At 33.0% G+C, this 144,179-nt stretch overlaps 5 protein-coding genes and 9 long non-coding RNA genes across 24 annotated transcripts; 8 read left to right on the top strand and 6 right to left on the bottom strand.

The window, feature by feature from the left end:
* Positions 1-4,365: 4,365 nt before the first annotated feature.
* On the bottom strand, positions 4,366-5,160 carry LOC147657188 (uncharacterized). The gene is made up of 2 exons (XR_015293056.1): positions 4,824-5,160; positions 4,366-4,735 (listed from the first exon to the last, which is right to left on the bottom strand). It is a non-coding gene; the product is annotated as an uncharacterized LOC147657188 (long non-coding RNA).
* A 2,437-nt stretch (positions 5,161-7,597) lies between these two features.
* On the top strand, positions 7,598-12,285 carry LOC116414432 (uncharacterized). The gene is made up of 2 exons (XR_015293052.1): positions 7,598-8,676; positions 10,886-12,285. It is a non-coding gene; the product is annotated as an uncharacterized LOC116414432 (long non-coding RNA).
* Positions 12,286-33,948: 21,663 nt separating this feature from the next.
* LOC105735508 (uncharacterized) lies at positions 33,949-37,621 on the bottom strand. 3 transcript variants are annotated; one of them, XR_015293050.1, is made up of 3 exons: positions 37,352-37,621; positions 36,340-36,880; positions 33,949-36,284 (listed from the first exon to the last, which is right to left on the bottom strand). It is a non-coding gene; the product is annotated as an uncharacterized LOC105735508 (long non-coding RNA). The 3 variants fall into 3 exon arrangements; XR_001112096.3 differs by having other exon boundaries at positions 37,364-37,609; XR_015293049.1 differs by having other exon boundaries at positions 37,321-37,605.
* Positions 37,622-66,560: 28,939 nt separating this feature from the next.
* LOC147657187 (uncharacterized) lies at positions 66,561-67,557 on the top strand. Its single transcript, XR_015292952.1, has 2 exons — positions 66,561-66,984; positions 67,069-67,557. It is a non-coding gene; the product is annotated as an uncharacterized LOC147657187 (long non-coding RNA).
* An 11,182-nt stretch (positions 67,558-78,739) lies between these two features.
* On the top strand, positions 78,740-82,158 carry LOC100870543 (nischarin). Its single transcript, XM_086911318.1, has 3 exons — positions 78,740-79,203; positions 79,630-79,942; positions 80,034-82,158. The coding sequence occupies exons 1-3, from the start codon at positions 79,076-79,078 to the stop codon at positions 80,997-80,999; spliced, it is 1,407 nt and encodes a 468-aa protein (XP_086767444.1). The 5' UTR covers positions 78,740-79,075; the 3' UTR covers positions 81,000-82,158.
* Positions 82,159-82,351: 193 nt separating this feature from the next.
* LOC100867320 (heat shock protein beta-1) lies at positions 82,352-108,555 on the bottom strand. Of its 3 annotated transcripts, XM_086911319.1 has the most exons (5): positions 108,451-108,555; positions 106,416-106,930; positions 97,004-97,120; positions 95,828-96,011; positions 82,352-84,170 (listed from the first exon to the last, which is right to left on the bottom strand). In XM_086911319.1, the coding sequence occupies exons 2-5, from the start codon at positions 106,601-106,603 to the stop codon at positions 83,976-83,978; spliced, it is 684 nt and encodes a 227-aa protein (XP_086767445.1). In that variant the 5' UTR covers positions 106,604-106,930; positions 108,451-108,555; the 3' UTR covers positions 82,352-83,975. The 3 variants fall into 3 exon arrangements, with proteins under 3 accessions (XP_086767445.1, XP_086767447.1, XP_086767446.1); XM_086911321.1 differs by lacking the exons at positions 106,416-106,930; positions 108,451-108,555 and adding an exon at positions 102,314-102,450; XM_086911320.1 differs by lacking the exons at positions 97,004-97,120; positions 108,451-108,555 and having other exon boundaries at positions 106,416-106,814.
* On the top strand, positions 88,963-91,406 carry LOC147657186 (uncharacterized). The gene is made up of 2 exons (XR_015293051.1): positions 88,963-89,215; positions 90,152-91,406. It is a non-coding gene; the product is annotated as an uncharacterized LOC147657186 (long non-coding RNA).
* LOC105735510 (uncharacterized) lies at positions 101,538-103,402 on the top strand. Of its 4 annotated transcripts, none has more exons than XR_015293046.1 (3): positions 101,538-101,796; positions 101,956-102,669; positions 102,841-103,402. It is a non-coding gene; the product is annotated as an uncharacterized LOC105735510 (long non-coding RNA). The 4 variants fall into 4 exon arrangements; XR_015293047.1 differs by having other exon boundaries at positions 101,538-102,108; positions 102,213-102,669; XR_015293044.1 differs by having other exon boundaries at positions 101,538-102,108; positions 102,199-102,669.
* Positions 108,556-109,804: 1,249 nt separating the features above from the next.
* LOC147657185 (uncharacterized) lies at positions 109,805-111,253 on the bottom strand. Its single transcript, XR_015293048.1, has 3 exons — positions 111,198-111,253; positions 110,448-110,591; positions 109,805-110,152 (listed from the first exon to the last, which is right to left on the bottom strand). It is a non-coding gene; the product is annotated as an uncharacterized LOC147657185 (long non-coding RNA).
* Positions 110,146-112,560, top strand: LOC100867442 (thyroid transcription factor 1-associated protein 26 homolog). Of its 3 annotated transcripts, XM_086911324.1 has the most exons (4): positions 110,146-110,378; positions 110,458-110,508; positions 111,966-112,086; positions 112,170-112,560. In XM_086911324.1, exons 2-4 carry the CDS (start codon positions 110,463-110,465, stop codon positions 112,420-112,422), a joined length of 420 nt encoding a protein of 139 aa, XP_086767450.1. In that variant the 5' UTR covers positions 110,146-110,378; positions 110,458-110,462; the 3' UTR covers positions 112,423-112,560. The 3 variants fall into 3 exon arrangements, with proteins under 3 accessions (XP_086767450.1, XP_086767448.1, XP_012342205.2); XM_086911322.1 differs by having other exon boundaries at positions 110,146-110,508; XM_012486751.3 differs by lacking the exons at positions 110,146-110,378; positions 110,458-110,508 and adding an exon at positions 111,267-111,863.
* A 589-nt stretch (positions 112,561-113,149) lies between these two features.
* AP-2alpha (adaptor protein complex 2, subunit alpha) lies at positions 113,150-125,921 on the top strand. Of its 2 annotated transcripts, XR_015293041.1 has the most exons (15): positions 113,150-113,286; positions 114,204-114,292; positions 114,965-115,176; positions 115,307-115,500; positions 115,581-115,812; positions 115,885-115,993; positions 116,079-116,722; positions 116,866-116,997; positions 117,076-117,273; positions 117,394-117,722; positions 117,802-118,070; positions 118,201-118,345; positions 118,571-118,778; positions 118,914-124,791; positions 125,397-125,921. XR_015293041.1 is itself a non-coding variant. In XM_086911313.1 (14 exons), exons 2-14 carry the CDS (start codon positions 114,229-114,231, stop codon positions 118,989-118,991), a joined length of 2,814 nt encoding a protein of 937 aa, XP_086767439.1. In that variant the 5' UTR covers positions 113,150-113,286; positions 114,204-114,228; the 3' UTR covers positions 118,992-125,921. The 2 variants fall into 2 exon arrangements, 1 of the variants encoding a protein (XP_086767439.1); XM_086911313.1 differs by having other exon boundaries at positions 118,914-125,921.
* LOC100867568 (uncharacterized) lies at positions 124,619-141,968 on the bottom strand. The gene is made up of 4 exons (XM_012486750.3): positions 141,777-141,968; positions 141,234-141,308; positions 140,078-140,737; positions 124,619-127,876 (listed from the first exon to the last, which is right to left on the bottom strand). The coding sequence occupies exons 3-4, from the start codon at positions 140,141-140,143 to the stop codon at positions 127,412-127,414; spliced, it is 531 nt and encodes a 176-aa protein (XP_012342204.1). The 5' UTR covers positions 140,144-140,737; positions 141,234-141,308; positions 141,777-141,968; the 3' UTR covers positions 124,619-127,411.
* Positions 129,386-134,621, top strand: LOC105735509 (uncharacterized). The gene is made up of 5 exons (XR_015293055.1): positions 129,386-129,523; positions 129,739-129,787; positions 130,180-130,266; positions 130,342-130,451; positions 134,277-134,621. It is a non-coding gene; the product is annotated as an uncharacterized LOC105735509 (long non-coding RNA).
* Positions 141,969-142,578: 610 nt separating the features above from the next.
* LOC147657184 (uncharacterized) lies at positions 142,579-143,948 on the bottom strand. Its single transcript, XR_015292746.1, has 2 exons — positions 143,667-143,948; positions 142,579-142,787 (listed from the first exon to the last, which is right to left on the bottom strand). It is a non-coding gene; the product is annotated as an uncharacterized LOC147657184 (long non-coding RNA).
* Positions 143,949-144,179: the final 231 nt, after the last annotated feature.

The following is a 144,179-nucleotide window of genomic DNA, read 5'->3' as shown; positions in this document are numbered from 1 at the left end:
GTACAAAACGTTTGCATGGAAGCAATGATAACGAATCCAGTGATACTGGATGCGGGACTATTAATTTTTAGACTAAGTATTTTCCTATTAGATATTGGCTCAAAATAAGCATTTCTTGTAATCAAATTTTTCGTTTACTATATTATTTATTTTTATTCGTAGCATCATTACATTCCTTCGAACGATAATCCTTATTAAAGTATTATTATTCATGAAATATAGTTTTGAAATTTGTCACTTATTAAAAAATAATGTATATATAAAAGCAAAAAGAATTATTATATTTCCAATTGTTTTCAAATATCGCTGAGATTTCGTCGAGCTAAATGGCACGAGAAGAGTCTTAATAACTGTGTCGATTAATGAATAAAATCAATTCAAATAAACCCACTCACCGACCATCAAATAGGAGTCTCGATATCGATAGTCGTTCAACTATCCTTTTCAACATCTAATTCAACGACCGAAAACAAATTACGTAACATCTTTACACTTCCACAACCTCTCTCTCTCTCTCCCTCTCTCAAAAGAGACGAGGAGCGTCTCTTCCCGCCCCTCGATTAAAACACGGTTTTAAAGTTTACAAAGATCGAGCGGAGAGGAGAGGGTCCGCTTTGCATTCGAGTATACAAAGAGCGAGGGGCGGCATCCTTTAATCCCGATGATAATTTCGTCGCGAATATATTTTTTATTTTTCCTCCTTTCCCTCCTTCGAGGCCACCCACTCTCTGTTGCGACGCGCCTCGCTCAAGCGGAGGAAGAAAAAAAGGAGCGGAATTTCCATGGACGAGTCCGTGGAAGTGGAAGAGGAAGGAATGGATAACGAGGGCGTTAATCGCGCGTGGAAGGCGTTTGCAGCTTCGTCGTGGGATGTTTGAAGGAATCGGGCGGCTCCATCCGGGCGGAAATTGACGGTTTTCGGGGGCCGAGTCTCGTTTGTGCGATGTAATGGAGGAAGGAATGATAATAGGCGAGTTCTCTAATAGAGAATAGTTTGTCCGCGAGGGGGTATAACGATAATGTAAATAAATCGAGAAAATGAAGGGGAGAAAATTCGTTGAATCATATAAACAGAATCAACGAATTTCTTTATTTCACGAACAGTTGGGGAAAAAAAATTAAATTCAAATCGACGGCATTGCTAGATAGAGAAAAAAATATAATTATTTCGATATATCGATACGTGCCGAATAGTTGAAAAAAAGTTTAGAAATAGTTGGGAAAAAAAAATTAAATTCAAATCGACGGCATTGCTAGATAGAGAAAAAAAAAATACAATTATTTCGATACGTGCTGGATAGTTCAGGAATAGTTGAAAAAAAAAAAAAATTAAATTCAAATCGACGGCAGTGCTAGATAGAGAAAAAAATATAATTATTTCGATGTATCGATACGTGTGAAAATTCGGCGAGAGATAAAAAAAAATGATGGTGAAGGGGAAGGGGAGTGAAGGAAAGATGGAAGAAATTCGGCGAGAGATAAAAAAAAATGATGGTGAAGGGGAAGGGGAGTGAAGGAAAGATGGAAGAAATTCGGCGAGAGATAAAAAAAAATGATGGTGAAGGGGAAGGGGAGTGAAGGAAAGGTGGAAGAAGTTTAAATAAACGTTACGAGTGCTCGTAAAAAACCGCGTAACATCCTCCATCTTTCTTGCGAACGCGCGCGCAATTATCAGGCGATTACAAGAGTCGTACGTAAGAGGGAGGGGGAGAAGGTGGAGGGGGAAGAGGTTTTTCAAATTTTCCACGGCGAGCCGGTCGTTACAATGGCAGCGCCAGCCAAGCATACCGGTGGCGTATGCAGAAAAGTAGCATGAACGAGAGAAGACAACGAGAAGTGCGGTTGAATGGCGCGCATCGCGTATCGCTGCACTTCCGGGATAAGCGCGGCTTTTTTCTTCTTCTTTTTTTTTTTTTTTTACGATGGAATAAAATGCAGGCGGCGCGCATCCGACCGATGTTTTTTCGAAGAGAAACACGACGGGGGAGGGAAGAAGGGAAAGGATTGCCTTCCTTGTGGCAAAGGAGAATCTTGGGACATAGTCGAAACGTGGTATCGGTTATAGCTTCCGCTTTTAACGAACCTTGTACAATGGAGCACGAAAGAGGAGCAATTTCGTGTATCGCGTACGGATCTGGATAGAGGAAAATAATGAGAGGCCAAGGTTTCTGTATACAACAAGTACAACGATAATTTTGATAAATTTTAGTAAATTTGTAAAATCAAATATTACGAGGATCGAAATACAACAATTGATTGGAGTTATTTTTCTATGTGTACTTTTTAAAGGAATAGATGAGTTGCTTTAATATATTAATGGAGAATTGTATTGGAATTTCATTGATTTTTTCTTTCTACCATCATATTTGTCACGTGTATTAATTCGACAAAACGACAAAATTCTGTATCTAAACCACTCGAAAGCGAAGACTTTCCACCAGAAAAGTCTATCGATATGATATATAAACATTTTTTTATTTCTCGTAATATAGACTAAACATGATTTAACTTTAGTTTAATTTGTATAGATAATTTTTAATAGATAATTCAAATTGTAGCTCTTCTACCATTATAGATGTCAGGATCGTCAACAAAGCGCGTGAAGTGGGGACAGACGATCCTAGCGGAGGACCCCTCTTGCCCCTGTGCCCTCCCTCGAGTCTTCGTTCCAGCAGCGAACGAACGTATCGCGTCAATTGTGAATCGTGCGATCAAAGAAAGCATTTAGCGAGAAAATAAAATAGAATTAATCTCGTATTCGTATCCATTGTTCCTCTGTCCACCACACATTTTCGCAAAATAAACTCTGTTCACAATTCTCGCATTGTCCAGTTTAATCTATCGTTAAATACCTAACCTATAATTTCTAATAACTTCGAATCGAGGTACATGGCTGCGCACCGATTATTCGGCATGATAGTATCCCAGCAGTTGGATAGATGGGGCCACGGTGGATTCAAAGTCAGTTAATAGGGAATTCTATTGGAGCATTTATACGGCCATTTCTGACGACTACTCGCGTAATTGGTACTCGATTACCAGTGTGATTCACGAATCGACCACTCGCTTCGATCGTCCGAACGCATTGTGCACGTATAAATTGTCGATATCAATCGAAATTTTTATTGTGAAATGTGAATAATGTAAAATTTAATAGGAATCGTGTTGTAACGCAATATATACGAAAGATAACAAATTTTGGAATAAATTCTTCGAGAGTTATCTTGTAATCGTTAGAAGAAAATTGTCATCGTACATATCGCATGACTCGTATATCGATTACTTGCACACCTGTGTATAATCAAGTCGAAGAGATACGTATATCACGAAATTAGGCGACAAAAATACAGGAACGCGTTTAATCAAAAAAATAAATTTCAATATTTTTCGTAAGAATGACAACCAGATGTCACTACAATTGAAATATTCAATGTGGTAAAAATAAATTCCTCGCCAAAGAATAATATACGTAAATAATTATAACGAAACACGAAATAAAAATCTCAACTACTAACTTTCTCATAAAAATAAGCAACATTATTATTATTTCATAACCTATTTCCTTGATCTCTTCCTAACCTAACCTAAAACGATTAACAAATCCGGGCAGATTAAAAAATTAAACAACTATCGTTTTTATAAATTTCTATCAAGAAACATTAAAAGTAAACAAAAAAAAAAAATAAGAAATCGGTTGACGATTTAAATGACTACGAAGGACGGACGAGAGAAGAAACGGGCGGAAAATGATGGAAGTGAAAACTTTTATTTTGCAGGATCGAAGAGAGGATGATTCGTGCACGCAGGACCTGTAATTCGTACGCGTTTCCGTAATCCCGGTGAAGCTTGGTGAAACGCGACCCCTGGGTCCGATTTTTACTCGTTGGTTCGTGGGCGGAATGCAAAACGCGTCACCTCCCCCCACCACGTCGATACGAATCGACGAATCGAGGTTAACCGTGCGCGATCAAGATCGGGACCATTCATGCAAATTAAAATGTTTCCTGGTGGAAAACATGGTGGAATGTGTGCTGCGTTGGATTTTGAAGTTTCTCGTTTTGTTTGGAAGCTGTCGTAAATTTAAAATCCGATATTCGAAAGAGCGATGCAAAAAAAATGAAAATTGGATACGAATAACTATAGAATAAGTAAATGATATTGATTCGAAAATTAGGAAAGGGTCGTGTAAGTCATATGGAAAAATTTAATTGGAAATTAATGATTGAAAAAGGAACGTATATATTCTCTCTCTGGTATATTTTCATTTTCTTCGTTGCATTGGATTTAATCTGTAAGATATGTGTAAGTTTCGATATGTATTCCAAGTTTGAAATATATATTATTAATAGAGAATTATTAAAATCGGAAATTGAACAATGTTGAAAACTTTATTCATTGTTTTTGAACGTTTCGATTTTCATATATCGGCGCATCTAATTTTTTAATTTTAATTCTATGTAAATTAATTCGTTTTCCTGGAAATTGTTCTCTACTTTTATTTTTTAAATACCAATATTGATTTTACGATTCAAAATACGATACGTATTGAATCGATGCCTTGTCAGAACACGCATTGGATACCTGGCTCCTCGCTTGCTATTTTTCCTTAATTCACACGAAGTCTCTATCGGTCGCAATTCACCGTAGATCGCACCTATTAACCTCCCTTCGAGCTACCAATTGTCCAACCTGAAGGTATACTTCAAAATATCAAGTGTCGGAAACGGTTCACGCTCTGAAATTCAATCCTTGTCCTTTGGCGTCCTTTGGTAAACGTAAACACGCTTAGTGTAGTATAGAAAATAAAATGAAAGTCGAATTACAGTGTTATATCTTCTTAGTAAAACGAGTAACACGATACCACAAAACAATACATCCTGAATTTGGATTCTCAATTCCTTTTCTTGTTTCACTATCTATTAATAAAATTAAGATTTGCGCCTGATAGTCAAATATTCATGGCTGATTGTGAGCTTGCAACTGATAAATATCGTGATCGACGGGCGTGATTTGATTATAATATTTTAAAAGATAAAGCCAGCCAAAAGGGGAATTGAAACGGTCTGTAATAGTCGTACAAGGTACGAGGGTAACGAGTACATATGTGCGTCGATTAAAACGGACGTACACACAAGGGACCAGCTGCGGTGACTTACCTCGAATGCAGGGCACAGCTACGCTGTACTGTGGGGAAACTCGAGGTGGGAGGCGGAGGTGGAGTGCAATATGCCGGTGGCAATGGTGGATCATGTCTGTGAAGATGGTTATGCCGGTGACTGTGAGAGTAACTCAGAGAACCTCTCAGACTGCCGGGCAGATGGCGATGCGGCGTTGACTGATCACTGAGAACACAACGAAATAAAATGTTTTAAAACTCTTTTTTACTTTTTTTTCGTTTTAACAAAAAGTGTCAAAACGTTTGGTTTCATATGTCAGGATATATTATGTTTTACAAGATCGTCGTCTTAGAGACGTAAAGAGAATGTAATGTCTATATTTTTTAAAATGAAAATTAAGATACATCGTAATTTTGAAAGAAAAACGATGAAAGTGAAATTGATACTTCGTATCTCGTCTGAAAACGCGCCAAGAGCAAATGTAGAACAAAGAGAGCAAATAGTAGAAAAAGGACAGAGATATGATAAAAATATTGAAATCAACGCCATCTTCAGTGTGCCTCAAATGAAACACAATAAATAAAGGACAGAAAATAGAGAAAGAAAGATAGAGATAGGACAAGAATTGATTATTACCGCCATCTATTGAGTGCTAAAAGATCTTTCGAAGAAATCGTGCTTTTTTAAACAATCGATAGATGGCGTTGCTCTTCAATTCTTGCTCTACTTTATCCTGCCCATCCTTGATGGTCAAGAGATGGCGCTCCATTCCTATTCTATCTCCATTCTGTTGTTTACTTTTCTTATTTATGCGTTTCATTTACGGCACCTAGAGATGGCGCCAATTCCCTTATTTTTATCTTATTTTTATCTTTTTGCTTATCTTGCTCTATAAATGCTCTATTTGATGTAACAGTTGGTTAAGAATTAAAAAAAAGTAAATAATATTTGCTATTTTTATATGGATTTAATTATGCATTTTTTTACGTTTTATTTAAATTTTTATGAAATCATCGATACTTTATTATATGTATTGTATATACAAATATTCTATTCTTACACTATTCTCGTCTGCAGTAAAATCTTTGTGAACATTATTTTTAAATCTAATAAATTAAATTCAAAGTATATGAAACATGATAAAATCAATGATATAGTAAATCCTAAGAATTCTCAAGAAACTTCGTTTACAAATCTTATCATAGATATATAAATTATATGTAGTCCGGTTACGATATCCGAAGTTATCAATGTTTTACTTAAATATAAATAAATTTATAATTTATATCATATATTCACACATATTTCAATCACGATTTTTCAATTCGAAAAATCAACCAATTATTAATTATTTTTAAATAATACGACTTGAATAATTGATACGTTTTTTAAAAATTAATTTCGAAATATCGAACATAAATATTACATTAATTATTTTAAATAAAAGTGATTACTTCGAGAAATACTTCTCGATTACTTCTTTAAAATAAAATGTTTCATTCTTATATTGCGTATATAATTTTAGAAAAAATAATTTGAAATAAATTAAAATATTATTTATTTGCTTTCCAATTTCGAGTAAAAATCTATTGAACTTCACACCTGCTAAATAACAATACGGACAAAGGAACTCTTGTTACATCCGGTTACGGCACAGTAACCCACCTGAAATCCCCTCAACATGTTAATTCCCACGAAACAACGTTACAGATAACGTGCCAAGACCAGGACAAAAATATACATATGTAGTATAGTGTGTTGTCGATTCAACGATAACCACTTCCAGTGTGATCCAAAAATAACGAGACTACATTATTTTTTTTCTACTCTATATTTAACTATGTTGGAAAAATAAAAATAAAATATATATTTCGTTGCGAAATTTCAATTTCAATTATAATCAGAGATCAACTCGACAAATAACACGAAATAATTTTCCTTAAATTTTCCCCTATATTTCCATTTTTTTTTATCATTTCGTTTAATTACATATTTCTACACGCACCAGCAGAACATAAAAAAAATTTCAAACACATCCACGTTATCTCAATTTCATAATTATAGCCATTATTATACATATCGGTGTAAAACGACCATTAAAAACTTTCTATTGCAAAATATATAGGATAAAACAAATACAATCGTATCGTGGCAAAACCTCGCGTTATGACCTCATTCATTTTATTCATATCTTCATTAATATTATACAATAATAATAATAAACATGAAATATGTACGAATACATTTAATGAAAAATGTACATTAGATCGTACGAAAATTTAACGATATTTAACTTCAATTTTATACACTATTTTACTTAATATGAAACCAGAAATGTCGAAAGGGCTCATCGAGACACCACTTTGGGGACAGTCCCTCTCTTATCTGGCGTCAAACACTTTAACCGACGCGATATCGTGTCGACGGTAGATAAAAAAGAATAAGTATACACAGAAAACCGCCAGAGGGGCAGTTAAACTGGAAGTTACATCTGCCCGCCGCGAAGTGGCAGTATCGCGTCTTTAGTTGTATGTACTTTTCAAAAAGTAAACGAAGAACGCGATAAATTACTCGAATTCACTCGAGTAACTTTTTAACGCGAAATAACGTTTCCATAAAAAGGAAAGTGGCAAACGGTAACTCGGTATTTGAAATAGCGTGGTTACTAAATCGACTTGGAACGCATGTTCACTGTATACTTAGAGGTTAGCTACGACGTATCAGAAACTAAATTTCCGGGATATAAATTATTCGTGCTTAACTTCCGGATCCTTGAAACAGAGTTCAAAGAGTTTCCATTCCCAATTAGAAAAGATATATATATATATAAATTTAAGTAAAAAATTGCAAAACTATATAAACTTAAATTTTTAAATTTTTAAAATGTAATTTTAGAATGATATTAACGCGATACTTCTGCTAATGTCAATCATTTGAACTGAAATTTTGTTTGAACTGTTAACTGGAAGTTATTATTCTCTATAAGCAAACACGCTCCAAGCTGTCGAACATTTGTGTTTCGAGTACCATCAACGTCTAGGTTATGTGTCGTATAACTTCCTTCAAAGATGTACAAAATTAATTAAATATTAGCTTTCAATTGCCATCTTATCATTTAAAATTCCATTTGTCTCTCTGAATTAATTCACCAAAAAAAAAAGAAAAAATTAAGAATATTTTCCACCGTAAATGAAGCAAACGTTAAATGTTGTATATCGATAACTGACTAAGTTCGTGTTTTTAAACGTGACTTTTTAAAAAGAAAAGAGAAAAGAAGATTAAAAGTGTAGTCAAGTATACTTGACCAAGTGATTAAGCTTCGAGGAAAGCCATTTTCCACGTGTGGTGGATCGAATTAACTACCGCGGTTTTTTATCGATATTGCCGCAGAACGACATTAATTATATTAAACGAGGAGGTAAACTCGCACTCGAGTCGTGCTTAATGAGGAGGATCCAAGACGTGGAAGAAAAAATGAAACGCTGTAATCCTATTTCGCTTGGAAAACGTCATCATTACGATGGTGTCGTGTCACGATGAAAACGTTAAAGTAAAGAACGTAAGTACTTACTCGTATTCGATAGAGAACAGATGGACAGATAAATTCGATTTTCGTTTTCTAGTGGTTTCGAAAAATATTAGTTCTGAATGTTTAAAAAGCGTGACGCACGCGAAGAACTTTTAACTTCGATTGATTAATTATTTTGAGGTTATGATCGAACAATGATTAATCTCACAAGGCATGTATGAAATTAACAAAAAAGGAGAGTTTTTTTGTAAAAGTGATATGAAAAATATTGTTCATTTGAATATTATCACATTTTATATTTTATACGAATCGTGGCATTTAATTAAATGTTTTTTTTTATTTTTTTTTTTTTTAATTAAGAAAGTTTCTGTATAAATGAACAACTTTAATATTTTCAATTACGAGAAAAAATTTATTTAAAAAAATGTGCGTGTAACAAAATTATTAAATCGGCTTGACGAGATTATGATTTTTTTTTTTGTTACTAAACCATTTTGATACAATTATAAAAATTAAAGTAAAATGTATGTGAAATTATATTCAAGGACTGAATATAACACCTGTAGACCACATATTTTCTGTTTCTGAAATAAAAAGTAATACCATAGAGCGTTGTAACTAAACGTTAATCATAATTTGCGAGTAGTAAAAAATAATATCATTGTGAAAAAATTTAGGAAAAAACAATCTTCATTAAAGAAGAAAATTTTTCGACGAAAACGAAAAAATAGAAAACAAAGAAATTTGATAGAAAATAAGAAACTTTAAAAATTCTAGTTAAAAAATTTAATAAGTGAATTCTTGTAATCATTGCATTGAACATAACCTCAAAACTGTAAAATGAGAATAATTTCTTAAAAGTAGTTCAAACAATAAGTTTTAAAAGAAGTTTTAAAAGAAAAGTCATAATACAGGGAAAAATAATTCTCGAAGAGCACTTGTTGCAACCGTGGCATCGAAATATTTCAATAAAGCGTATTTTTTATCGACATTTCTTATCGAACCTAACCTAATTTCGCTCGCGGAAAGAAATTAAGAGAAGTTAAAATTTCACCTCTTTTTACAAATGTAAATACAACACGCTTTCATTTAGCCATTCTTTGAATTAATTATTTTTTATTAACGTAACATAACATCGAATTGTTAATTATCTAGCATAACTAGCGTTACTTTAACTAGCCGTAATATAATTGAAATTTACAAATCAATTTCAATAGCGACCATTCAAAAGAACAAGTTTCACCAACGCAAAAATATTCATTCCGTGATATGATGAATGCTTTCAAGCCAGCTTGTGCATTCATACGTTTTCATAAAAGCAGAAATTTTTAAACGTACGTTCGTTTTACTATAAGTTTTCCCACAAAGTTTTACGCTTCAGTTTTTCGGAACAGTATCATGTAATAAAGGAAATAATATTAAATAAATTTCATAATTCGATGAACTGTAACTTATTTCTTTTTCATTATTTAAAAATTTATCCAACATTATTAGACTATGACAATACTTGAGAACAATTTGTCAAATTACATAATTTTAAAATATATATATATTCGTTTGTGTAGAAAAAGTATATTCTAAAAATAAATCGATGGAGCATGAAGAATAAAGCGATGTTAAATCATGGACTTAACGAATAAGCCAGCTCGATAGATTAAAAGTTGCAACTCTTTGTCGAACAAACGCACGTTACGTTTCTTTCGTAAATTTAACAAGAATTTATTTTTGCACAGCCAGATCTCGATTCGTCATTTTTTTTATTTATGTTGCAAAATATGTGTATATACGCAAAAACAATAAATATATATAGCGTGGCAACTTCAATTTCTCGTTAATCTCCTTGAGTTATGTTTTCCTCTTTCTTCGAGTTGTTTCATTTTAACTAATTCGAGGTTGCATTATAGTAGTATAAATACGACTGGAAAAAATGTAATTACGTTTTGTAAATTTACTGGTATCGATCAATATTTTTATCTGTTGGTAAAACAGAGAAAAAAAATTGCAAATACAGAAAAGTATCAAGGAAATTTAAAAAAAAAATTTACCAATTATATTTCCTGTATCGATAATTGATCGTACTATTTTTATTTGTTAAAAGAAATTAAAAAATTTGCAAAATTGCAAGTTTTAGAAAAATTTACCAACCAATTTTTCCATATCGATAGAGTTTTATACTTCACGAATTCCAATAATGCCGCGCTATATTCTTTTGCTTTAATTTTAGCAATATTATTTTAAGATTGCAAGAAAATCACAAGGGGTGTCGCGTCTCCCATGAAGAGAACTCGAGGTAGCTGCTAAAAAACTCTACGAAGCGTCGTGGCCAAGTTTAGTCAAGAAAGTTCTATACTTGACCTTAATGGCGTCAGTCCAATGCCATAAACTTCGCGGTGGTCTTAACGTTTCCCTTTTCTCCTTACATATATTCATACTCAATATCCAGCCATCAGTTCCTCGAGAAATATTCCCAAATAAATCGAACGCATTTTAGAAAATTGATTTTACGGCGAAAATACATCTACAAAGCAATACAAAACTTCACGTTACGTTTGTGTCGTATTGAATTTCGGATTTGCTGCAACATTAGAACTGCATTTTACATCGTAAAGACCGTCAACGTTGAAAGGAAAAAAAATTCGAAGAAAGGATATTGTCAAAGAATTTCAATGGAGACAAAAAACTACACCTTTCAATGAAGAAATTTTAAAAAAATATGGAATTATATAAATTCTACAAGAATAAAAAAAAAATAGAAATATAATTGTATCTAAAAAAAAAAGACATTGTAAATTGTAAAAACATTTAAAAAGATTTACAAAAACCTTACCCAAAAACCAAATATAAAAGAGAAATAAAAGAAACGAGAAATTAATTTTTCTTACCTCTCAGAAATAAAAAGTTCACTTCGAACTCGAAAGTTTCACTTTAACCGGCACCACTCTCGAATAGTATAATACAATCATTTGCATAAAAGGTTAATATTTCTAGAAGCGTTTAAAAAAAGAAAGGATATAATTATCCTATTGAGAAGGATAGTATCGATAATATTTTCTCTTATTAAAAATAATAATAACGTTTCTGGAGGACGTTTCTATTTGGAGAAATTAATCCAGAGCATCGATATCGTTCAAGTAATCTATCGATGATCGTATCGAGCATCGCAATTTCGCTAGGTCCGCCATAATCCTCAAGATCCAATCAGAATATATGCCTCGAACCACGGATGGAATGCGATCTATCGCAGCGGAAGCGCCACCACCAATTTCGCTTAGGAAACTTGACAATGCTCGGAACTCACCGGCAGTTTTAACGGTCTGGAACGAGATTTTTCGAACAGTTCCGCGAACACGAAACGAATATGTTCCAAGTCAAACAATCGCGGAACGACGCACCACGTTCCTCTCTTCCTTGCTCTGTTGCCTGGATGTACACCCTGTTACCTGGATAAAGCTTCCCGGAAGGAATCCAATATTTGTGCATAACCGGACGAAACTTGAAAAGCGTTCCAGTTGAAGCCAAATATTTTCTACTTTTGAAAATAATTTTTCATTTTTACATTCCTTTCATCGTTCAGTTTCTGTACATATTACGATGGCTACAATTCTATTTATAATAAAATTCTTTGATATTTCATATGTATTTTGTGTGATTAATTCTAAGTTGTCTCAAAGATTAATTTATTGATTGATATTAGATAATAAAATGTTATAATAATATAGTTTCTTAGATATATTTATGTTAGTATAATAGAAGATAAAAAAAAAAATTAACTAATCTACAGATTAAATAGATTGCACATAATACTTAGATAAATTTGAGAAAACAATAAAAGAGAAGTGTATCGTAATATCAGAATCACATGAAAGTTCTCCGGATAAAAATGTTCGACTCAAGTATCGATACGTAGTTATTGAGAGCTTAACCTCATTGTTTTTGCAATAAACGTTAACTCATATCAGAATCGAAAATATAATCTAGTTTGAAACAACGTAGAAAAACTTCCCTTTTGAAATACATATATATATATATATAAATAAGCGTAGAATGGTTAAAAACTTTTTATAAATAAGTTTTATAAATAAAAACTTTAAATTTGATATTATACGCAATAACGGATTTAAAATTAAAAAAAAATTGTTAAAATGCACTTTGCAAAAAATGAAAAAAGTTTTTGTGGTTCGTTAAATGTTTGTTCGAGTTTATTAGTTAATAGTTCACTAATTATTGTTACTTTGAATTCAGATTTTAGTGACGTGTTAACAATAGTTTATAACAATGGAAAGTTAATTATTTTCTTTTGCGTAACCCACTAAAATAAATACTTCAATTGAAATACAATTACTATAGAAATGAGTTTGTTACGTGATAATTGAAAAATAAATTAATTAGAAATAAATTATATTTAAATCGAAAATTATTTGTTTCTAAAGAACATATTTAAATATTTTATCTACGAATACTTTTTTCGAATATTATAAACAAATATATCAATTTTAACAAATATTATTGCTTGAAAAAAGTAAAAAAGTTTGTTCTTTGATTTCTTTTGATCATATAATAGCAATAAATTCAATAGCAAATTGTACAATATCAAAATAAAATAAATAAAGTACATGCAAAAAAAAGAACTATGCATTATTTTCAATCAAACTAACACATAATTACAAACATAAATATTATTTCTTATTCTTTTCAAAATCCGTAGAAACGGAGCATAGATAATAAAAACAAGAAAATTCAACACCTACGCGTGTAATATTTATCGAATAGTTACGACACCTGCACAAAACCGACAGAAAGAGAAAATTTCCAACATAATTGCGTATTCCGGAATCGAATAATCCAGGAAATAGAGGGAGCTCGCTTCCATAACGAAATAACATTGAATACTCTCGTTACACTATACGTCGAAATATATTACTATAGTATATACAACTATTGTATCCGTGGAGTAGCTTCGAATGCGTTAAATGCACGCCTGGGAATCCTCAGAAATGCACTCGAGCGTACCTGTCTACGTTGTTGTTCTTAAAGCTGACCATCCCGCTCTCCAAGCCAGCCTCCCTCATAACCACGCACCTTTTCGCACTTTTTATACACTGACACTACACGTAACAACTACCGGACGCAATGTCGAGCACAAGGATCCATGCACAAAGAAACATCGTCACGTGTAACGAACAAGCGACAAACAACGAGAAACGTCTTCTTCACACCGCGTTTCCGGACCGACTGAAGAGGAGCCACGCTTCGCGGCCGACCTACCCCCACCAATCCTCCCAGTCGACGCTCCCCACCATTGGTGTCTAATTGCAGCGTTCCGGCAACGGGAGGCCAGCTGACGTTCTTTTGTTGTCATTCTCGACTCATCTCTTATGACGACCGATCACGATCGGATACCACTGCGAGATGGGTTGTGGAGGGTCACGTTTACTTGCTTCTCGACCACCCTGTATGTTGGATGCGTGAGATATAAGGCAAGAAAAAGTCACTAGAATGAAAGGATAAGGTTAAGTTTGAGTTATTGGATTTTGAAACATTTGAAAGTAGAAAACGATACAGTTTGCATATAATATTAATAATCCGTTAAGAACTTTCGTTAAGTATTGATGAAAGATAGTCTCAAACCAAAGAATACAAAAATATAAATCTAAAGAAGAACAATTAAATTTAAATAATCTATGTTTTTCTTCGGTCTCTTTCAATTGCAGGTACATTATACCTAAAAATATACGCATGCGCGTAGGCCGTGATGCGACTCGACTTTTTGAAAGTAACGTTAATTTTCATTCGAACTGTTCTCGCAACCGGAGGAAAGTAACAATGCTCAGATTCTAACGTTACTTTGCAAGTCTGTGATTTTTATATTTATTCTAATGTAATATTTTCATTTAATTCGGATAAATTTTCAATAATCATATTTTTTTTTTTCATTACCTATTTTTTTCATTATTAGATTTGGTACAGTTTTCAATTTTCTCTTCTTATTTTTTTAATTTTTCAAAAGGAAAAAGTTTTCTTATTAAACGGAAGTTAATGCTTCTTCTCTCGGAAATTTCATCGAAATTGTCTTTCAAGAGTTATAATAGAATTGGGACTCGATCGGTAACTCAATCGCGTTCTAACTTTCAATCTGATGTTACTTTGTTGCTTTTGCAAGACAAACTATATTTTTAATATTTTTAATATATTTCATGATATTTTTGATAAATATTAAAAATTCAATCCAATAAATTTTATCTAATTTAAAGAAATGCGTAGCAAAAATTTCTCGTAGAAAAATTATTATTGTACCTTTGAGACGATTTATTTCTAACAGTTGATTTTACATTCGATTTAAAATTTAACGCGAACAATATCAACAGCGTTTTACTTTTTTATCCGATGAATATTCGCGAGCATAATATATGAAACGGAAATCTATCGTTGTGAAATATTTCTAACAATAAGAAATTCATTAATTCACGAGTATATTGTTTCTTAGTAGTCAATTAGATTCACTTTGTGCATTTAATTGTTATAAATGTATATTTACGTAATATTAACATATATATCAATAAAATAAATATAAATGACTTCTTGTTTATAGATTCATTTAATTTTTAAATTAAGCAAATGCTATCTATATATTATTTTTCTTTACACATATTTAATATTTAATTATACTTCATAATTTCATTTTGTACATATACTTCGATTAAGCAAGGTTGTTCATTAAATATTTTTAAAAATTTTAAATTATTATAAATTATAGAATAATAATATACATAGATTTTATTTATTACTTCTATTTCTTGAATAATGAAAATAATTTTATTGATATTTTTTTAATTATTTATTTGATAAAAATCTCTTAACTTTGCCTATTAAAATTTGTTAACTAAAACGTATTCAAATAATTACTCTACTATTTTTACAAAATAATTCGGTTATGAAATGAAGAAGAAAAAGAATTTTCCTTAAAAGGAAGAAGAAAGAATTGAAGAATTTTCATACTTTTTAACAATCGTGATCCATAAGTTCTCCAATTGTTTCACTGAAAAAGAATGGAAAGCATGGTGTAACGATGCGAGAGATGAAGTAGTGGTCTTGAAAGATGATTCATAGTTTGAACGACGTCTACTACCTGCATCTGGAGCACTAATAATAGATTTTCAGTAGCCGGAGGGTAGTACTCCATGAACAGCAATTCTATTTCAAGAAGGAGGTGGCTCGTTTTACAAATAAAAGGCTTCATTGAGATGTCGAGTACAATCGTTAGAGTGAAACGATCTCAATCCATAACTCTAAGATCCATAGCCAAAGTTTCCAATATCTCCTCTCCCCTTGAAAATGGAAGATTTCGCCCGATCAAAGGAAAATCATTTGTTCTTCACGCTGCATCGACGAATGGAAAACATCTCGTCTTGTCTATTCTAAATATTTGGCGATTAAACGAGGAGGACTCTTTTTACGTGATTATTAAAATTTTCAATTCGACGTAAAATCATTCTTGCAATCTTTCGTTTATTAATTATTTCTAGTGTTGAATCGTTGGTTCATGATCTGTCATCCGATTCATTTAGAATCGAATATGATTCAAATAATTGAAATAAAATTTTCGTTTCTTTTCGTTCATTTTTCTTCTATTTTCTTCATTTTATAAAAATCTGAGAGCTCAAAATTAAAAATTCTGCACGTTAAATTAAATATTTCTTATTAATATTATAATTTATAATTTATAAAGATATCACAAAAAAGAGAGATGTGTCATTTTTTTCATCCACCGTATCTAATATAATGCATACCGCTCTTCGTTCTACTAGAATTTAGACGTAAATTTTAAAGCATGGTGCGTTTAGCCTGAATTCACAGCCATAGTATTTTAACGGAAATTTACATCATAATTCCAAGGCTATCTACTTCACCAACTTTTGCAGCAAAACATCGTTTCCAAAACTCACTCCCGTAATTCATCTAGACACGTAAAATATATATATATATAAGAACAATTTGGAAAGATATCTGTATTTTCTTCATTAATGTGTCTCGAAAATGAACAAACCTACTTACATTGTTATCAAGTTTGTTACCGACCGAGTTTCCTTCAAATAGATATCAGATCCATATTTCCACAAACAACAATACTCGCGTTTCCCAATAGTTACTATTAATCCTGAGTCTGATCGATTCCATCACAACTTGGCCGTTCTTCGTCTCATTTGAAAGCAAAACTTGAAGCAAGCAAACACACGCAACTTCGAACACACGTCCCTGATATCGTTCGAAAAGATATGGAAACACGCGAAGTTGGCTACAGTTAATTTGGTCGAGGCGGTTCGTTAAAGAACGCCCCCTAGGCGACGAAACAAAGGTTTCGAAGCGGCAGATCGAAGTTTCGTGTCACGTCGATCCCTTCCAGGAAGAATTTCTTTTCACGAAAACTTTTCAGACGGAGAAAGAGTTCCGTCCATGTAAAATTTCGTGGAAACGTCACGTGGCCGTTTCAAACTCTCCTGAATAGGGTTTAACCTATTTATAGGCAGAACCGAGACGGCGCAGTTTTAACCGTTTACGGTCGTGATGTTTAGTAATGAGAAGTTGGAAGGCGAAAGCGAGATGAAACGTGGTGCGTGTACGGATCGAGGTAAATTACGGGCTCATTGTAAATTAACGGTTGATTGGATGAGAGTTTTGTGAAAGTGAAAGAGAAATCTCAGGAGCTTTCGAGTATAATGAAGAAAAATAATGAAAAATAAATGTTTATTTTCGTTAGATTTGATGAGAATAATATAAAAAGATTGAATTTAATAAAAATTAAAATTGAAAATCGAATATTAATTACTGGTTATTAAAAATCTAAATTTGAAAGTGCTTTCTTTAAAAATATGTGTGTAAATTATGTTATTCTTACCTTGGTACTCATGAAGAGGTTAGAAAAGACAAAGGATCCATCGCACGTTTTAATCGTGAAACAATCCATATAAATGAATCTAGAATACTAGGTAATTAGAAATCTCCCATATTTCTTTTTCCATACATTTTATATTTGTCTCATTATTGTAACTAATTGTAATCCGTGAAATTATTTTATCATTTATTATTCTCGAATATCCCACACGATTGGCGTATAAATCGTATGAAAAATATAATAAATCTTGTTCATTGATTTATATGATCAGCCTATTAATAGAAATTACATTAAAAAATCTAATTATTTTCTTAATGAAATAGAAATTCATCAAATGAACTAATTTCTCTTATAATTAGATATCGACTCGCTTCATATAATATTCATGAAGATAATTCTATTATTATTGAGAATAATATCTTTCATTTTCATGTCAATTTCTTTGGATTATAAAGATTAATTTGATTTATATTAATCTTTTATCTAATCAAAATATTATTATTTTACAATATATATATATATATAAAATAATTTCACTCATGAAAATTATTCTTCAAATCCTCTTTTGGATTACAATTAATCCAGATTAGCTTTTCGATGAAATTTGAATTTCCAGTTTCCTCTCAAATATCTATTATTACAGACAATTTAATAATATTTCATAGAAGAAGTTCAAAGTTATTAAATCATAATGATGATATAACTCATAATGATTAAACTTTTGTAATACCATTATATATTCGAGTATCATTAAATGTTTTTTAGATTTCACTTTTTATTTTAAATAGGATCTATACTCTTGTTACGCAGAAATTAAATTAGGATCTAAAAATTCTAATTTCCAATTGAAATCCCATTACCCATAATTTTCCAAATTAAATATTTTGACTACGGTATAGAAAATTATTCCATATTCACTTTTAACTTTTGTAATTTCTTAATAAATAAAAAAAAACCCTAAATTTGGAATATTGGAAAAAGTGTACAAATCCAATTCGTTGCCGAATAACAAATTTGAATATTTTATATTTAAATAAAGAACCACTACGCTTAAAAATATTGACACAAAGGTTAATGCAATGTCGATATCAAAGATAAAAACAGAGTGTATTTACTCGATAAAAGGACGTATAAAGAGTATAAAAAGAAACTCCGTAGTAGGAATAAAAGTGGGCAACGAACGCATTTAACGCGTTCTCTCTTATGCTGAATGCACCTGACGATGCTTATTCGGGGATACAGGTGAACACCTCAGGTAAAAGGATCCTTTTCTTTCGATGTTCATTGTTGCGCCGTGACGATAGAATCGGGCGGAATACATATTCAGAGGGGTGCAAGTGAATAGGCACAGGTATGCGCGCCATCGTTAATTTATTTGAGAGAAAAGCGACGAGAACAAAGTTCTTTCACGTGCCAAGAAACTAATGGCCGCTTTGAGAGGGAGGGGGGGGGGGAGGGAAGTAGACCACAACTTTTACAATTAAGATTAAGTTTCTCGCTGTAAAATAATGAACATGTCTACGCACACTTCTTGTTCCATCTTAACGAGAAATGCTATAGGATTATTCAAATTAAGTGCATTTATGAATAGAAATAAACTCTTCGATACTCAAAATATTGTTTGACTTTTGATTTTTAATAAAAAAAAAAAAAAAGTCTAAATTTTAAATCAAATAGATATCCAATTATTATGCCAAATAACAAATTTGATATCGAACAAAAAAAAAAAAAGTATATTTAGATTGATACAAAGATTAATACCAATACGATAGATTAACCAAAAATTAAAAAGCGTATTATTTAAATGTAAATAACATATTTTACGATAAATCCAACTAATTGTAACGCAATATCATTCCTTCGAATTACCTTCTCGATTTTCATAAATTATTATTAGTTAACTCTCTTTATCATAATTATTTTAATAGTTATCTGAAATGCTATTATCCATTTGCTGCTTCGGCATCGGATGCAAAATATTGAAACATTATACGAAGAAATTGAGGCAAACTAAAATAACTAAATTAAATGTGAAATGGTTTTATGACGTAGTACTTACTATCCTTTCCTCCATATGTGCGCGACGAATGTTTGCGCAGAGGTTATAGAAATGGCGAATAGAATAAAAAATTTTCCCAAAGGTCATTTTCCAAAGCTTTTACAACGTCATTGAACTATTCTATTGAAATGACAAAGGCATAGATTTCATAGCTTGCTAATGGGTTACTACGTTGACATAACTGGTAACACATGGTTTTTAGACCCGACCGTTTCAGGATAATAAATTATCTTTGTGTTTTTTTTTTTTTTTTTTTTTTTTTTGAAAAGAGACGCATAATTCTAAAAATCTCTCTTCAGAATAAGGATTTCAACCGTCTCACTTCGATAACATTTTACCAATATGATAATAACCTTCTCTCGCCCTTCCTTAATAATTAATAACCAGTACATTTACGTACCATCATACTGTTCATTTCTATCAAATTACACATTCTATGCAAACTTGTGCAAACAGAAACCACGAGAAAGTTTCACTATTAATTAATCACTTCCAATCTCGAATCAAGACCTAGAATCTCAATTTCACGATGAATCTGTTTATCAACATATAATTTCATTTCCACGTCACAATTCATTTCTTCGATAATAAATAAACACGCATTTGTCAAACTTACGAATTTTCTTCACTCTTATCTCTTAACAAATGTACAAATACGAATTTGAAAACGCAATTTTGCCAAAATTTTTTTGCCTTTCTACTACTATTTTCATTATTTGCTAGTTAAAAGTCACTCTCCCCTCCCCCCCTTTGTCTTTCCATTCTTTCCATTCTTTTTCGTCGAACAAAGGGAGACGATCGAAACGAAGACTCACTTAATAGGTATATCTGGACCATGTTCCATGCAAAGTTGGAAACTTCAAACTGGTTTCTTTCGAGAAGTTCTCTCTTGGCAAAAGACAATGGCTCTCGAAAAGTTGGTTGTACGTATTTACCAAGGTTCCTCCTCCTTGGCCATTCTCACGGTTCCCCGGACATCACGTGGCGCGGAAACTTTCCTGCCAATTGCGAACGTTTCTCATGGAAATCCAAACCGCGTTTCACGAACATTTGCGCGCCACGTGGTCGCCCTCTCCACTACGGAAAACTGGAATTCGAGCTCGCCCCCGGCCAACTTTTGTGTCACCTCCCAGAAGAACTTTCAACTGGTATTGAATACATGGAGCGTTTAAAAAAAAAAAAAGGAGATAATGCGATTCGTAAAGGTACAAAAATTCTTTCATTTGTTGTTTCCTTCTTTAATTCGATTAATGTATCTGTTCGTATTATTCTCTCGTTAAAAAGACGAAGATTCGTTGCGTTGAGAGAGAGTATATTCAATCTGAATGGAGATAATATGGATTATATACGTCTATCGTAGAATAAGATAGAAATATGGTAGTTTTGAATTTTCAGTGACAATTGCCGCGACCTTGTGGTGGTGATGACCTTGAAGCCACGAGGTCGATCAATGGGATATTGTATGAAAAATGAGGACAGAAGGGACGCGATGTATAAATAAAAGAGTTTTAACGAAAAGGAAATGTTGGTTGCCAGTGCATGACCTTGACCTACTGCGACGACTTTACGCGAGGTCAGTGAATTCGTTTTTTTTTTTTTTCTCGCAGGAAAAGGTCAATATATAGCGACACATGGGTTAAAAAAAACATCAAACGCGAATCACCTTTAACATTTTTCTGCACCAGTCTGATGAATCCAAAAATAAACTAAAGGTGCTATTTGTAAAATTCCATAATAAATATACCCGTTATTTATATAATAATTTTCTTATATTTGTATCGCTAATAGACATTTTTATTTTTCAAATTATTAAAGAGGAATTTCTTTCCTCAAAGAAGAGTGGAAAGACTTTCATACTTTTTTCATTCGTTACAGTCGGTATTAGAGTTACGTTGTGACGAAGGACGATCATTTTAGAACAACATTTTATAAAGAATTTCTCGCATACGTATCACGGAGAAAAGTTAATTTTCACTCGACAAGGTTATTGTTGAACACGTTGTCTTCAATTAATTTTTAAGAATCGTTATCCGTTAACGATAAAAATAAAGGGGAGGACGGATGAAGAGGAAAGAGGAACTCGAAAACCCCATTGGTCCTTCGATTTCAAATTGCCCCCTTTTGATGAGAACATTTGCATAGTTTAGTGCGCTCGTTTCCAACAAACGACGCGATAGAATGGCAGAGCTGAACGTGCTAGCTGGAACGTAGTGGAAAATTTTTGCCTCGGTACGAGGCGATCCAGCGGAATAAAAAGCCAGTGAAAATTGCAACTGGAATTTTTCTACCGTGACAAAAAAATTCGATTAACTTGTAAAATTAGTAGTACGATTTTAAATAATAATTGGATCATTAACTTTTGGAATATTAAATTTCTATCATCCGTTAGACTAGAGTTTCAAACGTTGAAACTCTTAATTATTGCCAGATGTTACGAACGATCATTGTCATAATTTTATTGTCAGGTAACGAGTGTTAAGCAATTTGAACAATCTTTAATTAGGTTAAAATTAAAATATAATTCAGAGGAAAAGAGGTACAATTAGGAAAATCTTTCAAAAGTTAAAAGTATTCTTTAAATTTATTTTTTTATTCAAATGAATGGATTAAATAAATGTAAAATTCGAGTAATCTTCGGTTACTTTAATACTTACAATTCGAAGAAAAAAATGACAAAATTTTTCGAAAATTGAACAAAAGAAAGACTCTTTAATTTTTAATTCTTTAGTCTTTTAAAATTTATGACACGTTTTTCTTCATTGAAAATAACACGACGATAATATCATAATGCTTGTATAATTTCTTTTCGAAATTACTGACACGTTTCTTCACGGAACGATTGTTAATGTGATCAAGCAATGAGTCACGCGTATATTACTACGAGTTTTTCAATCATCGACAAACTTCTTCCGTCAAGATGTATCGCTATAAAACAGTGAATCCGTGACTCTTTGAGTGGCAGAGTTTGACATTTGCCAGTTGAACGGTTCATTACGTTGAAAACACGACAGTGATTATTCCTCTTGCGCAAAATGTCACGTTGTTCGACAAACACTCGATATGTATTCCTTTTTCACAAATGCTTCTGTCGATCGAGTGACAGAATAACCGATTGGGACGTAATAGATTGAAGTTGGAATAGCTAACGAAATAATTGAGACTTCGATTGGACGATCTTTTATTTTCCCTTTATTTGTAAAGATTACTATAGGATTTCGACGAAGAATGAAGGTGTCGATAAATTTTTCCGAGGTAACTTTTTCGACAAGATATAAATATATTTTTATATTTTTCCACTATTCACTGCTGGAAAGAAGTTGTGTGCAGGACGGCACAGAGGCAAAAAGTGTCCTTCGCTAGGACCGCCCATCCCCACTTTGACGCTTTGTTGACAAACCTGACACCACACATAGTAGTCGAAAAGCTACAATATTCGAAATCGTAAAAATTATTTTCATTTACGAAGTTGCATTAGCTTATTCTTATATATACAATTATTTTTACTATTTAAATATAAAATTATATTTATAAATTAAACTATTGTCAATTCATAATTAGCCTACATATATTATAAAAAAATAAACTTTTTATATTATATCGATTCGTTAGAATTTTCTGAATTCTATATCTACGCTAATGTATCGAGGTTTAGATAGTTCGTTTTGGATTAGTATATGTGACAAATATATCATGATAGAAACAAAAATGCGTGTGAAAATAGAAGTTTTCTTCCACATTAATCAATTAGACCAGTATTTCTTTTGCGAGTATTTCTACTTCTTTCCAATAGTGAGCATCAGTCAACAATCTTTTTATTCTTTAATCGAAAATTGATAAGTATCACAATAACACAAAGAGTATTGCTTATCTTTGCTAAAAGTTTGCAATCTTCAAAATCAACCTTCATTAGTAGATCAAACGTATTTAATCTTATTTCGCAAAATTAATCTTTGACGTAGCAATCTTCGAAACATTGTCGAATTACATCTAATGAAATTACACGAAATTACAAACAATTTGACATTTTCGAAACGTTTAATTTATTTAGTCGGATACGTTTAATTTTAGCCCACAAAATTTTCTTCTACCACTTAACAGCTACGACCAGACTCGGTTGCAACGAAACATTCTGTACACGAAAAAAAATCAGAATCTTTGCTAGAAAGCGCGGAACGAAAAAAAAAAAAAAAAAAAAAAAGAAGAAAAGAAAACGAAGAAACGTAAAGCGTGGAAATTTTACAGCGCGAGGAAATTTACCTACCTACCATTGCCCGTGTGCACCTGTTTTCATCCGTCTCTCGTTAATAAGGCCGTGTCAGTCCACCCCCGCTTTGCTCTAAGCCTCTTACCTACCTGTGGGATGGAGGCTTAACGATCCCATCGAGTCGAACTTCCTCCGGGTATACCTTCACCCCTCGTTGCGTCGCAGAGAAAGCAAATACACCTCTGAAATCCTTCAAGCTGAGGTTACCCAACTTTTTTCAATCCCTTCCTCGAACGATAATGCAGGAGGTCACTGTTCGATGTTTTCTCTGTTCGCTGTTCACTGTATTTATATACACTGTAGCGGCGTGTTGTCTCTCGTCATACTGTGATAAATTTTGCAACGAGGATACATGTTTATGACACACGTATTTTATACGTGTTGTGAACCATGATTTTGTTTTGAACACGACACAACTTGGAAACTTGTTAGTGTTTGCAATAATTTGGAGAATCGAGTTTTGATACTGTTTGACGGATTATTTTGTTGCAATGGTAGCAGTAAGAAAACACGAAATAGATAAAAGATAAGACCAAGATAAGAGAAGAATAATCGTAGATTTAATTATCTAGAAAAATAGTTTTCTAAAATTATCGCATTCCAAAGTCTTCCTTCCAATTATTTCCTTTTTTACGGATAAAAAGGAATTATATAATAAGGGATTAAAATGCTCCATTATTATTCAGACACGATCACTAAAATCGTCCCGAGCATCTTTCACCTCCCTCCCCTCTAGTCTCCCCTCTACCCTCCCCTGAGTTTTCAAACTCTTGATTAACGACAGCGAAACGATCTCGTTACGCGAGAAATAAAGCAAAAATTGGGATAGAGTTATAAAGATGCATTGAACTTAATTCCAGGGTAAAGTTACCACCACGAGCTCGCTCGTGAAATCTCATTTTTCATTCGGAAGAGGAAACAAATTGCGGTGAGAAAAATTTCGCGACGAAACTTTTTCATCCAGTAACCTGCGAATTCCTGAATTAGCCTCGGAAATCTTCTTATCTTTCGATGTGTGTATATACGTATGTGTATCTTCTTTGCGCATGCGTGCGCATGCGCATGTGCGTTGATTTTGGCAAAGCGTGTTTCTGCGCGTGTATACGCGTCTACTTTGCCAAAGTCTCTACGAGGATTAACAAAGATGTCCGTGCCTCAAGTTTAACTATTAAACTCTTTATTTACCCATTTACGGTAAGTTTTAATCCGTTAAGCGCTTGGTACACGAATAACGCGAGTTTTTTCAATCGAGTGAAAAAAGCTAAAAATATATTTCTTGGAAGGAATTGAGTTTGAAATAGAATTATATTTCAGCAATGTTCGATTATGGAAAAATATTTGAAGGGTTTCTTTTCTTTTTTTTTTCTTTTCTCGACGAGATAAGTTTTTAATGAGTAATCGGAAATGAAAGAAATCAAAGAAGGAAAAGAGATTGGAATTTATAAGGTGTTTTTTATTCGTTTATTCTCTCGTAACTCGAACAAAATTTTTCTAATAATTCAGAATTGTTTATTACTTTTATTTCTACTAAATTCTTCTGGTCTTCTTTATTCGAAAAATTCCGCGAAATTTTTTTGCACGGAACAATCTTTCACATCGCGAGAGGAAAATCCATTCGAGGAGTTTTCGTGAGAGATAAAGGATGGTAGTCCGATGGAGCGAAATCCGTGGAGCAGGGAATGCTAGAGAGCTTTCTATCCAAAGTTCAATAAGACATTTTTCCGAAATTTGCGTGAAATCCGGGAATTATCGCGATGAAATAATATATTCGTTATATTCGTTGAAACGTTTCTTTCTTTTTTTTTCACGTTATTCAAACGTCAAAAACTTTTATGAAGAGAGGAAAATTAAATAATAATTTCGTGACAATAAAAAAAAGTAGATTTTATTTTTTTTTTTTTTTCCTTTCCATCCTATTTTCAAATTGACTACGAATATTCTCCAAGTATCATCGTGGAATAATATTGTGTTTGGAAACTTTCTCAAGACACTTTGTTGGCGAACTTGAAAAGTTTAATAATTTCCTTTGATAACTGCCAAACTATTATAACTCTTCTTGACAATTTTCGAACTATATCCTTTAACTTTAGCTATCGTGCTTATATTTTCAAATTAATTCTCTATTTAACCTCAATTTTCTCTTAAATTTTTCCCCCCCAATTCCTATTTATTTTCTTACGATAAATTATGAATCAATTTCGAGTCTAAAAATATTTCCAACCGACAAGTTTCTAGTTTTAAAAAATTCTTTTTCCAATTCTTTTTCCATTTTTAACCACAAAAGCCTCGTCAGATTCGCGATATACTTTTTAAAATGCAAAGATCATTCGAATTCGATCATTTAAGCATCAATCCAGCGAAAGTGTCGTCATTCTGTAATCTTCTAAAGCTTGTTTCCCTAATTTATTACGCACAAAGGATTACCACCGCATAGTTTTCCCAACGAAAACAACAAAAATCACTATTAATCACCTTTCTCCTCTTCCTTCTTCTCATTCAAATCATATTATCCTACCAACAAACAAAACATTAATTCCCATATTTTTCAAACGCAAAGAACGAGAGAAAAGAAAGAGAGCCATCGAGCAAAAGTCATCGCCAACCACCAATTTTTCTAATCCCGAAAAATTCCAATTTATATTCCCAACGACAAAGCATCATCATACTCGCGTACTTTCTTTTTTCACCATACAGAGTGAACAGAGGTTATTCGAAGTAATAACCGATATTTGGCATCGGTTTCCCGGCGCGGTTTCCTTATCTGCCGCAATTTTTCACCCGGCATTCCGCTCACGGATCCGGCAAATAAATCTTCCTTTTTTCATCGGCGTCCCGCTCTCGTCGAGGGAAAAGTTACGCGTGCGCGAGGATCCCGCCGGTTCTCCTCGCTTTCCTCCAAACTTTTCGACGATCCTCGCCTCGCGTTAAGGCGCGTCGTCCTCTCTCCCCCCCTCCCTCCTTTCCCCCTCTTCTATCCTTCTCGAGGAGTAGTATGCTTCGCTGCTTTCGCTAGGTTTTTTTATCTTCGACGGAAATATTATTGATTCCTCAAGTTTGTTTTTCGTTGAAGGAAATAATATCTCTCGATGATTAATTTTGATGGCTCACAGGTTCGAGAGAAAAGAGAAAATTTGTTTATGGAATATGTATAATTAATGGGTGATTTCGGTGATAGAGAAAATTTAATAGTTGAATAAAGTTATTTTGGATAGTTTAAACGATTATACGAAAAGCGGATCGATTATAATAATGGCGAATAAATGAGCATTTTGAAATAATTTTATTCGAAATTTTTGATTAGTTATTTTCTCAAGTTGCAGTCCAATTAAATGATTTGCATGAAAGTATTTATCGAATAATTGAATTTTGTATTGCGTTTGTTTATCTTAAATCAATTTATCTTAAATAACTTAGTTTTATAAATTTATCAAAAATAAATTGTTTGACAATTGACAATCTTTTCGATGTCGAGTAGAAAATTTGTGCGTAGAGAAAGATAATTTAATCGAGTTATGTCGAGTTATACTCCTAGATTACCCGATTTAACGAGAAAAAATTCTCTTAATACTTGCCATAAATCTGCGACTAAACTGCGGCTCTATGATTGTTTTTTGTGATACTAACTATTAATGAGTCTCCTACGTTTATTGCTTTGTATTCTTTTCCACGGCCGTCCATAGATCTGTATTAGCCAGTACGAACCATAAAAGTTTTTGCAACGATGAAATACGATTTCGTTGAACGTGCATATCACGTTTACAAGCTTTTTCTGCTGCATCGAATCGCCATGTGTTTCTGAACTTTTGAAAAGAAAACTATTTTCAATCATGATTTATCGTCAGATTTTATAAAAAAAAAAAATTGTTAAAATAGTTTAAAAATATTATCGAGTAAATTCTATTTCGAGATATTGTTATATACGATTTTTAAAAATTACTTATTTATCCATTCAAAAACATTCCTTTTCTCTCTTTCTCTCTTATTAATTTAACTACATTCATTACAAGATTTCATTAGAAATATATACATTATTACATTATTAAAAATATTTTCAAAACTTATAATTCGCCATTCTAAAAAATAATCCACAAATCATTTGCTCATCGACTAATTGGAAAACATTTTCTAAACATATGCTCTTTCACTTATTAATCAGCTTGTTACGTCACGAAAACAAAATACACTAGAATCCAATACACTAAGAGAATTCTATAAATATTCCAACTTTCCATGAAAACAGCCATAAGTCGTTTCTTCATCCATCAATTGGAAGAGATTGTTAATCAATTATAATATTCCATTGTGTTGAGATCATGAAAACAACAGTAATTTCCTCATAGATCAATTATTAATCAGTTATACTACTTCACCATGTTATAATTACAAAATAATTACAAAAATAAAGATACGTCAAAAATATTCCAACTTTTCATGAAAACAGCCATAAGTCGTTTCCTCATCGATCAATTGGAAAAAATTGTTAATCAGTTATACTATTCAATCTCGAAAACAAAGATCAAAAATATTCTCAAAGCCTACAATTCACTATTCTACAAATACTCTAACTTTTCATGAAAACAGCCATAATAAAATATTCTCAAAGCCTACAATCCATTATTTTACAAATATTCAACTTTTCATGAAAACAGCCATAATAAAATATTCTCAAAGCCTACAATCCATTATTTTACAAATATTCAACTTTTCATGAAAACAGCCATAAGTTCTTCGATTGGAAAAAGTTGTTAATTAGTTATACTATTCAATTACGATCACGAAAATATTAAAAAAAAAAGATTAAAAATATTCTCAAAGCCTACAATCCACTATTCGACAAATATTCCAACTTTTCATGAAAACAGCCATAAGTCCTCTGATTGTTAAGATTGTTAATCAGTTATACTATTCAATCTCGAAAACAAAGATCAAAAATATTCTCAAAGCCTACAATCCATTATTCTACAAATATTCAACTTTTCATGAAAACAGCCATAATAAAATATTCTCAAAGCCTACAATCCATTATTTTACAAATATTCAATTTTTCATGAAAACAGCCATAAGTTCTTCGATTGGAAAAAGTTGTTAATTAGTTATACTATTCAATTACGATCACGAAAATATTAAAAAAAAAAGATTAAAAATATTCTCAAAGCCTACAATCCACTATTCGACAAATATTCCAACTTTTCATGAAAACAGCCATAAGTCCTCTGATTGTTAAGATTGTTAATCAGTTATACTATTCAATCTCGAAAACAAAGATCAAAAATATTCTCAAAGCCTACAATCCACTATTCTACAAATATTCTAACTTTTCATGAAAACAGCCATAATATTCTCAAAGCCTACAATCCATTATTTTACAAATATTCAACTTTTCATGAAAACAGCCATAAGTTCTTCGATTGGAAAAAGTTGTTAATTAGTTATACTATTCAATTACGATCACGAAAATATTAAAAAAGAAAGATTAAAAATATTCTCAAAGCCTACAATCCACTATTCGACAAATATTCCATGAAAACAGCCATAAGTCGTTTTCTCATTAACCGATTGGAAACGGTTGTTAATCAGCTGTTCCATTATGCTACAATAATTGCCTCGTTGAATTGCCAATTGGAAAAGGTTATTAATCAGTCATACTATTCAATTATGCTATAACCACGAAAACAATCAAAAATATTCTCAAAGAATCCACCATTTCCAACAATCCAACTTCCCACGAAGACAAGCCACAAGTCGTTTCCTCGTCTATCAATTGGAAAAAGTTTGTCAATCAATTATATTATCTACAAGCTAATTTCTCACGAGGGAACAACCATAATTTCCTCGTGGATCGATTGGAAAATGTTTTCTAAGCGACAAACGTTTCGTCGATTCTCACGGAGACAACGATCTCCCAACAATGAGACACGAATTGGAAGTTCCTCCAAAGCGAGCAGAGCTTCCCCGCATTGAGAAACTTTGACCGACAGAGAACGCCGCCATTGTGGCGGAAACTTCTCAGAGATATTGGATCCCGGGGACGATTTATTTGGCTGGAAAAAAAATTTCCACGCCGGGATTTCGATACCTCTTCCCCCGATTCCGCAATTTTTCCTTTTTTTTTTCTTTCCTCCTTCCTCCTTTTTCCAGCTAAAGCTAGTAAACCGGCTGCCCTTGACGTTTCATTAATTGAATCGTGAAATAACGCGAAATTACAAATCGTGCCGCGTCTGGAAAAACAATCGAGCCGTGGAACCTGCCCCTTACGTGATCTCCAGACATTTCTGGACTAAAACTCTTGTAATTGTCTGCGCCGAACGTGAAAGTCTTTTGAAGGAGAGCGGATGTTTCTTCGAGGTCCGCGTTCCGAATTTTAATTCTTCATGTGCGTTTAATTTTGGGAAATATTAGGATTTATTTATTTGTGATTATTTATTTATAATTATCTCGTAACAATTTGTTAAAGAAGAATGGAAGCTCTCGATCTTTGAACTTTAATTATCTTTATAGAAATTTAAAAAAATACAATATCTCAATTATTTTAAAGATAAGATTTGTTAAAGTGAAAATTGATCATTTATTAGAATGAAATCTCAATGAAGATTAATCATTGTTATTATCCGTAATTATCTTGTAACGATGAAATTATTCAGCACGAAGTCTTTTAAAGAAGAACGAAAACTTTCCCAAAATTTAATCTTAAATTTTTCGTAAATACAATTTTAATTTCGTTTTGTTTATAAAATTTAAAAAAGTAAGAAATTCGAATATTCTCATCCAAAAAAATCCTTCAAGATTCATCCCGCTTCGTAAAGATTCGTGATAAAGTCGCGCGATCCTTAGGGGAGTCGTTCACTCGAATTTCACGGACATAAATCAGAGTCAAGAACGATTTTCTCTCATTGACGGTTAACAAGCGCCCGTTGTCGAAGGATAGCAAGAGTACAAACGTTCGTGGTCTCTTTGTAACGCGAGTTCAACAGGATCCTAAGTTAATTTCTTCAACAGGAGAGGGGAAAACGTGGTCCAATGGCGGGAAGCTATGATTCGTTTGGAAGTGTGCCAAAGGAAACAGCAGTGGGAGGAAAGAGGAGAGAGAGAAAGAAGAGGAAAAAAAAAAGGAAGAGACGTCTTTGCGTTTGCGATTAATGTGACATTAATAGTCTTTGAATCGTCTGTTCCACACTTTCTTTGTCCTTTTTTTTGAAAAAAAACATTGAGCAAAGTTTGAGAAAAATCTAAATCTTCTTAAAATTCATGGCATTTTTGAGAAGACGGTTCGGAATTTAGAGATACGAAGTTCCTTTCTTCGTGACCAAAGTTACTTCAAAGTTATTTGAAATATAACTAGTCTAAAAACTTTATTCTATACTTTTTACTTATATAATCGTGCAATAATCTTCTAATAAATTACTGTCGATAATTCGCACGAATCCAATCTAGAATTAACTAAATTTTTAAAAAAAATTACTCGCGCAATATAGAAATGTAGAATTGTTAGCAGATAATCTATATAACTTCATTCGAAAAAGAATTAAAAAATCATTTGATACAATTAAACATTAACACGATCTGATCTCTCAAATTTAAAATTAATATCAATTTTTCTTTTCTGTAATCAAGCTTTATTTAAACCTTCACTTCCTCGTGAATTGTTTGAACACACAGGAAAGCAATGACGACATTTTTACGATTATTCATAAAAAAAATATTCCTCGAAAAATTCAAACTGTGTTAAATGTGGAATTTGCAAAAATTTCGTTTATTTATATATCATGGAGCGAAGACGTTCGATCTCGTTGCAATGGAGATGGTCGCAAGAAGAAAGGCGGCTTTCCATAAAATATGTCGCGCGACGTAAGGACGACGAAATTCCTGGAGCACCCGCGATGCAATATCTCGCGTGCTCTGTCTTCCTCTCCTCCATGAAGGCTGTATTTCGAGGGACGAAGAAGCAAGCTTGAACGAACTGGAAAGGGCGCATTGCTCGCGAAATGAAATTTTAACGAGATTCTTAGTTGAGAAGTGAACGATGACCTCGAGGACCATTTTTTGAAAATATTCAAGTTTTCATGATCTCGAGTTTTTTGATTTCATTTTCGTTCGATCTCTCGATCGACGTGGTATTTGTCACTTATAGCAATCTAAACCTCAATGCATTAAGAGAATTCTAACGTATCGATATAATGTAAAAATTTCTTTATTTTTCATAATATACGTAGACTAATTATAAATTGACAATAGTTTAATTTATAAATTTTGTATTCAAATAGTGAAGATAATAATTATATGTATAAAATAATTAATAATTTCGAAAATATTTCCAATCTTACATGATTATCCTAACCTAGCTTCATAAATGAAATGAATCTTTACGATTTTGAATATTGAAACTATAGCTTTTCTACTACTGTGTGGTTTGTCAACAAAGCGTCTGAAGTGGGGATAGCGAGGTACCTCTCTTGTCCTTGTGCCGTCCTGCGAGACTTTTTTCTACCAGTGAACAGTATATGTATCTTCGGTTTCGCATTGAATTATATAATGGATGTTTACATTTGTGCAAGGTTGAAATACACAAAAAAATTTCTATAGAATGCATGTACAAAAAGAGAGAAAGAGAAAAAGCATTAAGCATTGCGATAATTAAAGAATAAAATAAATAAATAAATCCATTTATTATGATTCTTATAAGTATATTTTTAAGAGAAATTTGTTTTCGAAAGGAAAAAATTAAATGAAACTTCCCGTTATAAGCTATAACTTCGATGATGAGAAATGAGTTTACATCGATGGAGTCTCTCCGTTTTCCAAATTTTCGACAACAATCGCGCGTTGTCAGAAAATCGAGAATCGAGAGGCTCAGTGAAATCTGGAACGATTAAAGTTTCCGATATCGGCTGTAAAAGACGTCTCGAAACTGGAAACTTTCATGAAATCCCAATGGATGCCTCGGTTTACCAACTTTTCGCGCGAAACGCGAGTTTTTTCTCCTCCTCTAATTGGCAAACTTCGGCCATAATTTTTAGATTTTTTACAAATACGATGTCTAAAATTTGTCGTAAGATCGAAGTCAATGTAGAAACCCACGTTTTAAGATGTTATTCGCATTCGGTGCGCGTCAATCGCACCGAATGCGAATTTTTATTAAGAAACGTGTAAAAAAAAAAAAAAAACGAAGAAAAGTTTTCTACATATACAGCTTTTGCATACATGTTTAATAGAAGCATCGTCAGCGATCGTTTTGAATTTTATCAAAATTTATCAAAAATCTATCCATTTACGGAAAAAACACATGCTTCAATTTTTGATGTTGATAATAAAAAAAAATAATTTTGCCGTTTTACTTTTAAACAAAATATCCCTCCTTATCCCAGAAAATCTAAAATCGTCACGCGCGTTTTCAATCCACATTGTTTCAAAAATTCCTTTCTTAATTCAACGCATTCTCCGCCCATCACAGCGTAACGACAACACGTGGGTTTAATTGGCGCGGCGAACGTATGAAAAGCTCGGCCACCGACAACAATGAGGCACAGGTTCTACGCGTTTCACCGACAAAGACGAGGTCTCACGTGGGTAATCCACGACAAAAGCGATGAAACCGTATTTCCTTCAACGTATAAATCTGAATGGATGTTTGAATGAATTTTCGGCGATATAAATCTATCGATATCGATAAAATTTATACCAACGATAATCCTTGCGTAAATTTCCAGCGTTCTGTTGATTCAAATTCGACTTATTAATTCCATTGATCAATAGACGCGATTGACTTGATCAGGAATAATCAATTTAACGAAGGGAATAGGAACGAGTGAAATTACCACATCCATTAAACATTTATTTAAAAACCTTATATATTTTACTTCATATTTCATATTCACTTTTATACTTATCGAAAATTAAACCTAAGAAAATACACGCGTAGCGCGTCGTGAATTTCTAAAACAAGCACGTCGCTACTGCCATCTGGACGTTCTTGCATGAACTAAAATAAAAATACGAACAATACCTCAAAAATAGCAACGGAAAAAAATGTATACACGCGCGTTTTACAGACAAAAGCCAGAAATTGGCGAATCATTAAAGACAGGTGATGTTATTCGTGCAATTTGTCCACGGATTCGGCACAAGATTTATACATTCATCGCTCTTCGTCCCTCCTTCCCTTCCTTCGAGTCTCTAGGTGAACTTAATTACAAAGCAACGCGAAGCTACGACACTGCCGGAAATTAATAAATATCCGGCCGGAAATTCGCCGTGGAACATCTGTTCCGTGAATCTCGGTTACAGCCGCGTGGCTCTGGCCTATCAGAAATTCGCTGGTACGATGAACACGTTGGATACATGCATGCATACGCGCACACATACACGTATGTTTTATCGACTCGAACGTTATTGACTAGAACGATGCGACGCAATTTTATGGTTTTGGGTCAGATCTGTCGTTGTGTTTCCGCCGATTATCGGTAAATAATATGGTTTCGACAAATAGCGCGTATTACAAATCGTATTATAAACTTCGACGAGTTTACAACGAAATTTTTATCCCGATTTAATTTCTTCAAATTTTGAAGAAATTATATTTTTCTATATTAATTAACAATGTAACATGGACGATGCAAGGAAATTCAAATTAAGACGTGCCCGCTATCTAATGTAATTAATATATGTAATTATCCATCGTGTAGCGGTGTAATCTGATTATTATAAATTGTCCAATTTCGAAACTATGATAATAACGTAGCTATCAATTTATGATTTAATCGTTACTTCAATACAGTTTCGTCTGATACTGGAAATTTGGAGATTCGATCATTTTGCGAGATCCGATTTAAAATAAGATCAAAATTATATTTAATATATCTTCAAAATTGAAACATATTATTCTTTTATTTATAACGTATTAATGTTACCAAATAATAAGATCCGCTACGTTTGTACAATGATCATAAGGCAATAAAAGGGTCAAAACATTTGATCTCGATTAAAGTTCAGTGACAATCCAGTTTAATACCAGCGATTATCCTCGTCGAGACAAAGGGTATATATATATATATCAATCTTAATAACAGTTTAAATCAAGTTTCTTTTCATCCTTTTATTTTCACTCTTATTCACTTTGAATCACTCATACGAACAAAACATATTCTTTCTTAAAGTCACATAACCTTTATGCAATCAACGTTATTAGCCAGATTCGAAGCAAAAAAATTGTTCCATCGATATTGGCGAATCTCTCCACCTATTCGTACGAAATTTCGACGAACTCGTCGTTAAACTCATTTCTCGACGAGCATCATAGCCACGAGCTATCAAACTCATCGAGAAGCGAAACGAATGCGAGGAAACGCAGAACGAAGAGCAAGGTGCAATTAATGGAAGAACCGATGCCTTCAACCATAGGTAAGGAAAACGTTTCATCGAGAGCGGAGGAAAGCGCGGTTGAGAAATGAATGTGCATACGCCGCGAGCAGAGGCAACGTCTTACCTTGACCGAACGCTTCCGGTGCTCCTTTGCTCTCTGTTGATTCAACCATTTTGCGAGTGTAATATTCCCGCGGTTAGATAATATTATGGGATAAGTAGTTATTCGAAGCTAGTGGCAGTGGGATTGAAAATTTGAGAATTTAAATTCCATTTGATCCGCTACATTTTCTGGAGGATGAGAATAGAGCTGTGGAAAATTAGGGAAATTGGCGGCAGAGACTTTAGATCTACTAGAGAGGAAAGTCAGGAATTGCAAAATTAGCTGAGTGCAGGTTTCAAACTTTAATCCAATGTTCAGCAGTTCGTAAGCAAAGCTAGGGATGGTGGAATTGGCGAAATGAAATCTCCAGATTTTAGGACACAAGAGTTGCGAAATTAATTAACATTGGAAACTGAAGATTTCAAACAATGTCAAAAGCAAAGCTATGAAAATAGCGGAATAAGACTTGAAATTTTTAGCTCTGCTGGTCCTCACTATATTGCATGTTGTCTATGATTGATCATGAACAATGGCGAAGCTATGGATAAACATAAGAGTAGAGAGAAATAGGGTTTGCGGGTCTGCTGGTCTTCTACATTCTACGTCCATTGCCTGCGACTACGTTCTGTCCATGCAATCAATTGTTGAATAGCTTGCCTACACGTTATACCTCTTTTGCGCCTCTCTTAGATATTCAGCTCAAAACGAAACCCTCTATCTCTATCTTCCTTTATCCCTCGTGACTAGCTCTTCAAGCAGAAACCATATCCCTCGTGAACGAAAGTGAAATCGTGGAGGAGCATGCAATACAAAGCACAGGATCATTCGCGTTCAGGGATTGGAAGTTTGCCAAGAGGAGGAATTGATGATTAATTGATTAACCTCGCTTCGATTGCCACTGCATTTCGATTCTCATGATGATTTAAGTACCTATCGTTCGGAAAATATTAACGTTTCAAGAGTATTCCTGTAAAAAAAAGAGATTTAGGATTTTGTACAATAAATATCATTTCATAACTTACTTTGAATATTTTAAATCCAAGAGAAAGAAACGTTTGAATCGGTTCACTTTTGCAATATCTTACTCTTCTAGTTCTTGTTCCCTTGTTTAACAACTGTTGCATATACATACGCGTAATAACTGTAATATTTATCACTCTGCATGATAGTTAAGTTCCTGCTATGGTGGGACGATCGCCTACATACCGTTAGAATTGCATATAATTCTATAATAAACGCTTAACTTACGAGTGTCGTTGAGCATGATGTCGCTCGACAAAGAGACTGACCCGTAAGTTATACGAAACGTGAAAACTTGTGCGTTTAAGCACGAAATACCGCGTGAAACAAAACATATTCATCAATCTCCGTAGGTAAATAGGATTACACGTAAACGTATACGAATATTTATTTTTGACGTTAAACATTTGCATGCATTTAACGACGAAGCATCATATTTTTATATAACTATATCTCACACACTTTACAATTGTCCATTGTGCACTCGTATTTATTTCGTATTATTTCCTCAGTTCCTGGTTCTCCGTCACTTTAAAAAAATTTCTGAAAGCACAAAGTATCCAATATATAGAATGTTGTTATATTCGCGAGATACTTTTATAATATCAATATCTGGATGCCAAAACAAACGTAAAATTTGGTATGCAAAAATGCCAATTAAAGAGAATGAGAGAATAGTACTCTCACTTCCTCTGACTCAAACTTTAAATAAACTTTAATTTCAATTTCAATTTTCTAGGGACATGTTTGCTCCTCTCTTTACGAACGAAACGAAAGCATAGAATGCGAACTATACCTAATTGTTACTAGTAATCTAATCGAAATACAGATGTCGCGATTAACACAATTTTTCATATATCAACATTATTGCACACGTATTTCTCTATTTGTTTCGACTGTTAGAATCAAAAATATTAAACGAATATATCAACACTTCGTTCTAACATAAATCTTCTTCAAAATTCCACACAATCTCCACTTACATACGAATATTTCTCGATCGACTATACCCACTTTTAACCTCACCGTTCGAGATCTATTCACGAATCGACGAGTACGACGTTCAGCTTGTGCTTCGGTCGATGCCTGTGGATCTCAATGATCGTTCCTTTGTGTTTCTTTTTCCCATGGCTGATGATGTAAATTATATTCCGGGGATCGGGGTCCGAAGTGGCGTTTCCACGTTCTACAGCCCAAAACAAGAGGATCGCGAGCGTGATCACGCTTAACCAAAACGCGGCACGGTGCATGACTGTCGCTGCATTATCGGCCGCGCATCGTTTCGGTCGGCTTTTATAAGCTGACCGGTTTATCGAAATTCGCGACGGACGTGACGAATCGCGGTGTAAATTTGTCGGATCGTAAATCGGTTAAGTATCCATCCAATGATAAATTTCAAGCGGAACGGCAAGCGGGAAGGAAAATTCCGTTTTCCAGTCGATGATTTTCGACGGAAACTCGGGTTTCATAGATTTTAACGCTTCGCTATGGCGTGGATGGGATGAATTTTAAATTGAATTAATATCGAGATGAATGGGGAAGTGGTTTAATCTAATGGGATTATTGAGTTTCGGTTAAATGGAATTGATCGGCGAAGAGTGGCCATTTAAATGTTTCATCGAAATGGTTGAAGATATTTCTTTGAAATTGTTTGTACGAATTAATTTCTTCCAGCTTATTATTGCGAGTATAATTATTAAAAAATTATCGAGATTAATGTTGAAAGAAATTTTTTTCTTAATAAAAAAAAAAAGTAAATACGTTAAAATATATTTTCTTTAACATGTAATCCAATTTGTCTTTTTTTTTTTTTTTGTTCTCAAAGATAAAGCAAATATCGAAAGAAAGGCAATTTGATGACGTTAATGACATCGATAGTAACAGATCCGAAAATCATTTATAAATCTGAATCTAAATAAATCTAAATTTATTTTTTATTTTTCACGAAGAAATATAAGATTTGCAAAGTGATATGACCACTTCTAATATAAATAACAAATTATCCCTTCTCTATGAAATGCTCGATCCAATATTTGCAAAAGGATGATAGGAAAAATCGATAAAACGAAACCGAACATATCGTAAATATAATGATCACCGGATATTTTGATTGGTAAACAAATTTGAGCGAGATTCACGGGAGAAATTGGCTTCGAGTACACGGATGCGTTCAATTATCATTATCGGCCGAATTCCGGAAGCGTGAGGTTCCGTTTGTAGCCGATACATTGCGATCGATAACAAGCCAGAAATTGCATTCCCTTTCAACATGCTGCGTTTATCGATGCAGCTTCAATCGCGTCTCCGTTTCCGGTTTGCGCTTATTGATCGATTTTAACGGATTAGCGTGGATTAAGCGCGGAAATTAAATTTTACTTATTTCAAGACTATTTTAAATAGATTTCGTAATATAAATATGATATAAATTATAGAGTATATTAAATTTATATAAACAGTATTATTTAGTGGTACGAATTTTCGATTACAAAAAATACGGTATTAGAAAAATAAAGGTGTGCATAAATATTTTTTCTAATTATTTTAGCGATCATGAAAAATATATTATATTGATGTATTACTGCTTAAAAAAGAAATAAAATTTTGTCGAAGAGAAACTGGCACGAAGGGAACGGAATATGCGGAACTTTTTTTTTTTTTTTCATTTTTCTTTCTCACGTTATGAAAAACTTTATAAATGATTGTAACGGATTGTACATGCAAAAAAAAAAAAAAAAACGGGTAAGTGAGATATTATACGTGACATTGAATAACCATGAGTGATCATGAATGCTTGAATTCAGGTCAATGGGAACGAGATTTATAAATATTGAAAGTTTCGCGTACAAAAAGCAAATCACCGCATCGGCGGACATCATATTTTCATTTTGCCAATATTTTCGAAATTACTCTCAATTTTCTATCCTTTCGATTCCATCGAATAAATAATTGCGACAATTGAAAAAAAAAAAAAAAAAGAAAACAAAATTTGAAACGACGGGTTTTAAACGAAAAAAGATGGAGAATAAAAAAGCGAAAATATTAGAGGTAATATTTTTTTTTTTTTTTAATTTGACATTTTCTGTATTCTCACGGTAAAGTCTGTACAAGAGAAAGGAAAAGCGTCACCTGTTCTCTAGAAGATTTGGACAGGAATATGGAGAGTTGGAAAAGAAAGTTAAAAAAAAAAAAAAAAAACAATTTTTCTTTTCTTTCTTCTCTAAAAAAAAATTCACGAGTTTCGTCATTGCATTATTTTTAAGAACGATGAATCTGCATCAATAAATCGAAAATAGAATATATTATTTATTATTATCTGTAATATTAGATCAATATCAGATCTCTATCCGCTTTAACGAGATGGTTCAAGAAGTGACGGAACGTAACTTCCGTTTAGCCGGTGAACAAAAGTGGGAGAGGATGGATGGTCGGTGTGTTTCAGTTTGATTAAATTTCCACTTCGTACTTGGACATTTGATTACGAGATTACCCATAGACTTGGCCAAAGTTCAGCCAACGTTATACCAAAGCTCGTTGAACCATCCTCCAATTTCCTCTGTATTTACGCTATATTCAAAAAAAAAAAAAAAAAAACGCTTGTTCGTAAATTTGAAGCTGAATTAGAAACTTTTGTTCACAATGTTCGAAATTTATTTTAAAAATTTGCACGCCAATTTAATTAATAATAATATCAAAATGCAATTGGTGTGAAAGCCTAGTGTGTCGAAGGAATATGAGAATAATCGAGGGTTCGACTCCATTCGTAGTGAAATATTACTAGAGAAATGTTACTAAAATAGTTTTATTCTAGTATAATAATAATATGTTACTATATGGAATAAAACTGTTCTAGTAACATTTCTCTAGCAGTAACTGTAACACATTATTACTAGAATAAAACTGTTCTAGTAACATTTCTCTAGTAATATTTTACTTCGAATCGAGACCGATAGACTCGATTCATCGCGAAAGTGAAAAACAAAGTCGCGATAATCCGTCAGATAGGCGTGCTTCGTGAAAAAAAAAAAGAAATATCTCTGCGTTTTCCAAAATGTAATTCAAATGAGAATTCAAAAAAAAAGAAACAGGAAAGGAAAAAAGACAAATTGATAAGCGAATCGCGTGATCAGAAGCGTCGCGTAAAAAGTCGGAGCAGTTGTTCACCGGATATATTCTCGATTATATCGTGTCTCGAGTAATATTTCTCGGTGCGACGGGTAAAGTTTTGTCGTCGCGCCCGTTCTCGATTCTTTTCGGGGGGCGACGAGACTTGAGCACCGCCGGTCGAGCACCGTGTAATTCAAAGCTGCGATTTCAACTGCAGCTTCGAAGGGAGAGACTCTCCTTTGATTAATGCCTCCTCGGATCGAAGGAAAAAAATTTCTCCATCCTTCTTTTTTTTACCTCTCTCTTCTTTGTGTGTGTGTGTGTGTGTGTGTGTGTGTGTGTGTGTGTGTGTGTGTGTGTGTGTGTGTGTGTGTGTGTGTGTGTGTGTGTGTGTGTGTGTGTGTGTGTGTGTGTGTAACGTGAAGTTTTTCTAGATTTTGAAACGGATCTTTCTGAGATGAGCTATCATAATTGGTAACAAAGTGAAAGAAACAGTGGAAAAGAAAGAAATCTATTTCCAGGATAAAAATTTCGAAAGTTTTGCTCTCGAATGTGATATATGAAAATTTTTCTCATTGAATTTTTAATGTATGTATTAATAGATATAAAGGTTGTAATTAATTGTAATGGCGTTTCAACGTTACAATGTGTCACATCGAATAAAAATTATCAGAAGACTGGTTACGACCTGCGATAGAAAACAGAGATAAGATGTTTACTGCTCGTCTTGCGTCTATGCGATAAACAATATTTCGTTCTTTTTGACGACGTATGTAAAAAATACTACGCAGAATTGCCAATTGTCAAACATCGTTTTTTTTTTTTTTTTTTTTTAAGAAAAACAATTATTCAATTTTAGCACTTTCATGACTTTTCACAGGAACAAAAGGTTCTCACTTGATCGACGAAATTTTCAAGAAATTGAAAATTCAAAATTCTCACACCATTTTAAAATTATATCTTGCAACGTTCGAAACATCGAAGGCAAAGTTTCTTTCCGCTATTAGAAAGTAATCGTACGATTCCAATTTTTTCCATCCTCGTCATTCATTACGAAGGAAACATAATTTTATCCCTTATTTTTCATAGGATGAAAAAATATTTCGAAAAAATATAGAACGAGAAGATTTCAAAGAAAGAAGATTCTCGTTTCAAAGAGAGAAATAAAAAAAAAAGCAAGCAAAGGGAGAAAAAAATCCTCCTCCGATTCGCGAACTTCTTCCATTGTCGAATGATAAGAATCGAACGACTCCACAGATGTACACGCGGAAAATGGCGTTCCCTGTGATCGGTTCGCGATACGTAAACCGGCAAAGAATAGTAACGAGGTTTAAAGGTTTGAAACGAAAAGGGGTAGAACGAAATCGGGGGAGTAGAGTCTCTGAATTTCCAATCTCTTTGCCAAACGTAGAACGACGTCCCTGAGAATCCTGCCAACTGCCTCGTAAACGAGGAAATAACGTTCCTCGGTCATTGAAAAAAATATGCGAACCAACATTGAGTAATGTCGGTTTAATCTTCGGAATAATCTTCATTATTTATCTTTCTTTTCGTTGAAAGCAATTAAATAACGCAATTTAATTGCATACTCAAAAATACCGAAACACTCGATAAATTCGATCTGTTAAAAAGATGAACGTATTAAAAAATTAAATCTACGAATAAAGATAAAGATCGTTTCTAGATGCAAAAGGGAATGAAGAGATCGAGAAAGCAGTGAGAATTCGAAATGTTCGCGTTTAACATCGAGAAACAGTCGATAATTGCGCGTAAATATCGACTCATTAGTTACTTTCGCGTACGAATCGTTTCGCTCGATGAAACGAGAGAAAATCCCTAGAGCGTTTGCGACGCGAGCGCCGCCACGCGAGCGCGGCCGTTTCCCCAGGGAAATAACGTTATTCATTAACCTTATCGCGGCGAGCAAAATTAAGCAGCGAAATCGAGTAAATCATTCGTCGAGCAGGTGTTTGTTTGCCAGGAATTGCATCAATCGACGCAATTTACGATGCAACGTAGTAAATTTGGCCGACGAGTTTTCGTTTCCTGCTTGAACTTTCTTCTTGTCGCGAAATCTTGCCGAGTTCATCGAGAGTTTGCAATTCTCTTTCTTCGACGCCTGAGAAACTTTGTCAGTTCGACATTCTACACAGAGTATATTTTTTGATGTGTCATTTTTATCATTATCGCTTTTTGGGGGAATTTGATGGTTTTTAGTTTTAAATTTGTGTTTTCGAACGAGTAATTTTCCACTATTAAACAACGCTTTACTTTTCCAATTATTCCAACCCGGTTTTCAATGTTACATGAATTTTTCCAAATATTTAAGAAAATTTATTCGATTTATTATTGATCGTAATAACTCGTAATATTTGTTCGAAAGGAATCTATCTTTTTTTTGTGTACTTTCACGTAAAAATTTCCCAGAGAGACAGGGAATTCAATTCGTATTCAGGAATACACATTTTACATTTTTCTCGGGAATTTGTTTCGGCAAAACTGGGACGACTTAATAATGGCGGAATATCAAACATTTCTGGCGCGAGATTAAACGAAAATATCGGAACGAGAAGAGGCTCGAGTATTAATTCCAAGGACAGGGTCGTTAAAGCGAAATTACCGTTTAGACCTTGGCTCGAATACCTGCCACAATACCGAAAAAAGTGTTTGATGCGTACGAGCTTATTTTTCATGCACGCGAAACATATTATACATCGAATCAGGTTACGTTCACAAACTGTTGCTCGCTTCTTATTTTGATCCAGCCAGTCGGTTAAAAATAACTATAATCAACAGTTGTTAATAATAATCTGTTCGCTACTAACTGCTACTAAAAATTCTGTCGCAAACACTTGTTCGTCCCGTTGGTTCATTTTCAACGATTGAAAAATACAATTTCAAGACAGCGTGGACAATCTTTCCTCGCGAATACTTTATTTTTAGATCCTTTTTAATCCTCGAATAAATAATTTATCGTGAAGCAAAGTGATTTTTTTCAAGGTCATTGCGCATAAAATTTCCTTTCTACAAAACAAAAGACATTTTATCTCTCTACAGTCTTCAACTGTTTCACCTGCCGCCGAATCTCGAAATCGAACCTGGTACAATTTGCATGGAACGAGCCAGGTCATGGTATCTCCAACCCCGCCACAACTCCCCCGAAATTCCTGATTGCGATGAAATTAGCCGGCGCAGGAATTCCGCTGTGGATTCTCGCGCCAACCGCTATCTTCTCCAACGTAGAGCCTCTTAAAGATTATCTGACAGATAACGTTTCGACGAAAAAGAAATATTTATCGATCCTTTTGCCTTCAGTAGTTTTTCTATTATGGTAGCAAAATTGTTTCGTGGTTTTCTTATTATTGTTGAGAATTCTTTTTCTTTCTTTCTTTTTTTTTTTTCTTTTTCCACAAAAATTTATACACAACTGAAAAAATCCTTACATTTTCGAGCGAGCATAGAAGAGGTTAGTTAAAAAATGAAAAATATAAAAAAAAAAAAAAAGAGAGAAAGTGTCGCGACAGAAATGAAATATTTAACGAAGAATAGAAACGATAAAGTTTTATTAAAAGGGGGGGAAAAAAACAAGAGTTGACTGAATGTTATATTCCAGTTAGAAGTTTCGAAAGGCATTATATATATATATATATATATATATAAATATCGATCGATAAACAACTGCTTTTCAAACGTATATGCATTTCATTTCCTCTCGAATATTAATCTCTTTCCCGATGTTCCTTTGATGTTTTCGAACCTCGATCCAGGATTAATCCGATTTATTAGCGAGCAACTCGGCTTAGATAATTAAACGGTCGCCGTTTTGGACCGATTCACCTCTTCATAGCCGACAGACAGCCTCTTTCGTCCCCGGACAATCTTGTTTTTTCCCGCCACAAATCGAATTAAGAATCCTTTGTACCCTTAATTTCGTACAAATATTTGATATTTGACCGTCTAACGTCCCCAATTATAATTTCCTTCCTTCTCAAGCGAAACAAGCGAAATAAACGCTTTGACATTTTACTTTCTCGTTGACCGAACTTTGCACTCGTATTTATATTCCAATCAACATTCGACCAAAATGAAAATATTTTTCTGGGAATATATTACGAGTTAACTCGCCGTTTTTGTAAAAAAAAATTTGAAAAATAAAATATATATAGAAATATACAAAATAAATTTTATCTGCATCTCGATTCTTTAATCTGGTGAAAATCTATGTAATGTATGTATATATATTATACATGTATATATTTTTATTTTATATATACACACATACACACACACACTTCAGAAGAAAACATTGTAACAAGAGTGTAATACTAAGAACGTAAATATATGTATTTATAATAATAAAATGTTATTAACGGATGATTAAAATTATAACTCTATTCCACGCGTAATAAATTACAAACAACTCTCTCCACTTATTAATCATTTTTATCATTATATTTCTCCTGTGTAAATTTCATCGACGCGGCAAAGAATTAATTTAAAAATTTACGACCCTCCACGAACAAGTATCTTCTCCTTGTTAATTTTCTTCCTGGACGATTTTATTTTTTTCGTATCTATTCTCCTTCGAATTTTCAAGAATTCTATAGAAAATCACATCTTCACGCACGGTGTTTACACGCCAAGTTTCTTAATTTCGATAACGTTCGATTTCGTAAAACGTTATTCGACAGCATTAAAAATAACACTTTGCTCGATTCAGATTCAGATTTAGCGATTAATATCGAAGCAAATTTTCGTAGCTAATTAAAGAATAACACGGGGCAGAAAGATTCAGAAGGAGGCGAAGACCTCCTTTCACTGTTTTTAGAATTCGGCCCAGCTGAAATTTCCTTCATAAAGTATTCACCGCGAGACGGCGAAGGAAATATCATCCGAAAAGCGGGGATACCGTATTACAGGTCAACTCTTTTTAAACGAAACTATATACGATTCTCCTCTCTTGGATAAGGTCACGAATGAATATTGAACGGCGGGGAGAACTGTGAGATTAAAATTTTGCGCGCGAAAGAGAATGAAAAGAGAATATCTGGTAATTACTTATAATAGAAATCGATTTTGACGATCTTGGAACACGTTCTCCGTCGAGATTGTCGTTCTGAACGATTTCTTCTTCGCAAGCTCTTAATTTCAAAGATAAAATAAAATTATTTCAATACTTTTAGTATCACTGTTAATTATATTCGAACGTTTTATCGACTTCGATGACCTTGAAATATATTCTCGTCGAGATCATCGTTCTGAATAATTTCTTCTTCGAAGAAAGCACCTCTCTTAATTTCCAAGATAAAATAAAATTATTTCAATACTTTTAATACTATTACATTGTATCACTATTATATAATTAGATACTTATATTATATAGTAACAATCATCGAACAAGTGTCGTATGTTTTGCCTTCATAATATTATAATAATAGAGGCTATTTATCTTATCTATTTCTATGACCTTGAAATATATTCCCGTCAAGATTATCGTTCTTCTCGCAAGCACGTCTCTTAACTTTCAAGATAAAATAAAATTATTTCAATAATATACTTTTAATACCATTGTATCACTATTAATTATATTGGATAGTAATAATCATCGAGCAAGTATCATGAATAAACAATCGACTTTCAAACTCGCCAGCCAACACACGTTTGCACGTTCGCTGTAATACGAAACCTGGAACGTGTAAGTAATTCCATCTACAGTCAGAAAAGGAAAGGAGAACGAAATTAGGGAGGAGCGATTGGAGGGGGAAAAAGAAGAAGAAGAAGAAGAGGAAAAGGAAGGAAGATAGGCGGTTTTCCTCGAGTTGTGGAAAAAGGTATTAAAGAAGAATCGTTCCAGTTTCCTTTTGGTTTTTGATACAGCGACGCGACCCTGAGCCTCCTTTTCACGAAACGAACGCATCGTATTCATCCTTCATCCTTTATCTTCGCTTCCTCTCTGCCATTTATCTCTCTCTATTTCTTCCTTCTTTTTTTCTTTTTTTCCTCCTCATATTCGCCCATTTTTCAACCCCAATTTCGGCTCACGAAAGAAGGATTGAAAAGAGAGCCGTGCAAATGTCAGCAGGGCTCCACCAGGTATTAATTTCCTCCTCTTTTCGAAGTCGCCGCGGAAGTCGCGGTTGCGCGTCTTTTTTTTATTCCCTTCATGGCCATGGGTTTGTTTATGTGCAAGCAAAGTTCTACAACACACGCTCTATTCGTCGTGAATCGCTCGATAACACTTCCCTCTGTAAATATTTCAAAATTTAATTCTTTTTTCACGGCCGTTTAAGTTTAAAAGTTTCATTGCCCGATGTATTTTTACGATGTATTTTTAATGAAAATAAATAAGGTTATGTATTTATTTTAAAGATTGAGGATGTTAAGTGGGCGAGAAATTTCGTATATTTTATCGGTGAAAAGTTAATTCGTTACCTTCTTGTTCGAACAGGAATCGACTTTTTCCATTTTCAGGCAAAAAAGTTTGCATACTTTTTCGAAGTATTCTGATAATTCCTCGCCTCGTAAAAATTAAAAGTAATACGAATAAAAAAGGAAAAGGAACAAGAGAAAGAAATTGTTCGTTTCTTTGGAATATTTATTTATCGAGTAAAAGTATAGCAAACTCTTGCATACTTTCTGAAATATTCGACAAATATTCTTGCCTCGCCTATTATGAATAAAAAAAGGAAAAAAGGAACAAGAGAAAGAAATTATTCGTTTTTTACTCGTCGAGTAAATTCATCCAACACTTTTTGAAATTATTAGACAAATTCTGTTATTTCCTCTTCTTGAAAAATTAAAATTATTATAAATAAAAAAAAGGAAGAGAAAGAGGAATTATTTCTTTTTTGGGCGCAATTAGAGCGCAGGTATTATTTATTTATCGAGCAAATTATAGCAAACTCATCCAATTCTTGGCCAAGTGATGACAAACGAAACACATGTTCCGTGTGATAAACGGGCAAGTAACTATAGTCATTAATCAATTCCCTGCAATTAAATTCCACTTTCCTTCAATCGTCCGTTTAATCACGCGCATGCACGGTTACCTCTTTTAATTATACTAGCCGGCAGTATAACTGGAAACCGACCGAACTTCGATAATTAAATCGACAATGCGTGTAACCATCCTACTTTTCGCTTACGAGTTCTTTTTAAGAACGATTCGATCAATCGCGTATGGATCGAAAAAATAAAGACTCGAGGAAAGATCCATCAATGTATTTTACGGATCTTTGTTGCCGGATAATTGACTCTTTTCGATAGAAAAATTGTTTCGGTGAATTTTTCAACTTCTTGCTCGACTTTCAACTTTTTTCAATCTATTCTCCTTCAATCCTACTAAAAAGCTGCTGTTATTCCCTTCTAACTTTTAATTCTTCGATCTAAATCATTATTTTTCTCATAATAACTCAATCTTTTCGATTTATTTTCCTTTAATTAAAAAAAAAAATATTAAATTTTCTTTTAATAAATAACTTTTAATTTTTCGATCATCGATCGACACAATATTTCGTGCAACAAAAATTTTCACTTCGAGTCACAGATACTAAATATCATTTACACTATTAGAAACACAAGTGAAAAAAGAAATCAATTCCATGATATTTATTTTTATTTTGATCATGTTCGATAAGATCTATCGCAAGATTTTCTTTCATTTTGATCCTCGTCCGATGTTCTTCTCGAATTTGCATTTATCGCGTATGCATAATATACCTTACGTTCCTTTTCATACTTGAGTGGTACTCCTCCACGCCTGTTCTCAGGATTCGTTTCGTTCCATCGAACGCTTTCATTCTATCGAAATGAAAAGCAAACGGCCATTCAAAATTCTCCTCGCAAGCCGCGAATTGCGTGTGCTTCGAGAGGTTCGTTCACCCAAAAACGCGTTCAAAAACAACCTCCTAACACCAATCATGAAGATCCAAGGAAGCGGAAAACAGAGAAAGAAACGATCAAACGATCGAATCACCAAACGACGCCTCCTGCATCCGTGAACGTACCGCGAATAATATTCAACGAAATTTGTTTTTCCACTCAATTAAACGCCATTGTTATTGTTTCGCCCAACCGACTGCCAATTGCCCGAGCCGCTTTACACCGAAACGAGTAAAGATAAATTGCACGCGAACGCGCGATCATTGGAGAGAAACTTATACCAAAATTGTTTGCCCTTGTTGCCACGTTGTGCGCGTTGTTTCAATGTTCGGAGAACTGGCAACGTTTAGAAAAATACGTTAGAAAGAACATATAGATAAGTTTATTATGAGAATTATCTTTTTCTCGATCGTTCGATATCTTGATGACGTTTCTTCCTTTTCTTTTCACGTGAAATAAATTTCAAACGGTCAAGTCGAAATTATCTTTTCAAAAAGTGAACATTCAAACGGACGAGGAGGTGTAAACTCATTCTCAATAACAATAAAACGTTTAACGAATTCGTATCGCGAGCGTTCACTTGCTTCGAGGCAAGTTGAATTAATCGTCTTTTAAACCGCGATCGAGATCGTGGTTAGAAACTTAGCCGCAAACTTGCCAATATCCGCGGCGGTCATGCAACGGTAACTCGAACTTGGGTATATCGGAACCTGGTTGCGTTCGAGATGGTTCATTAACGCGAATCTACAACTTCGACCCTATCTTGAACGTATATCGCTTCGTAAACGAATTTCATCGACCGAGGCTGACCGATGAAAGCGATTATGAATTAAAATAATTTTGATTCGGTGTAAAAATAATCTTAGAGATAATCTTTGTTATTAACCCAATCAAATGACGAGTCGCATTTCTATCATACTAGTTGATATATGTATTTGTGAATTCAATCTTTCAGTATTATGCGTGCAAAATTTTGGAATTTTATCTTTACTCGGTTGATTTTATACGATTTTTTTAAAAGCTATCACGATGATATCATTGGGTTAATGTTATCAAAATGTCTTTTCGAGCTTTCGATTGGTAAAAAAACTGATCGAAATGACTTCTTTATGCCGTATTAATCTTAATCATTGAGGTGACATTTAGCAACGAAGTAATTTTATCACGACGAATTTAACATAGTAGACGTTTATAACGTCAAAGCATGAATTCTTTAAGGACAGCCTTCCTTTATTTCGATCGTTCGAGAAAGCGATTTACGTCCAGTGATGGATTTTACGTTCGTACTCGATCTATCGGGAAAACTTTTTTAAAAATAGTTCTCATTCGTGTTGAACGATTTTTTTTTTTTTTTACGATCGAATTCACGTACTCGTCTCTCTTTAACCCAAGTGCTACGTTTCGATATCGAGATAGTCGTAAAACTCTCCTCTTCCCCTCCCTCTATCAACGCCCGCGCAATTCAAATTCGATTAAGAACGTATCGGATCGTTTTGAAGCAATGATACAGAAACAATGATACAGAATTTTCAGTAATGAAATAATTATCTTCGGAAGAATGATTAAAAGCTCAGCTCAGAAATTCTCGTGTAAAATAATCTAAATATCATTGGTATAAACGTAGATCGGATTATTATAAATTATTTCAATAAAAATTATATTTTTCAATCTGTTATTATTATCTTTATTTCGAAAGCGTGTAACCAAGTTGTATCTCGAATACAGATAAAAAAGAAGAAACTTAACAGAATTAAATAATCGTAACCAAATCGAAAAAAAAAAAATCAGCGTACTTTCAATCACTTTCAATTAATTCGCAAAAAAATTAATTCTTACCTAGCAACAAATTTTCCCGATTCGATCTTCATAAAAGAACAAGAAAAACAAAGAAAAAAAAAAAAAAAAAAAACAAGAATGAGAAACTAAACCATCTTCTAAAAAAAAAAAAACTAATCGAATCATCGATAAATTAATAAATTCGCAGCAAAACTCACCTGAACGTGGTATCCAGCGTACAAAACGGAAATCGATCGGCCGATCGATTCCTCGGTATGCGCGAACGATAGATCGAATGAAACTGCACCGCGTAAACTCACGCACCTTTTTTCACTTTCACTCGTGGCTGCTAGGCGTGCGTACGTGGAAGGCGAATCGCAGCGCTGGGAGAAACGTGTGGAAACGTTCGTTAACTAACGATCGCCCTTCGTCGACGATCCGCCTAACGGGAACGGATTCGAATCGCGAGGAGGGAAAAACGCAGGGGCGCTGAATATTTATAGGGACACCTCGCGTGAAACGACGACGTGAACGAGCGCAATCACCGCGAAATTATCTCGACCGCTCGAGATCCTCGATTTGCAATTCGCCGCCGTTTTCCTACAAACAAACGAGATTTCGATCGTTTGAGGGGGGGGGGGGAAGCAGGATGATTCTCGAGGCGTACATGAATAGAGTATTGCGATTTTTTTGAGAAATGTTTTTGAAACTTTTTGGATAATTGATTTTATGGATATTGTATGATGTTTCGGTAGCGATGGGTTCGAGTAACTCTAGAACAAGCGAGTTAATATTTTTCGATGATCGAAGAAATTGGTTTACCTTTTCGTAAACTTAATTTACCAATCTTTAAAAGTTCAATAACAACAGTTTTTTCATTTATCCTCCAATTTACACGTTTTTCTTTATTTTTACAAAAACATTTATGAAGAATGTTGATGATTAAAGCAATGAAGGAAGAATATATGTATATATTCACTTCAATTTATAAGAGATAAATTGGATTCGCCGCCGTTTTCCTACAAACAAACGAGATTTCGATCGTTTGAGGGAGGGGGGGGGGGGGGAAGGAGGATGATTCTCGAGGCGTACATGAATAGAGTATTGCGAATTTTTTTGAGAAAACGTTTTTGAAACTTTTTGGATAATTGATTTTATGGATATTGTATGATGTTTCGGTAGCGATGGGTTCGAGTAACTCTAGAACAAGCGAGTTAATATTTTTCGATGATCGAAGAAATTGGTTTACCTTTTCGTAAACTTAATTTACCAATCTTCAAAAGTTCAGTAACAACAGTTTTTTCATTTATCCTCCAATTTACACGTTTTTCTTTATTTTTACAAAAACATTTATGAAGAATGTTGATGATTAAAGCAATGAAGGAAGAATATATGTATATATTCACTTCAATTTATAAGAGATAAATTGGATTCGCCGCCGTTTTCCTACAAACAAACGAGATTTCGATCGTTTGAGGGGAGGGGGAGGGGGAGGGGGAGGATGATTTTCGAGGCGTATATGAATAGAGTATTGCGAATTCTCTGAGAAATGTTTTTGAAACTTTTTGGATAATTGATTCTATGGATATTGGTATAAAGTGGTCCTTCGGTAGTGATGGGTTCGAGTAACACTAGAGCAAACGAGTAATAGAAAGTAGGTTGTTTTATTATTATTTTTCAATGTGTGATCAAGGAAATTACTTCAGTGGTTCAATAATTAATTGCAATGCAACAGTTTTTCAATTTATTCTCTAGTTTTTCTTTATTTTAAGAAGAATATTCATGAAGAATGTTGATGATTAGAAAAAGAAAAGAAAAACAATAAGAGAAAGAAAGGAGAGTACACACTTTATTACATTTACTTCAATCTCGTATTTACGAGATAGGAAAGAAAAAGGGGTAAATTCGACAGACTGGCGTCCATTGACTTTTCTGAAGCGTAGAAGAAGAAGCTCGCACCGACAGAAGACGCATACAAATATATCCTGTAAATAAAGAGAGCAGACCACTTACTAAGAATGCTTGGCTGGTTGAAGAAGCATTTTGGACAGCTAGGTAGCTCGGCCCTTTGCGAACGAGAACCAGATGTTCCTTGCTCTTATTATTCACCGAGAATGCGCGTCTCTTCCATCGCACGAAGGTCGCAATACGTATGTTTTTTTCACTCGATTTGCATTTTTCTCCTTTCCTTTCCTTTCGTCTCAGCGTGAGAAATTTTGTTAAGAACGGACGAAATTCGTGAAACAAACTCGTAAAAAAAAAAAAAAAAAAAAAAAGAGAGAGAAATATTTGGAGAATCATCGATAAAGAAAAGCGTTCACCGAGAATACCGTGAAACGTTGAAATGAATATATTCGAGAGCAAAAGTCTCCCTCTCTCGAAAGAATATTTTTCACAAGTTGGACAATATTGTTGAGAATAACTTTCACTCGTCATTATCTAAAAAAAAAATAATTTTCGAGAATTCAAACATTTTCCAATGTTTCCTTCCTAAAATTTCAAAAAAAAAAGCAATTTTTCGGAAAAAAAAATCTCGAGTTAATCGAGCGAGCCTTCAACTCGATAAGATGACGAAATTAAATTTCGATTATGGAACTCGAAGTATTTCGATAACTTCGAGTTGCGTTACGATACGTATCTGAATGATGGAACGAGGAAATGTTTCCAGAATCGTGATGATATCACCATGGAGGCCCATGGAAGTAACAGTACATGCCACGTTGAACGCAATGTAAATGCCAAGAGGCGCGTCTCAAACAAGCGCTGCATTCTACCCGACGACTTTTTATCCACGCACACACGTTTAACCAGAACAAGCTTCCACGAAACGTCGATTCGTTCCTCGATGAATTCCTCCTCGATGAACCCTGAATGTTTCCAAGCGTTCGTTATGCATACCGTGGAAAGACAAATGTTTGAATATCTTCTGGTGTGGATCAATAATGCTTAATATTTCAACCTACACCTTTTTATCTCTTTCGTCGTCGTCTTTTTAAAATTGCGCCATTCATTTTATACAAATAAACGATTCTTTCTTTCTTTATTTTTTTAAACGTACTTTGCTAACAATATTACATTCGAAGGATCAATTTAATACCTTGCACAACAATTTATCTTCGAGTAGTAATTCTATAATATCTTTTCATATTAACCTGTTTCTCCTCGGACGAATATATATCATTCTCTGAAATATTTATCGTTAGGAAGCGTCTAAAATTTCTAACTAACGCGGCAAAGGTAACAACCTCGTTACACGAGGGAAGTTGTTGAGGCGAGAAAAAAAAAAAAAAAGAAGAGATTTTTCTCATAATTTCGAAAGACAGGAAGTTTTCATCGAGTCGAGGCAAATTACAGGGGGGAAGGGGGGGAGGGGGGTGAAACCCTTTTGTCGCGAGATAATCTGCAGTACAATGAAAATCGCTTTGTCGCTTCCACCGGGGGTCAGAGATAGTTGCACAATGCCGAGGGCATTAATCAGAGTACTTTCGGCCCAGTTGCCGAGGCTATACGCGACAGCAATTTCATTTATTTCGCCCCTAGTGGCTGCCCTGGTGTCATTTACGAAAGACGATGGTCGCTCTTGAGGAGACACGCAGGAGAAAGAGAGATGGAGTCGTCAATGTCTACAAATAATGGAACGTGTAAAAAGGTATCGAGTTTGAAGTGGTTAAGTGGAAGGATATAAGAGTGAAATTATTACAAATGCTATCTTCACTTCCTTCTGAATGATAACTTTTTAAGGATTGAATCGATGTTGGAATTACTTCAGATTTGTAAAAATTGTGAATTTTGTAAGTTGGATAAGATTGCTCATCGATGTTAAATTCAATAATGATTTTTAATATTCATAAATATATACGAACGACGAGTATAAGTCGATACGTATTTGTATATATAATTAATAAAAGGCGCAGGAAAATTATCTGCAAAACCATTTTCTTCGTCAGAATTTTTCACGATTGAATAATCGAATTGCATATATTTTTTTATCAATTCGCTTTTCCAAAGCTAAATAAACGGATGGATCGACAAATCAATTTCTCGCAGAGAATAGAATCACTCGAGCTCATTTCAAACCGAACACAATTCTCACACTGCTCGACTCCTCTGCGCCTCGATAAACCATTACAAACACTAGACTCGAAGAAAGACGTATCAATATACATATATAATGCGCACAATCACTACTTGTAATATTCAGTCATATATGGTTTCAATTATAATTGTATACAAAATAAGAAAAAAGGAAGAATAACCAATAACTGGAAAAAGAAAAACGTTTGACAAAACGAGACGAGTAATATCTTCTAAAAAAGGATATCGTAATAATAAAGAGAATAGTAGAACGATAAAAGAAATTATATTACAAACGATGAAATAAATAAATGCACCAGAAACGTACAATGCGAAACGATACGAGATCACGCACAGCGGAAACGTCGAAGCAAGATAGAGAAGAAACGATAGACATAAAGAGAAAGAGATAGATAGAAAGGAAGAAAGAGAGCAAGGAACATATCGCGAACGTCTGAACCGCGCGAGAGTTCCTGCGGAACTGACAGCCACTTCCGCACGATCGTGGAAAAATCATGGGACTACCCCCTCTCCCTGGACAGGCGCTCACGTGACCTCAACCCTTCGCGCATCCTGACACCGAGCAGCGTGGCAGTTATATAGCTGTGCTCGCAACCAGCGATGGGCAAAATTTAATAGTTTAAACTTACGAATAAACTTACTTCGATGTAATAATAATAATAATTGTAACCGATCAACTACTACGTAATAGTTACGAACAAATGTTATTCGAGCATTTTAACAAGCAATCACTTATTAAAGTAACTTTTTATTCGATATATTTTTAACTGGTTACTTTTTCAACGGATTAACATCCAATTCTGGCATACAACATTCTGCGTGCAACCGCCACGCCGTTAATCCTTCGAGCTGGCTGAAAATTGGTCGTCGAAAACCGCGGACTTTTACGTTCTACTCTTCTCCCATTATTTACGGAATTGTTTTTATGAATCTTACCTCGGTTTATCGATCACTCACCTGCAACAGAAAACATCGTTCGATACTTTAGTATAAAAAAAGAACAAAAATAAGATTTCATCAATAAAATACATACTAAATATCGTTTTTTACAGAATTAGAAACACGGATCAAAATCTTTTCCTCCAAATAAAGTACGCGATATTCGACGATACGAAAGGAATTAAAAATGAATAAAAAGAAATATATTCCAAGTCAATTTTCTAGAAAACCCGCCCGATCCCAGCCGGGAGATTCGCAATCGTACGAATCCCCGGAGCGGTCGTTAACCGAACATTATCTAACCTTGCAGCTCGGGCCGGCCTAACCGCGTCGTATCGCACGCTAAGCTTTCTACGCTGGTTCCTCGGGCTCTTGATGCCCTCTCTCCCATCCCTCTGCACCTTGGCGCGGCTGCACCCGAATCTCTGCGAGCTCAGCGGTTGATAAGTGTCCGCGGTGCAATCACGGATGCAGCTGCAGCAATTGGACATCTCGGAAACTCTCTCCTCCTCCTCTTATATCTTCCACGTGGCGAACTCGAGTTCCAGTTTCTTGAGGACGTTCGACGATTCGGCCAATCTCTCTCTCGATCCTCCGGGGTGGGAGGGAGAGGAAAACAATGGCGGATTCGGTGGATTCACCGAGTGGGCATCTTCCGTGTATTGGAGGGAAAGAGAGAGGGGTTCCGGGTTCCTTGACACGTCCTCGAAGGTCGCGCTCGAATGGAATTTCGAGGAACGGTTCTTCTTCCCTCGAACGGCCCTTTTTTTCGTTCGCTCGAGTAAATCGCTGCTACCTTTGATCGTGGTTAATCGCGAGTTGGTTAGACGCGAACTCTTGCGTTGTGCTCTTCTCTCGAACTCGATGATGAATACACGTTTGTTTGGGCAATTTAAAAAACGATTTTTAACTTCCAATTTGTCGAGTTTGTATAATTGAATGGTTCATTACGCCTCGAAGAGTTTAATTGGATATAACGAGGCGCGTGTTGATCAGCTTTTTATTCGATCAACGCTCTTTTTCCTTTTCTCTCTTCGCTCGAATTGGTCAGTTTTTTCGCTTTGAATCGTAATTTTCTGAAAATTGTGAAATCATTTTGTAAAATTTAAACGAGAAATAATTTGTGTCCTTTTATCCGATTACGATCTTCTGAAATTTCGATCGAAGCGAGAACACACAAATTGTACAAACTTCGTAATGAATGGCCGCCGTCAGCAGAATGCGTCTGAAACTGTCTGAAACAACCGTGCACGTTCATATAAATCGTCTTAAGAACGTCATCTTCGAAGATGGACTGGCAATTCGAAACTGGTTGAAATTATCCTTCAAACATCCTTTATAAACTTCCCTTTGAAAATTTAAAACATCTTACGCGAAATGAAATATCACGTTCGAGTTTCGATTCTCGAAATTTTCTAATAAAAAATCTTGTATGAAATCATGTGTTTCGTGAGAATCTAAAATACTTCGCGAGTAATAAGATGTTATTTATAACAATGATTTCTCTTTTCCAAATGTTCAAATTTTAAACTTTTCGAAGAATATATATAGGTTTGAATAAATTTTTTGAATAAATTCACCGATCTCTTCGTGAAATCCTAAATTTTTTTTTTCCAAAATCTAAAATATATATTTGAGGAATAAGATTTATGAATCGTGACACCCTTTTCCAAATTTTAGAACATCGCTCTAAAGAAAAATATATATATATAAATTTTCGAAAATCTTTTAAAATTAAATTACATCAACTTTTCATCGACGATCTTCACGAAGAAAATAAGTATATTATCATTTACAACAATAAACTCTTCGCCTGCTCGAGTCCTTTGCGTCCTTTTCCAATACTGAAAATTTTAAACTTTTCCAAAAAAGAAGAATGCATAGGTTTATAATTTTTTTTTTTTTTTTTTTTTCGAAAATCTAAACCCTTTTTGCCTTGACTAGAGAAAGAGGAACACTGCTTTAAAAGAATGTATAATATATATATATATATAAAAAAATTTTCATCGACGATCCAAACTACTTCACGAAGAATAAGAATCTTATTTACAACTCTTACTTCTCCACCTTACTACTCGAGTTACGACCTCCTTTTCCAATATTCAGATTTTAAATAAGTAAAATCGATCTATTATCTCCTCAGAATCAATCTTTAAAAATTTTTTTTCTCCCAAATCTAAATCCTTTTCCAGCATTCAAATCCCAAATTTTTTTTGGAAGATTGCTCGAAGAGAAGCATATATAAATTTTCACACTTACAACGATATTTAATATTTAATATATTTTATATAATCAAATATCTCATTTACAACGATATTTCTTCGTCTACTCGAATGTTTCAACGTCCTTTTCCAATATTTAAATTTTAAACTTTTCAAAAAAAGAAGAATAAATTTACAAATTTTTTTTTCTCGAAAATCTAAAATCCCTTTTCCAGCATTCAAATCCCAAATTTTTTCTCTTTTTGATTTGAAGAAAGAGGAAGATTGCTCGAAAAGAAACATGTATAAATTTCCACACTTACAACGATATTTAATATTTAATATATTTTAAATGATCAAATATCTCATTTACAACAATATTTCTTCATCTGTTCAAGTTTCAACGTTCCTTTTCCAATGCTTAAATTTTAAACTTTTTCAAAAAAAAAAAAAGAACGTATAAATTTTTTTTTCTCGAAAATCTAAACCCTTTTCCATTCAAATCCCAAATTTTTTCTCTCTTTGAAGAAAGAGAGAGAAAGATATATAAATTTTTCACGCTTGAAAAATCTCTTAAATCAATCAATTACATAAGCTTTCCATCGAGGATCTAAAATACTTCACGTAGAATAAGCATTTTATTTACAACAGTACTTCTCCATTCCAAAAATTCCAAACACTTTAAACGAGCCTCCTAAACGAGCTACCAACACCTTGTTTCCTTGAAATAACAAACAAATTCATCAAGGGAAGAGGGGCGTCCCTCCCCGCGATTTCGAGCACGATCGAAATTCAAAGAGGCACGGTGTAATGGGGGGAGGCGGGGCGAGGAGCACGCGAAACAATGTCGACGTATGCGTGGCCGATCCTCCTCCTCCTCCTCCTCCTCCTCGCGTATTTCAGACACGTACGTTGCTTACATAGGAAACGTCGAGGCTTTTTTATTCGTTCTTTATCTTCTCCACTCCGCGCCCCTCGCCCCCCACCCTCCACCACGCTGTCCGCCTCCTTTAATAATCGTTCGATGACTCTTAATATTCGAGAAGACAAACTATTTCGTTCGTGATCCAACGCGTATCAACGCGATTTGGAAACGCTTTCTATAAATAAAAAAAAAAAAACGAAGAAAATGTTTGGCTATTTAAAATGCTGGCGTTAGAAAGCTCTGATTAAATATTTCTTCGAAGAGAGTAAGCATGGAAACGTTTCAAAGAGTATACAGAGAAGTTCCAATTGAATTTATCGTTGTTCTACACGAGATTAAGAATAGGGAGAGAAAAAAACGATTAATAAAATTAATCTTCGCTTCACGTTTTTATAACTCGCGTGTACACACCGACAACTCGAATCATCCGCGGATTAATTGATCAACGAGGCAACGACTCTTCCTCGATTCTTCTTCTTTTTCTCCCCTCCTCTGATTTCGATTTTTCACGTTTTTTATATCCTCAATTTCGATACTTGCAAAGAATAATAATTTTCCTCTTCTTTTCTTCGACGTTCGCACTCGACACTCGATCATTCACATTTATTTCTCACAATTTTCAAACACTTGGCCGAAATACGAAATAATTTTCCCTCTCTTTTATCTTATTCTCTTTGACTCGAGGGGAGAGAAATGAAATTCGGGGGATCGTTTCGCGGGTGAAATCGAGTCGCCGAGCGCTGTTTCGCGGCGGCTGTTTCGAACGATACTGGCGGGCACAAGTTCGCGCCGAAAGAAGCGCACCAGACAACGAAGAAGAAATGGAAGAAGCGTCGCGGCGTGGAGGCGAGAAGCACGGAGAAGACATGCACGTGTTCGCGCGTATGTCAGCTGGAGATGTTTGCGATCCATCCGACCAACGTGACGACCAACCCGATTTCTGCGAGGAAATATTCCAATCGTATTCCAATCCCCAACGCCAAGAGAATAAGAACGCATTTTCCGCGAGTAAAAGTCGAAATAGGAGCTAGACTTTATAGACTTTCCTCACGTCTCATTATCTTTTATTTTTGCACGAAGTGGAAACTTTAATTATTTTGAACACTGATCGAAAGAAAGAGTGAAGCGGCGATAAGTAAAGTAGATTATTTCAAAACTTTATATTCGATGTAAATATTAAACGATAAAAATGATTATGAATCGATATACTTTCGATTATGAAATTTTTGAGTTAAACAAAAAATACAAAAATATATATATATATATAATGATGTAACACAAATGATTTAATCTCGCCCCATGTTATTTTCAATCGACATAAATTTTAAAAAATATTCCATGTTTAAAAACAACTCGAATGAAAAAGTATATATATTCCTGTAGAGGCGTATAAATTGTACGCCAAGTGTACAAGAAACCTTCGACTCGCTGACCTTCTTGCGATTCATCACGAGAAAGGGACGGAGAAACTGGACGGAGAACGAAAGAAAGCGAACGATGCAACGCGTAACATTATATTCAAGGTGGAATCGTATAATTCGAATTAATTCCCTCGCGACGATGTCCTGTAATTACTTCACCGATATTCCATGAAACCTCACCTTTTATTTCCTTTGCTCACGTGCCACAACAGTTTCTCATCGGATCGAGTTCGAGCTTCTTTTTCGATCCGTTACGGAATTCTTATTTTCCGTTTCGAAGCTGGCTGCCGTCAGCTCGAGCAAAGAAGTTGCTCGGTTCCGTTCTCAGAAACAATTTCTTAGAGCGCATGCGCGACAATGGCGCAACCAGCGCGCAAAAGGGCTGGTCACCGCGCGAAACGATCTCGTTTAAAAAAAAAAAACGAACGAATCGATTCGAGAAACTTATAGCAATTGGTATCGATAATTAACCGTGCACTTTGTAACGATCTTGGAACATCAAGACGTTAGAATTCTTCTCCTTTTGTCAAAGAAAATATTGTTATACGTTGTTATCTTATACGAGCTTTTTTTTTTTTTTTTTCTTTAATTTAAACAGATTTAAATTTCCATTTCTCGCGAATTTAATATAAAATAACGATATATAAGTATAAATCATAGCGAATTCCAAGATAAACACGCCTGATGCCTCTGTATTCGTTCGAATCCCCACTCTCGAGATATGAAACCTCATACGTATACGATGTGCAAAAGAACGAACCTTGTAGAATATTTCCTTACGTCAATTCACCATTTTTATTATTCATAAGAGGGAGAAATTTAAAACTAAAAAATCTTTATCTATTTCTATCAACTAACGAACGATCCTTTTTTTATCTAGGAAATAATAGAAGTAGCAGCAGTGGAAAGTGGAAAGCGCAAGAATACGACTGGATGCGCGTATATAACATGGCATAGGGTTAAAATACTTTCGGTATCCAGTGCGCATCTGGTGGTGAGGCGAGGCGGGGCGAGCGGCGGGCAGCAGTAGTAGATGAAACGCAAAAGAAGGCAAAGTGGCGTCCGGTTGTTGATCCGGCTGGGCGGCGCGCGGAGTACAGAGGCGCGCGTGTCGAGAGGAAACGCGCGCACTCGCTGATCAACCTTCCTCCGCGGGATCTTATACGTCTGCCAGCGCCATACCTCTCCACTCCGATCATCGTTCACTTTGAACGCTTCTTCTCTCTGTCCCCGTTTCGCCGCCCTTCCCTTCATATCGCGATACAAATTTAACAAAACGATTCAACAATTTTAATCATCTCAATTTAAAAGATTGTTCCTGAATAATAACAATTTTTAAGAAATAATATACTCTAATATCTTTAATTTGTAAATTCTTGAGAATCTGTTGAGAATCAGAATCGACTTTAACATCTACGATCAATTCTTCCCCGAATATACACTTATCGACAAAAAAGTTAAGAAACAAAAAAAGTTATCGTTCGCAAATTTATTTGTATTTCCCTTTCCCTGAGATGAACAGAAAATTACAGAGGCAAGATAATAATCTGTAAAGACAAAAAAATACCCTTTTCTCTTTCTTTTGTCGATAAATAATACAAACTTTATATATATATACCATCAAAACGAATTGAACGGAAAAACAGAAAACACATCAGCTTGCAAAGTGTTAAAAACTTTCGAATCACGCACGAAATTTCAATATCATAAAATTGAGAAAGAATCATCGAGGCTGAATAACCACGATAACCGATACAAATTCGAAACGAAAATTGATCGATAATCGGCGGCAATTTTCCATTATTCCATTTCCCCTTTGTGCCTCAACGAGGGTATCTCGTTTTATAGTTGCAGTTTCATTTACGAGTTCCGGAACCCGATGCAATTTCCACAATGAATTCGCTGCTCGACAAACGAGCCATGGAGAGAAAAACAGAGAGATCCATATTGCACGCAACTTCGAAACAGAAGGAGAAAAAGGAAAAAAGGTGAAATTTCGTTCGAAAAATCGTTCGTTACCGCAGAATTCGTTCATGGTAAAATTCGTGTCGATCGATATTTGCAGGAATCGGTCGAGCATATTGGCCGGCCGGTTTACACGGATAGAACGGAAGATGGATAGAAATCGAGCCGATTTGGTTTTGGCTCTCGTTCTCGGAACGGGCGGAAGGCGGCGCCACTTTAGTTCGTTCGAGGCCGGTGGTGTCGTTGTTGTCGAAAGGCGTTAAAATTAGTTTTCGCATCAGGGAATCGCGATTTTCTCCCGAGTGGTGCACAGAATAGTCCAGGATGAGATCAGCAGGGGCCGAAATTAACTCGATCCGATCTCTTCTTACCGATCGAGTGGCCGATCTGGGCGTTTGCCAGTCCGGCTAATTAGCAGATAGAACGCGTTTGATCTCCTCCTCCACCCGTCCGTTTATCTCGTCCGCGCGGCTGTTAACCACTTTCGCGCGCTCCAATTGACGCGCATGCGCACTTTTCTTTTTTTTTTCTTAATTAAATGAAAAGAATGATAACTCGAATTTCAAGAGGAAATTTTAGAGGAGAAATTTCGCCCGTTTGTCCATCAAGTTTTCTCATCAATTTTCAATCGTTAATGAAAGGAGATTCGATCGTATTTTATTATTATTATTAATTATAAGTGGCTAACTAAGAAGAAGAAGAATGGTTATTACGAGCTCTGCAAGAAAGAAAGAATTTAAAGAAGAGAGAGATATATGTTGTTTATATATTATTAATTATGGAGAGTATTATCGAAGTTAGGTCGAAAACTGCAAACTGTTCTCGTAAATATTGTGAAACGAGATTGAGATCGAATGAGGCCGGGTTAAATTTTTGAACAACCGTTTAAATCGTGGTGGTACTTCGTGCAAATTTCCAACCTCCCCTTCTGGCTATCACGCTCGTTAATAAAGCGGAGCTGTTCAAAGGATGGGCGTGGTTTGGAACGTGAAGAAAATTCAAAAAAAAAAAAAAAAAAAAAAATATCCACGAAAGTTTACTCGATTTTACCCGTTTTCGAAAAAAAATTAAATTTATTAAGATCGATGATTTATTTCTACGAGTGTAAAAAAATCAGCCATAACTTGTGATTATAATTACAAGGAAATAAAAATTTTCAAAGGACGATAAAAAGAACGAATCGCTTCGAATACTTTAAAACAAAATCTACGAGTCGTTTCAACTAAAATTCAAAAAAACCTCATCTTAACGACGACTATTTAATATCACGAATCCATCCATGAATATAATCTCGTTATTTCTAATATCCGCAAAAAAATCGAACAAGCCTTCGGATGCTTGACAAAGTCGATCAGCAAAAAAAAATGGCGGCCTGAATACCGTTTTAATGCCACGAATATTACTTGTTGAAGTAATCAAGTTTTCAACGATCGTGGAAAAACGAATTACGTGGACAGAAAGAGAGAGAGAGAGAGAGAGAGAGAGAGAGAGAGAGAGAGAAGCTCGAAATCTCGTGTGCAAGGTGCATTCACACGGAGAGACACGTGCTCGCCAGAAGCGGCGCGATCTCACGCCTCGATGATCCGGATCCCCCTTTTTTGCTTCTGCTCGGGATAAAAACTTTAGAATTTCTTCGTTTCGACGTTAATGGCATCGTGCGAAAATGATGGAAACGAAAAAATACGCGTGTGCTGCTGGAATCGTCAATGGCATCGTTTCTTCGTCCATTTTAATTATTATGGAAAAACGAAATCTTGGATTTCCTCTTCGATTTCTTGATGCAATGGGGGAAGAAAATTTGTACATATCGTTTTCTTGTATTTTTTTCATTTAGAAGTTTAAGATTTGAATATAGAAAGAAAAAGATTGTAAGAAGAGTTTTATATGTAATAAATTATGTAATAAATCACAATAGAAGAACATTTTCTAATCCATCCAAAAATAAACTATCGTACCAATGCAAGAAATATCGATGTTACACTATATTTTTCCAAAAATGAATTGAACTTGTTCAATTTCTAAACAATTCTACGTAAAAAAATTTCGTTTAAAATAAACGGCAGAAATCCCTGTCGACTTTATTAACCGATATCAACACCACAGGCTACACATTATTCCACCAAAAATATAAATTTCCTCGATACAATTACGAAAAAATTACAGCTCGTCGTAAAAGCAAACAGCGTGTCGAAGAACGAATTAGAAAAACATCCGATTCTAAAACGCGTACCTATCTCCTCCGTCGCGCAAAAAGTGGTTTCAAGACGATGCGAAACAACCACAAACTCGCTCTCTCTTACATCCACTCACGAGTTGGGTCGAAATTCGCGAACGAGTCGACTTCCGGTCCTCGAGCGTTAAACGAGGCGTGCGGATACCGATGTTTCAGGTTTCAGAACCTAAAACAGAATGAAACGGGACGAGAAGAAGCGTGGCGCACGAAACCACTCTACGATCGATATTTCTCTAGTGGAATCGTCGAACGTGCCCGACCGCCATCCTTCTTTACTGGACGAGCAATCTTTCTCTTTCTCTCTCTCTCTCTTCTTTTTCGAGACGCGTCTCGAGACCGTGAAAGATCTTTCGCTTCCTGCCAGCCTTCCCGAGTTACACGCTCGATTAACGCGGCACGTGGAACGACTTTAAGTGCGGGGACAATTAATCTGGGAAAGATTTCAAAATAATTCTGCGACACGGAATAATATCGATGATTGAGTCGAGGATCTTGAGGAGGGAAAGTCTATTTCTTTTTTTTTTTTTTTGAAATGAGTTATTAGTGTATCTAAAAGAAAAAGAATTTACTTTGTATAAATTAAGAAATAAGTGTTATTTGTAGATTTGTTTGTGCAAATATGCAAAATTAGTGGGAAATTTTGAGAAGTTAAGCCATTAAATTGATCGAGAATCTTGAGATAGGAGGAAGTAGATTCATCTTTTACAAATGAATTATTTAAGAACAATCTAAATTTAAACTATTTAAATTTTTATTTTAAAAAAACGAGAGATTTTGGAATGTTTTGTGAAACAAGAATCTACATCTAATGCATTGAACTGATTCTACTCTTCACTGCGTGTATACGAATCGAACGCACATCCCAAAAAATAGAAAAATCATTATTCGCGAACAGGTGCGCGAGAGGAGAGGCGATGAATCTCTCGAAAAGAGATTCTGAGATTTCTAAAAAAAAAAAAAAAAAAAAAAACTTGCGAAGATTAACGGTTCGAGGCGCTTTCAGGCTCACGCTCATGAATGATATACGACTGTATGCGTCGAGGAATTCTCGTTTATGGCACCAGCACGCGCATCAGTATTGTAATTTTTACGTCACCGAGAGAGAAACCTTCCCATACTTACGACCAGGCTCAATAACAAAGTTTACTTGCTGCTCCCTCGAAGGAACAATGCCATTATTCAAACTGTCTTTCCAAACTTTGGAAAAACGTATCGTATCTTTTTCGGTTGGTTGGATTCAAAGTGGCTTGAAGATACGATAGAGACAGAGACAGAGAGAGAGAGAAGATATCAATTTTTGATATCGTGAAATACGCGAGGTTGCAATGTGAATTCCATGTTACATGGAACAAAAGTGAAATCTGGAAAATGGGAGAAAGATGTTGAATGTCGATACGAATAATAATAATAATAATAATAAAAATTTAAATTTTCTTTAGTACTCGAAAAACTTTTCAAATTTCGCATATTTTTTTTTTTTTTAATCCACCAATCGTCAAAAGTCTTCCAATTAATACACGAGATCATAAAAAGTTTTAACAGGGATATTCGTGTTAACAAGGATATTTTTTTGAAAATATTTCTCTCATTAATTCAAGACAACCCTTCTTTCAGGTAACGCGAAAAAGGTTACGCCTTATTCACCTTTCACACCTTTGCCGGTAAAATGACGCTCAGGTTCTTACAGCAATCCACACCCGAATAACAAAATGTAGGAAGAGAGAAGCAAGTATGTTGGACAAACAGATACTTTCTTTTTTACCTCGATACATTTTAACGATGCACGAAATATAAGGGCAACGTATCGAATATTCAAGAAATATTATTTATAATCATGGAATTGAGAGAAATTAAATGAATTTTGTTTTACTATATTGTCTATATATTCTTGAAAGTTATTTTAACAAATGGATATATGTGAAAGCAACGGAACAAATATTATTCGTACTCGTGGAATCAGATATAAATTTATCAGATCTCGCTTTTATTTTTTCCCAGATCCAATCTCGATATACTCTTGTATATCAAAATATTTTAACAACAAAGACATAACCGAAAATAGCGGTACAACACTCGAATATCATTCATGAAACGAAATAAAAGAAATATAAATGTTATATTTCTATAATTTTCGCAATGTGTTTCGAAACGAAGAGCGAATAAAAGAGTACAAAGCTTGGAAAGGCGTAAAAGGGAAACCGAGTAAGTTTTCGAACATGAACACGCCGATATATTCAATAAGCGAGGTTCTGGCGTTCAAAAAAGGCAACGTACCCGTAATTCAAGCCTAGCGAGCAATATCGAAGATCTACCGAGGTGCACCGCGACAATCTGCTTTCGTATTTCATGCGAAACAGGTGGATATTGCCGCCAATGCATCACCGAGTCTACCAGCATCCAGACCAACATTGCATCCGCAATATTCGATCGTTCGTTATTTATTTTATTCGATGTAATTTGCTTTGCCTTTGAGAAATATAAGTGTATAGATGTACAGCGAATTAACACTTAGAAAAGAATCTCTATCGACGATTCCACGTCGTAGGTTAGACTGTTCGGAAAGTAATTTCGTTTTTTCACACGAGTGTCGCTAGTCGAACGTTTATCCAGCCAACTTCATGCTAGAGTAGAAATTATTGGGTTGTTCGGAAAGTAATTTCGTTTTTTTCACACGAGTGTCGCTAGTCGAGCGTTTATCCAGCCAACTTCATTCTAAATCGTGTTATTATTATATATTTTGAGTTGGCATTTCATGGTTTATTTATAAAAAAAAATTCGTTTGATTGTGTACAGTTGTTCGTTTCTCGTGCGTGATAACAAAGATGGAAGATCGAAAGAAGCATTTTCGACATATTTTATTTTTTTATTACCGAAAAGGTAAGAATGCTGTTCAGACAAGAAGAAATTATTATGCGAAGTCTATGGAGAAGGTGTATTAACGGTACCAATGTCAAAACTGGTTTTCAACATTTCGTTCCGACAATTTCGACGTTAAAGATGCGTCACGTTTTGGAAGACCAGAATAATAACTCGAGAAATTGCTATGAGATTGAATTTGAGTGTTAGAAACCAACAAGAATGTAATTCATTTAAAAATGATTGAAAACGTAAGAAATCGATAAAATCATTGTTAATGAAATTGAAGTAATTGAGTCGATTTGAAAGTTTAAATAATAAAGAAATTTTTCTAGGTTATGTAAATTATTTTTGGATGAATGCGATTTATACTTGATTGGCCGTCGGACCACTTCACCATCAACGATTAAGAGGCAACGATAATTTCTATTCGATAGCTATTTTTCTATAAATCAGCGTTTGTCAGCGTTTTTCACTGAAATAGGGCGATGTTTAGCTTCGACGGCAATATTTTAAGAAACCAGCACGTAGTAGAGAGTGTGCATCGATAACGTAAGCACGAGATAAAGGGATAAAATGTCTTTCGTTTCAAAATTTATTCAATGAACTTTCCTTTTCCTTTTTTTTTTTTTTTGTATTTGCACAAATTCGAAATGAAATCGAAATTGATATCGCGTTATACAATTCTGTCAATTCAATCTTTACAATTCGTCGAAATTTCTCAAATTTTATATATTTAAAGAGAACGGACCTAAGTTTATGAAAAAATTGTAAATCACAGAATTAAACCATAATGTAACAGAATAAAATATTGATAAAGACAATTGTTCGTGAAAAAGAAATCTTATTCATCCACAACGAAAAACCCTCGAATGATTAAATTTCTCCTTTCTCCATTGCCAACAACGCGAAAACGAAAAACACCAAATCAAGAACGATTAAAAATTCCCCCGGATGAAGAATCCGACGTCCCTCCTCCATGTTGTCGTTTTCAACAGCCTTCTTAATATCCGCGAGACGGTGAGGAGAGGGGTGGAGGCGCAATAATTGTTTGTCCTCGCTCCCTTCCGCTTTGCTCCCCGCCCTCGTTTCGCGCGGAGGAATAATTTCGCTCGCGTAATTTCCCCGACGAGCCGTGAAACTTTCGACTCGATTATCTTACAAATCTTCGCCGCATTTTTTGAGAGCGAGCTCTTTTCTCCTCTTTTGAAATTGCAACTGCAGGAATGAAAGGTAAAGGAAAATCGACTCGAATGTCCGATGGTAAAACAGGAATGGTTCCATGGTATTGGACGGTGCGGTGTGAATTAAAAGGTGATTGGATGCGAATCCTCTCGTGTAATTGGATGAAAATTGTACATCGATATAATAACGAGGCGCGAAATATAACTTAATTTTTGTGATGAATGTTAATAATAAGAGCAATATCGATATTCGAGTTTAAATTTTTCATTCTCGAATATTCTTTTCTAAGTCTGTGTCTATTCTGTGTCATAGCCGATTCTAAAAATTAACGAATAGAATTAATCTAAATATTGCAACTGAAACGATACCGAATGTATATAAAGATACGAAACAATTTCTTGGAAAGAAGTACAAAGGTAAAAAAAAAAAAAAAAAGAAAAAAGATATTCAGACGAATAATATACAAAAAGGTCGAAAATAATTTTCAATTATTCCTCCCTGAACTGGAACAACGCTAAACACGAGAGTGTGTCTAGAGAGCCAAGAAGAGGGAAATTTGTCGAGGAAAGAAAAAAGTTGGGGCATAAAGGGAAAGAATAGAAAGAGGGAAGAGAGAAAGGGGAAAGGATATAATAGAGGGTACTTTGCGGCGAGCATCAGCGAGGAATAACCCCGACTTCCGTTAAGAGTGTATTTCCCATTCCTCCACGCTTTCACAGCCCGGTTTTCCTACCGTTTTCCGCCGGTTGTCACGCGTACAATTTAACGGGGCCGACGGGGAGAGCACGTCGCAACACTGTTAACAAAGCCAAAGGCCGATATTCCGCCGTGGACGTAACCATGAAAACGAGACGCTTCCTGTTTTCCTTCCTTGTTTTTTTTTTTTCCTTTTCCTAAGATGGTCGATCGAGCCACGTAAGGATTTAAGGTTTACGTGACTCGATGTATAATTCTCCTCGAAAATGTCTTCCCAATTTCGAATAAATGATTCAAGCTTCCGACGGAGGAATGGATATTGTGGAAGGTTAGAAGAATTTTCGAAAATTTACTCTCGAAATGGACACACAGTTTCGTTTTGTGTCTGATTTCGGTGTTAAATGTATAGGTTTTTTTTTTTTAACATGATATAACATGATTTATTAAATTATTTGTTGATCGAGAATTAATAGTATTTATCGTTTTTAAAGTTTTTCAAGAAACTTTCGAGAGAGAAAAGGCGATATTAAAAATAAAAGGGAAGTGTTGTTGTCGCGGAAAGATATTTTTCGGTGGTTGGAGGTCGAAGATCTTTATCGATCGGAGGGAGATAGCTTCGAAAATAAAGGAAAGGAAAAGAGAGACGCGAGAAAAGACACGCGATCTTCTGCTAGGAAGATACTCGACTGAAATTCGAGAGTTTTTTAAACCGTAGAATCGATCGACAAAAATTGTTCGAAAAAATATAAGATTTCTCCTCAAGGAGCAGATACATCTAGAAATAGAATAAATTCGATCTTAACTTTGTTAATTTGTATTTTGGCATATTATGAACATAAGTAAATTTATATCGATTTTTCTTTATTCGAATGAAAGCGTAGAGATGTCTCCATCCTCGCATAGTTTTTTCTGTAACAACTCGTGGAAGAGATAAAATTGAAAAGAAGAAAAATTCGTTTCGTTGCTAAACGATTGCTTCGAAAATCGAAAAGAACTGGACGTTTACCAGCGATCAACTTCGGAATGAGTGCACTTGTGAAAGTGATCGCATCTGCAGCGATTGCAAAATCGAGGTCTCTTTCGTTACCAGCGTAACGTCGAAGACGCAACACTTTGCGTCTCTCTCTCTCTCTCTCTCTCTCTAACGATTGAGATTGAAGAGCTCGTGTCAAAAACATTGTTCCGACAAAACATTAAAATAAAATTCGATTCGAATCGATTTTTTACGATTGTAAATCATACGAGGCTTGAAGTTTTAACGAATTTTGAAGTCGACTTTTTTTATGACAATCTGATCGAGTACTCGTTCGAGAAAATATTTAATTTTGTGGGCACATACTAAAGAGATTACACGATACACGTACATTTCACTTGTTGAGAAAAAGAAGAAGAGGAAGAGAAAAAGGATATAAATAGAAAACTTTGCTTATTAGTGGGAGAGGATTTATAATTTCAATTCAATTTTCAAGTTATATACGTATTTATCAAAGCGTATTCCTTGCCAGGGCCGAAATTCAATCTTACTTAAGCCAATATTACTTATAGCAACGGATTGTGCGGTTTAACTTCTACATCCACGATCTTGGAACGATTTCAATCCAAAGCTTCTTGCAAGCCTAGGATATCCGCGACTCGCGGGCCACCAGCTTGCGGGAAACCTCTTCCATTATTATATCACCAACTGCGTGAATTCGTGAAATTATTTTGTTACAAAATATCGAGAGAAATTTTTATAACTGAAAGATCAAATCGACTCATTAATCTGATCCTCGGAAACAAATCGTACAAATTGGATTTTTACAAAGATTTTACCTCGTCTCGACTTTACGATTCATTTTAGATCCACTTTTCCAATTATAATATAATTATATCGATAAGATTCGAGGAGAGTTCGAAATAAATTTTAAAATACTTTTAAAATACTTTTTGGATAATAATCGACGAGATACGATAGAGAACTTTTTTTTCTTTTTTACGTCGAAATGAAAATCTACGGATTCTACTTATCCTATCGCGCAAAGTGCAGAAAAAGGAAAGAAAAGGAAAAAAAAAAAGAAACGCATTTTCGAGCGCTTTCAACGAAATCGATGGAATAAAAGAAAGAAAAAAAAAGTCGGTTAATTCGGTTAATTGGCGGGAGGAAATCGAACATCCAATTTAGCGAGTGGTGGGAATCAATAACGGCTTTGCTAGGGAAAAATGTGGAAAACAGAAACGTATGGAAAAGAGTTGGTCGATATTCATCGTGGCAACACCTGCGCTACTCGTCACCAGAGACCCCACTGTCTGACGGGGATCCTATTCCCGCAACTTCCAACCTTCCCATCAATTCCGATATATCATCCTCTTGTTCCCAGGGATCTCTGAGAAAAATCTCTTCCGTGAAAATGACGAATTTTATTATGCCATGGATCTCTCAGAATTCTTTCGATTCCCTTCTTTATTCTCTTTTTGTTCTCTCTTTGCTTCGTGAGTATATCTCGCGATATTATTTCTTCGCAAATTTAACTTTCCAAGCGTTCTCCAAGTTTTCCGGAAGATTTAACTAAATCGGGGATAAACTTTGCTTAAACTCTCTATCTATTCTCGTTTAAATTTGGTTAAATTTAAAAAAAAAAAAAGAACGATACGGCGAGAGGAAAGATCGTAAGGAGATTGTATGTTGTATTAAAAAATCGATTTCAATCGCGCCATGTTTATTTTTCATTGGGTAAATTGTTTTTCGAATTTATAATATTAACACGTTCACCTCGTTCATTTTATGCGTTTAAAGAGAATTCATAAGAGAAATAATAATCGTAAATTTTTTCGTATTAAAATTATTAAGAAAAAGAAAGAAAGGGTTTATAGGTAAAATAATCATTGATCTTGTTAAAGAAACAAAATTTATTAACCGATCCGAAAGTATTTGAAGGAAAGTCAACGGAACTTTCTCGATTATCCAATCAACGTAACGGAACAGAGAATTAGCCGCGATCCGCAAATCATCTTAGTCCCAAGATTTTCATGCGCAGATACATGCGCACGGCCGATACCCGAAGGAAGTTGGAAAACGGATGGAAAGAGAAATCTCGATTATACGAGATCAAAGCGAAACAAGGCTACGAGCCGTTTGGCTGGAAACGCGCTGAATTTGCACAGGCAAATTGTAGTATTTGTGTATTGTCAATGATGCACCCTCGATCTCGAGGAAGGATCGATCGAGAGGAAGAAAGGATATGCCGAGACGAGCTATACGCGCGAATCGTGGGAATCGTTCGACTTTTTCGACCGAGGGAAAGTTGGTGCGGATGGAGAAAATGGAGGATGAAGATTGGCAAGTGGGTCAAGTTGGATCGGTTGGCGGAAGAAGAATGATGATGGGAAGGATTTGTGCGATGTCAAACGATATAAGAAAAAGAATTTGACGTGTTATATAAAAAATGATCGTTGACTCAACTTATGATCGAATTTTTTCGCCGGCCGAAATATATATGCATTATCGAGAGAAGAATTTGGAAAATTGAAAAAAAAAATATATATATATATAAACCCAAAAATTTACTTACATTTATATTCATGTACTGTATATTCGATGTCAATAGTTATAATTGTTCGACTCGTGTGCGTGTAACGCCGCTTCGAGCCCAATGAAAATTTGCATAATCGAGAATCAAGTGCTCAATCTCCATATGCATGCATAATTCGAGTCGATCAATCTGCTGGAAAACGCGTTTCACGCAAATTCGACAAATTTAGAGCGCCGTTATTTCATTCATGACTCTCCGCAAACGATGTTTCTATCGTCGACAAAACTGCTACACTTTTTCCACCTCTCTTCGAAAAGAACAACACAAAAACACATAATACCCTTCTCCTCCCTTCCAAAAACGACGAACATTAATACAAAATCGTAACACACCGTAAAAATACTGTATCGTAAGAATCATGATGCGAACATAACCTCTCATCTTCTTCGAAAACGCGTCTCCGCAAACGTGGCGAAGAATAAAATTCTCTCGTTCTCGTTGTTCCTGGTCAACTCGTCAATCCCAATTTTAAATCTCGTCTGTCTTATCCCTTCGTCTGTCGTATCTCACGCGTAATCGCGTTCCAGAGAGCCGCGTGCTTCGCCTCTAATTTGCATTGCAACACTTTACCGGCATGGTAGAAAAATTGGCGCGGTGCGCTGTCAACGCTTGTTACCGACTCGGTGCGGTCGGCCGCGAAAGGCGATTACGTGGCACACAGCATCGATGCGGACATTGGACGTCGATAAGGATACCAACACTCATTGAAACACCAACTCTCTCGGCTGATTGTCTGCAACCAGCTGCCCCGCTTAAACTGCTCGTCGATTTCACTGATACAATCCGATCCAGCTTGATCCGATCGGTCCAATATATTAATTTCGTTTTTCGATAGGCGGAGAATAAGGGTAGAGGTTATTGAAACATGATCGACATTTTATGAGTCGAGCGGTTAATAATTTAATATAATTGCGATTTGGAAGGGAAATCAAAATATTTTTGATATTTATTTGTAAAAATTAAAATTTCATTTTTACGAATCGTAAAATATAAATTTCGAAGAGGTAAAAGTTTACAAATAAATTTTTCCAAAAAATTTGTTACTGTCAAAATCAATTATAATGAAAAAGCAGTTTTAAATTTTTTTATTTCAATATTTGGATTTCTTCCTTCGGATCAGTTAAATTTATCATAAGAGAACAGTTAATATCATGAGAATGTTCGAAAGGTGGAGAATTATTTAAAAAAAAAAGAGACTATTGAATTATATTATCTCGTAACATTCAGATGCGACTAACGCGATTCAGCGTCAGCTCAATTAAAGTCTTATTCATCAACTTTTGTTCGCAAGATTACCTTTCCTGCAATCTTAGCTTCGCGGAATAATGAAGAGTAAGTGACAAAAAACGTGATTCTTAGAACTCTGAGAAAAGAGATTCCCTGAACAAAATCTCACGCCAAGGCAAAGAAAAGAAATTTCTAAGCGTTAAACTGCACCTGCAACGAGTGCATCGACGGGGAGTTTTGTTTCTTCATGTAACTTGCAAGCTCGTTATGCAATTTTAGTTTTTCAAGTTTTTCAGCCGGATGAAAGTAAGAGAAATCTCTACCTTGCGTTTATTGGTATTCTGATAATTACTGAGAAATTAGAGAAATTCATAGTTACACAGAAACCATTTATTTGGATTTAAATTTTTTTACATTCCGTGTTCTGTAAGTAATTCTGCAGCGTGCTCTTTAATTTTTAAGATCTTTGTCTGTCGACTTTACACTCGGTTAAAAATTAAATTTGCTCGTGAATGCTATATAATATTCATGTATGCACTTAAATTGAAAACTTCGCGTGCACCTAGGAATACATCTAAGTAATGAAATATTTCCTTCCCAGCGATGAAAATTTTTGTACAAAATTCACATTGTTTAATATTATTCAATCAAAAATTTAATTCCCGTATATCAGATAATTATTATGTACTTAATTAATTTATTCAAATAAAATAAAAAGATCATTTTTAAACATTTAACTTCAAAAATTGAGCTAAACTCAATTTTCCTCTCATCAAATCAATTATCTTTTAATAATAATAATTACTAAACAACAGAAAAAAAGGAAATAAGTAATAGTTGAACGGAAACGCGATAATCCGAATTGTCCGCAGAATCGAGGCATTTATAAATAATAATTGGAATTGGTCAGCGATAGTTCGTATAAAAGCGATAAAATCCATTCTTTGGTAAGACGCACGAGAGACGACGCAACACATTCCATGGAGAAGAGAGCGGCCACTCACCTTTGGTTGCGGTCTCAGCTTCTGCCTGGACGAACGGCCTCATAGCAGCCACCATTCTCCACGATCATCCTCCTCTTCGTTATCATCCGCTCACACCGCTTTCTACATGTGTGCACATGCTTAATCGGATGTACTCGCCCCTACCTAATAATGTTTCTGTTGTTACTTTTCAAGTTGTAATCGCTGTACTGTGATGTAATATGATGTTTTTAATTTCTGTCAAACTTTCACTTTTAAATAAGAAATTTTCTATTTTTCAATAATTAAAATTGAAAGAAATCATGAAACTGCAATATTTATGTGCTTCTGAACGTATCAATTGCGAATAAAATCATTAAAAACATATTTTTCATTAGTTCTTTTTGAAAAATTGTCTCGATATTTGTTAATTCTATCCATTTTTTTTCACGAATAAAAATATATAATTAACATCAGTTTTAGCAATTTATTTTAATTATTTTAATTAATTTTAGTCAATATTTAATCATATTTAATCATATATCTAGGTATATCTATTATTATGAAATTATTATAAACATAACTTATACAATGCATATAATGTATAATTTAGCATATATCTATATATGAAATCGAATAATTATTTTAAAAATATCTACAATGTTTCTATAATCGATAATCGAATAAAAATTTCCACATCACGGTCGAATGCTAACGATAAGACAAGAATTCGAGAGAACGCCCACTACTGAAATGCCTACCTGCCTGAGAGTCGTTCTCTCGAGGTTATGAGTCACGAGGCCGTCGCACGCTTTGCTAAATATCTCGACATTTTGTCACGCGTTGGTTTCCCCTTAATCACGACACGTTCAACATGTTTTACGTTGTACGCGTCTCGTTCCTTTTCTACAAACCAACGAATCGATTTGCACCAATCGAGTAGTTGATGTTTATATTACTTTGTTTTATGTTGATCGTAAATATAATAAGATGTTCAAAAAGAAAAAATTAAGAAATATTACTATATGCTTTCACATTTTATATAATCAAAGCTAAATTTCATAATTCGTTTTTTTAGTATCATTTAAATGCAATAAAGCTAATATTCTATTCTGAGTAAACCGTATACGTCATCAATATCTAAGACTTAGTATATAAGTATATGTTAAACTCACCATAGTTCAAGTCACAATATTTGGATGATACCGTAAGAATAATGGTCGCCCAAAGATAATCAACGTAATTCACTCAATATTTTATTCCATTGCATTTCACACGTACACACTTTTAATACATATAAGTTTGTCAAATTACGACCTGCATTTTAATTCATATAAAGAATGATTATAGATTCTTGGCTTTTATCCTTTAAGGCCTATTTTCATCGATAAATTTGTCAAAATATTTAATATTATAGCAATCAAAAATTTATATTTTTAAATTCACATAATTTATTAAAATATAAATATAAATTTGAAAGAATAAATTTTGAATTAATTTACTTTAGATATATTTACAACAATTCAAATTTAGAATATTATTTATAATAATTCAAAAATATTAGGTTATGTGAGTGAAAAATATTATAACCATTTGGAATTACAACAAAACTCAAGAGAAATCATTTCCCATGGAAATACTAATTACAATATGTGAATATATCGTTGAAACTTATGGCACGGTATTGTTTTAATTAATCAATTATGCAAAATATTACGCGAATAATCGTGACAAAATTCGATTTATATATTCCTAGAAAATTTTTCACATATAATGTTTCATTAATAAAGCACAATAATCTTTCAAAATATAAAATTTTTTCATTGATATACACAATTTCACAATATAGAAATTAAATTCTGTTCAATGTACAGATTCACGAATCGAATAACGAAAAAACTCATCTATCGATCACTGCATCCATTTTAAAATTTCACTAACAGCACTTGTATATCATCGTTGACACTATATGAAGATAGACAAGGAAATCATTTTCTATCGAAATCATGGAATTACAATGTAATCCTTAAAGTCTTTCAGTCCTCGTACACTCTCATTCACTTTCAAAGAAATCAATCGATACTTCTTCTCGCGTAGAATCATCATTTTCGAAATATTCAGTTTACTGATCATGACGCACAGAGAGAAGTTTCTCAAACTTCACAAGCATGCGCGCCGTGACAAATTGCCAAAGGCGCCAATCACTGAATAGTTCACTAACAACATAATCCTTGACAATACTCGACGTTTCGAATCATTGTATATAAAATAGTTGAATCAATTCACGATATGCCATATGTAATTCAATTGAGAAAAAAAAAATACCTTTATGAAAAATCATTCCTAGTTAAACACGAAAAAAATTCTTCGAAATTTTGTAGACAATTTTATTGAAGCCAACTTTTAAAGGAGAACAGCTACAATGAACCGCACACGATCGTCGTGAAAGCGACACGATACTGGATGAGAACGGGCAACAGGTTCGTTGGGTTGCCCTGAGGAACGTGACGACGATACGAACAGGAGGGGAAAAGGATAGGTACTGGCCAGGTAAGCTAGTGCCGCCATTGCTCCTGACGCAGCATCCACCGATTTGCAGTGGCGTAAATACGCCGATATCCTACTGAAAAGAAAATTCCCTGTCGCTTGGGTTGTTTTATGCGATTTATATCGTTTCGCTTGCCTCTTACTCTATCTTGGTTCTCACAGGTATTCCTTTCAGATCTCATCTATAAACGTCCTCTGAAGACAATGTAACGCACATGTGTTTTACGATACATGAAACGCAAACCAGAATATGATTATAAAAAAAAAAAATCATAAAATAGAGAAATTTGGTATTAAATTTAAAAAAGTTTGCTAGTAACAAGCGATATTTTTTATTTTTAGAATAAAAAACTTTAAGGAACTGTTCAAAAAAATATATGAATATTGAAAAATTGTTATCCGATGATGATTAATAGTTAGCTGCTCGATTCATGGTATTCGAAGATTGTAAGACAACAGCTGACGCAGCTATTAAGAGTTTTATTTCGTTCTTTTTATTTCTTTCGCGGATACTCTAGGATTCTTTCCTGAACATTGAATATATTATTGAAATATATGTATTAATATGTATATATGATATATATATATATATATTTAATATTTTTATTCGTATTTTAATCAAATATGAATATATTTAAAATATAAAATATGCATATTCAAATCAAACTATTTGAGTTAATAATTTATAAATATATAGTTAGTTTCAAATTTAATTTTTTTAATCACTATCTTTTTATTCATTAAAAGAATGTTAAAGTGGTTTATTTTTATTAATTATGTAATTTATATTGTATTTAATTATATAATATTATATTATATATATAATTACAAATAAATATATCAACACAAAATAAAAATAAAAAATGAGTCATTAGAAAAAAAAGTTCTATGAGAATATATATCTATTAGGACACAGATATCGATTACAATCTATATTCACAAAATTTTGATTACGCCACTGCAGCAACAGGTTGTCACCAATGAGAACCATCGTGAATGGGCGCGTTCATCCATTTGATAGCAATACGACCTGCCACTATAAAGGAACAAGACTATCTTTTAAATTTAAATAAGAATTTTTTAAATTTTATTATAAACTAATATATTATATAATAAACATATGGAAAATTAATTACTAGTTAAATATGCATACAAATATTTAATTTTTGATTTATAAATTAATATAATAATTAATAATATCTATATATGTATATATAATTTCTTTATTTAAAATTTAATTTTAAATATTTTATATATAATGTTATACAAGTATAACAAATTGAAAATAAAAAAAACATTGCTTTAAAGGCAATAATGAAAATAAATATTTAATCTCTGTTATCAGTAATTTATTTATCAATAATACTATGAATCATGAAACACAGCGATTAATTTGATGTTGTATAAAGCAAGGTCAATTTATATGTTATTCATTTTACTAAAAATTATGTTCATATATTTTTTTTTATTTTTTTTTAATAACTTTAATATTGATAATTTGATATTTATAATATAATCTGTATATAATATATATATATATATATATATATATATATATATATTATATACAGATTATATATATATTATATAATATATATATATATATTAACGTAATATATTTAAAAAATATAAAAAAATTCTAGTATAATCAATAAAATTATAAAATAATATAATAATAAAAAACACTTTCAACTATATGAGAAAAAATTGATACTTATCTATATTAATACTAATACTATAAAAATTATGAATAATATAACAATGATACAATTGAAAAAAATAATTGATAATAATGAATCTGAGCACCTCTGTTACAAAGAATAGCAGAGCGTACAATCTGTCTCGGGTCAGTACTTTGCTTAATTCGAGCGCGAGGTGGTAGCACAGTGTAAGTTTTTCTGCCAACTTTACTGCACATTAAACATGAACATTCATATACTAAAATTTTATTTCATTCTGAGCAAAGGACTACTAAAAAAAGCAACGCGGTAGGTTTTTGAGAAGAGTACACAATGCACCAAATGGATAAGAGACATCCCTCCCTCTGATACAAAACAGTTGATATTGACAGCTCTCGTCTCGATCCGGGATAACCTCTTGCTCCAATCGACTACCAATTCTTGTCACGTCGACGATTGCCAAAACGTTTTTAAAAAATGGCATGTCTTTTGTTGAATCAGGAAAATGTGCACATTAAAATTCCATCAGCTGACACTGTTGAAGGTATCACTTATTATTGCATTGAGGTTAGAATTGCTTCAATCAAATGGACTGTAAAACACAGGTAAACTTTTGATTCATTGTGAGCTTTTTATTTTTTATTTCTTATCTTGATAAATATTTTAATATTTATCTATTTCCCTATTCAATATTTTATCACAAAAATTATTCTGTTATATTATTTGTACATCTTTATTATATTTTTATTTTATATTTAACAAAATTATTTTAAAAAATGAATGTGATAACTTATTTCTACATTGTTCAAAATTTATTGCCCAAAAAAAATATTAAATGTATACGATATTTACTTAATCAAATTTATGATTATATTTATATTTCTCCTTTTAAACGAGTCTTTAATGATTGCTCTATTATAAAGTTTTTTTCCTATATTATTTTCATATAGTGAAAAATTATGAAATTATGTCATAAATTAATATTTGAAACAAAAAATAAATTTGATATATTTATATTTGTATTTTTATAGATACAATGATTTTGCTGAACTTCATGATAAACTTGTCTCAGAGAATTATGTTAAAAAGGATATATTGCCACCAAAGAAGCTTATTGGAAATAAATGTGAAGCTTTTGTAGAAAAGCGTAGATTAAGTTTAGAAGTTTATTTAAATGAAGTATACAACTATTTGAAAAAAGCAATGCCTAGAGAATTAGCTGTATTTCTTGATATGCATATATATGATATATTTTTCCTACTACAGAGTATGGCTTTAGAATTTTTTATAGAAGGGAATAGTTTATTGCAAAAGTCCAAAAGTCATAAATTTAATCCAGTTCAGGTGATTATATATTTAAATTAATAAATTTTTCTTACATTCTTGCAATAGTCTATTTTATATGTACAGATGAGATATAATTATCTTTTTGCAGTTATATGCAATCAGTGAAAGATTAAAACAGCCCTGTCCACCAATTGAAGTGGTTGATAAAAAATACGATTTCAGTCATGTCTTGGACTTTAATTCTCATTTAACTGGTCTGATCATTGAAGGAAGTTCAGAACCTTATAGAACTAGCAATATTTATTCATCAGCATTGTCCATTGAATTAACAAGTTTCAAGAATATAGAAAATCTAACAATTAATCAATATCCAATGGACAAGATATATCATATGGGCAATCTTCGAGATACAGTGAAATATTTAAAAGTGAACAATACAAAGCTTAGAAATATCGTTGAATTGGCAATGTGCGAAGAAGTACACAAAACAATTGAAAACGCGAACGATTCTCATGTTTGGTTTAAAGTCACTCATTTAGATCTTAGTGATAATCGAATAGAGGTTATTGATGAAGCAATTAAATTATTACCACAAATAGAATGCTTAACATTAAATAATAATCTACTCTCTGAAATTTCTAACATCACTCTGTTACCGAGATTGTCTCAATTATATTTAGCATCGAATAATTTCACAACTCTACCCGATGATTTGCATACGAAACTTGGTTATATCATGTATATCGATTTGTCCCAAAACAAATTAACTTCATTATCAAGTTTCTCGAAATTGTATTCATTAGAAGGTCTAGACGTAAGTTGCAATCGTATCGAAAAGATCGAAGAAGTAAAGAATATTGGTCATTTACCTTGTTTGGAAAATTTAAGATTAACTGGCAATCCAGTGTCAACAATTGTCGATTATAGAGTAAAAGTGTTAGAACCGTTTGGAAAAAGAGCAGCAGATATTTGTTTAGATAATGAAAAACCAAATCAGAAGGAATTGGATACTGTTTCTGTTCATCAAGCATTACGCATTGCAAGAGAAGGAAAATCACCTACATTCACGGCTTCAGATGCGCCTTTATTTTCTGCAGAGATTCCAAATATATAGAATTTTATAAATTACAATTTCATTTCAGAAGATTTTCTAGACAAAGAAGGAACTTTGATATAAATTTTTTATCATTGACTCAAATTTTTTTCTTAAACATAAAAGACCAAGAATTACAAATTTTCAAATATATTTAGATTTTGATGGAAATCTAACAAGATATTTTATATTTTTTACTCAAAGTGATATCACTTTTAAAAATTAAATTGAATTAATCTGTATGAAAAGGTTCCTTTGTAAATTAAATCAAATTGATATTTAAAATGACAAACATTCAAGATTTGAATCTCAGTTATAGCTTTTTTTATGATATTTATTATCAGTTTATCATGTCGGTGCTTTTTATTATTTTTTTTTTTTAATATTATGATGATAATCTAATCAGTATAATGTATACCAAAATAATAACCTGTAACTTAAGTCTTAGATTACGAGTCTTTATTCTTATTTAGATAATTAAGGAAATTTTAATAATGTGTGGAATAATTAAGAAGAAGATAATAAATCTCTCTTTTCGGGGATAACGTGCCACTTATCTATATAAAAGTAAAATTTATAAAATTCTACTGTGTACATAATTATTTTTAAATTGTATATTGCGTGTTATCGTCATATATTTTTTATACGAAATCAGAAAATGAAATAGAAAAATTAGATTGATCAAAGATGTATATTTATTTATAATTTATATCAGAGAATTTAGTTGATATGTATATATAAACAGTTGGTAATTCTTAAATTCTATTTATATTCCATGAAATAATTTAATTTGCAATTTAGAAATAAGAAGAATTCGTTTCAAGAATTATTGCTTTTTAAATAATTAATTATTATAGATAAAATTTATTTATTGTTTAATAAAATTTGCATATAAATTATTTAAATTAAAACACTTGTGTATCGTATATCGTATCGCATATATCAGTGACGCAAATAAAAATGCGCTCGAATCAAAGCAATTATTTTCAAAGTATTGATTCGATACAATTACGCAATTACTAATTTGTTATTTATTGCATAAATTTTTATGATGATGTTATTTTAAAAGATGCAAACGCATTTAATGATTAACAATTTTATAATGGTTTAACACAAATTATCTATAAATGTACATAAGAAAATCAAATATTTTGTTAATAAAGAATTTTAAATCAATAAATTGTGATAACCTATTTTTTATTACTCTATAAATAAACATAATGTATCTTTATTTAAAATGTAAAATTTGTAATAAGAAATAATATTTTTATTTATTATGTGTTATTTATTATTAAATTTACATAAAAAATTTTGTTAATTTTTATAAATTGAAATTGATTATAAGTTTGGACAATATGAAAAAGACGAATTAATTATCTTTAAAGTTTATTTTTATTTAAACTTTCACATTGTTCGCATTACCTTTTAAATATCATACGTATCTCGACAATAGTAAAATATTCATAAATAATAATAATAATAATCATTACAATGCTTAACATATTTTAAGCATTCTTGTGTTATAGTCTTTTAATGTAGTACACCTAAAAACTAACACATACATAAATATTCGTTTCACAAAAGATCACTTTCCTTTTTGCGTTATGATCGCGTATCATATTCCTTTTTCTCAACGAACTTGGTGCACAATAATTTCACAATGTTTTTTTCTACGCTGTTCGAATTTTTCACGAAGCACAATCTATCAAGAGTTATATTTTTTTTTTGTTTTATTTTTTCTTTTTATATTAAAGGCAATGCGTGTTTTCAAGAAAAAAGTATTATTTCTAAAAAGAAAGTATCATATCAAAGCGTCAAAAAAGCTACTTGGTACCAAAAAGAGAATAATTTATCAAATATCTTTCATTTTCCTACCATTATACAACGTCCATGCGTCGTTTATACTATAATCATCATTATTTATTTATGTATGTATGTATATATATATATATGTTCGTATTTTTTTTTTGTTGATCATAACCTGATCTACAAATCGATTTTTTTTATTATTCGGAGTTACCATCTGTCGATACAATCATAAAAACACGCATATACATATATACATACATTAAAGCAATAAAAAGCTGATCGAAAAAAGAAACATTGCATATCAAATATGTATAGAATAATCTTTTTATACAAATCTCATGAATGCTGAATGTATTTATGACATCTTATATACTCCGAATAAAGAACTCGTTTTTTTAATATTTGATTATCGTTGTTTATAAATATTTTCAGGTTATGTTTTGCTTTTTTTAACATAAAAGACTTTGAATTTATGTTTAAAAAATATATAAATATATATGTACATATACATATAAATTTCTAAAAAGACTGAACATTACATTTGATACTTATCATCCGATAATAGAATTGTTAGAACGTTTTGTTTGACTTGTTCGAAGGACAAAAGATGCTTGAATACACTTTTTTCTATATTTCCTTGTATCATGCGGAGAAAAATTATAATTCGCAGATATATTTGGTATATTTCGCTGCGAACCTCGCTTTTTCATTATATTTATTTCTTTGTCATAATCCAATTCCCACATCTTTTATCTCGAAATTTGAACACTGGATATAGAATCTCGATCGTTTTAATCAAAAAGTAAAAAAAAAAAAAAAAAAAAAAGAAAGAAAGAAAGAAAAAAAAAGAAAAAAACAAAACAAAAATGAAAATAAAAATAAAAATTCGTAACGTTCGTTCGAATTAAAAAGGAAGGGAGTAAATATCGTTCGAGTAAATTGAACGATAGGAGAGAAAAACGGGTGTTCACAGCGAATGAAAGAACAAAAAAAATGGGGGAAAAAAAGGAAAGAAACGAAACGTAAAGAATACATAAAGAAAAATTACAAAAAAAAAAATGGATTTTACGGGAATTTGATGGATTCACATGGAAAAGACAGGAAGGAAGCGATCTAATGGACACGCGAATGATGGAATTTCGAAGGGGATTTTAAAAATTCGTTTTTTTCGTGCGGTCGATTGGGCATCTACTGATGCGCAATTGGGATGAGCTTCTCGCCTGTACCAATCGCCGGAAGCGGAGCTTCGACAGTGAGCACGCCATCCTTGCTCAACGAAGACTTAATGCTTTCGGGATTGGTTCCCTTGGGCAGCAGGAATTCGCGGTTGTACTCTCTATACACCGATTTGCTCTCTGTCTTCTCTTCGTGTTTTGCATGAACCTGGACAAAAAAAGAATGAAACGCTTTAGAATTATAATTTTCTACAATCGATGATGAATTCGTATGTAACGATAATTCGTAAATTCTTATCTAATTCCTCATTTTAATCTTAATATCATTACAATAATTCTAGTAAAATTTAATAATAAAAATAATACAACAAAACTTTCAAATATACTGAAACAAGAAAATGGAAAAAAATTTTCTGTTCGAGGACGAAATACGAAGGATGAATGACGATTTTTTTTTTTTTTTTCGAACTTTACAAGAGAAATATATCTATAAAAGTTCATTGGCGTCAAAAATATTGATCAAAAAAATATTATACAATACTAGTAAAACGTTTTTGGTAGATTTACAAAAAGAAGATAGATTGATTAATATACATTTGGAGAATGCATCAATTTTCTTTCGTACATACAAGAGCAAGAATTCAGGTCGTCGCTTCGATTAAGTGTCCCGTATTAATAAATCAACCAGGCAGACCCATTTCTATGATCACGCGAGCTGCATGTTAAAAACCATGCTTTGCTTGTGGTCAGCTGATGCGGTAACATTCAAAGTACAAGGGTGGCACGTACTAGCAACATATTTTATAGAAATACATGTACATCGGCAAATTTCTTATCTTGTTAAAATGCAAATGTGCTCATATTTCTATCGCGTGATGATGTTATACTGTCAATAATTTGCATAAGACAAAAAGTATATATATAAATATTATATATATAATCAATATTGTAAACGTAGAAAATGAATAAATACACTTTTAAAGCAATTGATAAATCTTCTAAAATATTATAAAAACAAAGAAAAATGTACCTAATTTGAAAGTACAAATTTGAAAAACGAATATATAAATTGATCATGTCTTATAGATATCTACAGATATTAATGATAATATGTGATACAAAAAATTGTTGTAATATTTCGTTTCGATTATTAAATTTTAGTAGTTTCTTAATCATGATTTTCAATATTATTTGTTCTTGTTTAAAAAAAATTATTATAAAAAAAAATAAGAAACTTCAAGTTTGGTTTAATTTCTCACCGAGAACATTTATTTTTAACTAAACTATATGTGATTCATCTTTAGATCTAAATGAATGTATTTCCAGTTGCATTACTGTTTGTACAATTCGATGAAAAGTTTTGTTATGTTATTATATATTATTTCCAGAAAGTTTTTAACACGAAAAAGAATAAAATTCAAGTTTTTAACCGATAGTGTACAACTTATAGTGTATAATATAATAAATATATTTTCCACCATATGACGAAAAAATATCAAATCCACGAACATTATCTCACAAAAAATCGTGCGTACGTATCCAATTCCCCGTTGAATAATTCAACGAATTCTGCACACGTACACAAAATTCGTATAACTTATCCCCAGAAGCGGAAAGGGCGAGCACGAGGAGAATAAGGGTAAAATATAGAACGCGTCAAGTAATATGGATATACGGAGAAACTAGGTTATGAGAGGGAACGGCTATAAAGCCGGAATACGAGGATATTTTACGAAGCTCATTGGCCGGAACTAGTATAGGTTGGTTACTATCTTGCGATAAAAGATGGCGTGCAAGGATAAAAGAAGGAGAGAATCTAGGGAAAAATATAATAAGCGGTAGAAAATGGCGACAAACGGACGCCACGAATTCGACCTCTAAATATCCAAATCGATATTCGTGAAATAGTTATTTTTTTTTTCTTCTTTCGAGCTATCTTTTCTTCGTTTTGTTGGAATCTATTCGTGACAAAAATTGTCCCATCTTTATACACGATATACAAGGTATTTTTTTAATTTAAAAAAAAAAAAGTAATCGAATAGTATAATACACAAATATTGTTGGTAAAAAGGATTGGCTATCTTCGAGATTAAAGCGTCGAGGATAAAGTTCTAAGAACAAAGATCAATTACGCGTCGATAAAAATAAATTATTCTGTACATTTCTAATTTTATCGCGAGCAAAGAACGATTTTTTTTTTCTTTTTTTTATCATGTTCAGATATAAATAACGTGAATTTCGCATAACTTAATGTTTCTTAAGGATATAAAAAATTAGCAATGCCACGATAAAGCGATCGATTCACCGATAATAAAAGTTACAAATAAAAAAAACATTCGTCCCAACGGATATTTCTAGGCCATCTCTTTAATCACGTGGGAGTTACAATCGATATTAATATTGTTTCCTTTAAAGAATTTCACTGTAATTTTTTACAAAGTTATCACGTTTGAATGATTGCATAAGAAATGTTCCATATATTTTACAAAATATAAAAATTACTATCGAAATGATCTGTTGAAGGCAATAATCACAAAGTTGGAAGACAGATTCCAGAATTTGTATGTTCACGATAGTTCGAGAAGGAAATTGTACCACCTGTTACGATAATTCAAAGGTATTTCTGCCAAGCATCCGCATTTGCAATGAGCTCACCTCGTCTGCCAACGTTTCACCACTGTTTGGCAATCGAAACGATCCTTCAACGTTAACCGATATCCGCGTATACGCGTTTCGGAATATATTTCCATCCACATTCAACATTTATTGTCTCTTTAACGATGAGACGATGTAACATCAATGTAACCCAAAATTATATTAAAACTTCAGAGAATGACGTCACAATTTACAAATTTCTGTCAAATTCATCTTGTCTTAAACTTTCAATTGTAACGAAAAGGATGATAAAATTTTTCGAGAAAAAATAACTCGGTAAAATAAAAATTGCTCCGCAACGTACACGTGCACTCGCTTCATCTCGATTTACTTCACTTCAATTATCACAATATTTTTTCGAAGGTTAAAAAAAATTCATCTAAAGAGAAATCGTTTAAATTTTATCCTCGAAACAAGGATAAGAAGACAGGCTTTCCAGATTCTATTCCCCTTTCTTTACCAAATTATCGCTAATTGCAATTCCTGCATTATCGTTCGTCCTTCTAGCGTACAACACGGTGTTCCAAGTTTCCGGAACTTTCCTGCATCGCGTGATCCGTCACCATCTTCGTTTTTATTCGTTCAGTGTCGTGAAATGCTTTTTTCAGATACCATCTGAAAATATACTCGGAATATACACGACATTCACCCTCCCTCGCTCGGAAATAAATTGGCTATCGCGGTGAAACTTGATTCAAAAGAGGGAAGCAGCGATCGATGAATGGAATCGTCTCGAGCATTTTTTCTCTTCTTATCTATTTAGTCTCTCGATAATTGTTTTTTAATTGTTTAAAGATTTATAATTTAATAATAAGTAATATTCGTTGTTCGATTTAAAAGGTAATAAATCGCGCGATGTTTTTTTCAGCATTTTTTTTATTATAAATTTATTGACAAATAGATCTTTCGAGACTTAACTGCGTCAAAGAAAAATAAACATTGATCGATATGTGAAAACAGTTTTAATTAATTCCAAGCCTTATCTTCGATCAAATTAAATTATTATTTTTAATAATTTAAAGTTATATAATTTCAACGAGCGAAACACCTCGCATTTTAGACTCGAAAGATCGAATTACTCACGAAATCGAATTTTTTTTTTTTTTTCTGCATTTCGTCCACGTCGGATCCACGTAAAATCGGACAACTAGCTTAGCTAACTAATATGCTCGAAACACGCATTAAAAATAGACATTGCATCAGACATTGCGAGCGTCGAATATAACTGCGTTCGAGCACCAGCCATGCAAATATTGTGTCATGACAGGCCATTTCTTACGGGTTTTCGTATAAATGAATCTTATTAACGCGTGTTACGTCACGATACGCAACACAATCTATAGTATATGTCATCGACATATTTAGACGTTACGTTTGGAAAGATTTATCTCGAGTATGGGGCAATTATCTCCCCGTGCATCATTATCTTTTATAACAAGTTCGATTCTTACGACGAAGTAGAGATTTTTTTTCTTCTTCTTTTGATTTTATTTCCCTGATTATCGCTAGTCAACTGATAATTAAATTTAATTAATATCGTTCCTGGAAAGAAATCCTTCATCGAGCGTTACATAAATTCAATTGATTAAAATTGAAAAATCGCGCAACGGAGGTGGAAAAATGTTTGGTTAGAATTTCATAACCTAAAAATTGTAATTAGATTGTTAGTGTCGATTTGCAATTAATTAACAAACGCTTGAAGCTACGTAAATTTGCTTTTCTTTTTTTTTTTGAACAAATATATAAAATATATACTTCGTGTCTTTAATGTATCATTAATTGTATTGCAAGAAAACACTATTTTCCGAAGATTCTGCTTTTTACATAGAAAAACTTTTATCCTTCTTTCTCACGCGAAATGAATTAACAATTAGTTCTCTTTAACTCGTAAATAATAGGCCGATTAGTAACCAAGGCGATCATTTCCAAGACATTTTAAAACTTCCTTTCTGTCGTCATTCTTTTGACGAGCGAAAATTTCCATAAAATTCTTATTATTCGCGATAACACTCGTCATAACACTCGTTTATATCGCTTATAATTATGCAAACTCCTTTCTATCTCTCTAAATTTAGCTTCAAACGTATCGTCGAATATATTAAACAACACCGATAAAACGATAAATTCGATCGAACCTCTCCTCCCCGAATTCAATTCAATTTTATCGATCAATCGTTATGATTTGAGAAAAAGAAAGAAAGAGAGAAAAGAAAAAAAATACAGGTGGAGGACGCGTTCGACCGCGCCCAAGAATCGCGCGAGACGAGGAGGAACGGGACGAGGCACGCCGATCACGCGTTCGAAGGGTGGGCGAGGCGGGTCGCGCTAATTGCGTTACGGGAACGAGCGTTAATGAGCTGCTTCGTTTCGCCTGCTCCCGGTTCGTGGCCGTGTCGAGGGTAATCGTGCCGCGACGTTCTTGGACCAGTTCAATCTGTCCGCGCGTTCTCCGTTTGCCAACGAACCAAATAACCTGGCCTTAACCTTGCGCCAAGCCGAGGTGCTTTGCTCTTACTTAGTCTACCGAGTTGTGCAACGGGAGAACGAGAGGAAGGATCCCGTTTCATCGATCGAACGGATGGAACAATGTCGAAAATAGTAAGTAGTGATGGATATTTGATATTCGGCGATAATATTGATCGATTCTCAACGAGCTTGAATTATTTATTACCTCGATATTAATACATCTCATTCGAGCGAAAACTTTTTTAATCGAAACGTGGAACTGGACAGAGAGATCAACAACAAAAAAGAAAAGAAAGAGAAGAGCAAGAGTAGAATCGCGGTTTTCTCGGTCGATAAACGGGTGAACCAGTCTGGCGCGGTTTCTATTCCTCGCCATCCACGAGCGTGAGAGAAAAAGAAGAGGAAGAGAAGAGAAAGCGAGACGGTCGAAAGGAGAGGACGAAAATTGTAAAGGACACGCGTGTAAATAGAGCGCGTTGCGGCGATAATGCCGACCCCTCTCCCCTCCCCGCAGGATCCGCTCGGGAGCTCGAGCGTCGGGCGAAGATAAGCGTGAAAGCGCAGGTCTCGACGTCGATTAACCCAACCACCGCGGAAACCGAGTATTAAAATAATTCTGTAATTGGAGATTGCAACTTGTTGCACGCACACCTCTTGCATTTTCTTTGCCAGGGACACGCTTTGCCTGCCTCGCCTCCTCTCTCGCAGATCTCGCAATTAGCGCGAACTCGAAACACGGTTTTTCTTTTTCTTTTTCTTTTTTTTATCAACGACCGAGATTTATCGAGAGAAACTTACGTCGATTCGATTTTTTTTCTTTACTTCGTGAAAAGAAATCGCGTTCATGCTCGTTTGAAGTTGAGCACCTTCGAAGGGAGCACAGCTTGTCCAAGATAATAAATAAGTTTTTCTTCGCACGGATCATTCATCTATACGAGATTAAAGGAGAATTTTTTAAACGGATTAATTTCTTTTTAATTTCTTTCTGCCTCTCGACTCGGGTCGAGTTCGAGAATAAAAGTGAGACTCGCGAATTTATTGTGAGAATCATCCGTTACGTTATTACAGAGGCGGAGAGGGGGAAAGATGCGTTCCCTGGCCGGGCGGTAATATCGATCGGGGCGCCATACCGTGAAAGACGAAAAGCAGAAACGAAAGGAAAGCGAGCGAGCCGCAGGTAACCGTAGACAGAGGGAAACCCGGGGGAAAACGGCAGTTACGAGGGGAGACGCCAATGGATGCGGCTGGTAACTCAACTCTGCCGCGGATCTAAGCTTTCCAACACGAGGATCGTCTTACCGGATCCGTGAGGATTACGCAAAAGTGTGGCCAACCGGCTTTAACGACACTTCAGAAGCGAATTATTAAGTTCCATGGCGAGAAGACTGGATGAATCTTCGAACGATTTCTATCTCACTGAAGAAATTTACGGATAAATTTTAAATAAAAATACTTTACGATATTTCGACAATGCCAAGTATCTTTTTTGAAATAATTTTGAAAATGTAAATTTGAAATTTATTATTTATCGTGCGAGATAAGATGGTAAAGATTTGCGAATTTTTAATATTATTAATAGATATCAAGAAGGTAAGAATTCTTGGAATATTTTGGAAATGGTTTTGTGAAATGATTTTCGAAGCTACTATTTGTTATTGCTCGATTAAAATAATCAAAATGTCTTCGTTTTAAGAAAGTTTTTGATTAAAAAAAAAAAAAAAATAATAATAATAAGCATCCTTTCTATTCGCTTAGAGCGAAAGAAATATGGATGTATTATTTATTACTCTATCAATATTTTAAATGGTTTTTGAATGTCATTCGTTCATAATTACATCAGATGTAAACTTTCGCTTGTCGGAATATTTCATTTTTACCATCAAAATTTCCCAATACTTATTTTTGGCAAATGAAAAAAAACGAGTTTTACGATCGTTTCGTTTCGAGAAACGAAAATTTCGTAAAAATGCCAATCAACATGAGTCATAAACTAAATATAGCCATACAAATTTTTTTACGATCCCACATCTTTTCTGTGAACGATACAATGATACGCGAAACAAAAGTTCAAACCTCTAAAAAGTTAATTAATTAACACGTCGGTGTTGCGATGGCTCTTTTCCGGGCCATCTAATGGCACATTCTCCTTGACCGAAAAAGGAATGATTGTGTTTTCTTAACAATTTCATCGGCGACTCGAATCTTCGAACGACCAACCCTCGAGAAACATAAAAGTCGACCTTTTGGAGAATGAACGGTATAAATGTGTCATTTGAATTAAAATTTGTTATTTTAAATAAAAAATAAGTCTTTTTGTTGCGTACTTAATATTACTTTAAAGATCCCACTGAAAAAATTTTGAATGTTTTTTTTCCCCCCTTAATACTTTATTGTAAGTACAACAAGTTGACTTGCAATTTTTTCGCATGTTAAATATATCGAAACAAATGAGAAACGTAATTCTTAATACGATTAAAAATAACCCCAATATAACTTGGCAATAATAGAAATGAATAACATGTTTAGCATATCGGTCTACATTTTGGCATAAGAAAAAATACAATTTGCCAGAAACGTTACTCGAAACGATTTAAACTTTTCGACTTGTTTCGAGACAAATATAACATCCTCATTTCGAAACTTCTTACCAACCGAGCACATCCCCTATACCACTAAAACCCTGCGCACAACGACTTTACGAAGCATCATCTTATCCATCATCTCGCATCCGATAAATCAGAAATGGCGAAGTGAGAACAGTTTCAATCAAGGAACAAGTAGTGTGTCCGAACGCCTATTTCCACTCGACACGCCACATCGAGTCCACGCGTCAAAACCGAGCTGCATCGATAAAGATCGAAAATCGATCCGGTCTATTCTTCGTGGAAGGCGACCCAGTTGCCTGAAACGGGAAAACGTGCGTTTCGTAATCGAAGTGGCCGCGTCGTGCACCGCCTTGTTGCTCGTTTAAATAAAACCGCTGAACAAACCGGTCCCCGCTCCTACTTATCCCGAACCGCGCTACTTTATCGAGCGAGCATGACGTCACCCGCACAATACGCGGAGATCGCATTCTTCGCCTCATCCTTCGGTGCGCGGCCTTGGCGCAGCCCTTTAAGGACCGCGGTATCGGGTTGAGAGACGGCCTGAATTCATCGGGGACCTTGACCACGATTAAAACACCGGCCAATCTGTTTCGAGAGCGGGACCGGTTAAGGAAGATCGAGCCGATTCATGCCTCGTTACCGAAAACAGCATCTCTGCGTTCGAGAGATGAGTAATGGAACGAGATCGCGAGGTATTCGAAGCGTTTCGTTATACAATAAGCTGGAATGAAACGTAGACATTAAAAAATTTTTTTTTTTTCTTAAGTAACGATACTTTTTTTTAGTCTCGATTAAATATTGGCAAGAAAAAAATAAAAAGAGAGAGAGAGAGTATTAACGAGAAGGAAAGAGAAAGAAGAGAAGTAAAAATTAATCACGTTGGGCTCCTTAATAACGTCACTCTCCGTAATTGTCTCGATCCGAGGAGCGAAAAAAAAACAAAGGATCGAGGTTTATCAGGGGCGACGGGCCGACTGTTTAGCGAGGAAATCAGAACATAAAGCCGTCCCTGTTCCTGGGTGTACAATATGTATATATATATATAACACACAATTCTTCTCCGTTACTTTGATCTTCCTTCCATTACACACCACCGCGGCAGACCGTCGCGGTACAACGACCCTCCTCTAACGCTCATTTGCATAACGGTAGTATTCGATTTTTGCGTGGCCTGAGAAAGGTTGCCTATTTCGTACCGCTTTGACTCATCATACAGTCTTTTTCGAAAATACACTTTTAATCCAAACTTTGATAATCTTTTTATCGCAATAATAAAAAGATTACGAATAATATATTTGAGAATAAAGTGTTAAAAGTTGCTTTCTCTCTCTCTCGAACATTTTTGCTTTGACACTGATCGATCGAGAGTAAAGGACAATCCGTCAATATCCTACGTTTTTTTACGAGATTGTCCACGATCAAATTCGAGAGATTCGATTCATCGTGTACAATATTTCTGAAATTCGTGGATGAAAAGGAAAAGTGACATATTGGAATGATCGCGCGCAAGGCGCCCACAATGGCCGAACATTATTCCAAGCCGTCGCGGCGTGACGAGCGGCGTAAACTTATTTTTGGCGCGAGTTATTTCCGTCCGGGTCGACGGGAACGCCAGCCAGAGAGGAGAGGCGCATGCGCGCAAGCCTTGGGAGAAAATTTCTGGCTCCGACTTCCTGCGCGAAATTCTTCTTTTCCACTTCCCCCTCCACTTTCTTATCCGTCGTTACATCTTATCGACCGATGAAGCTATAATCTCGCTTCTGTCTACCGTCTCGATTCCATTCCGTGGAAAAAATTATAATAAAGAATTTTTGAATATCTTCCAGAATATGTATAATATCTGCTTTCGAATTTCAACACGCAAGAAACTATGGATGAAGAAACAAGCGAGAATGTGTGAGAATGGATCGATATTTGGAGAGGAAGAAACGTATACACACATCGTGTCGCCGAACGATTCGATCCGTTAGCAGCGAAAATAAGATAAACAATCGAGATAAAATGTATTCTTGACCGACCATCGTTCCAGAAAGAAAGAAGAATTAAATTACACGTACTTTTATTTATCTTACGAGTAAACTTCGATTTCGAATAGGCGAGGTATTACAAATACAATTCTATTCCATTTGTAAACGATTCTAACGGCATTTTTAAAACACTCATTACTTATCGATACAACAACTTTTCAAGCTAGCAGACGAAATTTCAAACAAACATACAATGTATGCAAAAATTAGAATAGATTATGTAAATTACAATTGGAAGAAGAGAAACTGATTCAAGGAAAGGATTATCCGTCGGGTCACAAGGAGGAGTCCCGGTTCACTCAATTAAGAAGACGTTTTAAATAAGAATTGCCCTTACTCGAGAGCCACCACCGATTCAATCGGTGGAGCCGACTTCCTACCGGGAAGTGACGTAAACAGGAGCAATTAGAACGTTCTACATGGTTCATAAAGAGGCGAGAGTAAACTGGCGCGTAAAAATTCTCCGCCACTTCCTGTTCTTGGCCGACGAAGATGATGCTTCTTCGTGCCCTGGTCGTGATTTCGACCCGCCTCCTCGTGTCCATTCGAAATATGCACATGTCGCCGGATAAACCCTCGACAGATCCCCGCCATACAAGAAGCCGTGATTATTTTTTTCCATAAAAGCAATTTTGGAAAACTTTTCGATTTTTATTTTTGATTTTTAGCAGAATCGAATTGAAAAAAAACGTTGTCTGACTTTCGAAAAATCTACAACTTTTTTAATTTCGAGATTTTGAGGGTAAATCCTGGACAAATTCGATAATTTTTTCGACAAAAAAGAACCCAGTTGGAAAACTTTTCGATTTTTATTTTTGATTTTTAGCAGAATCGAATTGAAAAAAAACGTTGTCTGACTTTCGAAAAATCTACAACTTTTTTAATTTCGAGATTTTGAGGGTAAATCCTGGACAAATTCCATTTCGATAATTTTTTCGACAAAAAAGAACCCAGTTGGAAAACTTTTCGATTTTTATTTTTGATTTTTAGCAGAATCGAATTGAAAAAAAACGTTGTCTGACTTTCGAAAAATCTACAACTTTTTTAATTTCGAGATTTTGAGGGTAAATCCTGGACAAATTCCATTTCGATAATTTTTTCGACAAAAAAGAACCCAGTTGGAAAATTTTTCGATTTTTATTTTTAATTTTTAGCAGAATCGAATTGAAAAAAAATGTTGTCTGACTTTCGAAAAATCTACAACTTTTTTAATTTCGAGATTTTGAGGGTAAATCCTGGACAAATTCGATAATTTTTTCGACAAAAAAGAACCCAGTTGGAAAACTTTTCGATTTTTATTTTTAATTTTTAGCAGAATCGAATTGAAAAAAGCATCTTTTTTAGGTCCGAGATTTTGAGGATAAATCCTGGACAAATAAAAAAGAACGCGATATATCATTTTTATTCCACTGCAAAAATTTCTCGACGTCATTCTTAACAGGGTTGAATAACATTATGCAACGTTCTCGAGAAGAATCTAAAAGTATAAATTTCGAAATGGCTCATCTCTAAATTTCAGAAAGATCGTGAAAGTTTCGAGAAAAAACACTTCCGCGAATATTCTTATCGTTTCGAGCAAAGTTGTGGAAGGGAACTGGATCTCCAAAAGTAAAGAGGAAAAACTTTTCACAAAGTTAGCCGTGATACGAGACAAGCCAATTGCGTAAAATAGTGGAGCAGATTCGGTGGTTGCCAAGTTGTGCAACAGCCGAGAGATCCTCGGAAAGCGAAATATGCGCGACGAATCGATAATTTTTCACTTGTCAGACCAATGCTTTTCCAAAAAAAAAAAATATATATTTATCGAACAACTAAATGCGTGTTTTGGAGAAACACCATTAATTAAAGGAACACACGAGATTCGAACAATCTCGTGCAATCGAATTCGTACAAGGATTAACACTTTTACCGACTTGCTCCTACTTACTCTCCCACGATTTGAAAGTCAAGAATTCAACTCTCTGAGACAATTCGAGAAATCCCCCCCCTCAACACGAAAATTAAAATTTACTACAACGAACGAAAATCGAATCAAAGATTCGAGAATTCGAGTGGAGGATAATAAAAAAAAAAAGGAAAATCCGTAGAAGAGCGAAAGAGTGACTACTCACCAATAGTTTGTTGTCCACGGTCTTGACAACGATCTCCTCAGGCGTGTACTGGGAGACGTCGAATCGAAGCTTCAGGCATTTGCTGTCGCCCTCGTCCTGGATGAGCGGGCTGTTCAACCCATCGAGCCAGGCCGAGTCGTGGGGAGGGCTCAGAGAACTGTTCTGAGTGCTCTGCGTTGTTGTGCTGAAAGCGCATAACACGATTTCGTTCGATTATCGATTCCAGATCCCTCGGGTCCATCGAGCTGATTTATTATTATTATTACGAACGTCTCAACGACGAGTAAAAAACATATATATATATATAAAAAAAAAAAAAAAAAAAGAAAGAAAACAAGACAACGAAGTGGTCGTCGAAAACAAATGATTATTGGAGAGAGAGAGAGAGAGAGAAAGAAAAAAAAAAGGTGTTCGCCTAACAGGGGTGTGGAGCCGAGGTGTGGTGCACAAAGTTCGAAGAAATCTTACCCACTAAGAGACGACGGCAACACAAACAAAATAGCGACAATTGAAAAACGAGAGGCGACTCGTGCCATCCAAGTGCATCAACTTAGGTTAAACAAACATACTTTAGGGTTAGGGTTAGAGAAGCTGGGATTGTGGTGTAGCGCTTGCTTCGATCGTTGTTGTGCGGGAGGGAGAGCCCCACCAAAAAAGCTTCGTTCAACTAAACTACTTGGGTTAATATTCGTGAAAAAAAAAGGGGTTAACAACTTCGTGCCCGTTTACCTTTCACAGTGCTTCTTTTGCTGTGGTGGTGGCTTACGATTAGAAGTGAGAAAGAATATTTATATATGTATAATATTTGTGTATATAACGATAGAGACAAATTACATACATTTGGCTCTGTTTCTCGATGATCTGAAGAAAATCTGATCTGATGAGAGAAAGACACCGAACAAGCGTACTTTCAAACACTCTATAATACTCGTTTCGACGAGCATTCGAATCACGAGCAGAGGATCAGGTCATCGAGATCATCGAGCGGGAAAGGAAAAGGAGGAGGAGGAAGAAGAAGAAGGAGAAGGAGAGAAAAAAAAAAAGAAGAAAAAAATCGTGTACCAAAAAAGGCGGGATAAATAAATAAGGAATAGGTTATTCGAGGTTGTCTGTCGAGGTATTTTTTTTTTTTTTTTTCATTTTTCGTGTGCGTTTCACACACAGAAGTAGCGTCACCTTTTGAAGCTGTCGAACGCGGACCGCGTTGGCGGTGCTGCAGGATCGACCTTGTCCCAACCTTCGCTCTTCGAGGTCGTCGAGGTACGGTGTTCGCTGGTGCTCGTGTGATGTCGACTTCAAGTTAGTCACCAACGTGCCAATGCAGAGAGCCAATCAGAAGGCGAGAATAGAAGTCGAGCAGGGGGGAACAGGGGGCAATTATTATTTTGTTAACTTCGGTGGTTAGTTTCGCATTTAATTCTCCTCTTTCCGCCGATCTTTGTTATTGCCAATGACAGCTAACAACTTCTTTCGCTTTTTTTTTTTTTTCTTTTTTCGTTTCTTTTTTCTTTCTTTCGATCATCACCTCCACTGCTTCCTGGCGTCAAACGTGAACGAGACTAACTTTTCTAACTTTTTACGACAAACAATTTAGAAATTTTCAAACGATCGCGTTCAATCTGCGAGGAGAGAAGATGTTGGAATCCGTAATTCGTCGCCGAGAAACAGTGCGTGGAGAAGAGGGGAGAGTTTCGAAGAAGGTTCCATTTCCAAGGGTGGAATTAAAATTAATCCGTATTTACACGTGAAAAAGAGGCGGCAAGAATAAATATAGCAGAACTGGAAGTTACAGAAGGCCAGTGTAGTCGAGAAAATAAACCGTGTTTACAGCGTGTCATTGTCTTATACTCTTTCTTCGTTTTTCGGAATTTTCTTTTTTTGCTTCCTCGACTTGCAAAGCGATCTTGTAAAACACAATATCTCTTCGTCAACGAAGAATTTCGTATCGAGAGATCCCCAAATTTCTGCCCACCTTCTCGCATTATTAATTTCTCGAAATTCGGTAATAAATATTTCATCGATTTTTTTCGATTTTTTCGACGAGAGGAAGAGAGGAGGCGAAATTTAGGAACCGCCGATGCAACGCCATTTAACGCCATTTTACACATCACTCGGCGAATCAATAATTAGAGAGTAGGCTAATACCAAGTGTCCGCATCATGCCAATTAGCTATAAGGAGAGAAGAAAAAAAAAAGAAGAAGAAGAAGAAAAAAAAAAAATTAAGGTAATCTCTCGTAAGCAACCAGCGATCGCGGATTTAATTGCACTGCGTAAAACACGCTGTAATGGAGAGGAGGGGTATGTATTTTTATTCCTACGTAGTTTGTAGGTAAAATTGTTCGTACAATTTCAATTTCACAAGTTTTTCACTCGAACAATTCTCCCGAACAACGCTGCCAAAATTGAAAAGCCATTACTTGAGAAGAAAAAAATTTGTCCCTCGAGAAAGCCGATCGATGCCGCACTAATTTCGGTTCGGTTAATCGACGCTAAAGCAATCCTCGACCCGTCACGAATTAACTTATCACCGATCCAGGCCGCCTATTTATAGAACACGATTGGACACGATTAATCGTGTTCTTCTTCAGTTTGTTCGAGAAATCGATGTGTAATAAGTCAGGGGGGGCGTTCTAAAATGTCTGTTTTGGAAAAGAATAATACCGGTGTTGGTAACGATTTTCCTCGAGAGTGGACAAGATCGATTCGCAATCGATGAATTTCCTTGCGACAATTGAGAAGATATTACATTCGAATAAAATTTTGGAATCAAGGACGAAGTTAATATGATCGAGGAAAGAATTGCCCTTAAAAAAAAAGATAAAAAAAGAGGAAAATGTCGTCGCGCGACATAACGTGTTTCATTATCCTCCGCAGCGATACTAGAAATTATCAAACGACAATTTATAAAAGTGTACCTTCTTTTTTCAATGAATGCAAATTAAAATGGAATTTTACGAAGGAAGGAAACGATAAATAAGATTATTTGTTCCAGATTTTATAATACCTCGTTTCCACGATGGTTTCATTCATTCCAAGGTAAAAAGAAAAATCATCAACCACCTTGAACTTTACTTTGCTTTACTTTCCGCAGAAACGGAGACCGATTCCTTGATAAGAAGAGAAAAGTTATAAAAAGAAATTTTCGCAAACGTTGGTTCAAAGGCGAGGAGGAGATTGCTGGCGGTCAGCAAAGGAGGATTCTCTCTCTCTCTTTGGTCGCCCTTTCACGCGGGATAAAAGGCCCTCCCAAGAATGAACAAGTATCGCAAAATGTCTTTGAAACGTGGAGCAAAGAGTCGTGGGAGAGGAGTATAGAGAACAATTATCTGCCGGCTAAAGAGAAAGGTTGTATCTCGACGTGGCGAGTCACGAGAGGTCAACCGGGATCCCTCGAATCGAGTCGAGCTGAAAAGGCACGACGAGCTTTTCCTTCTTGCCAATCTTCTTTTTTCTCTCTCAATTCGAAGGATTCGTTTTCCGTTCGCTGCTTTAAAATGAAAAAAAAAAAGAAAAATGAAAATTTTCTTGCCGAGTTATCATCGATCGTATTGAACAATCCTAATTTCGCGGTATAAAGAATAAAGATAGGACTGAGGACGTCTAATTTATCCCTGGCAAGGATTCAATAAATGGCTTATAAATTTCGCGGTATGGAATGTAAATGTATTTGTACTTGGCCTAGAAAGGTGCTTGAGAAGAAAAATCGGCGGTCGACATTGCCAATAAATCGATCGATCGATCGATCGATCGATGCAAGAAAATTGATCGTGAATGGGATATATTCTTCTTCGATTTTTGTAATAAATCTTCATTGTCAATATTTTTAAAAGTTTAACAAAGTTTTATCTCGATCGAAGCGAAAAATTCCGAGTAGAATTACGAAGAAGAAAATATTACCTCATGCCTTTGTGCAGTCACGAAACAACGTCCTCGTTCTCTTCTTCTTAACGAGGTACACGTCACAAACAAAACTATATAACCAAGTATCGCGGCAGTTCTCTCTCAAAAGAAACTCGTATACGCGCGCGCGCGCGTGTGTGTATGTGTATATGCACGTGCTTCTTAGCATATGGAGTGTGAAACGGTAGGCTAATCGTTTGCAATTCACCGTCTCAACTGTAAACAAATGTATACACAGTAGCTATAAAAGTTTTTTACACATTAACTTACTAATTAATCAAATTCAATATTACGTTATATTTCGTATCATTTGATAATATTGATTGATATGAAAATTTGATTGTTTTGATTTAAAATGAAATAAAAGAAGAAAATAAAAAAAAAAAATGCTTCGTTTGAAAACGAAGAATACGTGTAACACAAATACTTTTTGTACGTAGCCGCTGTCGAAGCTCGTCCACAAAGTTTCGAGCATCGATTCGCGATAAGTACAACACAGGGAGCAACACGCAACTTAAACGGAAGATTAATTCTATGCTTACATACGTCTTGCTATCCATTCGATGGATCGTAGATTTCCGTGAAACGTTACGCTGAATTAATTTGATTCAGGTATCATCGTTATAAATAAACCGGCCACTCGAATTCGCCAGAGATTCTAACAGTAATTACCATCAAACAGGATCTTTGAAGTTTGTTTGAGAAATCGCGGTGTTAATTGGAATCAAAAGTTTTAAGGATCGTTTACGGGCAGGATTAATTTTAATCTTTCCGTTTGGCCTATTTTCTTTCAAACTGCTGTATAAATTAATGTGGAGCGTGATGCGCATTCAAATTATACGTAAAAGATGCGTGACCGTGCAAATTAATTCTTCTTCTCGATCGAATAACATTTTCTGTTTACCATTTTTCTACGTTCTATTATATTGCTTGTTCTTTTTTCTTTTTAACATCTTCTACAAATAAAATAAATTTCTTCTTTTGTTTTTCGATTCATTGATCGATCCATAAAGGGATTAAAATCGCATAGAAAACGATCCAATTGATCGAGTCACAAACCAAATGAAGCATTCTAAAAAAACAAGAAAAGGAAATTTTGGAACGAGTAACAGTATTCTCGACTGATTCATCCTCCACGCATAGTGTAAAACATTTTCGAAAGAAGCGCGCGGGAGCATTTATTTCGAACGATACTTGTCTATTTGTGGCTAAGCCGTCCCTGAGCCCCGATTACGTCACCACGGCCACGTGACTCGTTGAATCTCATAATGGTCCATATTCGCCTCCCACGTATCGATGCAGAACGACGATCCATCCGTACACCTGCTTTCCTCCTCCAATCGTTTACTCTTGGGATCAAAAGAAATGGATCGAAATCTGATTTTTAGATACTCTAAAACTCTTGGGTATCTGAAACTTTGGAAAATCTCGAGACACTGGTATTGAAGAAGATTCGGAAGCTTTTTATAAAAAATTTTGAAGTAATCTATCTATAATTAAAATTATCCAATATACTCGATATACCTTTTACTTAATTTTTATACAATTCAACATTTTTCACACAGTATATTCTCTTTTGTTTAACGAGCATAGAGCATAGAACCTAACCTAAAAAAAATCTTTTACATCGAAATGAAGTGAGAAGAAATTCGAGTGGAATGATTTTGAAAATATGTATTCGTTATTTAAATTATTTTTATTCATCTTACAAAATATAAGATGATACGAATGATTTTGTTTTTTATTTGTATGAAATTTAGATTTGATATTTCAAAAATTAGATATTTTTCTAACCGTTTAAATTGTAGACACTATTTTAGGAACACACGGCTTGCGAGACTTGGTTTCCACATGCTCTCGACAACGTTTGAATGATTTATAACATTTAACCAACATAGACCTTGACGGCTAACCTTCTCCGCATTATTTCAAAAAGCTTCTGATGGATTTCTGATACTTCCACGCTTCGCTTGTAAACGCGATGTTAATAGGATATTTCATATTTTATGGAAACTCGAGAAAGTTGCACGGAAGCTATTATCTCTTCTCTCGTTATACACGTAAGATGGTATATAACACAAAATCTTTCTTTACAAAGTTGCGAATCATGTAAAAATATCGAAAGCAATTTATTTGCACGAGAATAGAATTGATGAATATATGATAAAAATGTAACAAGAATTTGAAAAATTGATTGCAAATTTGATCGATAATAGAATTGTTTTAGAATTATGTATTGAATTTTTGGAAGCAAACGTTCATGCATATTCCTTTCGAAACGAAACCGTACCGACATCTATACAGCCGCCATAGTACATGCCAGTGTTTTTCAACCTTTTTTGATGTTCGAATAACTTGCGATCTCCTTCGATAAAGTAAGGTAAGAAATATTAAAAAAAAATCAACTAAAAATCATAATGTCATTTCATTTAATGTCAAAAAGTGACGACAAACGAAAAGTCGGAAATAGCTTGCGATCCACAGGTTGGGAATCACTGGTGTATACAAAAGTTCACGCTATGCCTGGAGAGAAGCCAAACGAAAAACGCAAAAATGCAAATCTGCTTTTATGCATGGCCACCTACCGAAGTTTGATCACTGTTTTGTGATCCGGTGGATATACATTCCGGTCGATTATGTCCATCAGTTCACAATTCGTAATTTACCGACACGATCGAAAAGAAATTGGAGAGGAACGATTCGATATGTCGGCTGCAACGAGGTTAGAAAATTACTGCGCAAAATATCGCGGGATCAACGCAAGCTCCTCACCTTTTCCACACGTTGCAAATGCAATTTAGTTCACGATTCCGAGTGGGGACACACCGCCATTGCGACGTGTCATTGTCAAGGATATACATTGACGCAATAAACATTGCTTTTAAGAAAAGAGGATTTACTTTAACGATTCTTTAAATTCCATTAAGAGAATATACTTACGGTGAGTATGCTCGAGTCAGGATTAGGTTAGGTATTGGTATATTCTTCGAATAGAATTAAACTCTCTGTACATTTGATTTAAGAATGTGAAAAATGCTATTATAGAAGTCAATACTATTGTAAAGTATTATGATATGCGCGATATGTAATCGACACTCTATGTTCATTCTAGGTTATGTCATTTATATCACGAATCGTTCGAAGTGTTTTTTAATATCCAACGTGATTAAATTACAAATATTGTAACACGTCGTAATATAGTATCAATTGTTTTTAACGAGTAACGATTTGAAAACATCTCTACTCACGGAAATGCAAAATAGTATTGAAAAGAACGTTTTTTGCTGGATGACGCGATGATGCCGTATTATGAAGTATTTAACGAGATTACAGGAAGAAGCGTGTTCTTTGTCACTGCAACAAGTTGTGTTAAACGGTCACCCATTATGCAATGTATCGTTTCGACTAATGACCGACATATGTCATTCATTTACATAATGATTGACAGATGAAAAATTGTCATATATCGTTCAATGTCTAACCAATTTCGATAAAGTTCGTTATTAATCAAGATTTTTAATATTTCCGAATTATTAAAATTTTATGCAATAAAGGAATAAATTTTGTTTTTATTTGTTAGAATGTACAATTTAACGAATTCTTATTGCCGAATTATAATTAATAATTATAAATTTTTAAAATTGTAATTCAAATAAATAATAGTATAAAATATACAACTGATTTATTCAATTTGACAAAAGAATCTGATATCAACAAATTGAAGAATATATATATATAAAAAGTGTGTATAAAATGCTAAATAAACACTAGAGATAATATTTATCTTTTGATTTAATCTAATCTTACACGCTATTTCACTTTTTTTAAATTGGATTATTCGAATCTAATTTTAAGGCGGAGGATTATTTAATCGATCCGTTTTACGAGCACATAAAATTCCTTGTCTCTTTATTTAAACACGGTTCCTCCCTTTATTCGTTTGGAATTCTTCTAAAAAAAGATACTCAAATGAGAACAAACGAACGAAAGTACATCGAAGGTGGATAAGCAAATTTTTTTCATTCAATCACAGATCGAGATCATCGATAAAAATCTAAGAAAAAATCATGAATATTCACGATAAATTTTGCACGACCTAGATACACATTTGCCAACACGAACTCGAGAATCTGTAGAATTTTAGTTGAGGTTATTTTCTGAAATTTTTCGAAACAGAGGGGAAGAAAGAAATTCCCCAAGGTGGCAAACGAGGAGGATTCTCCAGAATTTATGTTGGAGGGTGAACATGCAGTACGACCGCTATTATTTCGTAAAGCTTCTCTTCGAAATTCGCCTTGAAACGTGAGATCTTAAATCTTTCGAATCGTTAAATTTTGCTATCCCCTATAAGGGTGAAAATTAAAATTTTTTTGATACTTTTTCATGATACTGATTAAATTGAATTATCCTGGAAAATCATGTTATAAAAAAAAATACCAGTTTTCGAAGAATCGAATAATAAATTTAGAACAACGATTCTATAATTAGTAGTTTCATCGCATAGCGAGCCACGATATCCAAGATCGAACAGGCCTCCTATTAAAATAACACGACTGTTAGCTTTTGCGGTGTTGGCATGCAAAAACCGTGGCATATGGCACGCACTCGTTTCATCCATCCCAATTCGCGTCCCATTTTATGTGAATTGCACCTCAAGAAATTTTCGAATCAACAAATATGTTCCAAATTTTTCAAAAAAATATTATTATAGCGAATGAAGAAATGAAAATGCTATACGAATAATTAATCTTAATCTGTAATTTTATATATAATATACTTGGAATTTAAGTGGATAGACAAATACTATAATAATAATAATAATAATTTGTCATCTTCAATTAAAAAATTTAAATAAATAAATATTCGATTTGAAAACAAAAACGTTTGCTTATCGAACATTCTAATTCTAAAGAATAATCTTTATTGTTAACTTCGCTTGAAATTAGGAATTCAAATGTTACTTTGGATCAAAAAACGAATAGATATATTCAAATTTCTGTGTTCAAGGACACAAAGACTTTACAGATCTTCGAGAAGGCGTGTATCGAGAGAGAAGGAGCAGGTGCAAATTTTCGTCAGACGGAATCGTTTGTTTTTCGTTTACCCCCTGGGCGAGAAAGGCACGCCAGAGAGGGCTCTCCTCTCGCCCGTTGTTCGTAACGAACGTACTGACGAAGTCTCTATAAATAGCGGGTGCGTTACTGAAATACGTGAAACGAATATGTATACGTATGCATTCACAAAAAAAAAAGTTAATGTCGCGACCTTAATTTACATTTTACCAACGATCAAACGATAAAAGCACATTTTTTTCGTTATTTCATCGTAACAAATACGTTGCAAATTCTAGAACAGTTATGTGTCATCGTTTCACGAGAAAACTTCTTTATTACATAGTTCGATACATCTTTGAATTTTTGTTCATGATAATATAAAATCAATCAAAAATTTAAAATATATGCAAAAGAACTTTAAGAAATATATTTTTATAACATTACAACAGTTTTTTTTATCGCATATTATATATCATCACGATCATTATGGAACTCTGTAATCGATTCCAAGAATTTTTTTTCAACTATCGGAATATTAATGATCAACATCGTCTTATTCGTATAGCACTCTGTATAAAGCGTGTGTATATATGCTGGTAGTTCAGGTAACGCGAATGCAGTGTTATGCTAATTTGTGCTAAAAATCAACACTCGTTGTGCAATCGAGCAAACATCGATTCACGAAAAAATTAAGTGGCGGATAATTGTTGCGCCTCCTGGAGTATGGAATGAATGTTTATGATTTGTTAATTGATTTGAAATGACTGGTCGATTAATTTCAATACTTGTTCAATTTTTATAAATATTTTTAAATTCAAAATTCAATATTTATATGTATTACGAATGAAGTTTTACATGTTTCTCTATGTATTGTAAAATATACGTATGTATTATAATTTCCTGATCGGTGATAAAATTGATTTTATCAGCTGACTTGAAAAACAACTTCGCGCCTCAATCGATCAGATGATTTGAACACGTATTTTAAACGATAATAATTTACGGGAAACTTATTATATATACGTATAATATTCTTATTATAAAAGTGCAGCATCGATCGAATTTATTTATTATTCTAACAAATAAATATTTAATCATGAGAACGCAAGAAATAAAAAATGAGAATAAATGCCATTAGAAAAAAATAAAAATGTTTCTTATTTTTGCAGCGTTGATATATACTTATTTAATTTCACGACCATCGATCATCAATACTCTTTAACTGTTAATTACGACGAATTTCTTGAACACATGCTAAACTATATTAGATGGAACATTTGTATTCGTAACGGTGTTGCGATTATGTAAACAAAAGATTCTATAATCCCATAGATGTAAACGGAAATGTAAGAAACATTTGGGTTTCAAAATTTTCTGTTTAATTTTCAATCTCGTATTTGTCATCTTATATTTATAATTCATAATTTTGTTTCATATCACATTTTTTTTTGAAATTTTTAAATATTCTACTTTATACTTCAGATAATAATTATTATTACGAAAAAGATGAAAACGAAAGTTCGATTTCAGAAATTCATCAAAATCCAGTAAAAGAGTAAAAGAGTAATTGTACCGGTCGTGCGCGTGTTAAAAGGTTAGGTGCGTCTCGGCAGCAATGCCGGTAGCAACATACCTGGTAGTACTCTTAAAGAAGTTGTTGCTTTCGCGATTCATCAGCTCGCTTCTGAATCGTGACATCTCGTCCTCCATCTTTCTCATCTCGGCGTCGAAGCGTTCCCGTATGTTGGAAAATTCGGTGTCTATTACGCTGAAGTCACCGAGCTTGATAGGAATATTACGCTTGATACCACTGTCAGCCATGATTTTTGTATAGGTCACACTTGTGTTTCCTTACACCAAAAGCCACTGAAAGATGTACGAGCTCGTATACCAATAAGAAACACTGCTATCGCGAACGATTGCTTTTGATTGCAAATATTGTTTTCGACCACGTACAACCGTACCACACGATGTCTCGCCTAAGAATGAGCGCGGCTCACCGAATCCTGCTTAAATAGTCGCGATTGTCGCGACGCTGTCCCTCAACTGTTCGTGGGAGTTCGTTACTGTTCGGTATTTTCCGGAAACGCTCGGATTCGTGCACGCGGTCCAAACCGAGAACGAAATTTCACGAAGTTTAAATCAGATCTGAAAAAAATTTGTTTGATACGATTTTTGCAAATACAATATACAAATATTGCAAATATTATAAATTAAATTTATCATTTATTTATAAGGTATATTATTTTCTATTTTTATAAAAATTATCGGTAGAAAAATAATAAGGAGAAAAGTGTAAATAATATAAAATATTTTAAGTTTTTAAAGAAAAATTGGATCTTCTATGTATCTTCTATCATAAATCGACGAATACGAAAATAAACTAATGCATACAATGTTTCTCAAGATAAATATGATCTAACAATAAAAAGTATTAGTGGATGATTGGATTATGATTCCGTATTTGAATTATCTGTTATATTTTATTGTTTTTTTTTATTATTGTTATATTGTTTTATACGAGAGATGATGACTAATATATGATCATATGATCATTCCCTTATTGATTGTCTTTAACTCGAAGATGTGCATACATGTGTGTGCATAGAAGATTTGATTTCGGTATCAAATTTCGAAAAATTTCATTTCCTCGTCATTATATAAAAATACTTGTACAAAAAAATTTATTATGTATCTTTATTTTTTTTTTTCTAGAAGAATTAAATTTTTCAATAATAAAAAATTCGAATTTTTATATCACGGTCATAAAATGTTAAGGTATTAATGAAAAATATTCACGGATAATCCTTTTTGCACGATATTAATTGAACGATTAGATTACATGGTGAATCAAGAGTATTTTTAAATCAACATCGCTCGTGAAAGTATCAAGACGTCAATTATCATGTCGACCCGATTATGCAAATTTGTCTTCTGGTAAATTTACTTAATCTTTACAGTTGCTATATTTAACGACATTTTTACCGACGAATATATATATATATATATATTTTACTCGTTCAATAATATCTATGTCAAATTAAATAAAATTCTATGCAATCAACCTCTTATTATTATTTCAAAATTCATTTAAAGTGGAGAAAAATATTTCTCTACGCTTTACAATTTAAGAAAAAAAACTAATTTAAATTAAATTAACAAATACAAATTGAAGAAATATTGTTACGAATTTACTATCAATTATTATTATTCTGACACGAGCGAGTAGAAAATGAGCAGCATAAAATATTATATTATGCCGATATTTTCTCGAGAACTATTAAAAAATAAAATGCGTTTCTTGTGCATTTTTTTTTTTTTTTTTTTTTTTTTTTTTTTATAGAGGAAAAAACCATTTCAAGATTATTTTTTATTTTCAACAACCGGTGCCATTTTGCCCGGTTCAATTCGCAGAACAATTCAAATTATCCGTAGAAATTCTCCTCGATAATATTTCTCGAACGACGACATTTTTCTTTCATACACCAATCCGTTCCCCCATCGCAATCGTATCACGCGTGACCATCATTTACATTCCATTTTCTCCTCGTACGCGTCGCTCTACTACATTCTTGTTAATCACGCGTGAACATTCAGGTGCTTTAATTTGGGCAACGGGGGAGAGATGGCGAAGGCCGCGGTTACTACACGCATAACTTTCTGTTTACGTCTCTCGTGGAACTACGTGAGATTTTTTTCGTGGCATTAAATCACTGCTGCAAATGATGCCCGCTGCTATTTTCGCACGTTGCACCGCGTCACACGCGCCGAACTGAATGGAGCGACGCATCACAACGCCTCCTTATTGTTCATAAATAGTTTTGCCGGTTTCGTGCTCGACGAGTTCCGATGAATCAAACAGTGTGGAATGTTTTCTCGCAATCCGTCAACGTGACGATGTAAGGATAAGTACGAGTATAGTTGGACGGAACCAATTAGGGAGGAGAGGATTGAATCACACCCTTTTCTCGACCAAACCAACTAATAATCCTCGTAACGATATCGTATTGTCACGAAATCTATTTAAAATTCGCTAATAACGAAGATTTAAATGCGAATCGATGATGAATTTGAGAAAAAAATGATGAGTTCATTCTCTCGATAAGAATTTCCTAATATGATAAAACCTAGTCAATTTTATTGAGTCACGGGATCGTGGGCGCGATTACTAGGCAATGAAAATAAATAAGATGGGATTGCAACCTTCGTTTCTATTCCCTTTTCAGTCTTCGTTTACGTGTTAGAGGTATGTTGCGATATTTAACGAAGTATAATAACATTTTTCGTTATTTAAAGAAACTTTGCTTTCGTAAACAGGCGAATAAAATTGGACAGGATAATCTCCTTTTTTAATCTTCGATCGATTTTTATTACTTTATTTTTGTTTTCATAAAATACAGCCCAGCTCGTCTTCCAGTTCGTGAGACAAAGATCCCCAATGGCTAGCGCCATTAAAATTTATCGCGGTAAAAGTGTATACATCGTGGAAGAGAAGGGAGAAGGACTGGTGTTGTTGACGAAGTGTGTCAATGTCAAACTGTCCAAGCCTCCAACACGTTGTCTTGGAACTCTCTTCAAGAAAACGAAACTCTCGTTTCTTCCTTTTCTTCTTTCTTCAAACGTCTTCACGAAATCTTTTAAGTTTCTTGCCAGCTTCACGTGGGAGAACGTGGTTAATATGACGTCACCTTTGTGGGTGTTTCACCGATCGATAAAACACGCGTCACAATATGGTCTCTCTAATATGGATTGATCTTACGTTTTCGTAACGAAAACTATACATGTTGTTGCATCTATATTTTGAGGATAATATTTCCTTCTGGGGAATGGTGATTTGAAAACAATGATTTTTCCCATTCATTGCAAGAATAAAAGCTTAAAGATGCTTAAATGAAATTTATTATTTATATACACGCGTGAAAAATCGAGAATATAACGTAATATTTATCTAAGAGGAAATATATCAAACAGGAAACAAATGCGTCTCATAATTTCCCCCCAAGAAATGATTTTACTTCCACATATCTAAGAAATCCAATTTATTAAAACAATTTATTGAATAATTACATTGTTATGCCAGACAAGAGACAGAACCGAAACTGCTTGCCAATTATCTAGCACGATATACAGAAGAAAACAACGGAGATTGTAGAAAAGATAGTACACTTCTCTTCACCACACGCCACTGACTATTAATAGTTGACGAAGTCCGAGAGAGAGAGCTATAGCGACCGAGGCCAAATTCGATCGTATCTGAATTCTTTACTCGTTCGACCCTTTCGACCGTCATTCTTTGACGATTCAATGTCGAGGGTATCGTGCGAATTGGTATCATTTCTCTTCCTTCGTGCTAAATTTTTCCAAATTTTTCTTTATAAGAAACCAAGAAAAAAGTAAAATTGACAAATGTTCAAATATTGAAAATTTAAAAACAAAGAAGAAGCTATTGACTCATCTTTTCTTTTTTTTTAAATTATAGTTTTAATTGTAAATTATACAAAAAAAAAAAACAATACAAACATGGATAATTTGTTGCAAACAATTTGTTATGAGGAAGGAATATTTAGGTGTTAATGACACTGACGGAAGTATAAAAGTAATTTCATTCAATTTTTCAGTAGCAAGCAGACAATGCGCACTTAATAGTCATTTGTACTTGACTTACTTATTGTTAGATTGAATGAGGAGGTTGGTGTGGTCGTACGACGATTTCGCATCACTACTAAGTAAGTACTGACATGTGGACAAATGGGGCCTAAGGTTAACGCGCCATGATGTCATTGTCTGATATCATAGTATCCATCTTTTACTTTAACAGTCGGACAAAAATAATTCAACAAAACTGTTAAGCTTTCATTGAGATTATTTTAACTTCAATCCTCATGATAATTCAGTGGATGAAATCTCGCAATAATTTATATATACGTATGACAAATCTAATTTCAATATTTAGGATCTTAAAGCTTATATTTTTTTCCCCCGATTATATTCTTTCTTTAACCATTCCTAGATGATTAAATATTATAACATTGAATTTTCAACAATTTCTTTGCAAATTCATGAAATATGATCTTGATCGGTTTGTTGTAACATTCGCGCTATGTGACTCTGCAATATGATCTCACTGCAATTACTTATAACATTCACGCTTATATTTGCTACGTAAACGAAACATCCCGAATAAATTTTCAATACCTAAATTATTTTTGTTTGTTAAATCATATTTTATATAATAATTACAATAGACATTTAAATATTATTGTTAATAAAACATGTTATATAGATAAAATTCGAGAAAAAAATAACGAAAAAAAACCTTCGTAAATTAAAAATTAAAATTATCAAAATTAGAAAACATGAATTATTCTTTGTTACAATATACGTGCTTAAAAAAAAGTCAGTATAACACAAGTACCTAAATGCAGTGATGGCCAATGTCACTGCCACGAATAAACTAATAATACGTAATGTGATGACAAACGTCTGTAGTGCATATATAATCATGATTGTGCAAGTGTAATTCTTTTATAATTTATTTTTCCTTATACATTTGTGATGTGACATCTGTGATTGTTCGCTTTATTAAAGCTTTCAATACTTATTAAAGCTTTCAATACTTACAAAAATAAATTATATATTGATTGCATTTCATTAATTAAATAATGATAACGATAAATAATACTAATTATTACGAAGAAAAATATATATTATCATTCTTTAATTATATTTTTATTTTAATTATTAATGAAAAATTATTTCAATTCTAAATTTATTTTTAATTTTTTATATAAACATATAATAAATAGAATAGCAATAGTCAATATAGTAATAATTAATTAGAAACATATAAAAAAATGAATTCCATTTGAAATATCTTCCATTAATGCTCTATACATATTGATTTTAAGTCCCTCTTATGTTCAATATCGGTACTAAGATATTTTAGAAAGTTTGTCAACAATCATGAAAAAACGTATAAAAGATATTTCTGATAGAAAACAGTCAGATACTATAGATAATGAAAAAAAACCATTTAACAAAAAACAGTATAGATTAAAAAAATATAGTAACAAATACAAAAGTATGTTTTGAAATTGTGCGAGTAATAAAATAATATACGTATAGGTTAGGTTCAATATATTTGTGAATATTATTTAATTTTTTTAATTGTATTATTTACCAGTTAATCAATGGGAGGAACGCAGGAAGAAAGCTGTTTTACGAGGTTTTTACAAACAAATTGATAAAAACCAACAACAAAATGTAAAAAAATCATTTGCTTCCAAAGTCAATGATCAAAATGAGTATGTATTATTAAATTTCATATAATTTCAAATAAATTAAAAAATTCACATTAATCATTAAAAAGAACTTTATCTTTTAAAAGGACACAACCAAAAAATTTAAGTGCTTTTCACAAGGCTAAACAGGAATTTCTACGTAAACAGGATGAAAAAAGGAAACAAAAAGAAGAAGCTTTACGAGTAAAAACAGAAAGGGAAGAAGCACTTAAAAATTATAAAGAAAGAAGGATGCAAACATATAAAAAACTGTCAAAGAAAACAAAAAAAGGACAACCTGTAATGAAAGATAGATTAGAAATGTTATTGGAGAAAATACAGCAACAAGTATCAAAATAATAATAATAATATTCTAAAAAGATATAATATTGTTTTTAAAAATATCTTAAAATTATTGTCAATAAATTTAATTATTTAATAAACATATATATATTTGTATATATAATGACAAATAAATTTTATTGAAATCTCTGTAAATAATATATCGTAAACAATTTATATATAATCCTATTAATTTTTGTGCAAGTTAATTTATTATTTATTTATTTAAATTAAAAATGAAATATTAGGATGTTAGTTTTTTTTAAGAATTTAAACATTTTTAGCTATAAATAAATAAAATATAATAATAGAATAAAAACATTTTTTGCTATATCATCGTATGTTTAATAATTTATATATAAATTATGAAAGCTTTTTTTAATTTTGTAATATTCTTTATATTTTAAGTAACCTTATTATTTAGAATATCAATACAAAAGTTTTATAATTTTATATATGAAGTTTCATAATTTTTTTTTTCGTTAAAAAATGATTTATTAAAAAATATTAAATTATTATTATAACGTTATATCTTAACGTTATCATTATTAAAAAATATTATTATAATAATAAAATATTCATATGATACATTAGAATCAATAACAATAACAGTAATTAAAATTTTTCTTAAACATAGATTGTAAATGTAAATATAATTCTAAAAATAAACGATCGATGAAATTGTATGGAATTTAAAATACAAATTTACCCGCGCAATATTTAGCGCGCAAGCGTAGTGGCATTTGACGGGCAGCAGTCAGCTAGTCAACGGTTGCAAATGGCGACAGCCACGAAATCTCTGGCACCGACTCGCGAATAGTTTCACGCATACGGAGTACTACGTGACCAAGCAGTGCGTGAACATTACCTTAACCCAGATCGGTATGTACTTAAAACTGATCCGATAATCAAGATGTCTAGCAGATAACATTTTTCCTCAAAAAACATAGTTGCAGTGATTGCACTCGCCACCCGTACGACAGGTCATGAAAGACAAAAAGCCATTATTCGACTTATCTATTCTTTCGAAAATTTTTTGTTTGTTTGCTCGATCGATATGTGATGATTTTTGCGTAATTTCTTAATGAAAAGTGCTATTATTTTTAGATATATTCTCAAGAGTTTTCGCGTAATGAGAATCACTATCAGCATTTGCACCCTAGTGCTGTCAAAAACTGTTTGTCGTCGTAATCTAGGACGCGGTACCGGCTTAATCACTCGATTTTTCTTTCGAACATCAAAATAGATCTTTACTTTACATGATTTATTCTTCTTGTTTCTAACATTCATATAATATATAAGTTTTATTGGCTAATATCGAACACAAATATAATATAGAGGATACTTTTTTAAATTTGCTTGGGGGACCAAAGACCTTATTGGAATATTCTTAATTAACGAATATCATTAAGATTATTTTCTTGAATCTTTCTCTATGTATTTATTTTATATTATTAAATAATAGCATATATTTACAAGTTTATATAAATTTTCATCAATTATAATAATATAATGCTTGATATTAATCCAGTGATAAAATTTTATTGACTTCTATATATATATTTTAATATTATTATACATCTAAATTCAATTTCATTAAATATTGTTTCAAAATTATAAATTATATTATGTACTTTATTTTCTTATAAACATTTATATAGTTAAAATTTATAATTATAATAAAAATTATAATTCTTATAGATAGAAATTAATACTACATTTTAATAGAAATTTTGTTTAATTTATTAAAATATTTCATATATGATAACAAATTTTTTTAAATCAATTTTATTTCACAGGTGGTTTGAAATAGACCAAGACAAGATGCCGGCTGTGAGAGGAGATGGCATGCGTGGTCTGGCTGTATTTATTTCTGATATTAGAAATTGTGAGCTAAAAGATATACTTTTTTTAAAAATATATTTTTAAAAATTTATTGCATTTTATATATAATAACATTATATGTGTGTGTGTGTGTGTGTGTGTGTGTGTGTGTGTGTGTGTGTGTTATATTATTTGGTAAAGAATACAAATTGATTTTTGAATCATTAAAATTTTAACCTATGTTTCGTTAAGAGATATGATGCCATTGAAATTAATATGACACATATGTATATTTAAAGTATTGAAGAGTAGGAGACAGGGGGCGGAATACTGATATAAGCCTATCTTTCTGATATAGCTTGTATTTCAAACACTAATATGTAATACTTGGCATAATACAATGAATGAATATCAAAACTATTCCAGTTATTTTAAGAAATAGTTATATATGAATATAAAATAAAATAACATATAAAAAAAAGATCTTAAATATATAATATTTTTATTATTTAATGTAATAAATAATTACATAACATAAGAAATTGATTTTTATAAAGCAAATCAATACATCTATATTTTGATACTAGTCCAAATGGCATGCAGCCATTATAATTTTTTATAAAAATATTATTACAATATATAATATTTATTTATATTCAATATATATATATTATCAATATTGAAATAATATATTATAAAATTATAAATTTTATTTATTAATTTTTTATTTTCTTAGGTAAAAGTAAAGAAGCAGAAATTAAGAGAATAAACAAAGAGTTGGCAAATATTCGTAGTAAATTTAAAGGAGACAAGACACTTGATGGTTATCAAAAAAAGAAATATGTTTGTAAGCTCCTTTTTATTTTTTTACTTGGTCATGATATTGATTTTGGACATATGGAGGCTGTTAATCTACTTTCATCCAATAAATATTCAGAAAAACAAATTGTGAGTGTTACAATTTTTAAAAAAAATAGTAAATATATAAATATAATTATATATATGATTGATAAATATGATATATTATTATTAAAATATTTTGAATTATATAAATATATATATGCATTATATATTTTAGGGCTATCTTTTCATATCAGTTTTAGTAAATACAAACAGTGATCTTATTAAATTAATAATTCAAAGTATAAAAAATGATCTTGCATCAAGAAATCCAATTCATGTAAATCTTGCATTACAATGTATTGCAAATATTGGCAGCAAAGAAATGGCAGAAGCTTTTGGCAATGAAATACCAAAATTACTTGTTTCTGGGTATGTATAAATGTTTTTTATTTCTTTACTATTTATTTATAAATCTTAAAATAATTATAAATTATTTTTCAATTTTCTAGAGATACTATGGATGTTGTAAAGCAAAGTGCAGCATTGTGTTTATTACGATTATTACGTACTGCACCAGATGTTGTTCCTGGTGGAGAATGGACATCACGCATAGTTCATCTTTTAAATGATCAGCATCTTGGTGTTGTTACAGCAGCTGCATCTTTAATAGATGCTCTAGTAAAAAGAAATCCAGACGAATACAAAGGATGTGTTAGTTTAGCAGTTTCAAGATTGAGCAGGGTATGATATAATTTGTGTTAGTTTGATTCATAGTCAAAAAATAGTTTTTTAATCTTTATTCTATCTCAATAGATTGTAACATCAAGCTACACAGATCTACAGGATTATACGTATTATTTTGTACCAGCACCATGGCTATCTGTTAAACTTTTACGATTATTACAGAATTATACACCACCTGGTAAATAATTTTTAAATTTCATAATATAAAGGAAAAATATTAAAATAATAATATTTTATTTTTATATTTTTAAATGTTTTAATAGCTGAAGATCCAGGAGTAAGAGGTAGATTAAATGAATGTCTAGAAACTATATTAAATAAAGCTCAAGAACCGCCAAAATCAAAAAAGGTGCAACATTCGAATGCAAAAAATGCTGTGTTATTCGAAGCCATTAGTTTAATTATTCATAATGACAGTGAACTGCCTTTATCAGTCAGAGCATGTAATCAACTCGGTCAATTTCTATCTAATCGTGAAACTAATCTTCGCTATTTAGCACTTGAATCCATGTGCCATTTAGCTACATCAGAACTGTCACATGAAGCTGTAAAGAAACATCAAGAAGTTGTTATTCTTTCCATGAAAATGGAAAAAGATGTATCTGTTAGACAACAAGCTGTTGATCTTTTGTATGCTATGTGTGATAAAAGCAATGCTGAGGAAATAGTTCAAGAGATGTTGAATTATCTCGAAACTGCTGATTATTCCATTAGAGAAGAAATGGTTCTTAAAGTGGCGATTTTAGCCGAAAAGTATGCTACCGATTATACTTGGTATGTTGACGTCATTTTAAATCTCATTAGGATAGCTGGTGACTATGTTTCGGAAGAAGTATGGTACAGAGTTATTCAAATTGTTATTAATAGAGAAGATGTACAAGGATATGCTGCAAAGACTGTTTTCGAGGTAAATAATATAAATTTATAATTATATTAATATATGTTATATTATTACCATAATATTTTTAATATAAATTTAAGTATATTCTTTTTATTATATAAAATTTATTGTATAATCAAATTTCTATATTAAATATTAATATTTATTAGGCTTTACAAGCACCAGCTTGCCATGAAAATATGGTTAAAGTTGGTGGTTATATACTTGGAGAGTTTGGAAATCTTATTGCTGGTGATCAACGATCTTCTCCAGCTGTTCAGTTTCAATTATTACATTCCAAAGTAAGTTTTGTAAATCTTTATATAGTTAAAAATTTATACATTAAATATTTACATTTTCTTTTTCATTTTATTTTTCAGTATCACTTATGTTCTCCAATGACTCGTGCATTGTTACTTTCGACGTACATTAAATTTGTTAATCTGTTTCCTGAAATGAGAAGTCAAATTCAAGATGTCTTTAGACAACATAGTAATTTACGCAGTGCAGATGCAGAATTACAGCAAAGAGCTTCGGAATATCTTCAATTGAGTATTATCGCTTCTAGTGATGTTTTGGTAAATAAATTAATTTTAATTCGATTTATTTAAAAATATGTTATGATTCTTAAAAGAAAAAAGAAACAAAGTTTATATAATTCTATACATATCTATAACTATTTATTATTCTTTTTATAGGCTACAGTTTTAGAAGAAATGCCAGCATTTCCAGAAAGAGAATCTTCTATTCTTGCAGTTTTGAAAAGGAAAAAACCAGGTCGAGTACCAGAGAATGAAATTAGAGAAAGTAAAAGTCCAGCTCCAAATACTAATCATCATGCAGAAGCTCCTAGTAGTGTAACAGGAGCTGTTAATAATACATCAGCAGATTTATTAAGTCTTTCTACACCACCATCTTCTCAACCAAGTAGCAATACTGGAGTTTTACTTGATGTATTAGGAGATATTTATAATATGCCAAATAAAGTCGCAACTAATGGTGCCCAAAATACATATAATCCTAAGAAGTATGTTGATATAAAAAATATTTATGGAGAAAAAGTTAAACAGGAAATTATTTTAATTTTTATATTCTGTGTTTTCTAGATTCGTGTGTAAAAATAATGGTGTATTATTTGAAAGTGAATTAATTCAAATTGGAGTAAAATCGGAATTCAGACAAAATTTAGGACGAGTCGGTCTTTTTTATGGAAATAAAACTCAGTACGCTCTTCATAGTTTTCAACCTCAATTATCTTGGTCTGAAGAAAATCAACAAAAATTAGCAGTACAAGTAAAACCAGTCGATCCAGTATTAGAAGCTGGAGCTCAAATACAACAAATGATTAACGCAGAGTGTATTGATGATTATAGCGGTACGATAAACTGTATAATAGTATAAAAAAGATCGAACAAATAGTATTAATATATATATTGATGTGTTATTAAGTTTTACATTATAAATATAACAAGAACTAGATATTTATATAAGTTTTTTTTGTGTAGATGCACCGAGCATGATTATCTCTTTTATTTATAACAATGTGCCACAAAAGATAACAATGAAATTACCATTAACTATCAACAAATTCTTCGAACCCACAGAAATGAATGGAGAATCATTCTTTGCAAGATGGAAAAATCTTGGAGGGTACATAAAATTTTTCCTATTTCTCTTTTTATTTTTATTTTTTTTTTTTCATTTATTAAAATTTCTATTTTATTAACTAGAATATCTGTATTATATCGAATGCATAGTATAATTAATTTATAATTTTGTAATATATATTTATTTCTATTTTATATTATAAAGATAATTTAATCTAATAGTATGTTGACATAATAATAATTAAACATATTATTATATTATTTTTAGAGCGAATCAACAACGTTCTCAAAAGATTTTCAAAGCACAACAACCAATGGATCTTACACAAGTTCGCACGAAATTGCAAGGATTTGGAATGCAATTACTTGATGGTATTGATCCAAATCCCGATAATTTCGTTTGTGCAGGAATAGTACATATGAGAGCACAACAAGTTGGATGTTTGTTACGTTTAGAACCTAATAAACAAGCGCAGGTAATTTTTCAATACATTTTTCAATACTTTATAGTGTAATTTCTTAAATATTTCTTAAATTACTCTAATATTATTAATTTCTTATATTACGAATTTAGTCGTAAACTGTTTGCTAAATATATTTATATATTGTAGATGTTTCGTTTAACGGTACGTTCGAGTAAGGAATCGATGTCAGTAGAGATCTGTGACCTGTTGGTGGACCAATTTTAAATGGTCTAGCAGGCATAAACTAATTTAAGATACACTAAAACGCCGTGGGAAGACATATCGTGATCAATGAAGAATGTCGTCTCTCGACGTTCAAAAAGATACTGATGATTATTTGTTAAGAAATATTTGTTGTACCCAAGCTTACACTCATAACATGGTCATGAGAATTGAACCCTTGTGTAGGCGAAACATTGTTACCACATATAATCCTACGAACAAAGCATAGGATTGCTATAAATACAATAAGTGAATTGTGTAGATGAAAAAAAAAAAAAGAAAAAAAGAAGAAAAAAAAGAAAGGAAAAGAAAGCTAAATGACATATATAATGGCTATGATGGACTTTATTGGTCCATGAATAAAGGTAACAAATATAGATATCACAATTTTTTTCTTTCTTTTTTTTTCCTTTTTTTTTTTTAATATGTATTTTTAGTAAAAAAAAAAAAAAAAAATTGTATAGATATATGTCACGAGTATTCGCAAAAAAAGATAGTTCATTGATTTTTTTCATTCAAGAATTACATTGCACACAAAGATTCAGATTACTAATACAATATATATTTTATTTAGAAATTTTTATAATTAATTTTAATGATATGAGTATTTTCAATGAGTTTCAATATCGAGTAGTATGAATCAGTAATACTAATTTGCATACTCGTGGCACATTTTCATCTACCTTTTAGCTTCCCTTCTTTGTACGTACGATTTTTTTTCGTATCAATTTTCGTTTCTTTTTTTGAGATTATTATTGTTGAGCGAGAGTAGATTTGGGCACGATGTCAGTAGTTGTATGTATGATATTAGTTGTTTATCATAGATTTTTCCTTGTATTTAACGCTCAAAATTTCTCTTGTAATTAGTAGGTGCGAGATCAACGCTCCCATCCTGATTTCCTTCCATTCCTACTCCGCTTATTTCCTTGCTCCTTTCTCTGATTTTCTAAACCTCATACGTTAACGTAAGAATCCATGGCTGGTTACATTCTACAGCTCATAGAGAAGCGTGATTGAATTCAATAAGAGGTAAATGAACAACAACAAAAAAAAAAAGTAAAAAAGTAATCATTAGTATAATTTTTCTAATCATCTTTAACGACTCTTGTGTGAGATGTATATTTCAGTAGTATATCTTGTACAGATAATATTCAAATACGTTGGAGATTATTATGTTTTGCGAATGATAATGCAGAAAAAAACAAATAAATATAAGAAATAGAGCAGCTCTGAACGATGTTTAAACCGTGTTTGCATTGCGATTATATGCTTCACGATTACTCTGTCTGTTATTGTGAAAATTGTAAAGCTCTAATTGAATTGTACATAAGAAATGCATTGATTAAATGTGCCGACAAAGAGTCATTGCACGAGACTCGCAAAATCCTGTACTTGCAGGCATGACGATCTTGTAATATCGTTCCTTCCTGCTATTTCATTTATATATTTCTTTATGATGCGAACGAGATGTATATTTTTTTTATGTTCGTATATAGTATAAATTTATATTCGAAACCTTTTTCCTTATTCCACCTGTGATTCCCTTTTATTATTTTTGACTGTGTATTATTTGTGTATTAGCATGAATCAAAAACTTTAACATGACCTATAAAAAGATCTATTATATAGAAAATGCGTAGCTAAGAAAGCTGATATCTTTCTATATATAAACATTCTTAGTGTTATCAATGTTTATTTTAAATTTTATCACTATTAAGTACGAAAAGAATATTAAAAATTTATTGAGGTCGGATAAAAATGTATTATACATCTGATTAATGTTACAAATTTAAGTTTAAAGAATATTTGCATTCTCAAAAAATGTGCTCTTAAATATACATATTATATGTTGAAGTTACACAAATGTTTATAAAAAAATTGTGAATCAAATGAAATGAAATACATTAAATAAAAAAAATTAATTTTTTGTATTTAATATTTAGTTTTTCATTTCATTTAACAATTCACATAAAAATGCTTGTGTAATTTTAATTCAGACTTTTTTAAATCATGACTTTATTGTGAATTATTTTATTTCTCTATAATATTTAATTTAATTAAATCAGAAATACTGAAAGTGTCTAGCAATAAAAAAATTGCTTGACTTATAAAACACATCTATTTATATTTAAGAGAATTTTAAGAACAATTTGGCAAAACATACAGTTCATTTTGATTTAAGGTAACACGATTCATTATATATTAAGAGATTAACATTCCTAATTTAAATTAATATGAACAAAGAAAATTCATGCGTATATATACGTATATATAAATATATATAAATATATACTTTATATATTAAGTCGGTTACACAATTTGAAAAACTTATTTTTTTAATTATGTCATCAGTCAAATTTAAATGCGAAGAGGCGTAGAATCGAGATTCGTTACGACTTGCAACACATAGTTTGAAATCAAATCTTTTGTTTCGTAATTATTTTTGCATATCGAATTTAATCGATTTTGTACATACAGATATGTAAAAATATATATCTCGATATTTTCGATCTCTAAGCGTGAAACAATTATATGAACAAATAAAAATAACATGCATATAATTATTAATTAATTGATTAATTGATAATCGAAAAATTGCCCAGTCATGGATTTGTTAAAAAATAATTTATATTTAAAAATGATTAAAAAATGAAGCGGGGTTCGTATGAATATTCCACCGTTTCACATGCATTAATGTGTTTATCTTTATAGAAGTGTGAATCATATTCATCTGATTAAACGTACATCCAAATGACACGTATACATATATATATATTATACATATATATATATATACACACACACAATATATATACACGCGCGCGCGGATGCATATGTCATATAAATAAAGTATACATAATTCATATAAATATATATAAATATACAAATAAATATATATATACAAGGTGTTTCTTTAAGCTTTAATCCACCAATTTTTAAATATTTCTGATAATCTGTTAAAAAGATGTTTTGAATAAAAGTTAGTCAGTTTTTAGTTGCCTACACTTGTCTACATTTAGACGTGTTAATGTTTTTTTCTATAAAAAATCAATGTTATCTTGACTCTTTCAAATAGCATTATATATTTTTAATTTTATGGAATTACAACTATTTATCAAGATGAATACAATAATTTGTTAGATTTCAGACAAATTCTTATAGCATAGAAATCTTGAGATAATCTTTGATTGAATTTTTTTGAAAATTTTTATTATTGTAATTTTTATTATTTATTTATTGTAAATTGAGTATTAATTATAATAAATTATTATCTTTTGTTCAAAATATTTCCTCATAGAATTAGCAGAAAAAGTATGAAAAATTATACTGACCATGATGAACATCTTGTACATATGTATATGTATACATATATAATACGAATTATTGAGATGTGTGCAATGACACACGGTTGTTAAATTATTATGTTGCGGTGTCCTTATCGAATGGTAATCGTGACATATTAATGAAATGCTTTTGTTACAACGCTACAGAGATTTATTCCGGTAATCGATTCTTTTCTTTTTACCTCTTATTAATTTTTCGATTCCGTGTATAGATTTAATGTAGTAAATCTTTTTAATTATAGAAATATTTAATTAAAATAGAAAAAAATAGATTTCAATGGCTTAACGTATCATTTATATAATTTTGAATATTTTTTTAAACGTTTTTATGTTTATAAATTAATATTTGATATTTCAAAAATATTCAATGAATTTATGAATATATAAATATTTAAATTTACTAGAGTCTAAAGTGATGATCAATTTTTAAGATTCAAAAATACGTTTAGATTTATTATTATATTTTTTTTTTCTACTTTACTTTCTATATACAAAATGTTAAAAAAAAATAAATAAATAAATAGCATATCAAAAAATAAATGATAAATTTCTAAAAAATTTGAATTTAAACATTATTATAAGTGATTGTTATTGATAAAATGAGAAAAAAATAATGAACTATTGAAATTAACTAATTAGAATTAGACAAAACAAACAAATAATCCAATTGACAATATTTTTCTGTAGTACAACTAATAATTTTCGAATCTATATTTATTAGAAATTTTGATGTTTCTTGGTGAATGTTTCAGATCTCTGAAGTTGGATATCAATTATACATTTTATACATTGCAACTTCTTTAGGATTAATAAAAAATCTTGTAAGAAAATTAAATACATGTATGTGTACATGAATGTAAATTCATATGATGTTGTATGAACCACTTATGGCTGTGACATTATATATGTTGAAAAGTGACCAAATTTAGAAATGTCATAGAAATTTTTTACTAGAACATTGGTTATGTATGAAATAAAAGTAATATGTAATAATCATGTTTAAAAATTATAATTCGTTAAGCCATTGAAAATGCTAGTTCCTCGTTTGATTTATCTCTATTTGATTTAAGATTTTTATTTTAATGTGCATCGCACAAAGCATAGTGATCGATTTCTAATAGAATATTTTGTAAGAAAAATTTCTACATTTAATCTTTACACGAAGCAAATTCTGAAAAATTTTCAAGTTACTTAATAAATTTTTACGTTTATTTCTTTTCCATTATCGATGACGGTGACATTCACTTGAAGAAATCAATCTTTTGCGATTTTTGTGCGAGCATTATTTTGTATCCGTTTAGCTGTACATATATGTACGTTTGTAAAATGCTATTGATTTATATTATTAAACTATACATATATATATATAATGTCGTACATGTGCTCTCTCGATTATTCGACTGGCTTTTGTGTTAATGTTGGCCGTGCTGTTGAGCCGAACATATAATTTTATTTCATTGTCAAGTATTGAGTAATCGACAACACGTCAAAAGAGAAAATCATGATTCAATCCTTTTAAGAATAATTGTCAATATAAATTTATCTCGAATTATGATTTATATAATTGTAGAATTATCGAACAACTATAAAATCATATCGAATTATTAACAAAGAAAATTTTTTTTCGATTGTCACTTCATTTACTTATAAGAATAAAGAGAGAAGGGATTCAAAATAACCTCTCGCTTTAAAAAATACAACGAACAATACAAACACATTTCTGCATAAAAATTGTTCGAATTGTCGTTCAAATGGAAAATTCAATATACATATATATATATATTGCATTCTTAACAATATCAAATCAAATTCTGGAGCACACGATAATTCGAATATATTTCCGAATTCTTCTTCGAATTTTTTTTTATCAAATCCTTTATAGCATAGAAATTAAGATATTTTTTTAAAGCTTTTTTTAGCTTAGCATTCGAAGCAGCATTTAAACATCGTGCCAAAAAAATCGAAAAACAAAAGAAAGAAGAAAAATCATAGTTTCTTCTTCGATTTTGAAAGTATAAAAATTTCTACGGGGTCCACATTATGTCAATGAAAAAGAAATTTTACAACTGTTTAGAGAACGTTATAAATTGTTCGACAATGTTTCAGTGAATTGTGTTCGCGAATTATCTTTAATGCCTTTAAGAACGTCCTGAGTCTTGGAATATATTCCATGTTACAATGTGTTGTCAATAGCAATAGAATTGATTCAATTCTCGTTTTTGATACTTTTTATGTAACAATTGTTCGATAATATCAAGTATGGATCACAAGAAAACAAAAGCAAAATTTGACACAAAGAAATATTTGTTATGTTTAATATTTAAAAAAGTATATAATATATAGGTTATAAAATACTTCGTGTGTACTACATGTACAATACAATTTTGAAATTTTCATCATTAAAGAAAACGATACGTACATTTGACAAGACAAAAAAATAGTTGAAAAATAAATGTTTTGTATGTATTTCCAAAGTTCCTTAGAGAAATAGATAACATATAGTTGAGGTTAGCTTAATTAGTACAGAGTATTAATATAGTTAAATCAATGCGAGGATTATTTTATTTGTATTGTATCTCACCACACGTATTATGGCATATTTTGCAATAATTTATTTTTATAGATAGATAACAGCGCACGAGAATGTTTCACATCAAGTATGAAACATAAATTTATGGAATATAATCAACACTATTATCGATGTAACGATTTTTAATCACATGAACAAATTTATTTGCGTGATAACTAAATTTTTAGAGATTTCGTTCGTATAGTTGCAATATGTACGTTTCCATTGCTATCAATTGACTGAAGTTATCTTTATAAGATAAAGTAAATAAAATGAATAAAATTTTTTTAAAAATCGTAAATATATGAAATTTAAAACTTGAAAAAAGAAATTACTATTGATATTATTGATATAAAGTGGTAGCAGTGATAACGTAAAAAGTTAAACGAAATTAGAATCTCGTCTATCAAAATTTTAAATATTTAAACTTTAATATTATTGCAAAACTACTGTTATCGATCGAGATTTTTGAATATTTGTAATCTTTATTTCCAGATAATAACGATTTGTCGTTCTCAATGCAAGTAGAGAATCGCATCGTATTTACAGGTAAAAGCAAATAAAAAAAAATAAAGCTATCGTCAAATGATTCATATATGCTCTTTTAGAATTTCAAGAGCAATCGTTTTTATTTTTTCTTTTCCAATATATATAAATCCAACATGATTATACTATAATATAGTATACGTATTCGTATCGTTATTGTACCGTGCAATTCGAATGATATTTGACGAGTTATATCTGATATAAATATATTCGTCAAGACGCGACAATAGTAACACTAATTAAACATATATATTCGAGCATCGAAGAAATATATAAGTATACATATTGACAGACTCTTTCTATGGTTTTTCGAGCGTGAATATAATAGAGGAGAAGGTTGTAACAGAAGAAAGAATTTATATAGATTATTATATCTGTACTTTATTGTGTCATAGTAGACGTGTTTCTTGCGGCCACGTCCATCGATGGAATAAACATTGACGTAAATAAATAAAACAGATATGGAAAATATAATGGTACTTTGGTAAATTTCTATTCGAAATTAAGATTCGTTAATGATTGCATGGAAAACGATGCTTTTATATTTCCTGCGATATTTCGATAATGAAATTACAAAAGTTGTATTTTTTGTATAAAAAATATAAAATATTGAGGATAAAATCGATATATCTCAAGGAAACAAGGAATCAAAAAAAAAAAAAAAAAAAAAGATTACAATTATAATCGAAGATTTCTGTTCACAAATTTTAATTACAACAACTTAATCATCGTTATTATTCTTATATTTACAGAAATGTATTTACACGCTTTGTATACATGAATCATTTCTAGCGGCGTGTATACACATGATTTCACATTAAAATTTGCTCATTTTATAATAAGAAATCTTTCTAAAGAGATCATACAGTGAGAAAAATGTTTGGTAATTTTTGAACATATGTACATTATTATTCAAAAGTTTGGAATTCTCTTTTAATCTATTAGAAATTTATAAAAATTTGACAATCTAAGATAAAATGTCTTTGTTTTTTTTTCAAATTAAATTAAATTAAGTAACATTAAATATTAATTAATTGATCCAAACTTTTGAACAGTATAATAATATATTAATACGCAGACATGCAATTTTACTTTAAAAATGAAAGAGTTCTCCAGATTTCTTAACAAATAAAATTCGCATAATATTAAAGAGATCTTTGAATATATAAATATACTTAAATTCTAAGTGTACATTACATCATTCAGGGATATACAATCAGGATGCTCTTAATTATCTCAACTTGCTGAATGCATAAATGGTATTTTTGGATCTTGAAAAAAAAAATCTTTTTTCAGATTTCGTTTCTTCTAGCCATCATATACCGTCCGAATCGTTGAAACATTTTGTAACAGCATAACAAAGTATTATATTATAAATAATCATTGACATCAAAGATGAGATACACATATTATTCAATGAAACGCAGTGTTTACAACATAATATACATCATAATATATAAAATTCAACTCTAATAATTAAAATAAAATTCATATTAATTTCGTATATTACATTTTATTGACTACTTAGCAACTAACTGACTAGTAATCGGTTCAAGCCGATCATCTCCTTTCCACTTCGAAGAATTATACATACTGGTAATCATATACGAGAGGAAAAAAAAAAAAAAAACAATAAGAAAGTTGAAAAAAAATGAGCACCAGAGTTGAGTACCAAGTAGTCGTAATTAGATTATAACTTGACGCACGAAGATCAATCGTCAAGTTTCAATCGTCCACGACAAAGAAGAATTTCCTTCTTGTACAATTCCTTCTACTTACAACTTCAATAGAAAAAAATCGCTTGTTTAATAGAAAAACGTAGACGTATCTGTTCACGTTGAACACATAATAATTCTCTTCGGAAAAAAATTCTTCATAAATTGTCTCCGTGTGAAACGGAAGCAAAATATGCGTAACTAAAAATTGCCTCTTGATAACCCAGCGATCAAAGAACCTTTTCACATTCAGAACCTTTCCAAAGAATTCAATTCTTCATTAAGAATGGCCGCTTCAGCGTCCTTCTCTAGCAATTCCTTTCCATCGTCCAACTGGTCTTGTCCAGCAGGATCGTTTACCAAGATGCTCTCTTCTCCAGTTTCCAACGCATCTTCCGGAGCCAGGAACAAATTTGTCCGCCCTTTGCATTTTCTCTGGTAATCAGGATTGTCCGGGGCCGGCCTGTGACAAGAATCGCAGACGGTGTCCGTTTTCGAGGTGCAGGGATGCGCCTCGTAGAGACCCGGCCCACATCTAGAACAGATCCAGCAAGGCTGGATGCTGTGGTGAGGGCTGTACGTGCCCGGCGCGCATTTTCCACATTCGGTGTCACGGCCACGAACGCAACGGTTCACGACACCCCATCCTGGACCGCATCTGCTGCAATGACTGCCGCCCTTCTGATGCCTGATACGTGGTCTCGCTTCGTTCACCTGGAACAACGACAAACGCGACTGGTCAGAGAGAATTCGATGATCAACACTGGCTCACGTTGCCCCTGATTGTTGTACATCGAGCTTTCTTCGACATTTTTCGAATTTTTGAGATTTTTTTTTTTTTAACCGTTTAGAAGACAGGATAGACGGTTTCAATTTCGAGAGGATGAAAGGGTACTTTCGAGAAACGTGATAGTGATTTACTTAGAAGAGAAATTATGAAGTCTGGTCGATGAAAAAAGTGTTTAACGAGAAATCGTTAAGGAAACCGGTTTCGAAAAAATTGGTAGCGGCAGATGTAACAGAATTTGTAATTAATTTTAAAACCACGCTTAAATTATGTCAATTTTTTTTCTTCTGCAAGAATATAATTGTATTATTTATTTGTATATTTTATATCACGGTTTTACTTGCCACGCGTACATTTTACAAAATCCTAATTAATTTTAAAAATTATTATCGTATATGTAATTTAATATTAAATTCTTAAATTATTAAAAAAGCGAAACATTATTATATATGTATTTATTTACGGTAGTTAAACGAAAATTGCAATTTAATTAATATATGTTCTAATATTATTTTCAATAAGTATCTGTTTTCAATATGTTTGTTCATTTTTGTACTATTCATTTCCTATTTTGTATTTCAATACGTGAATATATTATCTAAATATGATAAAAGCAACAAAGTGGATAAATTAATTAAAATAAATAAATTTTTAAACTATGTATATAACGTTAAAGTTATTAGTTTTCAATTGAATAATCGAATATCGTATATGATATGTAGAGTTGGAAATCATTTTGTTCTAAATTTACGGCATAGCATCAAGGAACAGGTGCCTAAGGATAAAACCACCTGACTATGGGAACACCTTGCGCCTTTCTTTTGTAATCTCTCAAACATCGATCGAGATACAACAGGAAAGCGTATAATCAACTTGCTAAGAATTTTTTATAATTTTACCATTAGTTTTATCTATATCTTCATGAATTTTTATAAACGACCGTTTGATATTTTTTCAGATGTAAATAACGATCTCCAAGAATATTCTTTCGAATATTTTCTTTTGAATATTCAAGCTTTAATAATATCTTTTTTTTTTTCAGAATTAATTTTGTTATGATACGTGAAGTTTCGTGTCTTTAAATAATCAGGTTAGGTTAATAATAAGAATAATTCTATGGTTAAGATATTTTTAACATTACATAGAAACAGAAAAAATCTTTTATTCTATTAAACAATTAAAATTATTTCGAGTTAATCAAAATTATTATAATTCCAATTAATTTTTATTTTTTGAAGAGTATCCGTCTTTTACAACAATGTTCTATCATGATATTAATACGTTTGTTGTACCATATCTACAGTGGTCCACATCGTTTGAAATTAATGAAGATAGAGGGCACGAAGAACGTCGTTTGTAATGAAAAGAACGATTCGGTCCAGTGGTATAGTTTCGTCGCAGCTGACAGCTGTCGCTGTTTGTTGGCACGCGCCAACAGTCACCAAGCCATCAGGTGCATCATTGCACCGGGCTCCATTCATTTGTGAAACTCTTTTTTTATCTTTTCTTTTCTTTTATTTCGTTGCCTTATTTTCTCCTTAGCGACAACACCAAGTAAATTTGATCGAGATGAAGTAATGTCACTTGCTCGAAATACGTTATAAAAGTTTTTAGATTAAAATTTTAAGGTTATAGAAATTTTATAAGTTTTTAAAAACAATAATTGAATATTAATTTAATAATGAATTTTTTAATATTAAGAATAAATTAATATTAAAAATAAGTTTTTTTTAATAATATCGAATTCTTTCATTTAATTATCTTTTTCATTTATTTTTCTTCCTCTCAGCGAACATTATCTTTCACGAATAACTATCATACGAGTTCCTTAATTAAAGGTAATATTATCTTCGAAGCTTTGCTCTTTCTATGTAAAAATCTTGATTAATATGAATAAACATTTTCAAAATCATTAGAAAAACAACGTAAAATCTACATAATTGTAATTAAAGCTTTAAATTCTTTTTCATATTTTAAATATTTTCATAAAAATTTTGATTCTGACATATTGTCGAATTCATTAGTATCAACAAAAATGAAACTACAAAAAAACTTATTCTTTTAAAGTTTAGATTTCTTTGTCTCTCTTTTGATTATATTTATTAATATAATACATAAATATTATAAAAATATTAATTTATACATAGAAAATGTTGCATTAATTCGATTTAAAAGTAACTTGAGAAAAATAACGAAAAATATAAAAATTTAATTGTGTATATATATATAGATGAAGAAGAAAAAAGACTCAAGTAGCAGACTACTTACGAATTTGTAAGTCATTTTATCGGTCGTGTAATACGAGCTCGATCATCACGTAAGGATGCACCCTGTCAATTTGCGAGCACAACACAAGTCCCATGAAAGGGGTTAATAATAGTGATCTTTTCAGGGCCGTGTTGCCGTGGACAAATTATCTGACCAGTTCATTACACATGCGACATATGCTGTTCCTTAAAGTAACCTAAAGTTCGAGCTGCTCGGAGTCAGTTGGCATTTGAGGTTAGTATTTCTTTTTACATATATTTTGATATCAATATGATTAATGATATTTAACGTAGTAGAAATTCAATCACCGCAAAAAAAAAAAAAAATTCGAATGTTGAGTTGCATAAGGATTTCATTTTTTATTGATGGCCAAGAAAAGTTAGGTTAACTTTCGAGTAATCGGCAATCAATGATTTGAATTTTTTTGAACACGATTTTACTTTTTCTTTTACGACAAACTTTCCTCTTGTACGACTTATAAACAATAGTTAAAGATCCTTCTTGGAATCGAAAAAAAAAAAATAATTTTCTTCACGATCGGTGAAGCGTCTCCTCGAAAGGTCGCTGTGTCCGGTTCTTCGTCTTTAATCAATAATAAAAGGGTTGACGTACGGAAGCTGAACAGGAAATTGCATCCTGGAAAGGAATTGGCATAAGTATCCGAGTGGCTACACTTGGAAACGGTCTTTAACAATTTCCGATCGTTTCTCCATGCTTGTAACCTCTTTCTCCTAACCTCTTCCTTTTCCTTAGCACGTAAAACAGTGTCGCTCGAATACGAATGAAACGTGAGCTTGACAAATCCGTGGAATTTGCCTGTCTCTCTAACCACCAGGTTCAAATGACTAACGAAAAAAAAAAAAAGAACTAGAAAAAGAAACCAGAAGATGATATTTGAGGATATCTCGATTCTCGGATTTTCAAGAATAACGATTATCATTGTTTGAAAATGTTATGTTATTTTTTTAAAATAAATAATCAGTGAAAGAACAGTTTCTGTTTCGTAAAGAAGTATTTACAAGATTCTCCTTCTTTTTTAAGTTTTAATTTAAGCAAGTACAAATGAATGGAATATAATCGATCATTTGTACATGTTCGCAAGGAATCGAAGTTTTTGAACCGAGGACGGGGAAAAGGGAGACCTTTTGTTTCGTAAACAGATGTTCAGGAGCAATCTTTCACAGGACTACATCATTTTCAAACTCAATTACAGGCCAGGTATACCATCTTGTATCCATAATTCACGGAGGAACGTGTTATGATCTAGATCTGTCATGCTCGCGGCCACCATTATAATCTCGGTCTTGCCGGATAGAATTTATCACACGTTCGATCTCGAGAATCTCGAGACGCCATCGTATCTCGATGCAAGTTTTAGAAACTCGGTGAAAAGCAATCGGTGAATAATTTATGCGTTATCAGCTGTTTCATATATTCCCTTCTTTGTTTAAAAATTATAAAATAGAATCTCTTCTGGATAATATTATTTAGGAAAAGGACACTTGGAACAGTAATTAAAATCGATGCTGAAAGAAATCAATAGCGCTTTCGTCCGCTATTATTATAAGCAGTAATTTTGAAAATTTAAAGATTAAACGGATTTCACGCAATTGTGCCGATTATTATAAAACGGAAGAAAGACTAGAAAGAGAATGATTTACAATCGGTCGTAGATCCGTAACTACAATGACGGAAGTAACGGCGCTCATAGTGACGAGTATGAATAGGACATCCGGTAGAACGGACAAAACGGAAGCAGTAATTGCGGCGGCTTTTGTGTCCCCCTTTTCGTTCTTTTTATTTTTTTTTTTTTTTCAGTCACCGGTCGCGCCGATAAATTTCGATTGAAAATCATTCCTTCCTGATCGTGGCGCGCCATAGAAATTTCTCTTCGAATTTCCTACCACAACCATAACCTTTCCTCCTCGTAAATCGTGTTTAATTCATTTTCGACTCGTCAATTCGATCGATGAATAAATATAATAAATAAATATGATAAATAAAAAAAATTCTCTCCTCGAATAAAATCCAAATTAAAATCGTATATATATATATATCCCGATATAAATTCATAATTATTCTCTTAACGCGTTCAATCGTGATGATCATTTACGACTTGGGTCACGAACAAATTCAACCACTCGACTGAAAACGACGCAGCGTGCGTTTTAATAGATATATATCCTTTAATGGCAACGCGAGTATCGCTCGATTTAAAAAGAACGTTCGATGGAACGTTTCACCTCGTTTCGTTTGAAAATATTTCTTCCTTTGAAAAATGAATTTCTTTTCTCATTAATTTTCCATACTGTTCGAATCGCAGCGAGATATAATTTTTTTTTTTTTCTTTTCAGATAAAGAAAAATCTTTAATCAACCGCTAATTAAACACCGATCCAAAATATATATATATATAAAATAAAATTGGGATAACAGGTGAGAAATAACAGAAATTTTGAGTTTTTTTATCGCTTCAAATTTTTCAACAATTCGCGATTGGGGAACAAATACAAATTGGAAGCTTTATTTTTCTCCCCTACTGTTTTCGATTATTTTTTTCTTTTTTTTTTTTTTTAAATAATGAACACCAGATAAATTAAATTTCGTTACGCGATCGTTCGCCGCGGCTCTGATATTTCGGCTAAATTGCCGCCCGTGTACACGCTGTGTTTATGCAACGGCGCGTGCACGGTGCCGGCCGACTTTTTGTCTTCATCTTCCTGTACCGAGGTCGGCTGAAAACAACGCGTACGCGCACGAATGCAAAATGCTTTTTTTTTTTCTACGCTCCGTGATAAATTTAATCTTTTTCAATTCCAAGAGAAAGAAACTCCCTTTTTGAATATATATACATTGGATGTAGGGGAAAAAAAAAATGAATATATAAATTCACGAAATCAAAGTATCTTCGAATATCAAACGCTAATCCGTTCACCAAGTTTAATAGTAGCAAAAAGTGCGTCTGAAAGTGCGACTTTAATCCAATAATTCTCTTTCGAGGACACAAAGGAAGGAATTATTGTTATTAATTCATCGACCGCGCCGCTTTGAACGTATAAATCTTCTAATCCCGGATAATCCAATTCTGTTTAAATTCTACTTTTATCTATGTAGAAAATAAATAATTTTATTACTTTATGGAAAAGTAAAACGTGGCATTTATTGATAGAAAATAATTTTATTTCTTTTTCCAATACGTATAACGTGATTATGTGTACTATAATATAGTATACAAGAATGCAATGACAATAGTAATTAAACATATATATTTTAGCTTTTTAAAGAAATATGTAAGTATACATATCGACAGACTCTTTCTTTCTACGGTTTTTCGAGCGTGAATATAACAGAGGAGAGGATTGTAACAGAAGAAAGAATTTATATAGATCATTATATCTGTACTTTATCGCGTCATAGTAGACCAAGTTCATCGATGGAATAAACATTGACGTAGATAAATGAAACAGGTATAGAAAATGTAATGGAAAATAAATTTTGGTAAATTTCTATTCGAAAGATTAAGATTCGTTGCATGGAAAACGATGTTTTTAGATTCCCTGCGAGATTACAAAAGTTGTATTTTTCGATTATAAAAATCGATATATCTCGAGGAATCAAAAAAAAAAAAAAGAAAAGATCAGAATTACAATCTACGAGATTTCTGTTCACAAATTTTAACAACAATCATCACTCTCATATACAAATAATTCCCCTCGAAGGGGATGAATAACAATGACAAACAGAGCGTTCCAGAGTTTTGCCCCCTGTTTTCGTGCCAGCCTGTTGCGTGTCCACGAGGAGGCCAAGTGTGTGACAAGGTGGTCAAAGGGTTGCGCACGTGTTCGAGAAGTAAGCCGTGGTGGTGTCACGGCACGCTGGACTTCTCCCCCTTTACCTTTTGACTGTTGCACTGTCGAGGGATCGCCCCCGAGGGTGAAACGAATCGACGCAGCTGCGCCGTCCACGCTGATAATTATCTCCGTTCGCCACCACCCTATTGTTTCTTGAACAACCGCCTCCCCATAACCCGACTCTTGGCCTGGTGTGCTTCCTTTTTCAGGGCCCGCGGCTCCTCCTACGCAGCTGCCTTCCCAAGGGGATGTGTGAGAACAAGAGGATACCGTTTCGTCTCGCAACAAGACTAAGAGTTAATTTTTGAAAAATCTGCGCCAAGAAGAAGAAGAAGAAGAAGAGGAGGAGTCTCGCGACTTGATATGATCATAGGGAGGATTTTTCTAATCAAATCTACCGTTTCCTCTTTTTTTTTTAAACGTGCAATGGGATGAAAAGACGTATTAGAAAGTTTTTAAAATTTTTGTATTAAAGAAGAAGAAGATTTTCTCGATGGGGAAGAGAACGAGTTAAATTGTTTGATAAATAAAATTTTTCCTCGACTGCAGGAGGACTTGGTCTGTGAGCTTACTTTATGATGTGAAAGAAAAAAAAAAATGGGGGAGAAAAAAAGAGGATCAGCTACGTTTCCGGCGGCTCTTTTCACGGTGCTACGGAAAAAATGGGAACGCGGTTCTCTTTGGAGAGGTGTTTTCGTGCGCAACGCCTCTTTGGAGAAAATTTTCAAAGAAACGCGTTGAATTTGCTTATAAGAACAGGAGGGGAAAAAAAAAAAATACACGTCGACGTAGTACATTTATACAAGTATAAATTCACTTGAACCGGATGAATTTCGGTTATTGTAATTTAAACGAAACGTTCGATGTGAAAAACGAGAAAATGCGGTGTTTTTATTTATGTATTTCGTGAAATTTCGTTCTAACCGATGAACAAATAAACAATTCGGGAGGTGAAACAAACAAAGCTCTCGCCAAACGAATTACTCTTCCCGGAAGGAAGAAAATAGGTGGAGGAGAAACAAGATGCGCAGCAAAATGACTTAAAATGGCTCGAGAAGATTCCACGAGCCGAGCGTTGGTTGGTTGGAAAAAGAAAAGTTGTTGGAAAACGAAGAAAGGGAAGTTGTGAGCTTGAAAACCTTAAATTGCATTTGATGCATTTGGGCTGACGACTTTGAAAAGTTGCTTTTGCAAATCGTTCGAGCGTGCGGCTGCTAACGAGCCGGCCGAAATTAATGAGCAACGACTACCTGCTAAGTTGGTGACGGTTTAGAAAAATATATGATAACACGTTGTTTCATTCGCTTGTCGAAAAGATACGTTGTATAATAAATAATACGAAAAAGTTTAAAAAAAGAAGATCTCGAACTATATCAACTGTTTTTGAAAAATTCTATACAATCGTCAGTTGGTTTCTTGGTACGTTGTCGGTAAGTTATTCAGTTCACTAGGGTATTTTGTGGTTTATGAGATTCATTAGCATACCATGGGAATCGTCGACTCCACCGATCTCGATTTCCACGACCCTTGTTTGCGACCTCCGCCTATATCGACTTACAAGCGGCTGTACTTTGCCATATTTATTTACGGTGAAATGTAAAACAGTAAGGTTACGTATCTCGAAGAAAATTGTCTTCGTTTATTCTATCGATCAAATTCAAGAATTATCTAAATTTATTCCACTTCCATCTTTAGATCGAGGAAAAACGCAGATTTAACGTTTAATTTAATCGAAACGAATATTTTTAAATAGTTTTTTGTGTCACGTAGCTTCTTTCTCCGATTGACCGTTTCTTCTTAGAACGGGAGCGTTTAATTTTAGTTCCAAAGCGCCCCGGCGCGAGGGGAATTGAAATTGCCGCGGAAACTAATGTTCTCCACTACGCCCGGCAGGCCTCGATTCATTAATTTTTGCGCAAACATACGCATAACACATGGCTGCGCGCGCACATTTCTGCCGCACACAACGGAATTCCCAGCGACCTCTGGGACAAGCTTTGCCGGTTCGCCACGCTACGATAAACACTGCGGACGATAAATGCTGCATATGCTTCGATTACGATCGAAATCATTACTATTGTTTTATTACGAGTTGTCTCTTTACGCGCGATTATCGATAAAATCTGTCCCGTCTCTTTTGCGTCCCCTTCTGGATAATTGAAATCGAGGATCCCTTCGCTTGCGATTATTTTAATTTGAAATACGAGTCGTACTTTCGAGCGTACAAGAATAGAGGATTACATCGAACGGTATATTATTCATAAAGTGATCGTTACGAGAAAAAATTACTTCTAAAATCTGGATATACTTCGAAAACCTTTTCGTCTTCGTAAAACGCAAACTTCAATTACGGCTATCTTAAAAAAAAAATCGCAAAAAAAAGAGTGTATACTTCTCCTAGAGAATACCTACTTTAAAAAAGTTTCTCGCTAACAATGATCTGCACTTCGAGTCTGCGTTCGAAAAGAAGGAAAAGAGAGAGAAAAAGAAAAAAATATAAAAAAAAATCAGGAGAAAACGGATCGAGCGATTCTAAATATTTCATTTTTATTTTTACTCAGTGACAGCGCATACATAATCCCTCGGGCGTTTCGATTTCTCTCGAACGCTACTTCGACACGAATTTTTTCTTTTTATCGCACTCGATGATCCCTCCGCCGTTGGATAATCGGTTTCTCGGAGGGCGCAGCACACGTTACGGTAACTTTCGACGTTAGCGATGCGCTTTGTGCATAGGCACGAGGTAAAATTTGCTGAATATTCCATGATACTTCCTCGCGAGGATGGGGCTGTCGTGAAAGGCGACCCATTTATGGCGCCAAGCAGGAATGCACGTGCGTGCGTGAAACTGGGCCTCGACGCTTGGGACGCCGCGTTGGGATTTTCGAACAGAAACGGACGTGTGTAACTTTTATCTCGTGAATTGTGAACGAGTCTTGTGTGATCAAGCCGAAAATACACAGAGAGGAGGTAAGTTGTCGTATCGGAGTTCATCCATCATACTTTCTTCCTTTCCCATCTCTTCTCTCTTCTTTCAGTTTTTGGCCGAGTTTAATAATAGAACTTGTTGGGGCAGCGTGTTTACGAAAGAGCAGGGATAGGAAATTTGAGGGAAAAGTTGATTCCGTATCTATATTTTATGACTTTTATCTAACATGGATTATAATTTATCGGGAGAATAATAGGTTTTACGAGGAGAATACTCGACTCGGATTAACAGAATCGATGAAACGATAAAACTGGGTCAAAAAGTTACATTATAACTCTTGAAACATCAATTTCCTTTTATCCGTGAAACGTTGCGCGAAACATTGTGCTTGATAGCAGTAGCGATAATTAATTAAAACGGATAAAAACAACGTGATATATTTTTTTTTATTCGAAACAAGTTCTCTCCACATTTTTTTCAAACAATTTTTCATAACAAATTTAAAATAAAGATCGTAATTGCATATATTATATATCGATAAATTTTAAACGCAACTTTTCGAGGATTACGAAATCCCAACTTAACATTTGCTCGAAGTTCGTGAATTCTTGGAACGAGTTAATGGTTTCGAACTTTTAACCGTTGCTGCACACCATTAGTGCCGAAAGAATTAATCATCTTCTCAAGAAAAAAAAAAAAAAAAACTTTGAACTCGCTAATCCACTACCAACTTCATAACGAAAAATTTCCCTGGCTATTTCTATATATACGTTCTAAAGAAACGAATTGAAAAGTTACACTATTTTAACATCAGTGTTTATTTAACACGATCAATAATAAGAAAAAAGAGATAGGTTCCTTAATTTATTTATTATCAGTTTATTCAATTGATCGATTTAAAATAATTTCCAAGTACACACATAGTATTGATTCCTTTTCTTGATGCAAACTGGAATAGCGACAGTATTTTCCACTTTGTTAGCGCACGCGGGAACGACAGCCAACGTACGGAAGGTACATAAGAGAGGAAACGAGTTTTCTCAGCAACATCCAGCCTTTTGTCAGCTCCCACGACTTCTCGTGTCCACCGCTTCTCATCGTCGTTGATCATTCCTACTAGATTCCATTGCACTTTTCCACGGTAATTCTCCCCACTCTTCTTATCCTATTCCATTTTCTCCTCTCCTTTCTTATTTCTCTCTCTCTCTCTCTCTTAATATTTAAAAGTAAACAAATCGATTTCTTCGTAGAAATTTTATTTTTATTCCTATCCACATTTGTCCATTTGTCGCTCTTTTCGAATCATCGAATCACGTTTACGTTGATATTTTGCTCAGAAAACCCACTTCCGTGACTCACCCCTTACCACCAATATTTATCGTATAAAATATTTTTTGAAAAGAAGAAAAGTTTGCGCGAAACTCTTCTTTTTTCTTCTTTTTTTTAAAATTGGTTAAAAACGAATAAATTTTGAAGGGCAAGCAATTGGATCGTATTGTATCGTATTACCAAACAAAATCCAAAGAAAATCCAAAAATGTGTAGTAGTGGCGGGATAGGAGGCTCATTCCTCGTTTGATCTTTCCCATCTCCTTTTGTTTCCCGTCCCAGGCGATTGTTGTTGTTGCTGTTTCCATTTTCCTTTCCCTCCTCCCCCCCCCCCCAACCGAGCTTTCGCGAGCTTTCGTTAATTTCCCCGACGCGTATTTTCACCCAGGAGCGATCCCACCCCTCGGCACAACCTTATCTCACTTGTACATTGACCTTTCGGCCTGAATCCTAATGCATATATGCATCGTGCTGCACACATCGCGACTCGAAATAAAGGGCCCCTCCCCCCTCCCCTTCCTGTTTCTTTCCCTCTCCTTCACCTTTCTTTCGACTCGGCTCCCCCACCCCCTCCCCCCGCCGCCGCCCGTCCTTCCGAGTATCGTTAAATACGAAACCACCGTGTGAGAGTCGATTTTTATCTATCGCCAATGATTTCGACCAGGGAGAAAATGTGTAATTAGCCCACGAGGAGAGAGGGGCAAAATTCGCAGGCATATAAGGAAAGTGTCTACCTCGCTTCCTTTCGCTTATGATAAATAAAATTATTTCCTTTATTTGGATTTATTCCTTTTTTTTTTCTTTGGTTTTGGTTTGGTTTGGTATCTGGATAAAATCGTCGTTTTACGATTTATTAATTAATCAAATTAATAAATTAATAAGTCGTAGAAGGCGGTATTAGAAGGTGTAATTAGTCACGTGCAAAATGGATTTAAAAGAAATGGAAAGAAAATTGGTAGGATAATTTTTATTTACGTAGGTTCGTGAGAGATTGGCAACAATGCGCAACGCGAAATAAAATGGTTCCTTCGAAGTCGTTAATTACGACGTAAAACGCTGCGATCCTTTTGCCTCTAATTTGCCAGCGAACGTTAAAGGAAATATCGATGATTCGAGGTGAAACGAGACAGCAACATGTTTTTATCGCGCGAAACCGATAACTTTATCCACCGACCCGGAAAAGAGAAAAGCTCCTGGGATTTGAAACGCTTGGTATCGTCGTATCTCGTCTCTTTGTTGCTTCGATCGATTTCCGTCTAAATATTTATTTATCGAGGACCAGCGGTAATTGCCGAGAATTATCGTTTCCTCCGTGGCTCGAGATCGCCGTGGTGGCGATCTTTACGCAATTCATCCTGTTTCGATCGTAAATATGTAAAGTGTTACGGTATGTATATACGAAATAAAACTGTTTCGAATAATTTTCGATATTAAGATAACATCTTAATTCTCTTCGATACACGAACGCAATAGTAAGAAAATATTAATGGATATAAGTAAAAATTAATGATCAATGTAAGTCGTAACTCAAGATTAAATTAGGTTATGTTATAGGAAAGACACAAAATTTATAAAAAAGAGAATATTAAGTTTAAGATCTATATTATCATATAGATCTTGAGGAGAATATATAACATAGTTTTCGTAATATTATAACAAATATAAAAACATAAAGTGTAATTCTTTAAAATCTCAAAAGAGAAATAAAATAAATCTATATTTAAGTACATTTGATCTCTAAATGTTTCTTTACCTCGAGAAGAGCAGTTAGCAAGCAAACTCCAAACATGGCAACAATTAATCTTCGAGTAGAAAGCATTTTTCTCCTCTGCTTATCGTTCCCTCTCGATACGTTTTACGTCGAAGTTGAGATATTAGCCAACAGTCGCTTACAGCATCCGATGCGATTGCTTGCAGGTGCACATCGATCACAAACACCGAATCGAGAGTTCCGTTCTATTTTCGAATGAGACGATTAAAATCCGATTTCCACGGTCCACGACCCGGCTATGCGATTATATGTTTTTATCGATCGTAACAAGCTTAGTTTTCGGTTGGATTGAAGTCTCACAATCGATCGTACGATTCGTTGGATCGAAACTGCGATACGATATACGTACTAACAAACTAAATTTTCACAAATTATTTATATTAAAATGATTTAATTAAAATTAAAAGTTCATGAATTCTTTTGAAGAATTTAAGAATAATGATTGATGTTATTATTCCTTGTTTTTAACGAATAAAGATTCGCACTTTAAAACTTTAAGACTTCACGAACCAAGGATCCGACTTCGACGGAGGCTGAGCGTGAATTGAGGGAACAGCAACAGTGCAGCTGTTATTGTTGAACACGCGCTCGATCACGTGGCTGCCTCCCACCATCACATTTCGGCATCGTAGGGATATACAACTTAAACGGTTGGTTAAATTAATATTAATATTCATAATTAAGTAAATTAAAAAAATCACTTTTTAAGAGAAATTTATATCTATGTATTAATAATAAGATTGTTGTCAAAAAATGAAAATGAAAACAAATTGTTTATATATATATAAATATTGTCATTTTGATTTATGAAAATTATGAAAAATAAAGGTTAAAAGGGATATCTTAAGAAGATACTTTAAATGAAGAATAAAGCAAACAGAATGAGGCAGAAATTAGAAGATTCTGGAATGATTAATTTCAAAATAAGAGAGAAATTAATATTTTATATAGAGAGAACTTGAAAATGAATATAATAATTTAAATTGACACACAACAATAGAACTCGATCCTATACAAATAATTTAAATTTTGTTATGTTAATACGAGTTTAAAATTAATTATGCTGCAAAACGTATTCAAAACTTTGAAGCCACGTTGAAAAGTTTCCAAGTAATTAAACGTGAAATTTGAAACCTACCTGCACGTTCCACAACTTCGCAAAAAATACCGGATTTTTGAAGAGGTGTTTCGGATATTTGATGCTGCCACGCGCCTGTAATAAGTTTTGTGTCATGTGTACGTAATATCCTATATGTAAGAATATATCCTATTCTGTCATTTATGCAATATTTTTATATTATCTATACATTTTATTATTATTGATCAGGGTATTGTTATTTTCGACATTATTCAGACTTTAACAAGCATTAAAAACTAGCACCAAAAAAATAGAAAAAATATGCATTATAACAAATTAAATGGATTTTAACAATGAAAAATAAAATTTATAGGTTATTGGGTATAATAGTAAATGTAACTTTTTTATTTATATTTCTTTACTTATTTTTCTTCCTATTTTAAATAGATACCCTTATTTGTCGATGATCATTGAAATTATTATCATAAAAGGAAAAAACTAATTCAATATTTTCGATCGACATACGGATTTTTCTAAAATCGATCAACGATGATCAATTCCTTGGACGCATATAGGTTAGAAAACAATATGTATTAGGCTCACTCGACCGTTTAACGACGAAATACAATCTACATAGAAAATATGTGGACTAGCAGAGTGGTCGAAAGATTGAAAAATCTGTGGATTGTGGTGGTAGGCAGGCGGTGAAGAAATTTGAGAACGAAACGCGCACGGTCCAAAACGCGGACGATAGAAAGTAAATTCGTTCTGATCTGTATTATCGTCATCTCGAGCAAAGACGATCAGTTACCTCAGCTGCGGCAGCAGCTGACAAACCTTCTGCCGTGGCAGCTTCGTTGTGAATATCCACCGGTGGATATTTTCTGGTGGACAGGTGCTTGCAATCTGCTCGTACGACAGCCGGCGTTCGTGACGATTCTTGCGTAGCAACAAATGAATCGAATTATTTAATATCTGACAAATATATTAATCCTTTAAAAAGTCATTAGATATTCTTTAAAGTAACGTAGATTAATAGTAAATTTTGTCTATGATATAACATCTTCGTAAAGTATAAAAACTTGGAAAATCTTATTCGAAATTTTCAACGTTGATCGAAAATCGATGAATAATAACATTCATTTAATGAATTAGTCAAGTGCTAATGATATTAAAAAAAAAAAAAAAAATGAAAAAAAAGCTCATAAAACAATAGTAACAAAAGATCTAGTCCAGGTGTTGATTCTATGATCTATGATCTCTGACTGTTTTCCATGCATAAATAACAGGTATATTGAACGTATTACATGATTGTATAAAACGATTCGTATTATATCATAATTATCTATTATTGGAATGAATCGAGATATCGCTTCATTTCATCTCGAGATATTGTTAATCGAAATATGGATTTAAATATTTATTATTGAACATCGAAACAAAAATGATTTTTCACAATAGAATAAAAAAATACGAATTTGGTCTTTTTTTCTTTGTGAATGGTACCATAATGATTATATAAATTAATATTTTGACTCAATGAGTCATAGTCGTTTTAATTTATAATTAAGGCCCCAGGCTAATTGTGCATTCGAGCACAGACCAGTTCTGTACCTGCAATATCAAAATAATTAATGATCCTTTGTATTGCACCTTCGTGCATATACTGAATTTTATTTGTATCATAAGTATCTTGTCGATAATATGTGTGAATCATGATAATTTTATATATCATTTGTTTTTTGATTTCAGACAAATAAATAGAAAATTTTTTTATATTATACTTTGAAAACTTTTAAAATTATTTTTCTCGTTCTCAACGTTTTAAATTTGAACGTTTCAAAATAGAAAAATTGCAATGTTGATATGAATTGAAATTCAATTTCAATATAAAATTAAGAATAAGAAATGAAAATATTCTATTACAGAATATATTCTATGATATTCTATAATATTTACTTACATATGTATTTTATACATGATTGAATGGTGCTTCTCAAAATATTTCTATATCTAGGATATATTATATTTTGCAAGATACATTGTAAAGTAGAAACTATGAAAATATAACATCTATTTTTTACATTAATGATTAGAACACATTATAGTTTTGACACATAAAATGAAAATGTATTCAATTAATTAAAATCATGAGCCAAGGATAGATATAGAAGAGGGGAATAAACAGAATATGAAATAGACAGAGATAGAGTAGAAATTAAGAAATCAACGTCATATCTAAAGTGCTACAAATGAAACAAAAAAAGAATAGCAAATAAAGGATAGAAATAGGATAAAACCACCAGCGCCATCTCTTGATATCTTTCCGAAAATAATTCTATAAGCAATAGATTGAGATTGATTTTTTGAATAATGATTAATATTTTTATATTTTTTGGACTTTTTATGTTATTAATTTTTAATTTATAATCGTAAAAAAAATATTTAAAATATTCCAATTGTTTTATGTACATTTAAATAATAAAAAATTACCTATAGTAGAATACAGGTGACTTATCGTTCATAGATAATGATTCAACAGCTGTTTTTTATCCATTCCATTTTATCCTTCCATTTTTATTTATAATATTGATGAAATATATTAATATTTCACAAATAAAATTGCAAAGTTATTACACATACTAATGAATATAGTTAAAACATTTACAAAACGTACGTATATACTTTATATATAATAAAATTCGTGTACGAATTTAAATTATATATGAAATTGAACTCGAGTAATCTAAACGACATCACGGTCGCAACGGAACTAAACTTTTGTAGTTTATTCTCACTCGGTAACTTTCGCTCAGTAGAGAAGGTCGAGCGTAGCAACAAACTATTTAAAAGTACTAGATGATTTTAGTAAACTTCAAACGAATATTTTAAAATATAATATATTTAAATTTTATAATTTTCAATATTCTATTAATATTTTGTTAATTAACTTTATAACTTATTTATTTAATAGTCGTATAATGATTTTTGATATTACGATTTATT

Source organism: Apis florea, unplaced genomic scaffold (assembly GCF_048593485.1).
Source record: "Apis florea isolate Af1SG1 unplaced genomic scaffold, ASM4859348v1 contig_3203_pilon, whole genome shotgun sequence".
In the NCBI taxonomy this organism is placed as follows: Eukaryota; Metazoa; Arthropoda; class Insecta; order Hymenoptera; family Apidae; genus Apis; species Apis florea.
The sequence above is the reverse complement of the archived record's forward strand: the minus strand, read 5'-3'. Positions and strand labels throughout refer to the sequence as shown.

What these genes read in the sequence shown, in the direction of transcription:
- LOC100870543 (XM_086911318.1), top strand. Translation starts at nt 79,076, where the DNA reads ATGGCATGTCTTTTGTTGAATCAGGAAAATGTGCACATTAAAATTCCA. An exon ending in AAATGGACTGTAAAACACAG is followed by an intron (nt 79,204 to 79,629) that starts GTAAACTTTTGA and finishes GTATTTTTATAG; the next exon opens with ATACAATGATTTTGCTGAAC. An exon ending in ATAAATTTAATCCAGTTCAG is followed by an intron (nt 79,943 to 80,033) that starts GTGATTATATAT and finishes ATCTTTTTGCAG; the next exon opens with TTATATGCAATCAGTGAAAG.
- LOC100867320 (XM_086911319.1), bottom strand. Translation starts at nt 106,603, where the DNA reads ATGGCTGACAGTGGTATCAAGCGTAATATTCCTATCAAGCTCGGTGAC. An exon ending in GCGTTCGACAGCTTCAAAAG is followed by an intron (nt 96,012 to 97,003) that starts GTGACGCTACTT and finishes ATGCGCTTTCAG; the next exon opens with CACAACAACGCAGAGCACTC. An exon ending in CCGTGGACAACAAACTATTG is followed by an intron (nt 84,171 to 95,827) that starts GTGAGTAGTCAC and finishes TTTTTTGTCCAG; the next exon opens with GTTCATGCAAAACACGAAGA.
- LOC100867442 (XM_012486751.3), top strand. Translation starts at nt 111,746, where the DNA reads ATGAAAAAACGTATAAAAGATATTTCTGATAGAAAACAGTCAGATACT. An exon ending in ATATAGTAACAAATACAAAA is followed by an intron (nt 111,864 to 111,965) that starts GTATGTTTTGAA and finishes ATTATTTACCAG; the next exon opens with TTAATCAATGGGAGGAACGC. An exon ending in AAAGTCAATGATCAAAATGA is followed by an intron (nt 112,087 to 112,169) that starts GTATGTATTATT and finishes ATCTTTTAAAAG; the next exon opens with GACACAACCAAAAAATTTAA.
- AP-2alpha (XM_086911313.1), top strand. Translation starts at nt 114,229, where the DNA reads ATGCCGGCTGTGAGAGGAGATGGCATGCGTGGTCTGGCTGTATTTATT. An exon ending in TATTTCTGATATTAGAAATT is followed by an intron (nt 114,293 to 114,964) that starts GTGAGCTAAAAG and finishes TTATTTTCTTAG; the next exon opens with GTAAAAGTAAAGAAGCAGAA. An exon ending in TCGCTTCTAGTGATGTTTTG is followed by an intron (nt 117,274 to 117,393) that starts GTAAATAAATTA and finishes TTCTTTTTATAG; the next exon opens with GCTACAGTTTTAGAAGAAAT.
- LOC100867568 (XM_012486750.3), bottom strand. Translation starts at nt 140,143, where the DNA reads ATGCTTTCTACTCGAAGATTAATTGTTGCCATGTTTGGAGTTTGCTTG. An exon ending in TGCTAACTGCTCTTCTCGAG is followed by an intron (nt 127,877 to 140,077) that starts GTAAAGAAACAT and finishes TCGTTGTTCCAG; the next exon opens with GTGAACGAAGCGAGACCACG.